We start from the raw sequence: 121896 nt of genomic DNA on the forward strand, positions 1-121896 counted from the left end.
ATTAAATAAACTCAGCAGCAGCACGCGGGGCTCTGAGCTGTGAGCGAGCCAAGTGTCCTGTAACATTAAATAAATGCGAGATTAACCTTCAAGGCTCCCACACTAAATTATTTATCTTGAGAGGCAAGGAGGTCAGCATTGAAACAAAGGGTAAATATTTGAGGAGCTGCACGGCTGTTTGCTGACGGTGCCGGTGCTCCGCTGCGGGGACAGCTCTGTGGATGCTCCATGGGATGCGGCTGCAACGGGATTAGGATAACCCTCACGCCAGCACCCATGGCATCCTGCCCAGCAGAAGGTGGGAGGCTGGGGGAGAGCCCCAGTGACCTGATGGGGGCTGATACGTTGCTGTGATTTCACCGAGCATCCCACGCTCCGCAATTAGTGGTTACATCTGCCTTCTGTACTGCGTGATGTACATACAACCTGCTCTGCAGCCACTGTAGGCAGGGGATTACCTGATAACACAGGAGCCTGCTGTTCATGCTAAGTGACAGGCTCAGAAATAGGAGTCTGTTTAATCAAAACACTACAGACAAGAATATTTTGCCATTCCCAAGCTGATCTCCCCCGTTCAGGTCCTCAAGCGTTCCTCTGGCAAAGATATGCCAATTATTTTCCTTTCAGTCAAAAGAAGTTAAAGTGTAGCCATGGCTGGGAAAGTGTACAGCATCTGCTTAGCAGTGAATAGCAAGTTTACAGTGTATTTTAAGGTGAGAAATGCAAAAGACAGCTATGGCCAGGACCGACGTAATTAGTCAGGATGTACAACACTTTAAATTACCATTTCTCTACTTTGCAGTAGTGCCAGGCTTCAGAAAGAGAAGCAGGCAGGATCCAGGTGTTAACTCACCTGAAACAACCTCCCCTAACACACTTTTTCCCTAGAAAGAGCATCACCAGCTCACGAGTCAATAACTCTTCTCGAGGAGCCCATTTCCTCACTCACATCCCCATCCCATCGTGGTAGGGATGCAAACCAGAGCAGCGACACTCACAGGATTACAGTGTGCTATGGCACTGCCCAGGAGCTGGGGGAGGTTTGGTGTTAAATGCTAAAAACTAAGGCAAATTAAAGCTGTGACCTCCCACGTTAAAACATTTCAGCTCTTTGTCAATACAGCAAATCCACAGCATCATAGTGGAAGTGTGTGCAGGAGACAGCAAGGCCAAGGAGGCCTCTGCCCCAGGTCAGTGCTCAGTGGGATACACAGAATAGCTCCATGGCCTGTGTCATCCATGTACAAATGCATTAAACCCCTTGCAAGGTGTAAGGTCAGGAAGGGGTTTTCTCTGAGTGAAAGGGAGCACTGGGGTGGCTTTCACACTGCTTCACACTAAGGTGTGTGCTATGGGCTGCTGGATCATAGGCTTATTTCTACGAAGCAAATCCCTGCTATGGCAGGGATCAAAGGCACTGCTTTCATCCCTCGGTATCTCCAAGGAGTGCTTTACAGGTGGGGGCTAGTGTCTGGCACAGGGTGCAGTGGGAGCTGTGCAGATCCCCTCCAGGAGACAGCATCAGGGAAGCTGGAAAGGAGATGCCCAAAGAGACGAGCCATTCATCCCTCCTGCCTTCACTGACCGCCCAATGAGGCGAAGCCTTCATCATGGTGAAGGTCATGATCAAACCAGAGCATGTACTTCAGCACAGGGTGAGGTGAGCCATGCAACCCAACCGACAGTGAGATGCGTTGCTTTCTACCAATCACCACAACAACAACAGGCAAAGAAGCCATAGCAACAAAAAGTTGACCTGCTCCACTCCAGAGACTGAAGCCTGTCTCTAGCTTTAATGTAGTCTCTTAACGCCTACTGCTGTTAATGGTTCCTGCATAATAAGGGGGATTACAGACCTATTAGAGATCTGTCACCTCTTAAGAAATATGCCATTAATCATGATCGTTTATTTGCAAATTGGGTTATAATTTTGAGCATGTTTCACAAATTACTTTAAATAGAAGAGGGTGGGGGGCAAGGGACATTCAAAGCAGCTTCCATGCTGTTTCTTCCTTGTCTAATGCTCCATTTTGAGCCAAATCACTGCTTGTGCATATCTGCATGGGTATATGGGTATTTATGCGTGGGAATAAACTGGATGAGCATGACCAGAGACATATGAGCGACAGCAGGTAGCAGAGAACACATAGGAAGGTGGATCTGAGCAACCTGCTCTAGTGGAAGGTGGCCCTGCCTGTGGCAGGGGGTTGGAAATGGATGAGCTTTAAGGTCCCTTCCAACACAAACCATTCTGTGATTCTATGATCTGTCTCTGCAGGGTCATAGGCATGATTTGGGATATAGTGGGATATAGATGGACATAGACAGGCACACAGGACACTCCATGTGGACAAAGGTGCCTCTTTGCAGGATGCTTTTGACTCAGGCAGCTTTTAGAGATGAAGAGAAACCATGTATTAGTATGCAACCTGCCTGCTGGTGACACCACTGCCCCTTCACACCCTTCAGTCTACATCCAAGCTGCGTTGCATGGGATGAACCCGAAATTCCTGCCCGTGCCACCTCATCAGGTGTGTGACACACCTCAGACCAGAGCCAGCAGCTGTATAGGTCCATCCAGCTAACAGCCAAACACAGAGCACAAGACGAGAACAGACACAGACCCCTCTCTTATGCTGCAGTACAACCCATAGCTGGACCAGCACAGATAAACTCCTTAAACCCTCCACCATCCCTGCTCACCCCCAGCTCCACCGAGGCACTGCCTTTCTATCCTGCTTTCCCTTAAATTCACCCCAAAACCCCATTACCTACCAGAGACTCCTCTCCAGTCCCCTCCAGCCCTTTGCATCCATCCCAGCTCTCCAACCCTATGGATTAAGCAGGCTTTGCCTGGATTACAGCTGCCAATCAAGTTCAAGTGCATTTTTAATAGTTTAATTTGTGGCACAAGGTTTCAAATAAAATCATCAAGTGCAGTCGATTAAACTCATTAAGTCCTTATGGACCCGTCTGTGTGCTGTGCCGTTATCAGATCCGGAGACATGAGAATTAATTAGGCTGCTGTTATCCTTTGTCTGGATTAGTGTGCCAGGCCCAGCGGCCGGGTGCTTCCCTGTGAAAGCACGAGGTCCATAATCTCCTTATGAGCACAAGCACGGAGACAGAGGCCTAAGAGATTTCTTTAACGTTCCTCAAAGATCAAACAACAAGAAATGCACTGTTCTTTGATGCGGGTTTCTTTCTTTCTTATGGAGCATCCCTGTGTAATTTACCACCTACTCTGCTCTATAGAGCAGAGATATACATTCACCATCACTACAGGGCTTTAAACAAGCCACAAGCTCACACTCATAATACCAATAAAACCAATACCTGTATCATGGAATATGCAATACAATACTAATACATATAGCTGATCAATGGGACCTCTGCAGCCTAGGGGAGACTCATAAATCCCCTTGTAATCCCTGCAAGGTCTACCCACAGAACTGGGTAAGTGAAGTTTATACATGTATGGATCCCAGAGGAGATCCAAAGGCAGGTTAGCAGCTCTGATTGCTAATGCCGTGAGGAACTTCATTGAGATCAGGGATCTGAGAATCTCTCCCTTCATATTAAGGCTGCCTCTCATTTATCCAAGTCATCTGTTATAAAGGGGGGCAGGAGATGGGAGATTCCCAGCAAGTGATGACAAGCAGGATCCCATGCGTGATGGCCAAGGGTTGCTGCCTCAGTCAGAGCATTGATAGTGAAGCTGGTCCTTGACAAAGCTGTTATTTCACAGAGCAGCGCGGCTGCAGGAGGGCCTCAAAAAGGCACATTGCCAAAGAAAGCTTTCTCCAAGAGGCTCTTCCAGTGGACACAAATCCTTTCCAATGGGCCAGCTGCCGGCAAACACGCTGCGACAAATTTATGAGAACATAACCATGCTGTAAAGAGATGAACTTAAGGGACAAAGAAAAGAAATCCATATCAAGGCTGGCAAGGGCTTTGCTCCTGCTAACAGTCCTGCTGAATTGCATTGGAGGGGAGCTGAACTACAGCAATCTCTAGACTAAATCACTTGGGTCTGCCCGTGCTGCAACCAGTTTATTACAGAGATTTACTCACAAGGGTCAGCGACCCCTCAGTCAATGACTCCCCCAGGTGACTTCCCGAGCCATGGTATGCTACGAGCACTTGCTCTCACTCCCTCTGATGTTCTCTTTCCCTCCTCCTCCTCTTCCACTTCCCGTTTCATTCCCCTCTCTGCTGAATCCCTTCTGTTTTCCTCTCTATTGTCAAATCACGGGAGCAGGGTAAGATGTGACAAGACAGTGCTGGCGGAACAATAAGGGATGTAGATGTGAAGGAGCAGCAGAGAGGCAAAAGGGCTGAGAAACCTTAACGTGATGGAGGGGAAAGGGGGGTGTGAGGAGCTGCAGGGATGGCAGTAAAGAAGCTGTGTTTTCAGGAAAGACAAGGATTTTCATACTGGCTTTCCTGTACCCTTAATGTGAGGATAAGGATGAGGGTGAGAGTGAAGCTGAAGGTCTGATGGCATTGCATGAGGACTGTCTTTTTAATGGACAGGAGTACAACCTATACGAAGGTAGGCATCCAAGAGCATTAAGTGAATTCTGCTCTCTGTTCCTAAATGGGGATATAGACATTTATGCATTTCCTGATCCCAGAACAACACGAATCCTGCAGAAACGTTGTCTCACTGCAGCCAAACTGATGCATCATCAGAGTCCTGCTATCAGGCAAGTTCTCCAGGCCTGGCATAAATCTAACCCTCATCATTTCCTCAGCAGGAAAGTAAGCAAAAGGACATTCTTCAGGCAATACTTAACCCATGTGCCCTGGAATATCAACTGACGATGGTTTAAGGGTATACCAGTCCACAGCAAGACTTCTACCACCACCCCAGCCCTGCCAACCTCCTGCTTCTGCCCAGACACCTCCCTGAAGCAGCCTTCAGCATTTCTTGAGGTCAACAGAGTTTTCCACAACCTATTAATCACAGTAAACACTTATGGAGCGGGCAGGAATCCTTCCTCTCCTCCCGCTTCCAAAAGCTTCTCCTTGCGGTGTCTCCTCATTTAGCTCTTTTCTTCCTTCTCCCCCCCGTACCTAAGGAATTGATGGATGTCTCTTTAAAGCCCCGTGTCTGCTGCCTTGCAGCGCACCCTTCTAAATCAGATAAATATCTCAAGGATCCTTACCCTGGGAAAATTGAGATAATTGCGCTAAACTGAAGAGCTGCTTTCTTATCCCTTCCCTCCACCTTCTTCTTCTTCCCTTTTCAGCTGGAGTCTCTTATAGTAACAGGTGTGATGACTGCTAATCCTGCACATGAACTGCCCTTTCGCTCCTAAGGGCTGGACCTTGATAACCAGGTCCTGGCTGGCTCCTGAACTGAGTTACAGCCAAGGCACACTGTCAGGCAGGAGCCTTGTCATAGCTCCATGGACAAGTTCACCCTTGCTGGTGCACCTCTGACACTCCCCTGCTCAGGTGTGAATGGTGAGTTGTGTCTATAAAGGGTAATGCAGATCTGGCTCCAGCATCCCCAAGGACTGGTGCTGTAGCTGGACAAAGGGAAAACAGGGGCAAAAAATAGAGTGGAAGAACAGACATGGATGGGATTCAGGTGGAAAATGATGGGACATTAAGAAACAGCAGGAAAACTAACACAGAAGTCAAGTTGGCCCTGGATGATATAACCTAAGCTGGCCTGCACCAAGCAGGTCCTGGCATCTCTTCCAACCCATCCCATACCATTCTGTGGTTCCATAGCAGGACAGAGGAACACTAAAGCCACCAGAAGAGCAGGGCAGCAGGTGAAGAGGACAAGGAGCAAGCTGTGACCCTGCTGTCTTTCTCAGGCAAAGAAAAGTCCACAAACCAGAAGCCTCCAGTGGTTTACTTTTGATGCTCTACAAACTGGGCCTGTCAGGGGGACTGAAAGTGAGTGATGGTGCAATCCTAAGGAGGTGGTTCCTTCTCTAAGAGATTTCCAAGCAGCACCTGGCATCTCCAGGGGGGCAAAGAGGATTTTTAGGTGACTTTGCGTAAGAAAGGGAGCATAAACACAGAAGGAACGCAGCAGGGATGGTTCCACACAGAAAACCAGGGAGGTGGCAAGCAAGGGATGGTGACACAATGGTGCTGAGTATGGCACTCTTAAGAACAGGTCTTCTCCAAGTGCAGATTAGACCTTCAAGCCCAGCCAGCTCATCTAAAGCATGCATTAGGTGGGAGAAAGCAGAGCAGACTGGCTCCAAGCCCCATGAGATAATCACTGAGCATGAGCAAGTGGTCTTGAGGCTGCAGGTGGGTTGAGAGAAGCCAACATCTGCCTCTGCTTCACCCAGCCACATTCCCTCATCCCCAGCAGAACCCCAGCTCTCTGCAGACTCATCAGAGCCCATTCTTCTGAAGATGCTCTCACACACACCCCAAAACCAACCTGAGAGCTCAGACAGGGCTGGGACAAGATGACCGTGGTGGCTGAACAAAGTGGTTCAGAGCTGCGGCTCCAGGACTTCACCAGGACATCCCTGCACATTCCAGGTTTGGGGAGTAAAGAAAGAAGGTGGGAAACAGCCTCTCTGAATGTTCACTGATGAAGAGCGGATGGAAGGAAGTCTCATGAATCCAATCCCCCTTTTCAGTTGCATTCCCAGTTTTCTCACCTTCCCCTGCCAAATCACCAGAAACAGCCACCACAGAGTACCAGGGCATATGCAGTAGAAGGTAACTCTATTGCTTGCTCCATGTCACCCATATAGACTCACATAAGCTTAAAAGTAGCACTGCCAATGCAGAAAAGGGGGGCTGGCTCCCCATCCTCCCCTCTTCCCTTGCTCCAGCTCTACAGGGAGGCTGAGGGCAGCTTTCAGTGCCTATGGGACAGGATGCTGTGAGCAGCCGCTCCTGGCATCAGTAGGCTCCACACAACGTCTCCCCTCCTCTCAGGAAGAATAGACTTGACGGTGTTTTGACTCCCTTCTCAGAGACTCCCACATGGCACTTTACAATCCAACTTTGCTCTCAAATACACATCCTGGGCTGCATCCCAGAGATGCGTGTCAGGCACAAAGCGCTGTCAGTCAGCCCCAGTCACAACACATCAGGGCTTAGGAGAAGGCTGACTGATGGGGGCGAGGGGGGAGGGAGAACAGGAATCAGAAGAAAAGGCTGAACAGCAAAAGAAAAATGAGAGAAGAAAGACAAATCAAGCGGGGAAATGGCAGGGACTATTCCATACAGAAAGGAAGTTTTTCATCTTGATACGGCAGCGGTGTCAGGTGCTGAAAAGGACAAAGATGTTCAGATGCAGAGTCACAGGGAGGAGAGGGGAGGAAGCTCCTGGGGAGGGTCCTGGTCTGAAACCAAGCATTTCTCATCCATGTGGCTTCAGGCACCAAAACTCACTGCTAGATCAGCAGCACAGCAATTACTGCTGTAGGGACAAAGGTACCACATAAAGTGTGCTCCTGGCTAAATGCCACTTGAGTTGGCTCCGGTATCAGTAACGTCAGCTAAGAACAGCCAAATAGCCACGACACTGGGACAGTCTCTCCTGTGCCACGGTGCAGGAATGACTTGGGGCAGTTCTCCTGCCACCACCCAGATGTTCTCCTGCATAGGAAGATCCTTGCCATGCCAACTGTCAGGAAAGATGGGCAAAATAGGAACAACCATGGAGGCAACCGGAGCTGTGCTCATCAAAGGCAAAGGTGAATAAACTCAGGTAAGGGTTCAGAGGAGAGGTCTGCCTATGAAAGGGCATTGCCGTGGAAAGGGAGAAGGTTCCTCCATATTCTGGGAGATGAAGGACATGGAAAGAAGACCTCAAACATGGCATAAAATCTTGGGATTAGTCAAGTATGTTCATATTGTGGATTTCAGCCTCTTCCACCATGCATGAAATGAGTAAAAACTCATTGGCCTGAAGCAAAAGAGAGGAAGGAGGTGAGGAAAGATGACTCCATAGCATAATGTATATAAGTATTTGCTGGAGCTAGAACAGGAACTCTCATCTCTCCCACTCCCAGGTAAGTGCTGATTAAATTGCTGTGTTTGGGGTAGAGCATACTTATGTCAAACAGGCTTTGACACACATCTATGAGACAGGACAATAGATGTGCTCGCCTACATCATGGGAAGAACCCACATGAGAAACCTATTGCCAGCCAAATTGTTCCCATGTGAGCCTCAGCGCGTTTTATCAGTCTCTTGCCTACAAGGAGGCATCGTCGCATCCCTGAGACAGGGGATGCAGAGGCACAAGCCATGAACTATTCTGAATTCTCACCACAGAGGGACAGATCCCTTGCATGAGGACTGCCTGCAGCTCTGCTTTCACAGGCTGTGTGCAGCCAGCTCACATTGGGTTGCATTGGATTTTGATTTTAGCTGCGTGACAGACGAGGAAAGCGAAGTGGGTGGTATGTACTCTGACTTCAGGAGGCATTTGCTCATCTCTGAGGAGGAATCTTATTAGGGAAATGGAAGAGGGCATTAGAGGTAAGGATGGGAAGCTGTAGAAATCACATCGCCTAGAGAATGGGAAGCTTCTGGCATCTTCCTACAGCAGCCAACCCTGTGGTCCCCCTGCCACCAAAACCTTGCCACACAAACCAGACAGAGCTCTGACCAACTCAACCTCAGCTCCTTGGCTGAGAGCTACAGCTGGTCCATTCATGGGTCTGTCACATGGACATGGAAGAGGCAGCAGTAAAACACAGGATATGGAGGGAAATACAGATGGGGAAGCAAAGAGATCAAATCCAAATCCTTTAAACCTTGGGATCCTGCATGAAATCACCTGCCTTCACTGGGGATGAGAACTCAAGAGTCAGATCACCAGACCCCGTAGCAGGGGTGAGGAGCCAGCAGTCTTGCAAGTCACTTTCTGACCCAACGAAGGAAGAAGAAATAGGTGTAGAAAGGAGGACACAGGGAGCTTTGCCCTTCACTGGCTCATCTCCATCATAAACTGCTGCGAAACAGCGCTGCAAACCCAAGAGGAAAGCAAGGAGATGGAGAGACCCCACGGCTCCCCCAGCCTGCCCTCAACCTGTGCAGGTACCAGCCCGGCAGCTCGTGCTCACCAGCCCCGGCCTGGCTCGGGCTGGGTTAATGTGACAATCCATTTCTGACAGCGTGTCAATACAAAGCAATTTAGGAGTGCATGAAAAATCGACCCGAGGTAACAGGCAATTTCTCTGCTCTGCTGGTTAGACGGAAGTAGGGACCAATGAGGCCAGCAGTTCCTGGCACACTCACCTTGGCTGTCACGTTAGCAGCGTTCACCACAAAGGAGGACGGAGCAAGGCAGGAGCCACAGACGTGCTATGGGGCATAGTCTCAGGATGGGGACAAAGAAGGGGATGCCACCCTCAACCCTCCTTTTTCCCCATTTTGTTAGCTGGGAGGCATGTAAAAGTACAAGCTGGTTGCCCAGAGAAGCCAGGGCTGCCCCATCCCTGGCAGTGTTCAAGGCCAGGTTGGATACAGGGGCTTGGTGCAAGCTGCTCTAGTGGAAGGTGTCCCTGCCTGGGGCAGGGGTTGGAAATGGTTGATCTTAAGGTCCCTTCAACCTAAACCATTCTGTGATTCTGTGAATCAGAACAGACATACTCAAATCAACAGATGATGACAAGGCAGCACCCTGGTCTTGGGTCCATACGACCTGCCCAATGGACAGGGAGCCACTGGAGAGGATCAAGCATGTGCTTCAAACAACCCAAAACCCTCATGCCAGAAAATCATCCCTTCTTTTAAACCAGACTTGAGCCACTATCCAGCACCACGGTGCTGCCCTTCTGCCACAGACACAAGAAGCAAGTTTCACACTTGTGCATCTCCCCAGGAGAGAACTAAGAGAGGTCACGGGGATTAACAGGGAGGTACAGAGGGTGCAGTGAGTGAGGAAGAGGAAGGCACTGGCATCACTGAAGCCTGGCCTGTCCTTCCCTCTCTGTCACCAGCACAGATTGCAGGGAGGGCAGTCTCCTGCCTCTTGCGCACATGGTACCCACCAGCATCCATCTCCAAGTGCCGCTCCATGCCGTGAAGGCACATTGGCTCAAACACAGTGGCTGGCGCAGGATAACGGAGGGTGAGCCCAATCCAAGCCAATCTGTTTGTAAATGCAGCGCTCAGCAGCGGCGTGCTGGCAGTGCTCATCCAGCCTGACGGACACTCCCACCACGCTAAAAGCATCGTGGGCTGTCATTACCGGAGCAGAAAACACAACAGACGGAGCCTGCGCCGCTGAGCCCAGGCTTTTGCTCACTCACAACCCCAGGATGCTCCACTCCGAAGCGCTGATTCCTATTCCTCACTCACCCAGAGAGGCCAGAAGTGCTGCCTCTGCTGAGAGAGTCAGGAGGAATTACACTTGCTGCCTGTTTTGTAGATAGAACGGCTCCAAACCAGGCTGAGCTTCCCGCCCATGCCACATTCCATACACATAGCAACCCTCGGGGGTGCCAAGCATGGAAATGCAGAAGTCAAAACCAGGAAATACACTATTGCTGTGGCTGCCAGAACAACACGCTGGGTTAAACCTACCCTTGGACACGTTTCTATCCGTGGGATACAGCCAGGGGGGCAGGGGCTGGGGCTGGATCCTTTTTTTGTGCGGTTGCATTAAGGGTAAGATTCCCATTTTATTTTGATTTAATAAGCTAGTTAAAGTGTGTTAACAAAATTAAAAGTCATTATTAAAGGCAGATGTACTGGTGTATGAATAGCTAAGCATCAGCTTTGCCTTCAGATGATCCGCTGCTTCAGAGTATGCTTCTAATAACCAGCTGTCACTTACCAGCGATGTGGTAACTCTCTTATTAAATCCTAAATGGGCATATGGATGTTACATTTAAAACAGGGCTATTCACCCCCCATCTTTCTCTCTTTTCCCACATGCCAACTCACATATTTCCTGCTATGTTTTTTCCCCTCCGCTAATGGGACACATGTTGAGATCAGAAGGGGGAAATGATCACCCATCTTTTTGTTTTTACATCCCTCTGGAAAAGTCCATATGAGTCTCCCTGTGTCAAAAGCATCATAACGCATCCCAGATGCCCCGGCACTGATTGCACTATTTCGACCAGGAGCTGCTGAGCTGCCCGGAGAAGCTCCTCAACCACAAGCCCTGTTTGTCCAGACCTGCCACGTTCCTCAACAGCTCTGCAGTAACAGCCACGCTTGGACAAGGCACCAACAGCCACCCAGCATGAACCCCTCCTTGGTCACAAACTGCACATTCAGGGGATGACAGAACCTGGGCCCTGTGGGGCTTAAATCTGTTTCAGTGATGGGAGCTGAGGTGAAGGGTTAAGAGAGAAAATCAGTCTCACTTGCAAGGTCCCAGTAGGACTTCAGTAAGAACACCACCAGATTGAAACGGTGCTTCAAACCAGGGAACACACCTCCACCTCCTATTGCCTTTTCATATCTTCTGCTTTATAGCTGAGGCGAACACAATTGGTGATGCAGGAGGCAGTACCTGTACCTTCCAGCCACAATAAGAGGGGATGGAGAGGACTTAGCTCCTCTGCCAGGTCACCCCAACAGGCTGCAGCTGCATCAGCCGAGCAGGAAAAGCAACAAGGGCCAGTTCTGCTCTGTTCTCCCTGGGGTCCGACATTACGACTCAGCTCACTCAGACCACTTGTTCCCGGTGAAGGTACCACTTCCCAACCGTTCCTCTCCAGGATGCCATCTGGGATCTGCCTCTGTGCAGTCACTGTCCCTGCGCAGCTATCAGCACTTTCACCAGGCAGAAGGTAATGCCAGCAGGTCACCCACCACACTGGAAAGCATTGCCTTGATACTTCTTCCATGGGAAGGAGCTGGCATCCACCTTTAACTCCATTTTTCCACCATTACCAGAGGGAGCCAGGACTTGTTACACATCAGGTAAGAGCACCTCTTGCTATAAGGTCTGAAAGAAACAGAAGCAGATTCTTCTTTGCACCCCATGGAGATGAACAGCTGGACTGTCTGCCCCAGGCTATGGCCACTGCTGCCCTAAGAGGCAGAGGGGAGCTTCACGGGACTTGCTCTCCTCCTGTGCTCTCCTCTAGGCACTGCTACCAGCCATAAACACAGGATGTTTCTGGTCTAAACTTCCCCATCCTTATGTCTGAAAGTCCTGTACACTGTGCTATCAATCATCCACAGCAATATTAAGCTGTCCATTCACTTGAGGATCAAGTGTCTCAGCAAAAGCAGGAACAGAGTCCAAACGCAGAGCATCCCCCATCCCTGATCTCATTACAGCCCAGCCACGTGCACAAACCCCTTTTCCCTCCAGGTCTCTCTTCCCACAGCACTGACCACAGCTCATAAATGAATAAGTGCATGTACTCCTTAAATCAGGTTTGCGGTGAGGGAGACACTGAAGATGAAGTGGAGGAAGGGGGGAGAAAACAAAACCAACACAAACAGCTCAAACACTGCAAAATGCTCAGCAACACGTAAGTCCTTCAAAGCCACAAACCCCTTGGTCCCAATCCGCCGGTCGGATTCACTAAGAGGTTTACTGCCAATGCCAGTGTGAAAGGCAGTGGTGCATGAGGACCCGGAATCCTCTGTTCTGCCTCCAATTATGTGCCAAGCAAAACTCAGGGAAAAAGGAGACAACAAACACAAACCAACAAAAGCCCAACTAATCCACAGTCGTTCTTTAATCTTGTGCAGCTTATTAAAACCAAGAGGACAAGATAATCCACCCAGGCTGGCAACTTGGAGGCTGCTCATTCCCTCTCCAGAAGAAATCAGCTCGTGTTTTCTCTTAGGGGTCCCCAGAGGCTCAGGGACCAGAAGACACTGGCAATATGCTGCAGAAGGGAAAAAAGAAAGGGAAGGTAATTATGGAAAAGGTTCAGATGGAAACACGTTTCTGCACATCTGCTGAGGGTGGCAGGATTGGTACTCACATCAGGAGATGCTGGCTCCATACTCCTGGTCATCAGAGGACCGCACCGGAGAGGCAAGCACAGGGCTGTCAGTGGGATGGGCAGCTCCAGTGGTTTGGCCTCAACAGCCTAATGTGCAAAAGGTCTGAAAAGGCTCTACTTTGCAAACCGCACAGCCAGAGAGATCTGGGCTGGATGGGGCACATAGAGGGAAAGAGCTGGGAAGGGTGGACCATTATTAGGGCACTTGCTCAGCACTTCTGTTCACATCCCTCCTCTGTCGCAAACTCCCATAGGCCAAGAGTGGAAGTGGTTCAAAGGGACACACATACCCAGTGGGAAAGGAGAGCTGTGCATGGCATGACCCCAAGCACTGGGGAGGGGGCAGGAACCAGGAGCAGCAACAAACCTGGTGGAGCAAAGGTGCCAAAGGCTCTGCTTCCCTCCGGAAAGAGGAGGTGGCAAGGTGGCAACGCCTCCATTGATGATGGATCAAGATGTATGACAAGATGTAATAAGATCATCTGGGTACACCACCACTTGGGTAAAAGTAGTTCTATGAGGAGAGTGCTGAAAGTCCTCCGTGGAGCGGCAGGAATGGGTTTGGACAGACACTGAGATTTCTGTTAACATTCTTAACAAATAGAGAGAAACTACAAAAAGTCCTCATGCTGGGAGGTTAATTCCCAGAATGAATTCTCAAATTCCACCACCACCGCCCCCCAAAAACACCCTAAACTAAACTAAAACAACCCTGCAACATTCACTTGCACATCCTATCTGTAGCAGTTAAAGACTTGAACACCAACTGTAGGTGCATCACTAAGACATGATAGTGCTTTAGACTCAATATTGGTGAGCGATCCTGTGGAAGAGCTGGAACTGAAAATAACCTTGGATAGAGTGATTGATTTAAAACTTGTGCCTTATTTTGACTTACTTTAAACAGAACAGATAAATAAAGGACAGCAGGGTGCTGCCTAAAGGTTCCAAAAGGGAAAACCCAGCCTTGGATATAAAAGGGAGGTTCAAATGTCTTTGAACCAAAGGCAAAACCCCCTGGAGATTACACCCAAAACAGGTAAAATATACTGAAGGAGCAGCTCTAAAGCAACTCCTAAGTTGCTGGAATGAGTGGAGTGATGGGGACAAAAGGAATGAGACCATAGAAAGGGGAATGGTTAAACAGCAAAGACAGCAGGTTTTTTAGGGGCTTGGAAATAAGGGATGGAATGAGAAATGCCAGAAGTCAAACTGAGTTAGACCTGGGAACAATATTAAAACAAATAGTGAAAGGTTCTCCGGCCGTTCAAACACAGAGATAATAAAGAGAACAAGCGGTGTTGTGATGCAGGCTGGGGGAAGAGAGTACACACACAATCTAGGTGAGGTCCCAAGGCTAAATGAATCCTTCTCAGCAGCTCTGGACAGAGACAATAAACGTGAACTGAGCTGGGTGGCCAATATGGAAAATGTACTTCCCGCAGCTGAGGTGGAAGTGAGGATCCGAGATCTTCCTGTGATCAAGTCATAGGGCAGGGAGATCACAGCTCTGATTCCTGGAGGAGCTACCCCATGGAATGACAGGACTTGGAGCAAAGGCTTTGATAAATCCACCAATAAGGACATGGGGAACATAAAATGCAGCACCTGTAAGTACAAGGGATGAAAAAGCAATCCGAGCATCTGCCAACCCAGTGCACCAGGGATGAAGTAAAGACAGGAGAGGGCTGTGAAAGATGGGGATGCCAGCCTATGCCACTTGGGATTGTTATTTGTGGCTCACTTTTTGTGTTAAGAACTGATCTAGACAAAGGAAAATATGAGGTTTTAGTGAATTGCTTCACACAGTGCCACGATGGGAAGGGATTTATCATGGTGACGAGGATGAGGCTTAGCTCAGGCAATGTGGCAACAGGCTGGGACATTGTGGAGGGACAGAGAGGGACAGGACAGTTCAGCAAGAGGAGTTCCCTGCACAGTGGTCTCAGGACGCGCCCCTAGTCAGCAATTCCCCTAATGAGCTCATCCATGAGAAGCAGGAGAAAAGCAGGGAATGAGGATGTGGCGCTGGAAGCACAGCTGGAGGATCAGCACAGCTGGATGCTGCAATCCCCGAAACAAACCCTGCAAATGGGGAATCCATAAGCTGAAAAAGACTGAAGAGGAAGAGCCCCTGCTTGTAGGAGGCAATTACAATCTGATTAGCGAGATACAGCCACAGATTTGGTGTGCGCAGGGGAGAGCTTACAGCAATTCACACCCAATTCACGGGATAAACGGGTCATCCACTCCCGAAAGGAGCAAGAGGTGCAAAGAAAGGCTGGCAGGATAACCAAGGATGGGAGATGGCCCAAGAAGAGGGAGTTTATTTGGCTGAAGGGGATGTGATTACTGCCTCCATCCCTAACTGTAAACAAGGGACATAGCAGTGGAAGTAGAAGGATGATATGGGTACTAAAACCACATAAACTAGCTAGAAACATATCTAAGTTCAAACTGATGCTTCAGGGAGGGAGCTGGGGCAAACAGTGAGCAAAAGGAGGCAAGATTTTTCAGATGGTGCCTGCTAAGAGACCTGCTTAAGGTAAGGGGTGTTATGAGGTGGTTCTCAGCTGGGGATTTATCCAGGTACAGGGGTTAACGCACCCACTGCTCTGAAAGGTACCGAGGGATCCTGAGTCACCAGGAATTGCCAAGACCCGGGTTTAAATCTCTGCTGCTGAAATGCAAGCATTTATTCAGTGCGGTTCCAGCTGAGCAACTGTGTGAAATGCTGCTCCGAGACCCTCAGGAGTCACCCAGGGAGCAGGCAAAACCACACATATTCCATCTGGAGCTGCTTCTCTTCCTATATCTGTGTCCTCATCCCTCCTCACCACCATCAGGATCCACATCCGAGCGTCCCAGCTCAGACCCATGCAGCTCATCACAATGTGGAGACATCACCTCTGGACATCCAAGCATGAGGAGGGGTCTCAGGGAGCCAGGGGGGACTTTGGCCACACAACACACACCTCTGTGTCCCTCTTGACAAGCAGGGAATCGTGGGGTATGGCACAGTTTAGACATGTCCAAGAAATACCAGCTCAGAGCAGAAGCTTTCAGAGCCACTCAGGACTTTCACAATAACATAAGCTTACCTGGAAGGAAAGAAAATGGAGCCATCTCCATCCTGACCAAATGAGAAGGTGCCAGCGTACTCAGTGGTCCCCAGGGAGCGAAGAACTCAACATGCACCATGGGGAACAGCCACTGTTTGGGAGATCCAGGTATCCCAACACCAGGGTTTATTTTATGAGCTCAATGTACTGTTTTCTTGCAACAGCCTCCAGACCCTGCAGAAAAGAGCCTGCTCTCCATTTTGGGGGGAATTTTGCTTCTTTTACTCCACATTATTTGTACCATCAGCCCAATGATACTGGTGAAAGCCTCCAGACCAAAGCCTGGACATAAACAAGGAACATCGCGTGTGCTACTGTGCCAGCAGCGAGCAGCATCCACAACATAGCATACAAATGCCAAAGCACCACGAAAGAGCAAACCTGAGCAGACTTAATCCTCCTCCAGCTGCTCAGCTCCCTGTTGCTCATCTCTTGCTGCTCAGTTTGGCAGTGAGCCTGAGCCAAGAGGGAAGCCTGGGTGCTGGGAGCAGGGGAGAAGGATGCTCTGCAGTGGCAGCGTGGCTCTGCTGCCCACAGGCATTTACATGCCACTGGTAAAGAAGTGGATGGGAGCAGCCAGAGTGGCTGATATACAGTGGTTTAGCAATAAAACTTCCCACCTCTCTGAGCCCATAGCTTGGTATAAGAGCAGGCAGTTCAGTCTCCAGCAGACTCCTAAGGCAGCCAGCAAGGTGAGTACAGCAGGCATTTGTCTGCCCCTTGTGCAAAGGAGGCACGTTTCCACCTTCCTCCACTTCAGCAGGTCTCAGGACCCTAAACCACAACAAAAAGCCAAGCAAGCTGCATGGGATGCTGTGGACACATGCCCAGTGCCGCTGCAGCCCACGCCATACCACTTGCACACCCATTGCGCAAACCAGCTCCCATCACTTTGCTCTGTGCCACGCACGCTGCCATCCCTCCCCATCCCCATCCTCCTGCATTCCCCATGGGATAGCCCTCTGCGGGCACTCTGTGGTCCCCATGGGACTCTTGCCCCCCTCACTGCCCACCACACACACGTTCCCTCCCTTTCCCCTGCCCTTCTCCGCTCATTGCACGAAGGGCGCGCTTGACCTCAATCTGTCTGCTCGGATTAGAGCGCGGAGCTGCTGCTCCCCACCGAGCACAGAGCCCTGCCAGGGCTGCGGGGACACGTCTGCCATGGTGGGTTACTCACGAGGGGCCTCATGCTGCAGTCACAGGGGACATCGAGGTGAGAAGGGGCAGTGATGGATGCACCGCACCGGAGACACCGCTCCCGGCTGCAAGCAGGCAGAGGCAGTGTCCTGTTAAGCTGAGCTTGCTTGGGAGGTGGAGGAGGAAGAGAAAGGGTTAAGAGGTAAAGGAGTGGGGACTTCCTATAATAACCGAGTGGAGGTGGCTTCATGGAGTCCCAGCTGCAGGGATATGGGTCCTCTGGGTTTGCAGAAGTGTTTCTTTGGCGTACTCCAGACACACCTACAAGTAAAGGAAATAAATAGGTAAGTATATAAAATGCAGCAGGGCCCAGCCTTTGGCCCAAGGCAAGTGTCACTGCCTAGCTCAATACAGCTGCGCTCAAATCCCTGTTCCCAAACCTGCACTCTGGGAGCCGTTGCTGGCCCATAGTATCCCAAAAAGAGCACCTGGACAGGAGACGAGCTCCTACAAGGAGCTCCTTTGACCATCACTACATCCTGCCCCATCCCACCAACACTTTCTGCTCAGGTTGAGCCCAGCATCACGGCAGAGATTAACTCAAAGGAAGGACCAGAAGGAGGGGGAAGGTGCCCTTCATCCCCAGCTGGACACAAAGAGCAGAGATGTTGCACAAGGAGCTGTTCTGGGGGGGGGAAGCAGGAGGATGACAGCTCCAGTGACACCCCTCACATGCACACAGCTCAGCAGGCTGGTCAGGAGGGGAGGGTAGCAAGCCCTGGAGGCCTCCGTTGTGTTGGCTGAGGATGACAGGCCAAGTCTGACAGCTCTGCACGCTGTCACCATCTATTGCATTCATTTCCTGAAGGATGTTGGGGCAAACACAACACCTGGAGCCCCAAGTGGGATACAAGAGAGCCTGGGATGGGCAAGAACTGTGCCCAGCTGCTTGTGTCTCTCCAAGACAAGCATCTCCTCTCTTTCTATCACAAACACCAGCAGTATTACCCCTGGTCAGGGGACAGATCTGCTGGCAGCACCCAACTCATCACAGACTGCATCAAAACCTGAGCTTCAGAAGGGACCACATTCAGAAGGTCCAGCTTCACAGTGGCCATTGTTCTGGGGACATGAAGCTTCACTGCAGCAAAACATCCTGCACCACAACAGCCTGTCAACACCCCAGTGCTGGGCTGCACAGCAGCATTCAACCCCTGACCAAGCCCAGCACTTGATGATTATGGAGTTCATGGTGTGGGCAGGATTCCACTTACTCTGCAGCTGAGAAATGTATATTTAACTTCTGAAATGCCTCAAAATCTCAAGTGCTCAGCTCTGGTGAGGAGGAGAGGTATCGGTGCTGAGGGAGAAGCTCTGCTAAGTCCCAGCAGGTTTATCCATGCACAGAACCTTCAAGACCTAGGTGGAAATCCAGCTGGAAACCCCATCCAGGCTGGAGAAGTGATAAGTCTGGCAGGGCTAGGAGAATCCACATTTCACTCACTCTCTGCTCACCTCCAAGTGGAGAACGCACCACCCGCCCTGAAGTTACTGCTCTGCAAGGGAGAAAATCCATCACAACCACAGATGGACACAGCTCCATGCTGCCCAGCCTGTTTGCTCTGTCCTCGTGGCCACTGACATTCAGTCAGCAGATGGGGTGACACGATCGTGACATGACAGAGGCCTGGCTGCATCTTCATGCTGGAGTTCAGCCTTGCCATGATGTCCTGGGGCATCAGCAATGAGGAGAGCGGAGCACCCCTCTGAGTGCCCTGATGGCTGCCCCGGCTGTGCTCTCATCCCTTTGCACCCACAACCCCACGACCCCAAAGCTTCCTCTCATTTCAGCCCAGTGACAAGGAAAACAAGCTGGCAGGATGCAGGAAGGGGTCAGCTGCCAGCGTGGAGAAACCCTCCAAGTCAGACACACAAACAACCCACATCACTGCTTCCCATGGATGTCACAATAAGTAGCACAAACTGTAGCTGCAGGAAAAACATCCACTAGATACCAATTAAATGCATGGCTTGACTGCCTGTGCCACGGCAGCAGTGGTGGCTTGCTGGTGGCAGCAGAGTGTCACTGGTCATTGCTGACACTGCTGAGCTGCTGCTTCTCGCAGGGGATGCCAAGGACGGTCAGTCTCAGCAGTGTGAGACGTGCCTGCGTGCCAGTGAGCTGATCACCAAGTACACCATAAAGTCACACATGTCGTGCCCTGAAAACAGGGCATCGTCTCTTTTCTGTGAGCCCAAATCTCTCTGGGGCATTAACAGTGGGTAGATCCCATGGAAAATATCTGGGCTAGCACAGGTAGGGATGTATCTGCTGTTGCTAAGCAGGATGCTACAGCAGGGGCCAGCCCAGCAAAGGTCCTGCTGCATCCCTTGACATGACAGAGATCAGGATCACCCCATCCAGAGGCAGCCGGAACAGCTGCTGGGTGGCAACGTGGGACAGCCAAGAGAAACCCACATCCATCTCCAAGCCACAGCTTTTCCTTGCCTACCCACAGTGATGCCACTGCCATTAGATTTAGGCAGCCCAAAGATGACCCCAAAGAGTTGTGCTGATATGATAGCCACAACAGCACCATGCTATGCCTGGCAGCCAGGCCACAGCATCCCCAGCAGCAATCACTTCCAAACCCAGCTTGGGATGCTGGGAACCAGGCACTGGGTACTGCACCACAGGCATCTGCATCATGCAGTGAGAGCTCTGGGTCCCCGTATTCCCCATAGCACTGATGTCTGCTCCCCTATAGCCTCCTGGTGTACCCCCAACACTGCAGCCAGAGCCCTTGGACAGCAGCATTTAGCACATCACAGCTGCAAGATAACATGCTCTTATTTAAGCTGCAGCCACTAGAGGGTAATCCAGCCTTCCGAGTTAGATCAGCTCCTTGCTTCGGTGCAGTGGGCAGCAGGTAAGTGCCTGAACCCCAGCAACTAATCACCAGGTGCCTATTGATAGCCCCTGCCTAAATCAGCATCCATGGCTAGCCAGAGAGCCCTTCTGGGTACCACCGAGCTGCTGGACCAGGAGAAGGCACCCGGACCCACCACCATGCACTGGGATGCAGTTGTGACTCTGTTTCTTCCCGTTGGATGCTGCCACTTCTCCAGCTGATTAAGACTAGCACAAAATAATAACACTAATAATGAAATAACATTTTAAACCCCCACCATAACCCTGAAATCTTCATTAATTATGAATTTCGCATGGCAACCGTTACTAAGAGAGTCTCCTCTGAAACTGATGTTCAAAGAACTTTACATCAAATCTTCAAACAGCTGAGAAGGTTCAAGCTACAAAGTCGAAGCATCTGTTGCTTTCCATGCATTTTTCAGTGGGGAGATCAGAGAGGAGAAAAAAAGTGTACAAAATAATCTTGGTTCTGCATTATTATTTAAATACAATGACAGCCCATGATATACACTCTGCCCAGAAAGGGAGAAAGCAAAAATGAAGCACAGGGTTACACAGCTCTACCTACTGGAGCCAAAAATATAATATATGCTGCCATTTGCTTTAAATTTAGCCCTTCTGGGAAATGCTGCATTAACAGCCCTGGGGGGATGAAGTCTAAAACAGGCAAGGAAGGGCAACTTTGCAGCAGAAACAATGAGCTGACAGTCACATCCCTCCTCCCACTGCCATGGCACTGCCTGGCTATGGTGAGAACATCAGGACGCAAGGCAATGATTCCACCTCCCTTCATCCCAGGCAGCGAGCAGAAAGGGGTGTCCTCTGTGCCTGTGGGGAGCACTGAGCAGGCTTTTGGGGCTGGCTCCTAAAACTGCCTTTAAACACACTTCCTGCACCCAGCTTTTTGTCCCAAGGGATGGTAGGGACTTACAGACCGGTGCCTCTTCCCTCCCGTGCAGTTCCACCCAATGAGGACTCAACCAGACCTTCCATATACTAGACTTTTCATATGAGAAAGAACAGCATCTTTTCACCTAAACCTGACTTCTTCAAGGAATAAAGCAATAACCAACATTCCCAACAGTCTTCAAGGCTTTGCAAAATACTGGGTGTCACGTAGGATCGGTATCACCTTTCAGTGTAATGCTGAGAGTTTTTGCTCACTAGGGAGAGATTTCCAGCAACATTTAGATGGAAGACCTCAACTCACACAGCACAGCAACCTGTAGCTGAGGTACCCTCAGAAACATGACCCAGAGGTTGGCAGGTCCCTGCACTTGTGGTGTTTCAACTGCTTTCCCTGGAGCCTCGAGCACTGCTACATTGGAAGAGCAATACCTGGGGAGAGATTTGCCAGCAGAAAGCCTTTCTTTCAGCAGGAAACCTGACTTCAGCTTTCAAACCATGGGATTTTGGGGTCTGCTGCTCCGTTGAGAGCTAATGCTGGGTTGGAAGAAACCTGGTCTGCCACAGGTAGGTTCATCTAACGCCAGGAACCAAGACCGATTAGCAAACTTCAGATGAAGGATATCTGGGAATGGCTTCTTTGGTCACTGTACCAAATCCCTGCTGTCACAGGCAGGGACATATTATCCCTTAAACACATAAAACACATAAAAGCACAAAGCTTTGGGTTTGGGATTCAAGTCCCCCAAAAAGGAGCATGGAGTGGGCATGGGATAGACTGACCGGCTCCCCAAAGCCCTGCCTCGGACCCATCCTCAAGCATCAAAGCTTTCCTCAAGGCACAGTCTTCTGCTACTGCAGTGAAGGTGAGAGCCTCCCCCTTCCAGTGGGAAGGTGTCAAACTCCTTCAAGGAGGCTTTTTGTGCCCGGAGAGCAGAGCTTTCAGCCCCGGTTCATTTGGAGGCAGCTGCTGCTGGTTCAGCGCAGGCAGGGATGAATTACTAAATGCTGCTCCTAAAGGCATGTAAAATGTCCTGGTCATGATCACGCTGAACTCCTGGCCATCCTCTTGTTTCCACTGTAATTTGTCATTTCAATTTGGGCCCCGACAGTTCAGCAGCCCCTGCGGCTTGGTTGGGTCAGGAGGATCACAACAAGAGGAGGAACAAGGAATTAATGCTTTCAGAGCGCTCCATCCCAGTTCCCATCTCACCCAAGACCCACCTGAGCCCCACAGGCAGCTCCTGCCCTGTAAATCCCATCAGGTTCCACCACCTCCTGCCCCTGTGCCCAGCCAGCAGCAGTCAGAAGCAGAGGCTGAATCCAGTGCAGAGATTCCCTCCTCCCCAGGCAGCGCGTTTCAATTACCACAGCACGGGCTTCCAAGGGAATTTATCAAACTGGGCCTATAAAGCAAATTGAATAATCTCATGCTTCAGACCTATAAAATATAAGTATTACGTTTGAAAGTGCTTTGACAAAGTAATAAAGACGGAGGAGAGTGAGGGAAAGGAGTGAGGAGAGCAACCAGCTCCTGGTTAGTGTGCGTTGGAACTGAACTGAACGCAGTCCACAACCGGCTCCAAGGTACCTCTCCATCGTGGGATTCACTGCAGCGCACGTGGTTGTGAGACTGCACAATGCAGATGGGAAGCTGGGAAACTTGAAGGTATAAGGCTGCTGGATCACTCATTTTGTTCAAGACCAATCCCCTCACTGCTGAACCTCCAAAACCAAGACCTGGGGACAGAGCTGGAGATAATGTAGACATGACAGGAGTTAGACACCCTTCCCCTCTGGCAGATTAAAGCCATTCCCCTTGTCCTGTCCAGGCCCTTGCCCAAAGCCCCTCTCCAGGTTTCCTGTAGCCCCTTTAGGCACTGGGAGCTGCTTTAAGGTCTCCCCAGAGCCTCCTCTTCTCTGAAGTGCTGCAGCCCTCACAGCATCTCTGTGGCCTCCTTTGTACTCACCCCAACAACACCACATCCCTCTTGAGCCCACCTTCCACTCGGTGTTTCCCTGATTAAACCGGCCTGCCAAGCTGCGAGGTGATGGAGCAGGGTGGTAAAACCATCCATCCAGCCCTTCAGAGCATTCAAACTCATTATCCAGCCTCTGAATTCCCCCTGTGAGCTTCCCACCACAGCACAAGCCCCTCCAGCCAAGGCAGGCATCAGACCCCTCTCTGTTCCTTGTTACTCTCCACTCGCTGACTTCCTTCTGCCCCAGTGCTCCTGCTGCTCACACATCCCTGCTCTGCCTTTAACCCTGGTTTGGTTTAGGGTCTGATTAACTCTTGATGCTGAAGGGTTTCGCCATCAAAAGCCTTCGTTGCCATGGTAACAGTGGGGGATTATCCAAACCAAGGCGTCCAGCTAGCACAGGGTCAGCAGGATGGAGGAGCCTCCAGGGATGCTCGAGTCCCGCTCCATGGGGCTCCTGTGCCTCCTCCCCACCACCAATTAGTGCAGATGAGAGCCCAAATCCTGCTGCTTTCTTTGGCTCCCTCCCTGCATTAACACCAGCCCACAGACTCTTCCCCCCCCCCCCTTTTCTTTCTCTTTTTGTGCCATGTGCCACTAATTTTACTCATTTTCTGAGTTTGTCTGGAATAGTAAAAGATTTGATTAGAGCGTTCCCGGTTTTAATTGTAATTAGGACAGTCATTGTAGGAGCTATAAAAGGAAATTGGGCTACTGCTGAGTGGAAGAGCCCCTGAGAGAATAGGAGCTGCGAAGGGAGGATTTCGTTCATAAAAAAGAGGGGGGAAAAGTCAGTTTGGGGAAGAACTCGAACTGCAGCTCAGGGGAGTGTGACCCAAACGCAGCTGGGGCTGTCACAAAGCGTGTTCCCAAGGGATCTCAGCATGGGTCATGAGAGGTTTCTTCCGGCTGCAACTTTCTGCATGACCTTGGGAGAAGCAGCTCTGTTCTTGTGCCTCAGTTTCCCCCCCCCCCCGGGACCAACCGGGGTGGTTGGTGAGCTAATGACTGTCATTACGATGTACATCGTGTTCCCTTGCGATAGAGGTGAGCATTGAAATAACCCCATCACTCACCAGCAGACACCTTGCCGGGGGCACTGCGGCACAATCCAGGCCCCGGCACTGGATGCTGGACATTTCTGCTTTGTTCCAGCAGAGGGAGGGGAAGGCTGGGTCAATCCCATCCCAGCGCTGTTACTGCAGGAAGAACACCTACAAACAGCATGTGCACAGTCAGCACCTTCAAAGCCCTTTGGGAAGTGGGGGTCCCCCAGCCATAGCATCACCCCACATTGCTGGCCACACGTGCCAGCCATATAGTGGGGAGCCACCGAACCACTGGGGACCAGAGGCATAGGCTGTACCTATGGCTCTGCCTGCTCCTGGCACATCACCGTTTATCAGCTGCCACCTCCCATCCGAGCCCCAGGCTGTGGCCCTTTACCACTACGTTTAAAGCAAAGAACAAACGTAGACCAGTGGCCTCCCAGCGTGGCTGGGATTGCCATCAGTGTGGGTGGGCAGGGAAAGGGGTGCTGCTCCGCTCACCCTTTGCTGCCTTCAGAATTCATGGACTGCTCTTTTCCTCCCTCTTCCCAGTGGTTCAGGAGAAACTCAATCCTCATCTCAAGTGGGAAGAAACCCTCTGTCTCATCCTTCAGCTCGCAGGACCCCGTGATGCTGCTCTGGCCTTTCCCATCTTGAACCCAGCATATGGCCTGGTGCTCACAGCCATGTTAATACTCTAGCTGGGGTTTAACTTACATATCATATTATATCATACCGTTTTGCATTACATTGTATCACATCATCTTAGAGTAATAATTATAGATTATATATATGTATTATCAATATATAGTTTTAATTATATAGCACAATATATTTAGATTCTATATATGTATTGATATATATATCAATATATATATCAATACATATATATCTATATATGTATATAGATATATATATCAATATACTGATACTATATGTATTATCAATATATTATAGATCTTTAATAGGCATGTACTATATTTCTATATATCTCTTATGTATGGGAGCCGAAAGCCTCTCTCCTGCGGGAAGTGGCTGCTCCCCCAGATACCCAAATGTGGGACACATCCCTTTCATGCAGGATTGTGGTTAGAACTGGATGAGCTTTAAGGTCCCTTCCAAACCATTCTATATATAGAGAGACCGAAAGCACGAGAGCATCTCCTGAGGGTGGAGAGGACAAGGAGATGCGCAGGGAAAGCGCAAGGCCGTGGTGATGGTGCAGGGATAGAGGTGTGGAAGAAAGACCTTCAGCCCCAACACCAGTGCCCTGGGATGTGCCACTCACCTGGATCCCAAGCTGGGGTGATGTGATGCGATGCCATGGGGCTTCCCTGAATCCCAGGGGCTGCCTCCCAGCACAGGGGTTAGCATCACCTCAGGCAGTGGTGTGTGTCATTCATTGAGAGGTTCACATTTGATCCTTTAATCAAATCAGGTGCATTTGTGGGTTACACAATCGTTTGCAGGCCTGGATAATCTTTTCCTGCTTAGCTCTGCGCTAGAGCTGAGGAGGCAAACAAAGACGTTTGTAGCTGTCGTTGGAGGCCCTGGCTTCATTCCAGGAGCTTTTACTACGTGGGAAAAACGGGTGCAATTTGTATCAAAGAACACCCTGGCGATGGTGAAATGCAAGAGATTCATTTATTTGGCCAACCAGGAGGTTTTTAAGCTTCCGTTCCCTGATAAAACAATAGAAGAAACATAAAGCACAAAAATCCTGCCTGTGAAGGGCTCAGAGTGAAGCCACGAAGTCCATCCGAATCCATGCTCAAACCTCCATCAACCACTCAAATGTGAGCACTTGGAACAGCCCCGGTGCTGCTTTTGGGGCGCAAACAGCCCCAGCTCAGTGTCCCCATCCCCACCTAAGCACCCAGCATCCTGGTGTGTATTGCGCCGCCCTGGCACAGGGGATCCATCCATCCATCCCAAAGCCACCCGCTCCCTCCCGCCTGCATCACCCCAACACAGAGGCGAGACATGGGCTGTAGCAAAAATGTTTAATCTCTCCTTGATGCGTGTGTTTTATTTACAAGTACTAAATCTGAAGACCATTAAAATAGGAAATAGCAGGATATTTACACGCTCAAAGGGCGGTCGGCCAGCCACGCTGGCCTGTTGCTTCAAGTCTGAAACAATCACAGAAAGGTCATCAGGACTCCCGATTATTATCATTATTATTATTATTATTATCATTACTATCATCATCTTTTGTCCCCCATTTCATGTTTTAAAACTCTGAAATCTCTGCCTTTCACCGGGTCTACGCTCGGTTTCCCGTTGCTTTCCTAAAGGACAGCTCGTTGTGCGCTTTGGTCGGGAGCAGGGAGCCCAGGGGGGATGCCACCATCCATTCCCCTGCTCCCTGTCCCCCAGCCCTGGGGGTGACACAGGGCTCCTGGGGACACCGGGGATGCTTCCAGGCTGGACTGCACTTGGGTTTGAACCCCAAACTGAAAAGGCAATGTGAGCAGAGGAGGGCAGGGAGGGACCCCAGGAGCTGCACAGAACGCAGGCTCAGGGCTGGGGATGCTTCACCTTATGGGTGATACCACCAGTAAGAAGAGTCCTGGGACTGCTTCCCAGCCTCTCCCTGCCTTTCCCAGTCCCTAGGCAGGGTTAGACAGAGACGGCCAGCCCAGCCAGGCTGGGGGGAGGAAGGACAGTCTGCCTGGCACGATTAAGGACACTGGGCATCATCACATGAAAGGCAAAGGTAGCACCAAGGAGCACCAGAGGCTGCAGGCAGCATTGCAATGCCAACCTCACCGACAACCACCACCCATCAGAGAGCAAAGGGACCCTGCAGGGGTGGGGGGGTACTGGGGGCATCCTTTGGAGGAGCAAACCACAGACACCCCAAAGCTGCACCAGGAGGAAGCCAACGGGAACCCATCTCCAGGACCACACCACGGGCTCTCAGCATCACTGTAGGGTGGGAAGAGCCAACCCACAGCACAAGGGGAGCCTGAAATGCACAGCTACACCACAGCACTGCCAGCATGACCCTCAAGGACCTCCAAATCCAACCTGGGCCCACCATGGCCAAGAAACTCACCTGCCCCTCCAGCCTGGCCAAGGGAGCACCCACAGAATCCCAGGATGGATGAGGGAAGGGACTACCACATCTGGTCCAACCTCCCTGCTCAAGCAGGGTCACCCAGAGCACACAGCTCAGGGTTTTATCCAGATGGCTCTTGAGTATTTCCAGGGAAGGAGACTCCACAACCTCTGCAGGCACCTATTCCAACGGTGCCACCCTCACAGGAATGTTCTTCCTTATGTTCAGGTGGAGCTTCCCACAGCATCACTGCCGGCAAAGCATCAGGCCAATAAACTCTGCTCTTACAGTGCTTCCAACCCTCGTTTGTCAACAAGGAACGCTCTTAGCAACCCACCTTCACCCCTCCAACCAGCAAAGGCGAGGGTCCCACCATCCCCTCTCAACCAGCACAAAACCCACACCTTTGGCTCCCTCAAACCAAAGCTCCCCAAGATGCTTTCACCACCGTACCAGGCAGGACCCATGCTGCTTTCAGAGACACTTTAAGGCCACCTCTCCCCTTCCACTGGACCACAACAACCATTGATGCACAACCACCATCCTCCAGGCAATATCCAGGACCTCCTCCAATGCCCTAAGGAAGCAGCTTTGGGACAACCTCGCACCAAAGTGAGCCCCAAGCATCCCTCTGCCCCATGGCAGAGGGTGTGCAAAGTACCCCCAAGGGGGATGCTGGCAGGCGGCAGTGCCCACTTACAACTGTCCTTTAAGGCTCCCAAATACCAGCGTTTGAGATGTGAACCTCTGAGGACTTTTCTTTTTGCCTTTTTCTTTTGATTCTCTTGGACAAGAAAGTGACAAATTAATGTGAAACGAAATGAAAAGCAGGTCTAAAGAAAGCTCAAACAGTCAACACTTGGGGGGGTGGGGGTGTTTCATAGGGTCTTTTTTCTTCTGTTCCTTAAAAAGATCAACTCAGACTAAAATCTAGCACAGTCATGCAACAGCCCACAGCTCTCAGGAATCCAGCCACAGCTCGGGGATCGGAGGGACACAGTTCTCACTTCGTCTGCAGACACAGCTTTGTTGTTGTGGTTGGGTTTTCTTCCGTCATCCCTTCGAATCAGCATCTTCTTCCGTTCCCTCCTTCTTCAAACGCAACCAAAGCGAACAAAATCACAATGGAACGAGAGACGTGCAGGCTTCAAACGCTTGTTCTGCGGGGTGAGAAAGGCTTGGAAGCATCTTCCAGACCATTTGGTATCTTTTCTTGAGTCGTTTACTTGAAACTGGCTGTGTAAATTCATTTCCTAGTTATATTGGTTCCAATCCCCTTCAGTAACTATACAGCACCCCACTGGGGCACGAGAATTAGATTGTAACCACATATATATATATACACACTTTATTTTTTATCCTTTTTTTTAATTAAAAACTTCATTATTTCTCCCTCTCCCCCCCCTTAACTTGAGTTTTAAGGGAACGGACAGAAATCAACTGGGCTTCTTCCCACTTGGATTTCGACAGCCACTCGCTCCTGGCAGAGTCTGGCTCCGTGTGCCATGGGCTGGGCAGCAATGGGAGCTCTTGGTACAGGAAAGGAAAGGGTTTTGCTCATGGTTTTGGGAAGTTTTTGGTCACCTGCTGCTGTCTGGAGCAGCATTCAGCACCTTTGCATCTCTGGAAAGCACAAACCTACAAGGATCCGACATTCCCAAGGGGGTGGCTGAGGGAGACCACGGGGTTCCCACTTGAACCCCCCGGCAGGATGGAGGTGGTGGAGGGGAGAGGGGGTGACAGCGAGGAGAGAAAGGGGGAGAAGGAAGGAAAAGACAGAGAAAGAAAGGTCAGTCTGGGGCAAGAAGTCCTGTACACACGTGGGCTTCCTGGGTAGACAGCCCCATGCAGCCGAGCATCCCGGTCCCTCAGTAGGGTGGCCACCCGGAGGAGTTTGCCATGGGGATCATGGCTGGGAGACACTATGGACCTGCCTCCCCTTTTCCCCAGGGATCTGGTCCCTTCCCCAGCATCAAGAAGATGATGGGGAGGAAGAAAACATCAAGAGGCTTCGTTAAGGCTGCTCCAGCACCAGGAGATCTGCCATAAACCCCAGGCTGGCTCTACATGACCCCTCCAGCAGCCGCCAAACCTTGGCATTGTCCCATGGGCAGCACTTCCAAGACCTCCCCACAGCCAATGGGCTGGGAAAACAGGGATGAGCCCAACAAAACACTGACCAACCCATAGTGATCCGCTAGGAAAAGTAAAAGTCAACCTTGGGATCCCCCTTCCTCTCTGACTCTGACCTCCAGACCCATTCCAACAGCATTTCAATAAGAGCATCTAGTCAGCTAACGAAATTCCCACTTTTTTTTTTTCCTATTTTTTGTGTTTTTCCACACTAAACAACATTCAAATAAAACATGGCACAGGACGTAGTTCAGAAATACCAAAGCTCAGGGATTCCTCCCTTTCCTGCCCACCCCAAACCTCCCCAGCATCACTCCTTTAGCTTAGGCTTTAAAACCGTTGTTGTTAGTTCATTGCAAAAATTTAGTAGAATATTGGTGGTTTTTTCTTTTTTTTTCTCTTTTCCCCTCCCGTTTTTTTGTTATTTTCTCTTTAAATTAAAAATTTTGTCTCGTGTAAATTGTGCAAATGTAGCAGTTAACACTAGTGGCAGAAGGCCAGAGAGAGAGAGAAGGGGGAGAGACAGAAAACCAGAGAGGAAAAGGAGGAGGAAAGGGGTTGGACAGCAGGAGGAAGGAGGGGAGAGCAAGTCAAGTACAGTAAAAACAGGAGCCCACCCCCCTCCCTCCAATCAAAGCAACAACAACATCCCAAAGCCATCCTCAAGCCCCGCGGTCCCGACCCTTCGTCCTCGTGGGCTCTGCCCGGGCAAGGGATGCCCAGCGGGTCCATGGGGCAGGCAACCCCCTTCTCATCCCCCTGGCATCGCCTCTGTGCAAGGTCCCTGCTGCATCCCAGTTGGACTGGGGGGTGGTTCGTGTGTGGGTCAAGGGGGTGTTATCGCTGCTGCCGTCGGGATGTGGGTTGGGGTTTGATCCTCTGGAGCGCGAGGAGGTTTCCTTGTTCGGTGGTGGGAAGCGTGCAGAGAACTCGGCGGCTCCGTGGCTCCGGCCGGTCCCAGCCCCAAAGTCTTCTCCTGGCCACGGATGCCCTGGTCGGTTCCGTGCTGCCGCCGCTGCCCCGGTGCTGGCTCCGCGCCACCGCCGCCGTCTCAGCTGCTTAAGGCCATTGTGTCGATCGCCTGCTCCAGCTTGCTCCTCAGCCGCTGCCGCCGCGCCTGCTCATCCTTCTCCAGCGCGGCCAGGATCTGCAGAGGGGAGGAGAGAGGATGAGGAGATGCCTTCCTACACACAGGGTCCTCGTTGTCGTGGATCATCACAGCACGGGGATGTAGTCCCATAGGAAATGGTGTGCGTTTGTTCCCATCCCCAACAGGGACAGGAAAGGGGCAAAAGAGGCACAAAGTGGAGGGTACAGCACTGAGTGCTGCCACCCCACAGACAGCCTCTCACCTGCAGTAACACCAAGGACCTGCTTGATACTAATGAGAAGCCAACTTGTGCATGGGGAAATGCTGAAAACAATCATCCATCACCAAATGGAGGGTGAACCCCAAAACCAAGTCAACGACACCTTCCCATCATGTCCACGTCTCCAACAAGCCTGTACCATCCTAGAGAGGCAGGGGGTGCATTTCAGAGACCACAGTCAAGCCATAGCCTGGCTCCACAAGCACAAAAAGACCAAATCCATGAGGTTTCAGCTGCCACCAGGGGTAAAACCCCACTTATCTCTCCCCATGGTGGGCAATCGGGGGTACTGGGATAATGGAGTGGGACACCAGATGGATGCACCAGCAAAGCCTGCCTCACTGGGACCCTCAGTCCTATGCAAGGAGAGCACCCACAGACACCCAAGGCTGACTTTCCTCCCTTGAAAGCCCCTTTCTCTAAACAAGCTCCTGTCTATGATGACAGACCAAAGGATGAAGGGATGGTCCCCTGCCCCAGGCTATGCCCCAAGGGCTGGGGCAGGATGAGGCTCCGAGCGAGGAGAAGGGGGTCATGAAGCATAAGCCAAAGGGCCGGCTGCCCTGCCAGCAACAGGAGTCTCGCCTGACTGATGTGATGCCGGCAGAGCAGAGAAGCTGATTTATAAAACCAAACCTGACACAAATCTCATCTCCTCGGGTGAGCTGGTTGGGAGAGCAAATTTTTGCGCAATTAAATACCAAGGCATCCGTCAAAGGGGACTTGATTAACCATTTCATTGGCTGCATAATTGGAAACAAACTGTTGTATAATTAATAGACTTTCCAGGAGGCAGGCAAAGTCCATCAGGAGCCCTACAGGTAACTTCTTAATGGGGAATTGGCTCCCTTTGATTAGGAGCTGCGGCAGCACCGGCGGCTGGGGAGCAGCACTGCTGTGTGTGCAGCATCCTGCTCTGCCATGTTCCAGCCTGTGGCCATGGCACGCTCCAGCCCTGTGCCAGGCTTTTTGGGATAGGAGCAGGCTGCTCCCTGCCTGCTGGGGCACTGAGGGATGCTTGATGGAGAATCTCTCCCCAAAGGAAAGGGGAAAGGTGCATCCTGACACCGGCATCAGCTTTTGACAAGGGGAGAATTCATCAATGAGAACCAGGCACTGATTTACCTCCCCTGGCAGCAAGGACCCTGCAGTGCAGTTCATAGATGTGGCTGCCCCATCCCTGGCAGTGTTCAAGGCCAGGTTGGACACAGGGGCTTGGAGCAAGCTGCTCTAGTGGAAGGGGTCCCTGCCCTGGGCAGGGGCTGGAACTGATGAGCTTTAAGGTCCCTTCCAACCCAAACCATTCCATGATTCTAGGATTCTGCCACAAACCTCCTACCAGGATCACTCCCCACCATCCATCTCTGCAGCCTGTCAGCTGTCATGCTACACATGGAATAAAATAACTATAATAACACACAGAAATCAAACCCCACATGCCTGAAAGGTGCCTGAGCTGCAATCAAATGAGACTGGTCTGAGAAGTGGAAGAGAAGCCTATTCCCCTCCTGCCTCTCCTGATCAGACAGCTGTGTATCCCGGGATGCTGAGGTGCCAAAAGGGTCACAGCCTGCCCCTGCACCGATTTGCTCCTCTTATCTCAGCCTTACCGGAACAGCACCAAAAGGAACCTGTGCTGAGCATAGAGACAGACCCAGGTCTGTCACCTGCTGCAAGGAGCCAGGACCAGTGATTACCACGATGCAAGAACCCAAATGAAAATTAATTATGATTTTCATTCACAGCCAATGACAGCACATTATTGCTCTGAACAACAGGAAAAATTATTCTCTCCCATTTTGCATCAAAGAGGGTGCAATCGGGCTGCATATAATTGTGCTTAATGAATGAAAACAAACAAAGGGAACAGCTGCCATTTATTAATCCCATTACAAATAATAAGAGAAGTTCCTGAGAGCTGTGAACACACTTGTGATGCTCCGAGAGCAAGACACTCAACAGATGTCAGGCTGCCGTCAGTGGGCAAGAAGAGGACCTGTGCCCCTATACAGCATCTCATTAATGCCCTATGGTCCCATCCCAGCTCTCACCCAGGACTTGGAGAGTCTATGTAAAGCTTGAGGGACAATGGCTGAGGGATGGTGGCTGCCACGCTCCAGGTCTAGGATCCTCCAAAGTGCTCCTCTTCCACTCTCACAGTGGACATAGAGCTGTCATACAAACTGTAGAACCCCAAGACTCCTTTGCAGTCAACTCATCACACAGAGCTACGGGCGCTTCCAGGATGTGCCATCCCAAGCTGGCTGAGGAGTGGCACAGGTGTTCCATCAGCATGACCATGGAATCATGGAATGGTTTGGGTTGGAAGGGACCTTAAAGCCCATCCAGCTCCAAGCCCCTGCCACGGGCAGGGACACCTTCAACTAGAACAGGGTGCTCTAAGCCGCTACCTGGCCCCATCCAACTTGGCCACTGGTCATCAGTACACAGCCACCAACCCCACGCTGATCACCACACAGCACCTTCCCAAGCACCAGGGTTTCCTCCCATCCCTGCATCCAAGACAGATTCTCCTTCTTCTCCTCACTCCTGCAGAGCACAGGATCCCACATGGATTTTGGCCATGATGGTCCCATCATGGACCTTAGACCCAAGGGCCAGATCTGCTATAACCAGCCTGTGGACTACCTAAATTCACACATCAAAGAGGCACTGGGAGATGCCTCTTGGGATTGCTACAGGGTACAATGGGGATCCCATTTCCTCTCCCAGCTCTGAGGAAGGAGATATTCTTGCACTCTATCACCTAAATAAGCTACTGTTCAAATGCAGTCGTCAATCCCATTTATTGGGACAATAAACCCACACTATCACGTTATATCTATAGATCCATATTTTACTGTAGTTACATATTTCATTGCTTTAATAAAAAGATGCTGGATGTGGATCTGAGCAGTGCTTTACGAAGTTAATTTGTATAAATTACAGCAGAGGGGGTTTTAACCATTCTTCCTGATGTTCACAAAGCACTGAGGAGGCCACCACATCCTCCAGCATCCATGGGGAGCAGAGCCAGATACTGCCTGTATTCCATGGCATTGGTACAGCTGCAGTGCCAGTGGATAGGGGAGAGAACACCATGAAATCTGAAGCCCCATGGAAGTCATGGGTAGAAAAACGGTGTTTTGTACAGTGCTCACTCAGAAAATATGGGAATGAAGCACTGCCTGCTCCAGTGCCTGGCTCCACACCTCCCAGACCTTTCCATCCCCACCAGACCAAGCACAGACACGGACTAAGCTGCTCTCCTGCATTCTGTGGGGTGTTTTTCCATAGGGAAAAGCATGGGACTGCAGGAACACAGGTAAAGGGACGTGGCTACATCTTACCTCATCCTTGTACTTGGTGATGTAGGAGTAGATCTCGTGCAGAGCGCTCATGCTATTGAACTGGCTGAGGTGTAACCGCGACTGCTCCGCCAGGTACGCGCTCATGTCCTGGTCGCTGATTGCTGGCATTTTAGCTATATCTGCATAATATCTGCAGGGGGGAAGCAGGAGAAGGGGTCAGAAACAGGGACACATGGAAGGATGGGTCCCCACCACGACACTCACCAAGAACAGCCACTGCAGAGGCAAGGTGAAGAGCCTCCAAGCAGTGGCATGCAGCAATCACCTGCTATAACACCACTGCTCATCAGGAGGTCTCCAAGAAGTCCATGGATGGGTCAGCATCATTAGGAACATGCTCCTGATGGAGCAGCACCCAGCCCAGCTCACCATGCTGGGAAGCAGGAGCTGCTGCTCTGAGGGATTTCCCATTCTCTCCCAAAACCACGTCTTTCCTCTTTCCTATCTCACTGGCATGTTTTGCCATCAAACTGCACCCACCAGCATCATCCACGCCTGCAGCAACAGGCAAGGCCTTGCTTCTCCTAAGGCTGCTTTGATTTCAATTCAACACTTGGTGCATGAACACCAGACGAATTCACTCCAGCCCTCTTAAAAAAGAAACTTTCCCCACAGCAAATGAGCCCTGGCTATTCCCACCACCTGGAATTGCAGAGTGCCAAGTCTCCTCCAGGTTTGCGTTACTCCTCATGGCTCCTCACTCAGTGAAGTTTCTGGTGCAGTGATTAGCATCATTAGCATCATCAGCTGAACGCTGAGATGGAACAGAGCTGAAGCACTTGGGTAGGAGCAGATGGCAGTGAGACCACTTGAGGAGATGAATGCAGGGATCCACTCCATCCCACAGCGCTGAACTCACACAGTGCTAAAGTACTGGGGCAGTTCTACAGGGAGGCTCATTCACACCCAGAAAGTGATGTGAGAGGTTTCCTGGATGCTGCCAAGAACGCAGTGGTCTGAGGTGAGGATCTGACTAAAGCAGGCATCAGGAGAACACCTACACCGGTACTGAGCTCACCCCCAGTGACACCTCCTAAAGCTGTCAGCACTTCTGCCTGAGCTGAGGAATGTTAGGGACAATTTGCCCAACTCTTCCCCACTCCAGCCAGCAATGAAAACCCATAGAGTTCCTCCTGGCCACCCTTTAACCCTGTGAAGGCCACTGGGGAAGGGACTCAAGGGAGAGAAAGGTCCAGGAGAGATCTGCTGAAGAAAGCTTTTGTGGCTGCCACAGGATGCCCAGGTAATGTGCAGCGGTTTCATGTTCTGGGTTTTATCATGACACAAAGGACAGCAGGAAACCAGCATTTCTGAGAGCTGGGCTGGATCAGCCTGGAGAAGAGAAGGCTCCTGAAGGGGGGACCTCAGAGCAGCTCCAGTGCCTAAAGGGGCTGCAGGAAACCTGGAGAGGGGCTTTGGACAAGGGCCTGCAGGGACAGGCCAAGGGGAATGGCTTTAACCTGCCAGAGGGGAGACTGAGATGAGCTCTTAGGCAGAAGCTCTTCCCTGTGAGGGTGCTGAGGCGCTGGCACAGGGTGCCCAGAGAAGCTGTGGCTGCCCCATCCCTGGCAGTGTTCAAGGCCAGGTTGGACACAGGGGCTTGGAGCAAGCTGCTCTAGTGGAAGGTGTCCCTGCCCGTGGCAGGGGTTGGAGCTGGGTGAGCTTCAAGGTCCCTTCCAATCCAAACCAGTCTGGGACTCTATGGTTTTAACAGCAGCTCTATTTGAAGGGCATCTCCTAGGTTTCTCTCCCAAAAGGATAATATGCCCAAGTGCATCAATTTGCAATCAGTAGCATTCAAACCCTAAACCTTTAACACTGCATTAATTCAGTGGGGCATGAAAAGATCTCTCATCTGCTAACCGTGAAGGTGGAGGGTGATGGAAGGAGTCAGGGGACCTTCTCTTCTCCCTGCTCCCCAGCACAGTGACAGCAGCCCAAGCACTGCCTCAGAGCATGTATTCTCATGAGGATGCCAGGCGAGATGCTCTGATGGATGAGAGATGGGAAATGGTAATTTCAGCAGAACCTGTATATATTGTCATGGTGAAAAAAAGGCTTCTCCAGTCCAAAAGTGACTTCTCACTGCTCTTTGAAAGCAGCCAAGGGAGATGTTAGCAATTCCCCAGTACAGACCAAGCTTTTACACCAGCAAACATCAGACAGCCTAAGGAGGCTGCTTTTAGCACCCCTTGAGCAAGTCAAACATCTCTTACAAGCAGTCATTGCAAGCTCATTTTAAGAGACAATCACAAGAAAACATCATCTCCCAAAGAAGATCGATTTCTGCAAGCATCACTGTAGTCCCTCTTCAGATACTTGCCAAGAGGAGTCCTCCCAAAGACCCAAGTCCCCTAACCCACACACATCCTCTGTTAAGTCCTCCAGGTGAAGCAAGGAGCTATTGCTCAATCTACTCACCTTTCTACCCAGCTCTTGTAGTTGGGGATGTCCTTGGCATACAGTAGTTTGTTGGAGGGAGAGTCTTTTCCTAGCTTGTGCTCAGAAGTTGAGCAGGAGTCCATGAATGTCTGAGCCACCACGGATAGGCAGGCATCAGTAATACTGTTCTTGTGAATGTCGAACACAAACTGGGGGTTCTTAATCACATTCACCCAAAAACGTAGAGGTAGACTGAGGAAGGAAGGAAGGAAACAGGGGTCAGCATCTGAACCAAGCTCTGCTGGGGCACACATCACAATACATACCTCCGGATATAGAGAAGGTGCTCTCCATGACCCAGAATTGGGCACGCTGCTTTTCCCAGCATCCCAGGGATGCAAACATCCCGGCCATTCCCCTCTGCCCAGCCCCACATGGCCACAGCTCTCCATTCCTCAGCACTGCCAACATCTCCAAAGGTAAACCAGGACAGTGCAGATGTGCAGCTTCTCCAGGGATCCACTCGTCCTGAAGAGCCCGGGCTGAGCCCATGGGTCAGACCAGTCATGGTCCCCTCCTCTCGCATCCATACTCCCTTTGCAGGCGCCGTGTGGCATCTCACACATCTCCCGTGTTGGAGGAGGGAGTTAACTGGACTCCTCAAGGGACTCATTAGCACATTTAACACCAGAAGAGAATTGAGACAGCCTCAGATGCTGGAAATAAAGCTCTCGGCTGTGGAGGTCTCCTGGCCAGCCACTGACTGGATGTTTGCTGCATACTGACACGCATGCCACCCTCTGTGGCTCCAGTTCCCAATCCCGCTGCCCCTCTCCTCTCCCAGGAGAACCTCAGGGCCTCCCCCCATCAGGAAGCCTCTCGGCTCTGTCATTCCTCAGCACCAACACCCAGCAATGCTTTTTATCTTAGACAAAACACACTTCATTCCTCAGGACTTTCCTAATGAGGGTACCGGGTGCATGTACATATTTCATTTGTGAACGGAATGGCCTCAAGAAATGAGCTCCACACGTCGAATTAGCACCCAGAGATAAGCACAGGCATTAGTATGCAGGAGCCTGCATGCCCAGCCCCTGTGGAGTGGGGCTTTTTTATCCTCCTTCGCCTTTCACTCCTTCTTTTAATATAGAAAGCCGAGTTATAAATCAGTTCCAAGCACTTCTGCGCTCTCACATCTCCCTTTAAAAATGTTTCTTTTCCTGCCCTGCTAATTGCCAACAGTTACTGAACTACACAAAAGCAATTTGGCTGCCATTTAACAAATGCCAGACACGGGAATGTACATACCCACCACCAGAAACAGCGGGACCAGAGAGATGGAATCAGTGAGGCAGCAGCAAAGAGTAACGCCAAGAGAGGGGCTTGGGGAGCAGGAGCTCCAGCCCTGGTCCCAGCGTGGCACTGGTGGAGGTCTCATCACCCACTCCACCCTGCTTCGCCATGGACGATGCTGAGACAGCTTTACACTGACTTTGTTAGGGCTGAGCAATGGGAGGGAGTGTGGAGACACCTCTAGGACAGGCGAGATGGGAACTGGGGCTGGCATCTCAGATAGAGAAAGCCTTTGCCTAAGGTGAGATGGGAAGGGAGCTGCTGGCTCCAGCCATCAGGGGGAGAGTGTGGCTGGGATTTGGGGATGGAAGGGTGAGGGAGCGTTGCATTCCTGGGATTTTTGCTGCTGCAGGAAGGCATGCGAGGGATTTACCCACCCCCGAAATACAGAGATATGGGCCTCTCGTGTCCTGGATCCATTCCAGAGACATATTTCTGCTGCCTGCAAGGCGGGGTTGGAAGCACTGTAGCTGTGATATCATTACCCCCCTGTCCCAGTACCCCTCTCCATTACCAGTTACTCTTCCAGGTGTGCCTGACATCGTAATCATTGATCTGATGCTTATCAGCTTGTTCATCCAGGAAATCAAACATGTACTTGATGGCGAGGGGCAGCGCGCTGCCACGATGTGCTGTGCTGAAGATGGTCTCAAACAGGTCATCCACGAACTTCTGCAGGGTGCCCTGAGGAGGCAAAGAGAGAAACACCACTCAGCAACACCCAGCACCAGCAGGGAGGTGAGACTTAAGTAGAGCTTGGCCTTGAAGGCAAATTCACTTCTCTTCCTACCACCTGGAAGAGAAGCACAGTGCAGTCTGTGTAACCCTACAGTGGTTTATACTGGGAAAGACACTGCAGTGATACCTCCTTCACTGCGTGATCTCACATGCTAAAAGCATACAAATGGCATGAATTACCCAGAGAAGCTGCAGCTGCCTCATCCCTGGCAGTCCTCATGGCCAGGTTGGAGCAACCTCCTCTAGTGGAAGGTGTCCCCCTGCCCATGGGAAGGGTTGGAACTGGATGAGCTTTAAGGTCCCTTCCAACCCAAACCATTCCATGCTCCTATAAAGGAACTTATGGAGAACCCAAGTCCCTGCCTTTCCCCACTCAGCAGCTGTCTCTGGGCCGTACCTTGGTGGCCAACAGGCGGGTCAGGTAGATCTCAGAGACCATCTTGCTGCCCCGGTCGCCCTCGCGCTGGTCCATGTGGTCGTGGTTCTTCACCAGGTGCCAGAGCTTGGTGCCACTCTCCAGGTCGGGGGTGATCATGGGGGTCCGGGAGCGCAGGCTGTCGGGGCTGCTGGCCGTGCGCAGCATGCTCTCTGCAACACCGAGCACAGGGGATGCTCACACCCTGCCCGCCTCCATCCTGACACCATCCCCATCATCCCCCTTCCCACCGCACGTCATGGCTGTGAAACGGGAGCTTTGGGATCAGCCATGGATTGGGAGCTCTGGTGGGACCATCCTCAGTCTACCGGGCTACATGCAAGGCTACAGGGGCCAGGACCGTGGTGGAAGGGATTCTGCATGCTCCCAACACACAGGTCCCAGGATCACAGATGCCTCCTGTGTCAGTCTGAGCTGACCACACTATCCCCTTCCAAACCACGGCTGAAGCACACTCGCCAGCGCATTCACTGCAGTCCTCAACTCTGCTCATTTAGGCGTAAAGCGTCCCTAATTTGAATTAGCCTTCAGGGGGATTAAAGGGAGGGGACCCCGTAGCAGCAGCCACAACACCCCCATTTCACCCCCGAGCCTGACACAAAGAGATGCGCTGAGGGCATCTGCTCCCTTCCAACACCAGAAATGGTGCAGGAGAGCTGGGGATTGGAGGACCCTGTTCACGAGAGCCACAGTTAATGAATCACCTGCCCTGTGCCTTGGTCTGCCAGCCCAGCCCGGCGCTGCCTCCCCTGCCAGCACAGCGGAGGGTGCCCCTGCGCGCTCACCGTATCTGCTGAGGGACTTGGTGAAGGTGGAGGAGTTGGAGATGTTGTACGCTGAGTTCTGCTTGGGCACCAGGGCCACCGAGGAGCCGTCCGTCACCTGTGGGCAGAGATGGGATGAGCAGGGGAGAGGCAGCAGGGAGAAACCAGCCCGGGGATGAAGCTCCACTGCATCCCACCCAGGGACACCCATCTCCAGCAAAGGAGATCTACATATCCACGTCTAACAGCTCATGGGAAGGGGTCAGACCAGAACACACCAGACTCCTTGGTGTGAAAATGGCCAAGTAAGATCAGAGCAGGAATCAGCCTCTGAAAGTCCTAGAGATACTCTGTTTAATGTCTTTCCTTGAATGGAAGGACGTCCTTGAATGTCCTTCCTTGAATGGAAGGACGTCCTTGAATGTCTTTCCTTGAATGGAAGGACATCCTTGAATGTCCTTCCTTAAATAGAAGGACATAAACACAGGTTTATGTTCAAGTTATGGAACTTTCCTGTTCCACCAGGAAAGTGCCTGAAGATCTCCTGGCCATGAGCATGGAGGAGCAGCACAGTTTGGAGACCCAAGCCCAGGCCCTGACCAAGCTGAGGAAGGAGAAGAGATGGCTCAGGCTCAAGGTAGCTGGTGTCTGCTCAGTGCTCTCCACCATGGACAGCCTTACCTGGTAGTGGGCCAGGGTGTTCAACCTCTTCCAGTCATTGTCGATCTTTGTGGTGACATCCTCATCCTGCAGGATGATCCGGGCCATCCTGCCCTGCCGCCACTCTGTCCCCATCAGCAAGAAGGGCCCGTGGTTAGTGGGTGATAGGAGCCAAGCAAGGTCTGGGTATCAACAGAAGAGCCCTCCCACCACATTCTGAACCCCAGGACTGATGGCTACCCACATGGTGCTGGGGAAAAGCTGTTTCCAAGTCCCCAAGGAAAGACAGCATCAATGTGACCCTGGCAACCATTTCTTTTGCTTCTCTCTTCACCATTCTCCTGCCCCTCCTTTAAGAACAGGGCTATAAACACTGTTCTCCCCGTTGGCCCTCAGCCACCTCAAGCCTGCAATCCGGAACACAGCCAGAGCCAAGAACGCTCCACTTCCCAACCTCTCTACTGGCAGGACCCACACTTTCATGCACAGGTCCCCATAAAATCAGTGCTACCAGCACAGCAGAAGTGGACTGGAGAAGCACAAATGCTCTGGTCCTGCCAGGTACCTGAAGCAGATGTGGATCAACCTGTTTTAAACAGGGGCTTTGACACTTCTGCTCCTTGTCGCATCCCTGCTCCCCCCAAGGGCAGTGCTTGGCCCCTCTTACCCAGGTCCATGTCTCCGGCTTTGGGGCGCTGGGAATAGGGCACCCCCTTGTAGACAGCATCCAGCAGCTTCTCCTTCACCTGCGTGATGGTGTCGCAGTTCAGCACCTTGACGGGGATCTCTGGGGCGTTCTCGTTCTCGGGGTTCACGCAGTTGAGGGTCTGCACAGCACAGGGGGGCAGAAAGACTCCAGTGAGAGGTTGTGATGCACTGGCTGCAAAGGCAGGTCTAAGGACATGGGGCTACAGCTGTGCATAGCCCACGGCTTCTGCCACCTCTTGGGCTGCTGTGGGGTGGCGACCTGGCACACCCCTGCTCTGCCTTTCTCGCCACCACCTTCAAATCTCCAGCTAGAGTCATTGAATGGTTTGGGTTGGACAGGACCTTAAAGGCCAACCATGAGGTTTGCTGGCAGAGGTGAAGAGGGGGACTGAGTTCATGTTTGGCTTTCTCAGCTCCATGGCAAGGGCAAACCTTGCCATGCAAAGGACCCATTTCTGAGATGGGCTATCACATAGAGAAGGCAAGAGGCACCTCAGGGATGCTGCAGAGGAGAACAAGAGACACACCACTCTCTGCAAAGCTCTCTGGGTGCCTCCAAGACCTTGTTAAATGGCTGGCCCTTGTAGTGCTGGCATCAGTACCAGTGAGGCTCCTGCTTGCACTAACCAGCATTTTGTAGTCAATCTGCTGCCGGATCAGCTTGTCTTCACTGAGGGAGTAGCGAGCCTCTCCTGTGATGGCATCAATGGGTCCCTTCTCCATCTGCTGCTTGATGGCGCAGTAGAGCATGAAGAGAGGTTCCCCAGCACATTCCTGCAGGACAGGGGATGGAGAAGAGGAAGAGGTGAGAAGGTGCCAGACACCAGCTCTGCCTTTCAGGAACCACCACTGTGTCAGGAGCCTGCAGTGGCCCTGCAGCATCAATTCCAGGCTAGTGAAGAGCAGGTTGGGTCTGGGGACTGTGTGTATGGGTTATAGCCTGTATCTTTTGAGCTGGTCCAGCCAAGAGAAGCACCAGAGGACTGGAAAGCGCACGGTGCAGTGGGACAGCCTGGGGGCTCTTCCCAGGTACCATGATGCAGCTCTGGAATCTGCCAGGAGAGAAGGTCAAAGGAGGTTTCTCCATAGGATGCTGGGCACAGCCAACCAGAGCCACTGGGAAGGAAAAGCAAACGAACAACTCATTGACAACCTTACCCCAGATTCCAGCTGATGGAGGCGACCAGGCAATGCTAAACCTGCAGCAAAACCATTTACCACCTACGTGTCCCCACCACCAAACCCCTATAGTCAGAGCCAGCAAGAGCCACCTCACCATCTATCTCATAGGTAGGAGGAAAGGAAAGGGAAACTGGAGCAGATTCTTCCAAAGAGATGCTGGAACTGCAGCAACCAAGGCACAGCAAAGGCCCCGCTGAGATTGGAGGCACCAAGCAGCCGCAAGTTGGCTGCAAGTGAACACCCTTTCATCACCCAGGGCCCAAACCTCTCCGCTGAGCTGCATCCCAATGAGCCCCTCCAGATACAGGCATCAGCCCTAAGGGACTAAACCGGGTACAATGGGAGCAGAGAGGCCAAGAACAAGTCCCCAGCAGATGTAACCCCCCGGCCCTCATCCCTCCCTCCCGGCCGCCTCCCAGATAAAGTGTCCTTTGGTGCGGAGTGCGGCTGCTCTCCCTGTCACCATATGCTGGTAGCATCTCGTTAGCATCTGCGGTAATTAAAGAGACAGCTGCTAACGAGCAGGAACAGGCATACATCATCCCCAGCCTCCCGACAACACGCCTGCCTTTGGAATTAGGTTTCATTTGCAAACTTGGCTTCATTAAGTCAGCTTGGAAACGCGAGACACCCAAGGTGGGTGTTGTGCTGAGCATCACTGGTGAGGCAGGAGAGTGGGGCTGGCCAACGAGTGATGCTCCCACAGCACCCTGAGCCCACCCTCCAGCCACAGGGGAAAGGCTCAAGTTGCTTCTTTCAGTTGCTTGTAAAAATTCCTTGTAAAACTTCCAAGTGTGTGGAAGTGGGATCGATGGATGGATGGAGGAGAGCTGGGAGCAGGGCTCCTGCTCACATCTGGCACGGCTGCTCCTGTCTCAGCCCATAGATTTCCTCTCTCCAACCAGGCATAGTCACTGTCTCAACATCTGCAGCTCTGCAGGATCCCCACTAGGAGAGGTGGGATCGGCCATGGTTCTACTTCAGGCATCACAGCATCGCCTCCTCCACTCCTCACACACCAGTGGAGCTGATGGGGAATAAATCTCTTCTTGGATGCATGGACAGAGCTGGCCCTATGGTCTCCCATGAGGGATGGAGGCACCAGAGGTCCTGGTGACAGACATATCACTCCACTTATACCATGTGGGCTTCTGGTGGTTCCTGTGTGCCCCATGATCCTGGTCTCCTTCTGACCTGTTGGTCAACTGAAGCAATCCAAAACCTCAGTCCCAACCTCTCTGTCCCCAGCAGCTCTTGAGGACCAGGGCCAAGACACTGACATGGGTCACAGCTCAATGAGCCACTACGGATGAGGATGGTTTAGGGTTCATCCTTGACAGAAACTAATACAATGAACAGGAGCTGCAGAAACCAGCACTGGGCAGTAGCCCCAAGATGCGCTCCATTGCGAGAGATACAGGAGGGGACCACCGAGATGGGTCTGGCAGCCCCACAGGTTGATGGAAGGTAGCCAGCCCCCAAACACAGCCATGCCCATGGTGCCAACCCTGATGCATGCGTTGGGAGCAGGCTGAGGCAAGCCAGCCATGCTCAAACTGTCTTATTGACTAGATCTAGCTCATCAGGCACCTAATATCCTGCATTTGTCAGCACTTGCCTCCATTTATCCCTCTCTCTTTCCCCGGGGTGTCTCATTAAGAGTCTGATAAATGCTACTCCAGGGTCCCTGTGGAAGAACCAGCCCTCACTGGCTCCCCACACTGCTGGCCCTGGGCAGGGGGGGCTATCCTGTCCCTGTCCCCATCCCTCATGCCCTGTTCCAGGGAGGTTTGCTGGGAGCTGATCCAGCTCCTGGACGTCCTCCTGCCTCATTCACATGGACCAAACCAAGGTCTGGTGCAACCTCCCCGCTGGCAAACTGTCTGCTGTGACATCTCTGTGGTTGGACACCACAGCCAAGGACTATAAAAAGCCATTGTACTGGTCCCATCCCCACGTCTCTCTCCTCCTACTCCTTATCCTCAGTCCTGCCCTGCACTGGTGAAATCCCCAGAAGCCTCTTTTAAGGAGGACAGGACAAATGCAGGACAGAGGTGGCACATGAGCAGCTTCTGAACATGGTGAACATGCCCCATCACTTCACCACTTGCCCACACGCCCAACCTAGGACAGGCCAAGGGCATCAAGTCCCACACACAAACACAAACACAACATCCCCAGACACCACTGTGGGCATTTGGATGCTGTGCAGCAGCCAAAGCCCAACCTTGTCCACTTCAAGGAGCCTTAAGGGTGTTTATAGGCTACTCCTGCCTATCCAACTGACCCATCTGCCAGCATCCTACCTTACCCCACAGGCAAAGCCCCAGCACAACAGGGCAGCAGGAGGTCTGACATCTCCCCATGACCAGCACAGCTCTTCTTCTCCCCAGCCCTGGAAAGCATCTCTGCTGCACGCTCCAGCTAGATTTGTACAGATAGAGGCTATCCCTCGACAGAGGCAAAAAGCCAAGTGCATGTAAGTGATATTATAAATCACCTCTCGCTGATGATCACTCGAGTTGTGCACAGGCTCTGCTCGCTCTCATCTCTTGGCTGGAAATGGTTCAAACTCTCTTTATCTTAATGAGGGATGAAATCCCACCAAACCTGCTGCGTGGCACCCAGCTTCGCTGCACGGAGCATCCCAAGGAATGGCTCTGTTCACTGGCAAAGCAGCAGCAGGACAGCAGGCACCATTCACCCACTGGGTCCAGAGGGTGGAAGCACTGGTGCTGGTGGAATAAATGTTCTCGATACGGGATGGATGAATCAGGGGTAAAAACAGCCCTGGGGCTTCAGCATCCTCTGCTGCCATTGCGATGAAGGTGGGAAAAAGGTGGATTCAAGCTCTGCATCCCCGTGGATGCACAGTGAAGAGAGCTGTGTCCTGGCTGCCAACACGCCCCATGGGGTGTCCATCCCCACCAGGGCACCTTTTAGAAGGGAAACAGTGATAGAAACACTTGAGGGAAACAATCCCCCTACTGCAGAGCCTCAGTGTCAAAGAGATGAAGGAAAAGCAGCAGCTGTGCACGAAGAGTGAAGCACATCCAACTGCAGCTCAAACAGGCAGAAACATCCTCCCATCACAGTCACATCTACAGAAGGACAAGCTCCAAGGGCTTTTTCCTCCTGAGTTACACAAACAGAGGCAAGGAGGGAGGAATGGGAACTGCTCCAAAGGGGTTCAAGGCTCAGCTGAGTTGCTTCAGATTTATCCTATCTCCACTATGCATTAAGCAATTCCAGTCTGGATTTCATTTCTCAATCTCAGCTATTTCTCCAGAAGGAGGCCCATTATCACGGATCACATCTCAGAATCCCAGGATGGGAATGGAGATTTGGGAAGTGACAGCTACTCTGGGAGGGAGCAGCAGAGCATCACCCCAGGCTTTGGTACCCCCTCCCTGCCCACATGGGGCTGCCATCCCTTCCCAAACTCACCTTCAGAAACTTGTACAGCAGGAACGTGAACCAATTCGTCAGCATCTTCTCTGCCACCGACTCCGTCCTGCAGGGAAGGCAGAGAGCAAAGCCATCAGCAGGGGATATTAAAGGGCTCTGATCCCACCTGCTGACACCTCAGCCTTGGACTACAGCTGAATTCCTTTTGTCTATAGAAGGGGTCATCCGGAAAGGGAGGAGCCTCGAAGCAACGGGGCACAAGCAAACAGCAAAGCTCTAGTGGAAAGGGTGCCCATCGTCAAGGCTGAGGGATGGCAGCCCTCCAGGAGAGAGAAGCAAATTGGTCTCCAGTGTATTTGGAGAACCAGAGAGCCAAGTACAACCTTGTCCCATGGGATTTAACCATTTCTTGACTCCATGGTGGAAATCCGGGTCTCTGTGTGTCTCCTCAGAGTGGGGTGGTGATGTAGCAGCTTGCAGTGTACAATGCTGCAACCACCAGCTCCAAAAGGAGTTCAAAAATGGATCCGTGCCTCTCTGCTCTCAGAGATGCAGCTGATGGTCACAGATTGCCCCTAGTTTCCTAAAGCATGGTTCAAATGCAGATGCCACCTTGCTCCATAAGCATGGAAGATTCAGGGGAGTTGGCTGTGTCTGTCTGGGACCACCACCATGCAGATGTGCACAAGAAGGAGAGCAGGATCCCATGGGATGAGCGTGAGATGCGATGGGTCCCGACAGCATGGGGGGTGTGTGCTGGTACTGCAGCCAGGATGGGCTGCATCAGCAGGAGAGAGGGACACAGGGCTCGGGTTCCTACAAGGACATCTTATGGTGTCTATCTGCACCACAGCCTGCTCTCAGGGCCATAAGACTGATACTCCCCTTAACATGTCCATTATTTAAGTGCCTTTCACTCCCTCTGAAGTAAACCCCCAGCCAGCCCTCACCCTCTGGGTTAGGCTTCCTCAGCTTATCCACCCATTAACCATCACATCAGCCGCTTGCAGACGCAGATGCTCCTGAAGCACCAGCAATACCAACAACCTCAAGGACCTTCCTGCTGCACCAGGGGAAGGGATACAAACAGGAGACTCAAGGAACCAAACCCATAAGGAACCAGAACCTCAGAGCCACCAGAAGGAGTCCCACTGCCCAAGGGCAATGCCATGCAGCAGATGGGCAAGGAGCAGCTCCCAATGGCCAGATGGCTGGGATAGGAAATCCATTTTGCCTGTTTATTCAAGCTGACTCAGGGTCGTATGGTCCCTTCCATGGCTTTCTCTTGTGCTAATGGGGGCTTAGACCTTTTTGCCCTCCCTGGAATAGCAGAGCCCTCCTTAAACCATTAGGGGATGGTAATACCTGAGCCTCCAGGGAAGCCTTTCTGCCCTGCTGGGAAAGATTAATGCATCAAGGGGAAGGAAAAAGGGAGAAGGGACACAGGAAGAAAGCCATGGAGGGGTATACAGAAGCTATTCAGCAGATATCCCCCAGCCCAGGACCTTTGTGACAAGGCTGTAACACTCATGTGAAGTGTCATCATCCAGGCTCCGGTGGGTGTTTGCCTTTATCCGCAAGAGAGCCAGATGCCACAGCAACAGGGGATTATCCAGTAACAAAATAAACAAGTAAGAGCTCTCCCTACTCAGATCAATGTTAATCCAGTGCCCTGGGCAGTGAGCACACCCTCAGACCCAGCAGCAGGGCTAATCAAAAGGATGGAGAAGCCCTCTAGGCCATTAAACATCACCTGGGGACACACAAGCAAGATGATGGGGACCTCGTCCCTGTCCTAAGCCTCCTGCAGCTCCACCAGGATGGGCCCTTGAGTTCTGTCCCTGTGCTTGTCCCATGGCTCAGCCACTGCAGCTCCTGCCCTCCTCAACCTGACTTTTATTTAGATGTTATTGATTTAGTTCAGGAGCTGGAAATGCAGTTTAAGTATTCCAGTTAAACCTGGTGTCATGGAGGGATGATAAGAAGAGAAGAGCCTAAGGATGCGCTTGGGAAGCAGGGATGGGGTAGAGGGTCGACACTTCCAAGATCCCCCCGCTCACCCAGGCGGCCACAGGTCTGCTCTGCACCCCATCTCTGGCACTTGAGAAACTAAGGTCACCCTTTTAAATGTGATAAATGAAGCAGAAAGAGACCAGCCAAGGGAAGGTGGCTGGAGCTGGGACCAACTCACATCTGTGTCTTCTCTCCAGGGCCAGGCACACAAAAACCAACAGGCTTTGTCTGATCTGACCATGCCACCCATGAACATTGGCTGATGGCTGAAAGATGCTCTTGAGGCTTCCTGGTAACAAACCAGCCCCATGGCTCTCCCCTGGCCCCACAGCACCTTCGCTACAGGCTGGTGGCACCGGGCTGGTGAAGGCGGAGATAGGGAGGCACAGCAGTGCAAAGGGAGAAGATGGCACAAGCAGGGCCCCAGGCTGGGCTGGTGCAGCTTATTAATTGTTTTTGTTCGGCTCTTGGTGTATCTCTCAATATTCATCAGCCCGTGATGAAGGAGAGCTCAGAGCTATCATTAAATATTGATGGGCCAGGCTTGGCAGGCTGCCTCCTGCTCGCGCTCCTCCCGGCCCCAGAGAGACTCCTGGATTGGGAAGAGCTGCTTGGCTTTCCCAGGAAAAACCCTGTGTGCCCAGCAAGGTGGGCAAGCCCCAAGGAGGCACCCATGCAAACCCAAGAGCTGCCCCACATGCTGAGAGGTGTGTGTGACCACTGGTCCCATGGAGACGGGAAGGCATCACCGCGGCTATACACACCGGCATGCATCCTCACTGCACCGACCTAGCTGTCAAGCATATTGCTCCCTTCCTTCCCAGACAACACAAACCTCCATGGGCCAAACTAGAGCAAGAACATCCCATGGGTGACTCCTGAATGTTGGGTCCAAGTGGTCCCACATCCCTTATACTTGCACACAGACAGGCAAGGAAATGCTTGACAACAGACCACCAGCCAGCACCAAAGCCATCACTGATGGCATCCCCAATGACACCAGCTCAGAAGAGCCTGGGCACTGTCCCACAACTCCTACCCCCCCAGAATGGTCCCTCACCTCCTCAGTAGCAGCTTGGGGTGGTTCTTACTCTCCAGGTTCTTCTCAATGAGGTCGGAGAGGAGCTGTTTCAGCACACCCGTGGCGTACTCCATCTCGCCCTGCAGTGCCGTCATGATGAGCGAGGCCACGTTGCCGCGGTCCCGCATGGAGAAGCTGCGCTGAGCCTCCAGCGTGCGGATGAAGGTCAGCAAGAAGTGCTTCTTGTTCAGGAGCTGCCCAAAGAGCGTCAGGGACTTCTCCACGTTTGCCTGGACCTGCAGGGATAGAGCAAAGCTGGGAGATGGGCACGAGCAGGAGGGCAGTAAGAAGGCGCTGGGCTGCACAAGACGCTGGATTCACACTCATCCCACAAGAGGAAAAGATGAAAATGGGTCAAAAAGCAGCTGGATTTGCTCTTTTCATATTACCAAGCTTCCTATTTGGTGATGAACCCCGGTTCCCTCCAAAAGTATTATCTAGTTTGTAGTACCCCAGCATCAGGTTAATACAGGGCATCACTGTATATAATGTACATACATTCACACACATCTATACAAAGGCTCTCCCACACATGTGCAGGCACATACACTAACTTCTATCCCATAACCACACACTCTTTCTCTCCCAAACACACACACGCACAAATAGTAATTCTCAATTTCAGCTAACAAGCAGCTCAATCCCCACCCAAGGCACTGCAACACATGCTCTGGGTATTGCACAGAGAGCAAACATCTCAACCCTGAGCTCCACCACCAGCAAACCCACCTCATTTTGAGGGGCTGGATTTCAGACAGGGAAGGAAATCACAGAAACTCCACTCCAGACACAGCCTGAATCATTCCCTGTCCTCTCAAGACATTTAAAGGTGTATTTCTGGCCCTACTTGACCACGCAGGACCCAGCAGGGATGGGGTTGGGATGTTCTCAACCCCACGCTGCCATCGTCAGCACAGCTCTGGTCAGCCCTGACCACATTCCTTATCAGAAATGAACATTTATACAACACAGTGTTTTCCCATTGGAAAAGATGGTTTCCTCTGAAGAAGAGCCTCGCTGTGGCAAAAAACATCAATGGAATAAGTGAAAAATTTCATTCCACATCAGTATTTGGAGACAAAACAACATTTTTCACTTCAAAACACCAATTCAAAATGAAGAACAGGGTTTTGACACATCAAATCACTTCACTTCAATCAAAACTTTGGATCGACACTTTTCCCTTCAGCAGAATTCCTCATGGGTTTAACTTCCCCCTCCAAAATATTCCTTCCCATTGGACAATCCCACTGTTTTCCCACCCTGACCTTGCCAATTCTGCAATAGGAATCCCCAGGTGCCACCATCACCCCCATCACCCAAACGCCTGTCCCAGAGCATCCCCAAAGGATGCTCTGCCTCCATCCTCAGGGTTCCCTCACAGCAAGCACATGGGTCTATTTCCCTTAATGCAGCTCAAGAATAAGGCCCTGCTAGGAACAGAAATGCTTTAAATTAGGTTTTCCCAGAGCCTCTCCCTCCAGACCATGCAGAGACCTCAATGCAATAATGCTGGAAATTCAGATGCCTGAGGCTCAGCAGCATTGCCCAGCAAGCTCCCTACAGGGATACAGAGGTGCTGGGCAATTCCTCAGCATGGGAAGACCCAAGAGCCAGCTGGAGCACAGTGGCTGCACTGGAGACCTACCAGCCCCACCAGTATAACTGATGCAGAGAAATGGTGCACCCCTATCCCTGTGGGCTGCTGGTGCTTTGACAGCCAAGCCCACACAAAGGTGACCACAGAGCAAGAGGACTTCTCCCTTCAACAGAGCAGGAGGATCTCAATAGGATGGGGAACGGGTCCTGTCCAACAGCCAACAGAGCAGGAGGATCTCAATAGGATGGGGAACGGGTCCTGTCCAACAGCGACCATCCCATTGGAGCACAGAAGGACATGAAACCCCATCACAAGCAGCACAGCAATGCCTGAGGCTGTCGCCTCCCTGGTTTCCCTGTGTTTAACTGGCTGATCATTAGCAGAAATAAATGAACAACACTGAATTAAATATTTCATCAGGCTTAAACTCCTACCAAGCACCAAAACCTCCCCCTCAAACCCTAAAGAGAAAGGAGCTGGTCCCGCCAGCCTGATGCTCGCTGCAGATTAGCGTGTGCGTGCGCAAGCGCCGCTTCCTTCCCGTCACTTGCAATAGCTAATGTTACACTCGGAGCAAAGAGACAAATAAAAGCAAACCTGATTAAATTATATGAAGCTTACACAACTGTAGTTGCTTTATTTAATCTCTTTTGGGGATTTGGTGGGGTTTTTTGTCCCCCTTTGCAACTTTAACCCCTTGTTTCTCACGCCAAGCTGAGCTGGCATGCTCATTCAAATGGGATGTTTTGAATTAGGAACTGGAAGCAGACAAACTCCCATCCAGCCTGTCGCAGCCAATGCAAAATTCCCCCTCTGATACCCTTTGTGATACCCTTTCCACCCCTCCCTCTGTAGGGAAAATCCTAAAGAGCAAGAGCAGAGGTGAGAGGAGAAACAGGCGTTTGCACAGGCAGGAAGGGCTGCACCCCAGGGAGAGCTACGCTCACGCTCAGAGCATCCGGAAACCCGAGCTGCAAGGGGAAATCCATGGAAACAAGGGGAAATCCATGGAAACCGGGTCCCCACTGCCCTCCGGAGCTGGGATTAGGGACCAGGGAAAGAGAGCAGGCGGAGGGCCAGGGCCCCGCGCCGCAGCCACGCTGGCGTACACCAGCAGCACGTGCACTTGCAGTTGGTAAGAGCTTGTTGTGTTGTAATTAGTGACCGTGCATCTTGCACCAGGGCCAATTACTTCTCCTAAATACATTGTGAAGCCCCCGTCGACATTAATTACTGTGCCGGGTCAGCAGCGAGGGGAAGCTGAGGTCACCCCCCCCTCCTTTCCCTCATCAACAGCGGCCTCAGCAGCCCAGCAAACGAGAAGCCAATTGGTGTGCAATTGCATGCACTAAATGAAACAGAGGTGGGGAGGCCGGGAGAGGAGAGGGAGCGGGTTTGGGAAGCAGGGGAAGGATGCCAAGGATGGGTTCTGCATGGGGAAACGGAGCCAAGCAAGCAGGCCATGTCAGGCAAGCCTGTTAGAAACGAGCAGCCGGTCAGGCATCAAACAAACCCAATTGAATAAAGCAAGTGCTGTAGAAAATGACAGCAGCAATGATATTAATATAAATATTGATATTAATGTCAGAGTGCAGCAAGCAGTCAGCAGCCGCTCCGCGTTCATGTTGGCTGCCACGTGGCGAGATGCTCTTTGCTGCACCAGGCCAGCATCCAACCAAGGCATCTCTCCAGCCCTATGCTTGGGGCAAGGGGGCTTGTGCAGGGGCAGAGCCCCAGTGTGAGACGCTACAGAGACAGACAGACAGACCCACACCTCCATCTCCTTCAGCACGGGGTGGTCTTCTATCCCTGGGAAGAGAACGCGCATGGCGTAGGTGCGGTAATCCAGGAAGGGGATGCCGGCGCCATCCAGGTCGTTGGTCAGCTCGTTGATGTCAGTCTGCAGCTCCGCAAAGGCTGGGGTGGGAAAGGCAGAATTAAACCAACACATCCTGGAGTCCCAGCACCCAGCCTCAGCACCCAGCCTGCACCCCACGGCTGGGCCCCCAGGCATGAATGGGCTCCGCACCCCTCCTCCCCGCAGGCTCTGATCACTGTCCCCATCTCACAGATGGAGGAATGGAGCTGCAGAGGGAGGGGATGACTTCGCCAGAATAAAGCATGTGGCAGCACTGGGAACAGGACCACCAGGTCCCAGGGGGCTCAAATCCCTGCTGCTCAGCGCTCCCAAGCCTCCCAGGGATGAAGGGGAAGCAGGGAATGGCAAGGCATGAACAAAGCTGGAGCTTCTGGGGGAAAACATTAGCCTAAACCACAAGAATGTCCTCATTTCTTTTTGACCTAAATACTGCTCCAGAGAAGAGCTTGAACACACCCACCCCAGCACCTCCGGATCCGAGCAGAGGCAGCAGCGAATCCCAGGGGAATGAGACACGGGATAGAAGGGGGTCCTGAACCTTTAATTGCACCTACAGGGAAAAGCTGCCAGGAGAAGAGTCCTGGAGATGCAGCAGGGAAAGGGACTGGGGGGCGAGGGGAGAGCAAACCCTTAGAAAAACCCAATTCAAGGCACTTTAAAGGGAGCTGGGAGGCAGGCAGAGGACTGCAGGCTCATCAGCCTGATGAGAGAAAACAAACCGTCAGCTTGAAAGGCGTGCTATCTTATCTGTAACTGGTGGGACTAGAAAGGAGAAAAGGCAGGGAAGAGATTGTGCCTTTTAATTAAAAGCAGATCCTTTTATCTGTCAGCTGTGGAAGACAAGACACCATCCCCTCCACCAGCTCCCTTCCCTCTCCCTGTCACCAGTGCCATCCGCAGGCACACGTAAGGATGGGGATTTGGGGAAGCAAAGGGGGTTTCTTCCTTTCTTTCGTCGCTTTATTAGCTCAGGTTTGGTGCCCACCGCACCAGCAGCACCAGGGTTGGTTGTGGTTGTAGCTGGCAGGGTCAGGGCCTCCGGAGCCAGCTCAGGGGGATAATGGGCAATTAGGTTTTATCAGCAGGATCATACAAGGAATTCTGTCCAATTTCACAGCATCTGTCTATCACATAATGAGAGATGGACTGCCCGCTCCCAAGCAGCCTCCACTATTCTCCTTGCTCTCTTTCCACCTATTTGGAGAAATAAAGGGGAATTTTGTAACGGGAAAAATCCCCAAATCCCACACAGAACGAGTCTGCTTCCTTTGACAAAGCAGCTTTGCCCATTCCCTGAAGGTATTTAAGTGACATGTAGATGTGCCACTTAGGGACATGGTTTAGTGGCAGACTTGCCAGTGCTGGGATAATGGTTGGGCCCTTAAAGGTCTTTTCCAACCTAAATGATTCTATGATTCCAATTCCTCTTTTGGGGAAAGGGTGGGACCACGCTGAGCTTTGGGACAGTAGGAAACCCTCCAAGACCCCAAGTCAACAGCACAGGGATCCCTCACCCTCTTTGCATTCCAGGGCCACCCGGGACTCCAGGTTGTCCATCTGCAGCTGGAGGCGCTTCAGGGTCCGGTCGGCATCCCGGGATTTGCGCTTGTATGCGATGAGGACGATGATGATGATGAGGAGGAGCAGGCCACCTCCTCCACCGATCCCGATGATGGCGGGCAGGGTGAGCAGGCTGTCGGAGTAGATCTGCAGTGTTCCCGGGGAGAACTCGAACCCTCCAGCCTTGATCTGCACCATGGTGGGGGTAAAAAACAGACCTGGAGTCACAAGGACAGCCCTTCCCGCAATGCCCAGAGCTGGAGGATGACTCCCAGCCTAGGGGAGGAAGGATGCAGGGATAGCAGGAGCTGGTCCGGAGCAGTACAGGATGCTTTAATGGGATGCAGAACACACGCTGCCAGCGTGCCTGCAGAACAGGCAGTTTGATGTCTCATTCAGACAGCATTACATTAACAGATGGGATGTGAAGTGAGTTCCCCCATGGCTGGGAGGGTGGTGGGGGGACTGTGCTGGGTCCCTTTCAACCTGGCAGGGTCCTGGAGAGCGAGCACTGCTGTGCTACAACCCCACTAACAAAGGAGCCTTCCTTGGGGTATGAGCCAGCACTGAGGGAAAGGGGTGGGAGTCTCCCCCCTGCCTTGGCACAGGCTGTGCCTTGGCACCCAGCAGGGAAGGGAGGCTGCTGGCAGGGCCACCTAGGGCACAGGAACACCTGGTTGTGTGTGCTGGGGAGGGGTCAAAGCATTTGGTCCTAACAAGTTAAGGAGAGCGATGCCCGGGGGGCAGGAAGGATGCTCCTGCATGCACACCGGCTATCCAGTCCTCATCCAAGGATGAGCACAGAGCAGGACTGGGATCAAGCCCGACCCTCTGTGGTTCAGAGGGTACCAGTGTCAGCACTCACCGTGACTTTGTGCTGGCCGGTGAGGTTGGGGGACTCGCAGAGGAGCTGGGTCTCGGACACCGTCAGCGTGCAGGGGGTGTCTCCGATCAGCACCGTGTAGTTGAGGCGGGAGTTACCGGCTGCCGGTGGGAGCAGGTTCCTGCCCTTTGAGGGAGCAAGGAACGAGATTGTCAGTTCTCGTGCAATAGGGAACACTTAAACCAACCCAACGTAAAGCAAACCAGTGCAGGACTTCGTGCAGAGACAAAAAGCCACCTCCACTGAGGGACACATCCTTACCCCTCTGCCTTACCTTGAGGATGAGGGGAGAGCTGGGCTTCAGCTCCAGCATCCCAGTGGGGCTGAGCGGCTCAAAGACAGGGTCCGGGTAGTAGACGAAGTTGGTGGTGTTGATGATGAGCAGGGCCTGGACGTTATCCATGATGAAACCAATCTCATCTGGGCGGTCACCCACCTCCGGAGGGCTTCGCACAGGGTTGTCGATGGACGGAGCATAGCACACCATGGTCGTGTCGTTGTAGACGGTGCAGTTCTGCAGGAGGCACAACTGAGGTCAGACCCAGCTCCCAGCAGGATCAGACCCCATAAGGATCTCCTGCAAGCAGCAGCTCTGGACACGAGGTTTAGACTTGGGATCTCCTGTCCTGTGCTGTTACATCAACAGGTACCACATCCCACCATGGGGCAGAGACTCCTGTCTGCATGGATGTGCAAGGGGTGGATGTGCTCTCTCTGTCACTGTCCCGCAGACATCCCACAAACATCCCACCAGTTTTCCACACTCAGATCTCAATGCTCTCGTGGCCAGGGACTCTGCAGTGAGAAGGCTCAGGGAATCCCTCCTCCTTCTTATGCTCTGCCCCCAGCCCCAGCCCAGCATCACTTACGTTCTCCCTTTCAGAGCTGCAGTACTTGGCCCGGATCCTGGGCTCTTTGATGGTGGCCAAGTTGGTGCCAGTCACGGTCAGCAGCGTCCCGCCACTAGAGACATGGAGACAATGGGTTAGGACAGGCAGCTCAGCGCTGGGTCCTCACTTCTGGGAGGGAATCACCCATCCTCATCAGCCAGACACCCATCCGCCCCAGCCTGGGTGAGCCACAATGCCTTGGGGACCTCTTATCCTATCCAGATGCCACCACATCCAGCAGGATCTGCATGCACCACTGCCAAACCATCTCAGCTGACCCAGGGACCACCTAGAGACATCTAACTTGCTAACTAACACCAACATCCCACCCTGCGTCTGGGTTTGGGGTCTGAAGGCAGCTCCCAAGCTAAAGGAGACCAGGTTTCTGCAATGGGAAAGCATCCCAAGGAGGAGGAGATTCTGTCACCCCCTTCACCATGCAGGCAGCGGGTGGCAAGGCAGGCTGAGCCCTGAGGGGCTTTCTCCATGCCTTGGTGTTGGTGTTAAGAGCCCCCATTGTCCCTGAGAGCTCAGCCATGTCCCTGGGGAGCTCGCTCCTCATCAACAGCCTGGAGAAGGTTTCCCCTTGGCACTGGCTCTTAATGGATTCCTTGGGCTCCTCTCCAGCCAATTCAAACCTTTTAGGAAAATATGTAAACATTGCAAAAACTCCCTGATGGGAAATAGGTTCATTTTATTTGCCGTCGCCAAATGTCAGGCTGAAATTAAGCAGATCCAAAGCGCTCTCTGCTCTTGTCCCCTGCCAGGCTGAGCACTGCAGGCCAGGAGTCAGAAGGGCCCCGGTGCCAAGCCATTGCTCACACTCCTCTCACCACGTCTCTGGAGCACGGCCCAGTGGCTATAGCAGCAGCACTGAGATGCATCCATCAGGAGGTGGGGGGATCCACGTGGAAAACAGCCCCCCATAAGCAGTGATTTACCTGTTGATGCTCCACTCGGGATCGATCTTCTGGATGGTGGGGTCCTCGGTGTAGTTGTACTTCACCTCAGGGTTGCTCAGCTCTGCCCGGTTGATGTTGATGAGGATGGGAGAGCCGCCGGGGCTGTGCCCAGGGGGTGTCCTGCACCGGATCTCACGGGCGCTTCTCCTGGGGTAGGAACACACAACCCATCAGTGCGGAGGCAAGAAGAGGGTGAGAGGGGGCAATGCTACCCCAGCCCCTTGCCCCTTCTCAAACTACCGGGGGGGGGGGGGGGGGGGGGAGAAAAGAAGGGGAAAAAAAGGGGAAAAAGACAGACAAAAATAACCCACCAAGAACTGAAACAAAAGGCAGGAGGGAACGGGAAAGGCTGAGCAGCTCCTGAGCGTTCCCATCGCGCGGCTGCTGCAAACAGCAGCGATTAGGGCTGATAACCAGTAATTACCGCAGGAAAATATTTAAAGAGCCGCTCCATTATCATCCCTAATCTAAAAATTATCCACTTCATGCCTCGGGGCTTTGTGCTTTTAGAGAAGAATCCCTGTTCTTGGGGCTCTTCCTGCAGCCTCTGACACACAGCGGTTTCAGGGGGGATGCCTCCGGATGCCCCCAGCACGGGTCCCTATGCAGGGGTTCCGCTGCCTCTGGAGGTGCCTTTTGCCCACCCTCATGGCCCTCCGTGCCCCTCACCATGAAAAAGCACACGGCCGTCCCCCGATGGTGACGGAGACGTTGCTGCCGGCGTTGAGGTGGCTGCCTTCGATGGCGATCCAGGTACCGCCGGAGAGAGGACCCCGGGATGGGATCACGCGGGAGAAAGTGGGCGTCTGCCAAAGGAAAAGAGCATCCCTGGGGTCAGAAAGGCTGGGGACCGGATTCTGCATCCATAAATAGCCCGAGGAGGGTGACAGGGCTAAAGGAGAGCCATGGGACAGCAGCAGGGCACAGTGCTAAGGGTGACAGTGCCAGCAGGACAACGGGGAAGCAGAGCAGTGGCAACCTTGGAGAGATTCAACCAGCATGACCCATCACCTGCCCAGAGCATCCCCACCTGCACCCCAGGGAAGTGGTGGGTAAATGGTGGCTCATCCTCCAACTGATCCACCCGGCATCACCTCCCTGCCATGGAGCCTGTCCCCAGCATGGGACTTACCACAAAGGTGAAGCTCCTGGGGGACGTGGCTCGGTAGCTGGGCGAACAGTCGCGGATGCACACTTCGACCCGTGCCTCGTGGACCTTGCTTGGGCTGGCATCTCCAATCTCACACACGATCCTAAGGGATGCAGGGAGGGAGCGCTCAGTGTCCTGGCACTGAGATGCTCCCTGTGCCATGGCGGGGATGGGCTGGCTTCAGGAAGAGATGGGTCTAACACCAACAAAGGTGCCAGCAGCTTCATGAGAAACCAGGGCAGAGGCTGTTGGCTGGGGGCAGCTTCCCCAAAGCCTTTGAGCTCCTCCCAGGGCAACCACAACCAGCAGCCCCTTCTCCCCCAGTTCAGCCCCATGTCTTCACAGCTGCCAGGTGAACACCAGCGGCCCTGTCCCAGCCCACCGAGGCGATCCCCCTGCAGACACTCACTGCTCAGCACTGATGTACTCGCTCTCGATGGGGATGCACATCACTTTGCCCACCCGGACGCCCCAGCGAACATCTTCAAACTTGAGGCCCAGGTTCTCTCCAGTGATGGTCAGACGGGTCCCTCCTTGCCTGGGGCCAGTCTCCGGGAACAGCTAGGAGAGAACATGGCCCATCAGCCAAGGGAGCAGAGCCATGGGGCTGCCCCGCATGGGCAGCCATAGGACGCGTGTTACTCCCCTACAATCACTCCTAAGGAGCAGATGGGAGATGATAAATCCCAACACATCTGTAAGGAACCCACAGAGGGGGAAAGACCTCCCAAATGACAGCCACATCCATAAATCCCCCAAGGAACAAGCCAGGAGATGCCACACGTGTCCAGGCAGAGGGATGGGATTTAGACACCCCACTGCAGATACAATAGGAAGGAGACAGGGAGTGTTTCTGCACAGCCCCACTTCAGCCATCACCTCTGGGGTTAACCACTGTCCTCTGGATTCATGCTGCTCTGATCATCTTCAGCATGGAATGGGGGATCCAGTCCCCCTGCACCCAGACAGCCTGTGGGATGTGTCCTGGGATCAGAACTGGGACCAGCACAGAAGCAGCCACAACTTACAGGGTAAAACCCCTTCTAGGGCTGCAGGGAACCACTGCTGCCTAAACCCAGCTCAGCAGTGCCCAAGGCCAGGATCAGAGCCCGTTACAGCAGCTGCCACCAGCATCATGCTGGGGGTTCCCCCCAAACCCAGCGCCACCAGGAGGGTGTTTGTTTGGTGTTTCTAAATGAGTGTTAAAGGCTGCTCCCCGTGTTCCCCTCCTCCTCCTCCATGGCAGAGCTGATGAAGGCCACGCATCCAGGGGGAAAGGAGCCCCGGAATGAAAGCACAGCATTGGCACCCAGCATGGGGAGGTCACAGCTAAACAAGGAGGGAGCTGAGGAGGAGAGCAGGGCTGCTCCAGCCTCCCCTTTCCCCCCCACCCCTGAACTCCTGCCCCAAAAACACCGATGCTTTCTTGCTCATTGGTTTCACAGGGTCCTTTCATACCAACAAGCTCCGGTGGGCATGAGCAGGGGGCTCATCCCCAGCTCCAACAGCTGCAGTAGGGGCAGGGGATGACAAAGATGAGGGGTTCCTCCTTCCCAAGGGAAGGGACATTGCTCTTCAGGGTCACAGGACCCTGCAGAGGTTTGGAGGGGGCTTGTCCCCACCCCCGAGCAATGGGTGTGACATTCTTCACTCCAAGGGAGAAGAATCACTGTCATCTCCCAGCCCAGCAACCAGGAAGACACCATCAGCCCAGAGGGATGGGCAAGAAGGAGGCTCTAGCTCCTCCTGAAACCACTGTATCATTGGATCCCAGACTGGTTTGTGCTGGAAAGGAGCTTAAAGCTCCTCCAGCTCCAACCCCTGCCACGGGCAGGGACCCCTTCCATAGAGCAGCTTGCTCCAAGCCCCTGTGTCCAACCTGCCCTTGAACACTGCCAGGGATGGGGCAGCCACAGCTTCTCTGGGCACCCTGTGCCAGCGCCTCAGCACCCTCACAGGGAAGAGCTTCTGCCTAAGAGCTCATCTCAGTCTCCCCTCTGGCAGGTTAAAGCCATTCCCCTTGGTCTGTAGAAGAGGGGCTGTGGGAAGCACCAGGCAGGCTGCCGGAGGAGCATCACGCCAACAGCTACACACATCCACACCGACCACCAGCTCTAAATGCACTGATGCAGAACAGCACCAATCTCAAGCCTAAATGCTACCAGATCTGCTTGTGCTACACCTGCAGTTACTGCAGCATCTCGCAATGATTCAGGGCTGGAGAGCTGCTGCCGAGGCTCCCCTTACCCCCATGGCTGCCGCCCAGCACACCACAACACTGGTACAGAAAAAGGCACCACTCACACTTCCAGCTTCCATCAGATAAGGCACTGAAACCCAAACAGACCAGATCCTGCGCTAAGACTCCAGTCATTAACACCAGCGAGGCCTCGCCAGACACGGGTAAACAGAAGGTATCCAGCAGAAATACCCAGCAGTCCCTCCAGTGCGCCTGGAGCCCGGCCCGACGGGCATGTGAACATTAATATACACAGTGTTATTAAGCAAAGGTCATAAAAGCTGTCAGGGAAGGAGGTGATGATGAACTACCAGCACTAGTAAGCACTGGGGAGCAGCAACCTGGATCCGCGGCTTTCCCAGGATCCTCCAGTCACACGTAGAAGTGGTGGGAATCTCAGAGATGAGCCAGAAAACCAGTGCATGGAGAGAGGATTTCAGCCTTGGAAATCCCCACGGTGACCAGAGGTGTTTAGGACTAAACACCATGCAGATTTGGCTGCTGTGAGGTGCCACTGGACAGCATCGACTCCATCCCCATCGCGCATCTCAACCCCTCCACCCCAGGGTCCCGCAGCACGGAGCATCCCCTTGTACCTTGGTGATCTTGGGGTCGGTGCAGCGGCTGTTGCCGCTGGTGGCGTGCATCCAGCTGCTCTCGTAGGCCAGGCAGTGCTGGCGCAGCGAGCAGCGCCGCTCCGACACGCACCAGCCGCACTCGAAGCGTGGGTCAGCCTTGAGGCACAGCCCACAGCTCTCCCGCAGCGCCGAGCACTTGTACAGGTGGGCTGCAAGGCAGGAGGAGAGCCAGGGTCAGCACGGACCCCCCAGCACATGGGCACAGAAGCTAGGGGAGGACAGGTACCCACTCCTTCCCCATCCCACTGCGTGCGTGCCAGTAGCTCCCAAGGGAACAAACCCCCACAGGCAGGAGGCTCCAGCATCATGGACTCAACGCCAAAGCTTCTTGATGAAAAGCCTCTTGTTTAACAAACCCATTTGACTGATGCTGGTGCAAACTGCAGCAGGGTTGGGGAGATGGGTAGGCTGGAGATTGGGGGGGGGGGGGTACGGGGCTGTTTTCCCATCCCAATCCCATCCCTCACTCACCCTGGATGTTCTGGGGGTTGTCGATGACAAAGTTCCCGTTCCAGACCACGGACAAGTTGACTGGCAGGTCGCTGATGTCGTTCCCTTCATAGAAATACTGCAGGAGGGGACAGAAGGAGCCAAATCGGTGAGGCAAAACACCCCGATGAGGCATAAACCCCTGTCACACAGATGTCCTCCATCAACCCAGAGGAGAGGGATTCAGACTCCAGAGCTAGGGACAGATCTAAGAGCAATGGCCACAGCACATACAAGCCAGCAGGCTGAATTGGCAAAACATACTAATAAGCCAAACAGAGGGTTTCTAAATAGACCCAAAACCCATTAGGTCTGATCTGCGATGCAGGAAAATGACACTGCTCCAGCAGACCCCAAACCAAGACCCCAGCACCCGCTGCTGCCCAACGTACCCACCTCTGCTGCTCCTTCCAGCCTGGCCGGTGCCTCCTCTCCTCCCAAGCCCCCTTCCTGCCTGCCCATCAGTATTCCCTGCACAGCCGCCGCACGCCGGCGGAGCGGTTTAATCGATACGGAGGCAGGAAGGCAGTTGGCACCATCCCTGACAGCTAATGACCTCCTTCGGCAAGAGATTCCCCGCTCCTCGCCCGGGAAAATGACAGGCGTGTCACGAGAGATTAAATGAATGATTCATGGGCTGCTGGAGTTTGTTAGGGAGCGGTGGATGCTCCGGCAGCGGCCCCAGCATCACCTCCCGCAGCCCCGGCGCTGTACTTGGAGGAGGTGGCTTCAGCATCTCCTCCAGCACTGACCCACAGAGCACATCTGCCCCCTGCCAGCACCAGGGACCGCTGCAGGGGTCTGTTCTGCTCGACCCACAGGAGGCAGGGATGTGGCCCCAAAGGCAGCCAGCACGGCCACGTGGCTGTGGGAAGCAGGAGACAGTAGGATCCTTCTCGCTATCAGAGCTGGGCCCTTCCATACTGAGCCTCTCCCATCATCAGCCATGGTCCAGCACCAGACACAGCACCAAAGTGGGACATGTGCCCAGTGTGGGACATAGCTACAGCAACACCCTCCCTCAACCCTACAAGGTGCAAAGGCAAAACAAGCCTGGTCCTCACTTACACCTCCACAGCTTTTGGCTTGTGGTCCTATGCTCACCCCACACAAATGCAGGGTGAAGGATCCCAAAACACAGCCCTCCCCAGGAGGAAGGCTGATGCTGATCAACCCTATGCAGCAGTTTTAAGGCATAAAACATCCAGCCGCAAACTCAACCCTTTCCTGAGCATCCAACAGCTCCACCACCATCTCCACACTACATAAGAGCCCCATCGCCCCCCCATCACAAAGCTTGCTCAGAAGAGTTCAGCCACATCTCCACCACACATCACCTACACCCGGATCCTCTCAGCAGCATTCCCATCACCACGTATGGAAAGACAGAGCCAGAACCACACTGGGAGTCCAAACCCATTCACCTTCCCCTATCCTACACCCACCCAAGGACATCCCAGGCAGTAACACAACAAGGAGCCAGCTGGACCCAGAGCATGGAGCAGAGGGAGCGTGTGCTGGGAACGGGGAGGGCGGTGGCAGTGCCGGAGCAGGATTCAGCAGTGAGGAGCCACGTGGCAGCGTAAGTGAAATTGGCATTTTCAATTTGTACTCTGACATGTCTCATTTGGGGAACTGGCATCTCGGGAAGGCATCCAGGCTGCAGCTGTCCAAAACACTTATTTGCATCTCTCTGCCCCGGCTGCTTTTGGAAATTAGTTCTTCTGGGAGGTGGGAAGGAGGAAGAAGAATAGGGAGGGGAGAGGGAGGGAGGGAGAACATTAACTCTCCATGTGCCAGCCCAACAGCGTGATTGCACAAGAGATGGTGTTCCTCTGGGGAAGGAAGGCGTGCTGAGGATGCTGGATTTGTGGAGCTGGAGCAGGCAGGACTGGGTGCAGGGAAGCAGCAGGAGGCATCACCCTGGCTGGGATCACCAAGGGAAACTGGGTATCAATGAATAACGTGTCCATCAGCAGCCTTGCAAACAGGCAGCGCACCCATGGCTTGGATGCTGTTATGGTCCCTGTAGGATGCTGGAGCCGGAGTCATGGCTCAGCTGTGTGCAGGCAGAAGCTGAGGGCTCAGGGCTCAACCCTCGTGGACACTGAGGTCCATCAGATCCGCTCTGATTTCCAAAGTATCTCTTCTTTTAAAGGATGTTTTCTTATGCCCTGTTTTCAACTGTTGGAAGCAGGAAGGTGCCCTCTCCACCCACAGGAGAAGAGGTAGCAACCAAACCACAGCAAAGCAGCAGCCGCTTCCTAGCCCTGAACGTCCCACAGCCAGTGGGGATCAGACAGGATCAGGGAGGGGTGTGCTTACCAATCTGTCCATCCCATGGGACCCAGCACACAGCTAGCCAGCAGGTCCCATCGTGCTGGCTCCTCCCTGCTTCTAGCTAACACGGAGCTAAACATCCATTAAATACTTAACTGCTATTAACATCCCGGTTAATCAATCACTGTGGCTGGCAGCAATACGGGATGAGCCATGGGAGGGGATGCCAGGGCGGGTGTCAGCGCAGGGATGGATGCACCTACCCTGCAGTGCTGCTGTCAGACTCCTTCCACCCTACAGAGGTGCCCAGCACCCTCTGGCTGTGTCAAAGGATGATGTGCCATGATGCTGTCACGCGGCTGAGTTATAGGAAAGGGATGTTTCCTCTGGGAGCAAAATAAACCAGTCACAGCCCTAAGAGCAGACCCACGGCGCCCAAAAGAGAAGCGCTGTCATGCAGCACCGGCCACAGAAGGGGATGGCGGAAAGGATGTCATTGAGTGAGTCAGCAGCAGAGCTGTGAGCTGCTTGGCTCCTTACCTAGCCCAGCCAGCCTCGCCGCCCTCCCTGGAATGTGCCTACAAGGCGAGAGTGGAAGAGCTGATGGAGGATGTGCCACGCCACCAATCTGGATATGGCTATTCCCAGATGGCAAGGATGTCGTTTGGACAAGAGGACTCCTTGCTAAGCCTTTCTCAAGGCAATTTATCCAAAACTTACCTCAGGCAGCTTAATAGAATCACAGATTGATTTGGGTTGGGAAGGACCTTGAGCTATCCAGTTCCAACCCCTGCCACGGGCAGGGACCCCTTCCACTAGAGCAGCTTGCTCCAAGCCCCTGTGTCCAACCTGGCCTTGAACACTGCCAGGGATGGGGCAGCCACAGCTTCTCTGGGCACCCTGTGCCAGCGCCTCAGCACCCTCACATCTTCCCAAGTAACAGCCAACAACCTCATGTGCTCCTCCCATCCCTGATTCTCACACTCACCCCATCCCCATGTGGGGATGTCACCAGCCCAGCACGCTGCAAGAGCTGTGGGTGCCCCGCAGCCATCACCCCCCATGAGGACATCCAGCGGACAGGTGGCTCCACTGCCCTCTGCAAGCAACCCCATACATCCAAACTTCCCTTGCATCCCCCGCTCCTTCCCATCTGCACCATCCCCCTGGGCTGCATTTCTGGAGGAGGGCTCGGGCTGCAGCTGTGTCCTATTTTCCTGTAGTTGATGACCTCAACTCCTTCCCCGCACTACGGGGACGGCAGTAATGTACATCGCGTCTCGCCAGGGCTCAACTGCAATTCATCATTATTTTATCTGCTGGAATTTAATTGGATCCTATCAAACTCTCCTGATACTCCCTTTTCACTTTAAACACTGCTGCAGGAAAGATAAATGCAGGCAGTGCCAGGACGGGGAGCATGGCTTTGTCGGAGAACGGAGCTGTTGGAGAATGGGCTCCAATCCTGCTTCCCTCTCCATGGCTGGTTAATTAGAGATACCTTTATTGGAGGTGTGAGGCACTCGGAGCAGGGCACGTGTGTATGATTTATGTTCTTCCATAAATACACCCCAGGCCTAGTAAAATACTGTCATGCACACAACGGCACAACTGGATAGGAATGCTTGGCCTCTCATTCTGGATCTCCTTTTGCTCCTTTCACATATATCTCCTCCCTTCCTCCCCAGTCACACACAAGCTCCTTTGCCTGGATTCCTTCTGCCCAAAGTTTGGCAGGGTGGAAGTGAGGACCTGAAACCTCGGGAACACGTCAGAGCAACACCCACAATAAAGAAATACCCAGAAAACATGAATCCATCAGGTCCTGCATTCCCACATCCATGCCTGGGGTACCCCAGTCTCAGCATCCGCACTGGGTACCACTCACACACCCACCCTGCTCTGCACCCACATCTCTTTGTCATGGGATAAGATGCTTCTGGGCAAACATCCCAAGCAGAGCCACTCTAGCCAGAGGGGAGTGAACTCCAAAGCCACAGCCCAAACGAGTGGATAGGATGGCCTGTCCATGGGGATCAGTAAGGAAGGAGCCAGGGAGGTGACACAGCTGCTCCTCACCACGCAGGGCTTTGGGTAAGAGGAAAGGGAAATAATTGAGGCGTGAGGCTTAATTCAAAGTGCTGAGACAAGAAACTCCAATGCTCATGGAAAGGAGATCAGGGGTTCTTCCTATTTTTACATTTAAAGGGAAAGAGCAACTCTGGGGCTATGTCAGCCTTAAGAGGGACATTCTGGACGCTAAAACCCAAACCCTTGGCAGTGAGAAACATCCAAGGCCAGGACTAAATGGGATGAAGTCCAAGGTTAGAAGCAGTTCTGGGTGCACTGTGGTACCTCCCAACAGCAAAACTGCTTCCTTTCTGCAGCATTCAGAAGGATGAGCCCCACTGAGGGATGGCAGATGGGAAAGAACGGGCAAAGGCAGGGATGCTTGGAAAACGAAACTCAGTGGCATTGCCTGCACAATTTAAGGCCTGTGACCATCCCTCCATTCTCCGCTGCAAGAAGCAAGCCTGGAAATGTCTGCTTCCAGAAGATGATAGCTAATCAATTAACAAAAAACCCCAGTTTATTAGCAAAGAATTCCATTTTCTTCAGCTTGCCTTTCCTTTTTGCTTCCTTACAACACATGTGGAAAACCTTTCAGGTTGCTTTCCTCTTGGAGAGCAAAAAGAGACCAAAGTGAGGAGGCAGAAAAGGCTTTTTTCTGGTGGGATGACAGGGAACACCAGGCCTTGTCTCCCTTCGGTTTGCTGGAGATCTATTGGGTGTCTCAAACAATGTTTATAGGCAACACTCAAACCTTAATGAATGGCCTGCTGAATATTTAACCAAGATGTCCTTTCTTCAAAGCCTAACAAGTCATTGGAGTTTGACAAGCACTAAAACTAAACAAAAGACAAAGAGTTTTAAGCAGGCTTGACTTATTATCCCTTCCATTCACTCGGGATTTAGGAAAGCATCCCTAATTCCACAGCGTAATTAACCTCTTGTTTAGATCTCATTGAACTCCTGGAAACAAAAGTGTGCTTAAATGCCTTTCAGAGGAGAGGACATCCATCCCTCACTCACTGGCTGGGTGTCATCCTGCCCTACTTCCCCACATCCCTAAAGCCCCATCCCAAAGGATGAATGGCAATGGAAGAACGCAGCGGGTCACGGGTGGGTGACGGCGCTACCAAGCAGCCAGATGGACCGCAAGAAAAGTCGTGGAGGAGACAAACATCACCCAAGTGTGAACACGAATCCCCCACTGCAGAACGCAGCCTGGCTGAATGCCCTCAGACGTTAAAGCAGACCCTGAAAGCAAGACAGCTCCTCTCAAACCAAAGCTGTCTTCTGCCGTCTGTGAAGCCGCGTCTCCTGCCTGACACCGTGGCCCCATCAAGCTGCTGCCATCCACTCCTGCACCCACAACACCTCCCATGCACCATCCATCCCATTTGCTCCATGTTCAGGGCATCCCTGGTGATTTCCAGGTCAAATATACACCACTACCAGCTCCGTGTGGGGACCACAGAGCAAGGCAGGCACAGCTCAAGCTGTCCTTTCCCTTTGGAGAGGGGTTGCAGAGCCCATGCAGCTCATGACACCAGTGCTTCTGCCTCTCGGCTTTGCACCCAGCCAGGGTCCCTGATGGAATTTGGGACAAAGAGGCCACGTTTCTTCCAGACTCTGCATGAGGACAATGGCTCCTCCAGCCCATTTCCACCCACAGACAGGGACACGTCTCAGAACAACCCCCAGATGACCAAGCAGGTACCTGATGTACCCAAGCCTTCTGCTGGGACACAAATGGCTCGGCTGACCCCCAAGAAACCTCTCACACAGTTGTGGTAGACACAGAGTAGCTAGGCTTGGGTACCAGCAACAACAAGACCCCAGGACCCCCACCACCATCATGGCTCTTGGCACACACATCCATCATGCTCCCCTTGAAGCACTAACACCGAGCCATACAGGCGATGGACAAAACTGGGTCTGGGAGCAGACCTGCATGATGGCAAGGACCATGATCCACACCAGGGACCAGCAGCTGAGCCAGCTCCACTGGGCAGCTCTCCATCTGGATGCTTTTCTTCCCTAAACTCAGCAGCAAGAAGACAAAGCTTTGCTTAAGCTGCCTCAATACTGGCTCATTGCAGCAGAGCCCTGCAGACACTGCACTGGTCTTTCTGCTTGCACTTTGTGCTGCTCCCTGCTTCCATCTCCAGACCAAGCACAGACCAACAGCAACATTTCCAGGCAGCAGCTCAGGGCAAGGAACATTTCTGCTCATCACCAACTGCATGTTACCAAGAGCGAGCCCAGGCACTACAGCATCCCCCAGGCACCGCTACCCAAACAGGATGCAGCGACTTGGGATGCTCCTCCTGCCCAAAGGCTCCGCATCCCTGGGAGTGCAGGAGGAGGGAGGGAGCCAGGACTCATCTTTAACAGCCTCTAAATGTCACATGTGCCACCAAAGGACAGGGGAGCAGGGCTCGGTGCTGGTGTTAGGCTGCAAATGAGCTTTCACTGCGTGAGTGATGGAAAACAAATTTTGAACGGATTAAATGGGAAGGAGAAGGGAGGGCCGGGCCCCATGTAGATGAGGGCAGGTCAGTGCAGAGCTAAGGAACACTGTGGAGCTCTTAACACCCTGGGTTAGGTTTGCTGGTGGGCTTGCGGCTCCCTGCATAGGACTGCTGTACAGAAGGGGCATAAAACAGCTCAGCAAGGGGCCACCAAACAGCCTCTTGCTTAGGGATAAGGCAGAGAGAGCTGCAGGGAGCAGGAGCAGAGGCAGAGATGGGTGGGAGCTGGGAATGGCAGAGGGCTGCAGGAGGAGGGAAGTGCTCTGGGACCAGCAGGAACGGCAGCACACAGGGCAGGGTGCACATAGTGTGACACTGAGAAGGTGTTAGCTCAATCCTGCCTGTAAAGCAGGATGGCTTGGTGTCAGGGGAAGCAAGAGCAGGCAGGGAGAAGGGGAGGCAAGGCTCCGGCACGTCCTGGCCAGCTGGCTCCAGCCCAGGCAACTTTCTTCAGCTTCCCAAAGTCAATTTCCTTGGAAGTGCTCCTAAACCCTGGCAGCTCCCCCAAGGCAGCTCTGGCACTGATCCCATCCGGAATGACCCCGAGCAGCAGCCTCTACATGCACTTGGGGGAAGCGGAGAGGACCCCACTTCACACCCCGTAAACACCAGAAACTTCCCATTACTGCCCATGGGAGAGCAAACCCCTACACAAGCACACAGGAAGGTCCTGAGCAGAGCAGGGATGAGCAGTCCCCAAACACAGCTCGAATCGGCTCCCATCCTGCACTCACCGAGGTGTTCTGGCACTGGATGCTGGTGCTGTTGAAGCGCAGGGCGGTGACGCGCGTGGTGCTGCCGGGGATGTGGAAGATGCACTCGTAGTTGCGCTGCCCGGACTGTGGCTGCGGCAGGTTCTTGGCTGTCAGGGTGATGGGTTTCACCACCCCAACGGGGATGTAGATCTGGGTGGAGGGCAGGATCTGGGGGCAGTCCTGTAAAGGGAACAAGGGGCTGATGATGAGAGGGGAGCACCACGCAGACCCCAGCACCCTAAGACCCCCCCCACCTGGCAAGCTCGACAACATGCTTTAAAGCACCACCCTTAATAAATCCTTATGTGCAGCCAACCCCAAACCATCTCACAGCTGCTCTGACCAAAGCCCTCAAGACAGGAAGGGAGGGCACAGAGGAAAATGTGTTGGTTGGTTGGGTTGTGGGGTGTCTTTAACAGCTTGGGTTGATCCAGGTGGGAGATGGGGAGAGGATTCGGCTGTGGGACCTGCACACATGTGGGCAGAATGACTGGTAATGAGATGGGCTGTAATGCCATTATTGCAGTCAGTAGGTTTCAGGGTTAACACCTGCTGGGCTGTGCATCGTGAGGCTTGCTCAGCCCTCTTGTTTCCCTTACAGCCTCCATCTCCCTTCTCAAGTGGACAGAAAAGCCTTTTGCCCCTTTGATGCAGCAATGTGGCTCTGCAGTGTTGCAGAGAACCTGCTCTGCAGCGGATGCTGCTGCTGCTGCTGCTTCTACCTGTGGCCAGCTCAAAGCAGCATCACCCCGGCTTGCAGGCTGCCCAAGAGACAATGCCTCCAGCCAGGGGATGCTGGTGAGGCCAAGGAGAGCAAGGCAAGGGGCTCAGCATCACCCCACCAGCTCTGATGTTCCCAAGGGAAGGAGCATCCTTTAATAGCCATGGGCTCCTGGCTGCTCCAATGAACCTGGTGTGCAAAGCAGAGGGGAGCAGGAGAGCACAAATAAATGAGCTCAGGCAGCAGCAGAGCCCCACAGCCCCAGTGGGTGCCACCAGCAACAAGAGCCTGATGTAATCCCAGGCTGGCTCTGCCGAGCAGGATGGAAGGCATGCACCTATGGCAGCAACTCCGGGAGGAAATAACATCCCGGAGGAATAATGTGTGTTGCAAGGAGCTGCTGTGAGAACAGAATCAGCAGCAGCAGCACACAGGCACCCCACTGCTCTTCAAAGGGTGGCAATGGGGCTGCAAGAGCAGCTCTTGCCCCAAGGCTACTGGTAGCCACACACAGCCAATGCTGCCCAACCGCCTCCTGCCACTCACAGCGAGCCAGGCTGGACTCTGAGCAGCACTGGGCTGTGTAATAGCTATAGGATTAATCCAACTTTCAAACAATGCAGAGAAACGAGACAGAAATTGCTTCATTTAGCAAATATTGACCAAAAACCCCAATTCGTTTTACTCTAAGTTTTCTGTTCTTCATAGAACCCCAGACTGGTCCAGGTTGAAGGGACCTTAAAGTTCATCCAGCTCCAACCCCTGCCACAGGCAGGGACCCCTTCCACTAGAGCAGCTTGCTCCAAGCCCCTGTGTCCAACCTGGCCTTGAACACTGCCAGGGATGGGGCAGCCACAGCTGGGGGCAGGCCGGGATGTGGGCAGGGATGCGGGCAGCAGGGCTCATTTTGCTGACTCACAGCTTGAAGGAGCACCCCCCCGGTATCTCTCATGCTTCACATCTGCCAGCAGAGGCGACTCATCCAGCAGCTATGTCCCCCTGTGACCAGGCAGGAAGCACCTGGTGCTGGCGGGCACCGGGTGCCCGGGCGCTGGGACAATTCACTTCCCCTATCCCAGCACTTGCATCCCTTGGGAATGCTCTGACAGCCCAGAGAGATCTGCATCCTGCCAAAACCAGCCTCCCCCGGCACAGCCCCAGCTCCCAGGAGCCATGAAGGGATGGGACAGGCAGAAAAGCAGCATCCGGACACACAGACACATTCCCCACCATGGCAAACTCGGATTTTCTCCATTAAAACTGTTTTTCTGGCTGGATCAGAACATGACAAAGGTGTCCAGGGGAGGTTGAGAGCTTTAGAGCCACGCTGCAAATGCTGTGGTTTGGATGTTTCTGGCAGCTCCCAGCCCCAGCTGCAAGGCTGGGCCATCATCAGTGATGGGGATAAAGGAATCTGGGGCTGGTTCCTTCACAAAGTCCTCAGCCATTCCCACTGGTGGGGGTATCACAGAATCCCAGCCTGGTCCGGGTTGGAAGGGACCTTAAAGCTCATTCAGTTCCAACCCCTGCCACAGGCAGGAACACCTTCCACTAGAGCAGCTTGCTCCGAGCCCCATCCAACCTGGCCAATGAAGAACAAATACACTGAACCAGCTTAGACTGAACCAACACACTTGGTCCCCAACACACTTGGTCCCCATCACACTTGGACCCCCTCTGCAGCAGCTCTGCAGCAGCAAGGACTCTCACAAGAGAGCAGCTTTTTGGGGTGGGATGCTCCAGCATCCATCACTGATCACCCCAGGCCACTGCTGAACACCACAAGTAGGGAAAAGCCAATGACAACCTCTGCTTCTTCATCATCCCTTCCTGCCCCACACCATGGAGCAAGCCAAGGGCAGGGTGATCTCCAGAGCTCGGGCTTCAAAGCCACAGCAGTCATGGGGCAGGGACATCCTTCCTGCTGCTTTCATTCCCAGGCGCATTTACTGGAGTGCTGGCTCCTACCCACGCCTCATTCCTGCCCTGCCACTCCCGGAAATCCAGGTGAACATTCCTGGCATTCCCAAGGCAGTGCCATTGGTCACCCTTTATGTTTTCCTACAAAACAGCCACTTTCCCACCCAGGAAACCATGGTGAACCACCCATGGGAACCAGCGGAGACACTGAGTGCTGATGTTAACCCCAGTGCCCACCACGCTCCAGCCAACACACACAGACCAAACCCTCCTTAAAATAACCTTCCCAGTCAGACTTCCTCCCACAGAGAGGATGGGGACGGACATCTACCATTAACGTGTCCGGGGGCACCGAGTCCCTGATCCACCACACCACCCTGATGGGGACCAGGATGGATGGGGACGGATGGGACGTCTCATCCCGGCCCAGACACGCAGCCCACAGCAGCTGCTCCAAGGCTGTCTCAGCATCCCCTGCAGGAAGAGCTGAAGCCACACCGATGTGCAAACAGGCTCCAAAACCTCAACCCAGGCACGGCTCCAGGTCCCAGTGTGGCCGGGAGGTCTGCTGGGGGACACCCTGCCATGCTGGGAAGCGACACAGGTTCCCAAGCGGCTGGTTGAGGGAAGAGCAGCACGTGTCCCATAGACAACACCCCCGGGGGTACAGCCCAATGCTTTTGGGCTCTCCTGATGGAAGCCAGCAGCTCCCCATGTCCTCAATGAGGGCGATGGGCAGAGCAGAGCCACCGGGATGCAGTGGTCTGGACACCACGTGTTTGGAGAAGCAGCGCCAGGGCTGGATGGAAGCGCAGCCTCAAGAGCGGGCTGCGGGATGCCGGGAACAGGCTGATCCCCCGCTGGGTTTCTGCAGGACACAACCAGGAGAAAACAGCTCCTTCTGATCTCTCATGTTACTGAATCATCCCGGCTCGGTGGGTACGCCATGTCCAGGCAAGGCCAACCCATCCCAAAGGAGCAGGGAAGCCAGGCAGGGCTCATCCGCAGTACAGGCAACTGGAAACTCAAGTTCAACCGGAGCCCTCTTCCAGGAAAGGAGGAGAAACTCCTTCCCAAAACATTCCCTTCAGGATGCGAATGAGCACTTCCTGTAGAGCCAATGGCTGCTCACCAGACCTCCAGACCCAGCCCAAGGACCAGTGATGCCACCAACAGGCTGGGGATACTGGGACCCCCATAGGCACCCTGTCAGTGACACGTTTCCCACTGGATGACATGGATGTGTGCAGGATGAACATCCCCCCCCCCCCCCCCCCCCCCCCCCCAGGAATATGTATTTGAGATGAAGAAGGTGTGCCGTGTAGCAGAGCAGTTTGTTTTACAGATTTCAACCTTCCCCTCTCTGGAAACAAGTTGTTCTGCAGTGACAGCTCAAGCTTGCTCCCTTCAGAAGCATCAAAGGAAAATGCTTTGGTGTCTCTGCCTTTGGTTTTCCTTTCATTCAACCTCAAGTGCTCTGGGCTGCACCTGGCTCCCCAAGCAGCCTCTCTGCAGCCACACAGCCTCTTCCCACTGGCACACTGTCCTGTCCCATCCTCGCTGCTTCCCAGGCAGTCCCAGCACCCTAGGCAAGGCGGTGGGAAAGGTTTCCAAAGAGGTTTTCCCTCTTCCAACCCCATCCCCATAGGGGAAAGGAGCCGCAACAGGACCAGGGAGCCAACCCACGTCACCTTACCTCGGAGAGCTTGACACGTCCCTCCAGGAAGGAGCAGTCGGCAGCGTTGTGGGTGCAGATGTGGCGGTACTTGCACCAGTGGCAGGGGAAGGAGCCATTCACACAGGACAGGCAGCTGCAGGGAGACAAGTGGGCAGCGTTAGGGGAACACCGCTGGGGATGCTCCAGCAGGACAGCATCCACCGGCGATCCCATATCTCTGGGTGGGAAAGACACCCCATCCATGGAGCGAGGTGCCAACAGGCTGGGAGGGGAGATGCCTGCACACCCTGGACCCTCAGGCTTCGCCCATAGCAAAGTAAAGGGATATGATCTTCCTGGCACTGCAGCCCAACTCCCTGCTCCGCTTGGCACATTGACCCTGTCCACCTGGCTCCTGGCTGAGGCTGAGCTCCAAACTGTGGCTGGCTGAAAGGTGATTTAAGCAAGAGGACAAGCAGCAGAACAAGGGCTCTGCACTGCAGGGGAACAGGGGAGAAAGGGCCAGATTAATGCACACTCATGGAGGGGAAAAGGTTGGGCAAGATGAACAATTCGGGACCATAGCGCCTTCGAGCTGCTCACAATAGGTTGTGTGTGACCCCTTCCCTCCCTCAGCCCTCTGCAGTTGCGCCTGCCTGTGTGTGTGTGCAATTTCCACCCCCTCCCTCCAGCCCCAGACATTTCCGTTTCTCTCCCCATCCTCCTCTCCAGACTCTTTGTGTGGTGGGATTGTGTGTGCCCCCCTCTCCCTGCCTCTCCTTGGGATGCACCTGGGTACCGGGGATGTGTTTGGTTACCAGGGATGCGCTTGGGTACCAGGGATGCTGCGAGCTCTGTGCTCTGCACCCCTCTTACCAAAGGAACCAGCCCCAAGGACCTTGATGTCTCTCCCCCGTGCAGGAAGGGACATAAAGAATCCCCTCCTTGTGCAACCATTCACACAAGTGGCCTGTACCTTTGCTTTCCAAAAGCTCCCACTCCCAGCAACATGAGGCATCCCTGCCTGCAAGCACTGGGAATCCCATGAACCCCCAAGCTCTCAGGGCACTCAGCCCTGTGTGGATGGAATGTCTGAGCCCTCCCCTGTTGTGCTGTTCCATGGCACCAGTGAGGTCCTGCACTAATGCAGTGAAGGTTCACAGGGCAGGTCTGCACCAAGCATGTCCCGTGCAGCCCAAGGAGGAGATGGGAGAGCTCCTGAGGCAGAAGCTGGAGGGCAAGAAAAAGCCTATTCTGGCTTTAAAAAGAAATAAACAGGGAATAAAAGAGTATCAGCCCCGGTTTTCTCCCTAGAAGCTCATACCTGCCCCCACTGATCCAAGCGTGAGCAGGATGGGATCCAAAGCAATTACATTTAAACAAAGGGAGGATCTTCCCCTGAACACAGCGCTGGCAAGAGGCAGGCAGCCCTGCCTCATCCTGCTCCTAAAGCACAGCTATCGCGCTGCCTCTACCCCCTGGGAAACGACAGGGAGAACAGAGCATCACCGACAGGGAATACACAGCATCACCAACCTGGAATATAGCATCACCGACTGGGATAACACAGCATCACTGACCGGGAATATACAGCATCACAGACCGGGAATACACAGCACCACCACGCAAGGAGGCAGAAGGAAAACCTTCCTGGAGAGGGACATCCTCAGGGGGCACACCAAAGCCCTTGTCCTCCAGCAGACCTGTCCCTTTGGGTACAAGGACCCATATGGTACAGGCAGCACAGGGTGCCAGTGCATGCTTCACAGGGCCACTGCTCCCTGCCTGCCCTGGGGTTCCACGCACCATTCCATATACAGCAAGAGATTCCCAAATCCATGCACACACACTAAGGAAATACTTAATTAAGCTGCTTGCAAAGGGGGCTGGAAGTCATTTCCATGTTTCGCTCACATTTTTGCTTCCAAATGAACAGCCCTTTTAGCTTTACCCACAAATATGCTAATTGAGATGCTCCTTATGCAAATATATGCAATTTTATTTCAGCTGCAGAGATTCAACTTAAAAGCAGAGCCACAGCCTCCTATTTCTGCCTGCTTTGATGGAGGGAGGTACAGAGGGTGCGGGGGACACAGACAAAGCAAACGGATGGCTCCTGCCCTATGATAAGGGCTCAAGCAGCGACCAGTGGGCAGGTAAATCCAGGACGTGAAGGCAGCAGGGCTGGGAAAGCACAGGTTAATCCTCATGGAAGCAGAGCTCCCACAGAGAGGTCATGTCAGAGAGGAGCATGCTCTAAGCCAGGGCATAACCACCAACCCTGCCATCCACCAGGCACTGTGCATAAGAGAGATCAACCAGACACCACGTCCTGTGCAAAAAGACCCCCAGTCCCCTTCATCATCTCCCAGGCACCTCAAAGCAGTTGGGTGAAGCACCCAGTACAACCCTGCCATAGGCATCCTGGTCTCCAAAGCTGCAGCTCTGCTCTGAAAGCCAAATCCTGGCTATCTGGGACCCTGCTCACCTTAGGGTCTCCTTTGCCATTTAAACACTGCAGTTCCCAGCTTATTTCCTGATCTCCACTTGCTAAAGGACCTAAAGCATCTCAGGTTATCCTCCATAATGTATGGTTCCCCCCTCCTACTTCAGCCCTCCCCTGGTTCCAACTGAATTGAGCCATTCCTGAAGCGCCGTCCTCGGAGATGGTTTTCACACTCTCCCTTCTGCCGAGGTTCTCCATCTGCCATCAGGCCATCAAACACCTCCATAAGAGCACTCACCACCGCGCATCTCACTCCACAGCATCCCTGCTGCGTTTAGAGCCTCTCGGGGTCAGCACTCCCCAGCTGGCCAAGGACTCTGTGAAGTGGTGACCAAGCCATTGCCTGGGTGCTGGTTCATGCAGTGAAACCCCATCTCCAGCCTTCCCCAGCACATCCATTTGACCACGCAGCTCCTGGGAGGCCGCCTGAACCCCAGGGCAGGAGCTGGGGCTGTAAACCCCACGCAGGTCAGCACGGCCGGGGCTGTATTCCCGGCGTGTCCGTGCGCCGCCGCTGTCTGTTCCCGGCTCAGGAGCAGGCTGCTCGGCAGCGCGATGCCATCTGTGCCGTCTCTCTCCTTCCCACGGTCAGGCATCGCTTCTTCCCTCATCACTTCTTGCCTAAGAGGCTTTCATCACTCTGATGGTTAGAGGGGGGTTCTCCTTCACGTCTTGGAGCTCCCCCCTGCCTCCCCGGAGCACGCCGGGAGGGCAGGGAGCCAGCGAGGCAGGAACCCCACGATGGGGCTGCAGCAGACACGGACCCACAGCTTGTGCCCCATCTGCCCCCTCCTCCTCAGTCCTGCAGCAGCCAGGTAGAGATAAAGCCCCGTGTGGGAAAGGGGGAAAGGATCATCCCACCGGCCATCTCCTTTTGCTTCCTAATGTTACTGAATCATAGAATGGGTTGAAGGGACCTTAAAGCTCATCCAGCTCCAACCCCTGCCACGGGCAGGGACACCTTCCACTAGAGCAGCTTGCTCCAAGCCCCTGTGTCCAACCTGGCCTTGAACACTGCCAGGGATGGGGAAGCCACAGCTTCTCTGGGCATGCTGCTCCCCTCCAGGGATGGGGATAAACTGACAGGACAAGGGGTAATGGGTTAAAACTTAAACAGGGCAAGTTTAGATTGGATATAAGGAAGAAGTTCTTTACTGTAAGGGTGGTGAGACACTGGAATGGGTTGCCCAGGGAAGTTGTGAATGCTCCATCCCTGGCGGTGTTCAAGGCCAGGTTGGAGAGCCTTGGGTGACATGGTTTAGTGTGAGGTGTCCCTGCCCATGGCAGGGGGTTGGAACTGGATGATCTTAAGGTCCTTTCCAACCCTAACTGTTCTATGATTCTATGGGAACAGCATTTGCACACACAGAAACAGCACAGCACACACAGGACATCCCGCCTGGAAACCCCGACTGCTCCGCAGCCCTCCTCCTGCCAGGAGGATCCATCCTTAGCAAATACTCTGCTCCAGCATAGCCGGCATCTGGAGCAGCAGCTGTCAAGGGTGAAGGGCTGAGCTGCAGTGCTCTGGGCTTTACATCCATATCTCTGCCCCAGGGAAAGGGGGAAAACCTGAGGAGCAGCGGGAACAGACGGTCAGTGCCCCCAAAGCCCTACAACAGCCCAGACCCAAACCCTGGAGAAGCATGGGCAGAAGATAAGCTCTTGCTTCCCTCCATCCCTGCCATCTCAATCTTTCTGCCCTTCCTTTCACACCAGCCCTGTGCTTCTCCATCCCTGCTGGGTTTTGCCAAGAGCCTTTAACTCACAGGGTAAGGGTTGGACACAGAGACCTCATCCAGGGCATCCACCACCATCCTGCCTGGAGGATGCAGAGTCAGGACCCAGGTTTTAAACCCCTTCAGCTGCCTCCCCTCACCAAACACACCCGCAGGCTGGACCAGCCCTCCTCATCCACAGCAAACGTGACATAAACCAGGTTATCCTAAGCGGTCTGTGGGGCCATCCTATGGGATTTTCCACCTTCCCCAGTGCAGGCACACACAGGGATCTCTTACTGCCTCACAGCTCAGTTGTGAGAACCCAGACACACTCAACTGCTTGCAGCCATCTGTCCATGCCTCCGAAAGAACACATCTGTATGCATCTGGAAATGAGCAGCATGGGGCCAGAGAAGAAGCAGTCATAGTGGGTATGGGCAGCCAGGAAGGCTGCAGAGAGGAGCCCAGTGAAACAAAGGCTACATCCTATGGATGCCAATGGTTGCCTTGGCCACCAGACCAGCTCCACTGCTCCCAGGCCCTGGGACATGCATGTAAATCCCATTTAATTAACGGAGGCTTATAGGGAAAGCCTGAGCTGTGGTCAGGGCAACAGCAGAGTCACATCTCTCCAGCCAGGAGGAGACAGAGCTTTTTGGCATGTCTACCCCTTGTTCCAGCACCCTGGAGCTGACAGGACCCGAGTGTCGCAACCATCACTGCAGCAAGGACAAGCACAAGGCTGGCAGCCTGGAGACCCTGCCCAGAGAAGTATCCCAGTGATGCTGGTCTGTGATGGGAAAATCCCCATGATGCACACTATAAAGCCCTGCAGTAACAGACTGGACAGCAATAGGGCTCTTGGCCTGGACCATCACAAGCCAAACACACAGGCTGCACAACCTCCTCTATACCCGTCCTTCTCTTTAGAAGGAAGGATTAGACGCAGCAAGAAGAGTTTTGCAAGGTGGTGAGAAACAAGAGAGCCCGGTTCCATCAGCCCCGCAGCCTGCAGAAGGGCTTTGGCAGCGTGTTTTGCTGATGCCTTCCCATCAGATGGAAAGTGTCTTTCAGCATCAGATGTCTGCTGAAAACAAGGGTCAGACTCTCCCCAGTGCACACAGCGGAGCTGAGTTGGCTTCCCTGGAGCTACTCTGGCTGACAGAAGCAAAGAGCTCCTTAGAACCCTCCCATCTCCCCACAACCACCTGAAAACTCACCCAAACACTTCATCCTCAGCTGAGACATGATTCAATGCACAGGGCTCTGCCTCCCAACCTGAGCAAAGCCACCGAAACAGAGAAAGAGAACGTAACGCACAGCGATCAAAGCTCTCCATAGGAAAACAAAACATCAGCCTCGTGGAAAAGCAGTGTTCCCAATCCAGAATTCATCAGGCTGACGTATAGATTTTCCAGCACAAAATATGAAACCTGGATCTGAAAGGCTATTAACTCCAAAGAGATCCATTAAAGACGCCTGTCTGCAAATGGTATTTAGAAGTATTGCATCATCCAAGGTACTGTCACGCTTTCTGGCTCTGGCTCGACTGCAGGTCACCCAGTTAAAGCTGACTCCAAACCCTAAAATTCTTGACATAAAGGAAATATTAGTTCTGTTCACCAGCCTAGAACATAGACTTTTCTATCAGCTCCAATGCAAGCCCATAAATATTAATGCATCCATAATTAGCCTTTTTAAATAATGCATCCAAAATTAAACATGAACGCAGTAATAAATCAGTCAGGGCTCTTTGTTATAGGTTTGTCAGGGCAGGGGGGGAGGATGTTGGGTTTTATTTCCCCTCCTGTGCCAGGCACATCAAATAAAATGTCAATTCCCTGACCACCTCTTCCCGCTGGACCCCCGCTCGGAAGGGATCTGATGCCACTGGTACTTGAAAGTCTTCTTCCTTTGATTTAGAGAACTAAAGTCACATCTGCGTTTGGATTCGCAGCATAATGACATGCAGCCAGCCCACGCCAACGCTGAGCTCATCCTGTTGCAACCACACCATGCGACGGGAGACAAAGCTCAACCTGGGAGTCAAGGTGAGGGAGAAAGTCAAGTTGGCAAACTCTCTCCTCCCTCGCCGCCACAGCATTCCCAGGAGCCACGACCCGCTCCCATGCAAAGAAATCCCTGTGATGCACAAGGTTGGCTCATCCCCCTTGGAGCTCACCTGCTTTTCTCTAATCCAAGTGGAGCAGCAACTTGAAGCAGAGCCCCCCCCTTCCCAAGCCAGGCTAGACACGCTGCAAAGAGCCATCCGAAAGAGATCACTCTGCATTTGCTTATCTATAATTACTGATCAGCTGGAGCACCACCATCCAGGGGAGGGTTCTGCCAGGGTAATGAAATCATTCGCGTTCTTAAGCTCCAAATTCTTTGCCCAAACACACCCCAGCATCTCCCGCAACGTTCCCATAGTGGAGCCATCTCCCCGCTGCTCAGACACACCATCCACGGCTCCCCATGAGGAGCTCACGGTTAGAGGCGTTAGGCACCCTGCTTAGACAGCACATCAATAATCCACACCTCCTCTGTTTTATCATCACCTGCACATCTCAAGCTGCCTGAAATCCCATACGCGGAGAGGATTTCATGGCAGCCTGACAAGAAAGCAAATCCACAATTACTTCCAGTTAGGAAATTCTTGGGTAAACGCCCCAGGACATGCAGCATGTCCCATCCCATGCTGCTGTAACTTTCCAGCTCGCTCTCCAGCAAGCCTGGGAAGCAGGTACCACAGCAGGAAAACACAGGCTTCTCCTTTTGCATCGCCAAGTCATTCCTATTAACTGTTTCCAGGAATAACAAGATGCTTGGCATTTTAGGTCACATGGATTCCTGCACTCTGCAATGCAGTAAACTCGCCTCCTCTTCCAAAGCTTTGCCAAACCCAAGCCCTGTGTTTAAGTGAGGTTCTGCCCTGATGCTACCCGTTCCCACACACCCAAACCAACTGCGGGTGCGCTGGTCACCATCCCAGCTTACAAGGGTAAAAGGAGGAGGTTTCTCACTGCAAACACCACTACACTCGACTGCCCTTTCCTCTTGCGACATCAGCACCCACAAAGCTGAGATTGAGCTCTCCAGGTCTCACCCTGCCCCACCAGCCCCTTCCCAGAGCATCCTCACAAAGCCCAGGCCACTTACGACTGATGGACGCTGCAGTTGTAGAAGACAAAATCCACGGAGGCAAACTTCTTCCCTGTCTCCTTTGACTTCAGGTAGAGCTTCACCACCCGCTTGTCCCCTAGGAGAGAGCCAGGCAGAAAAGGCATCAGAAAGGACACAGTGCTTGGTCCAGAATTCATTCAAACCAATGCTTGAAATGGGCTGGAGGGAGCTGGGTATCACCACTCAGTTAACAAAATGCCCCAAATCTAGAGTGTTCACCCATCCCAACAGGCCAGCAGAGCCCAAGCACAACTCTGAGCTCCTGAGGGAATGGAGGCAGGTGCCTTGGGTTGTACTTAGGTATTGAAGGGGAGCTTAACAATTCTGGAGTCAGCAGAATGTCCTAAAGCCCATGGTCAACTACAGCACATCTGCCCGGGAAAGGGACTATAGGTGGGAATGAAGCCAGGGTGCCCAGGAATGGCACACAGACCACCAGAGTGCCAGCAAATAGCTCTGCCCGTGCCTCGGAGGAGATCAAGGGCCAGTCCCCCATGAGCAGTGATGTCCTTCTCCTCCTACACCCCAAGAACCCAACTCAGGTCCTCCCTGGGGATCACTGTCACAGGACCATCCTCCTGCACATCTGCCTATGGGGCACAAGTGGGGCAAGGTTTGCCTGTCTCTTTCTTCCCACCCCAGGGCACAAGCTCACCACGGCCTCTGGTGATGGGGATGACGTCCTTGGCAGAGGGAGAGCTGCAGTAGATCTTCCCATCTTCAATGCGACTCTCGGACTCGGTGAAGTCCTCAAAGGAGCAGTTGACTCCTGCTGAAAGGTCTGGGACATTCCAGGCCTTCAGGACCAGCTGGGGAGGAGAGACAAGAGCATCAACTTGGAAAACCAGCACAGAAGACTCCTCTGTGTGTCTGCTATGGGTAAATCCAGCCAATAGAATGGGGTGCAATCCCCCATCTGCCACTCGCGCTTTGGCAAGCGAGCCCCATCCATGGGCCTCCCTACTCGAACAAGGAGCTCGGATTTAAACGCATTAAGAGACGGAATGACTCACAGCCTCCATCCTCTGCCCTTGCCATACCACAAACCATTATGTCTCACCTCTGTGCAGAGAGCAAGCACAGTGTCAGGACTAAAGAGTGTTTCACGGAAAGGCATCCACTCCGGCAGAGCCGAGGAGGGGAGGAATCCACCTCTTCCTTCACAAAGTCATTCCCAGGGTCAGCAGTTCTCACTTTACAAAACGCTTGCCTTATTTCTCATTTGAATTTTTCACAGCTTCCAGCCATTAGTTCTTGTTATGCCTTTCCTTGATAGATTAAAAAGCCCTTTAGTCCCTGATATTTGCTCCTTGTAAAGGCACTTATACTCTGTAATCAAGTCACCTCTTAATCTTCTTTTTGATAAGCTAAGCAGATTGAGCTCTGGAAGTCTCTCACTGCAAGGCATTTTCTCCAGCCTTCAACTCATTTACATGATGTTTACGGGAGGATTTCAGCCTCTCCCTTGAAAAGCTGGATTCCAGCCCCAGCACAGCATCCCTGGATGGACCACACCAGACCCCATGCAGCATCCTGCCACTGGACAGGGGGAAAACCACCCCAGAGCTGAACACAGCACCCAGATCCCAGCTTCACCCATGGAGCATCAGCAGCCCCATAGTGAGGGCTCAGCCCTGGTACCATGTCCCAGTACACTGGGTGGATGCCTGTCCTCTCCTTCTGATTGAGACTTGGCAATGTCAACTCCCTGCCAAACCAGCCCCATGCAAACTCAACGGCACCAAAAGGAATCTCACCCCATAGCATCCCCATCAGCCCCAGCAGGTCCCATCACAGCCATGTCGCATTCATCTCCACATTAACAACACACATTAGCCCTTGCAGAAGCACTTCCTAAACCGTTTCCATCCAGTGACAATTCCCTCTGATGAGGACTTTTGGAGCTCTGTCACGGAGCCAGTTTTTAATCCACTTAACACGTGCTTTATCAATATTGTATAATGCTAATTTTTAATCAGAACGTTGTGTTGTACCAAGCCAAATGCCTTGTACAAGCCTAAAGACATCACATCCCCTGCAGTCCTCCTCCTAATTCAAGTCATAATTCCATCAAAGAACAAGACGTGGTTTGGTTGACATAAAACCACATCGACTGGCATTAATTATGTCTCCATCCTTAAACCTTTATCATTTGCATCCTATACCTGCTTCCAAACCTGATGGCAAACTAAGCAGTCTCTGACCACTTGGTCCTTTCTGGACTCGGGCAAAACAAGGAGCACCTTTTCTCAACATCCACTTATTTATCACAAAGTCGTTATTCCAAGTATTCGCAGGCCTCAGAACTCCTTGGCCAACTCTTTCAGGAATGCTGAGTGCCAGATATCCAGACAAGGCAGTTTGCAAAACTTTATTGCTCGTAGACGCTGTCTCATGTTCTCTTCACAGTGCTAATGGCCTGGAAAACTACTTTGGGGAAGTCCATCATCTTTTTCTGTCTGCCCTGAAAGAGCAGCGAGTTGTGCATCAAAGTCTCATCCCAAAATATCCACTGCAGGCCAGAGACAGAGACAGGCTATTGAGCTAGACGGATGGCTGGCCTGCGAACAGCATCTCTGATGGTGGTGTTTGGCTTATGGGGAGATATTTATTGCTCTGTTACGTCTTTTCTGACTAATCATCAACTGGTTTATTGTCTCCATCAATAGGCCAGCCCTCAGCAATGCCCTGCGCTTTGCTACCTTGCATTTGTCTCTCTTCCCCTTTCTCCTTACTTGACATAAACTCCTCAGCTATTTCCAATTGCTGCCTCCCCTCCATCGCCTGCAGAGGGTCAGGAGTGGCTGCTGGGGCTCCACGGAGCAGAGGTGACTTACCGGGACCTCGGACATGGTGACGGAGATGTTCTTGGGCTGGACGGAGAGCTGGACGCACTGCTGCAGGTCGGAGGCGAAGCGCTGCGGCTCGTCCGCCCGCTCGCACCGGTCCTTGCGCGAGCATCTAGAAGGGATGGAAACCACCCCGGTGAGGAGGAGAGACCACAGGGCCCTGCACAGCCAAATTCCAGGAGGGATGTCCCCAAGGGGACCAGTGATGGGGACACACGTGCATTGCCAATGCTGGCCTGGCCCCAAGGACCGTCCTGCGGTACTTACATGTTGTGGAGGACGCACCAGCCGCAATGGGGGTCCCGGGAGCCCAGGCACAGCTCACAGCTCTCGTACTGCTCACAGCTCTCCACCGGCACCCGCGTCACCTGTGGGAAACCAGGACACCCAACTCACTTTAAGCTTCCTATTATCCATAGACATAGAATGGTTTGGGTTGGAAGGGACCTTAAAGCTCATCCAGTGCCACGGGCAGGGACCCCTTCCACTAGAGCAGCTTGCTCCAAGCCCCTGTGTCCAACCTGGCCTTGAGCACTGCCAGGGATGGGGCAGCCACAGCTTCTCTGGGCACCCTGTGCCAGCGCCTCAGCACCCTCACAGGGAAGAGCTTCTGCCTAAGAGCTCATCTCAGCCTCCCCTCCGGCAGGTTAAAGCCATTCCCCTTGGCCTGTCCCTACAGGCCCTTGTCCAAAGCCCCTCTCCAGGTTTCCTGTACCCCCTTTAGGCACTGGAGCTGCTCTAAGGTCTCCCCTTCAGGAGCCTTCCCTTCTCCAGGCTGACCCAGCCCAGCTCTCTCAGCCTGGCTCCAGAGCAGAGCTGCTCCAGCCCTTGCAGCATCTCCATGGCCTCCTCTGGACGGGCTCCAACAGCTCCACATCCCTCTTGTGCTGTTGCCCCAGAGCTGGATGCAGGACTCCAGGGTGAGCCCCCAACAATCACCAGCTGCTCTGCCAGGCCTGGCAGCACATCTGCAGTCACACCTCCAACCAAGCCCCTTCAACCAGCACTGTACCATTGCATGGTTGCAGGCGCAGCCGGCACCCTGGCTCTGAAGGGGTTACCAGCCCTTTATTAATTGCTCCTCCAGATTTGATTAAAATCCCCTCATTCTCGAAGCCCTTCGAGCTCTGTTACAACTGTTCATTTAATTACTTTCCACCAGCACTCTGATAACACCAAGTGTAGTAGGGAGGAGAGCGGGTTTTATTAAGGAGAGGGGAGGAGAAGAGGGGGGCCGGGGAGGGGGTGCAGGAGCTGCCTGCTGTGCCCCTGCCTCAGTTTCCCCATTGCTCCAACAAGGCAGAACTCACTCATTTCATTGCAATTTGCAATCTTTGCTACTGAAGGCTAAGCCCGGGGTGCTTCCCTCCTCCCAGCCCCAGCATGGGCTCAGAGTGATGCCTGCAGGGTAGGGATAAGGCTGGCCAATCTGTATCCTTTGGTTTGCATGTCAGCGAGGGTACCCGCAGTTCCCATCTCTTTGTCTATACATTGCATCAGTTGGTGGTAATGGGGGGAGCAGTGGGTCCACCCCCAAGGCAGAGCCCACACAGGCATGTGCTGTGCTGGCCCTTGGTGGACATCCCCAGTCCAGGTCAGCATAAAAGACACACACCCCCGTTATCCACATCTCCAACATCTCCCCTGCAGATGGGAGGCTTTGCTGAGCCAGGTCCAGGACAGACACACAGCCAGGGACAGACACATGGTCCAGGGCAGCCGTGCCCAAACACAGCTTCTGCCCCACCTGGAATGCTGCAGGTTTCCTGCAGCAGAGCAGAGAGCAGAGGCAGGCACTGGGAGGAGGGGGAAAGGGCTCTGCTGTCCCACAGGGCTGTCTAGACAAACACACAGCATCCTCTCCCTGTGCAAGCCCCCGGGCTGGCAGCCAGGAGCCTGTTATGCTCCAAGCTCTGCTGTGGTCCCACTCACACACACACCTCTGCAGGGCAGAGGAGAGGAGATGCTGAGGGATAGAGGCACCACACCACAGCCACCCTGCACCACCCCACCGAGCCGGATCCACCACCATGGCATGAGCCTGCTTCACCCGCTTTACTGCAGCCCATGGATGGATGAATGGCAACAGCAAGCTCTTCCACAGCTCGGGGATCACACAACCACTCACAAAGCCAACTACAACTTCCTATTGTGAGCCCAAACCATGCTGCCACGATGGCAGCACTGGATGGGGATCAGGTCTGTACCTCTGGCTGGTTTAGCATGAGCAGAGACAGGGACCAAGGTGTGCACGGGAACACCAGCCCCATGTCCCCTCAGCCCCAAGGTGCAAAAGCAGCCACCTCAGAGGAGGAAAAGCCATTTGGAGCCAGGAGCTGCTGCTAACCTGTGAAAACCCTGCTTGGGAGGGGATGAACAAAGCAGGGAGGTTTATGGCCAGCCCCTCGCAGCAAGGAAAGGTCAGGAAGCCACCAGTCCCCAGGGACCATGGGCATTTCAAGCAGCTGCTGCTAACAATTAATGCCTTGGGCAGTGCTTTTGCAGAGAGGAGCTGCACATGGTCCCCAGGCAACCTCATCCCAGGAAGCAAAGGGCAGACCCCACCACGAAGATGCCCAAAGGGCTTCCCATCACCAGGATGTGGCTGTCAGGCAGGAGAGCAAAGGGGCTGTGTCCCCTCCCCTTACCTGCTTCTCGGTCATGGCATAGATGTGCTGGCGGTCGGGGCTCAGCACCAGGTCCCGCAGGATGGAGCTGCCCTCGTGGGCCACGACATTCTCGTACTGCAGCGCTTGGTGCTTCCTCTCGGCTGTCAGGTCCACCAGGATCTGTGGGGAGAGTAAAGGAGCGTGAGTACATCCCACATACACACGGGGAATGTGTCCTCTTAGAGATGCCACCCCTCTGTCCCACACCATGGCCACTGCATTATGGCAAAGTACTGCCAAACGGTCTGGTGCACCATGTTTACGTGATGGCATTCACCTCTCCACAGAGGGAAGCCACATCCCTGGTCCTCACACTGCATCCCTTAATATGCTGCCCCACTTCCCCACTGTTGCTCAGCCCAGAAGCCCCTCCAACTCACAGCATGGCATAGACAAGCCCCCAGCCCACAGCAGAGCAGCAAACCCATCCTGCCACAGTGGTACCAAAAGCAGTTTGCACATCACACCATGCCAAGCCCTCCCGGGCAGGATGCTGCGGCGCATACCAGGCTCGCATCCCCCCATCCATTAGAGGAAATGCTTGGACAAGTGACTGGGAAGTCAACAGGGTCTTAAGGAAGCTGGAGGTCAACAGAGGTTCAGAAAGTGCCTTTGTTCCCTGAGCAGGAACGTGGGGAAGGCTTTAATCCCCTTCCAGCTCACAATTACCTTAAAGCTCTTCCTAAGTGCACCAGTTTCTGGCTGTACCGGCAACAACCACATCAGGAGGCACCACAGGGACCCCCATCAAGCAGGGAATAAACTCAGCCATAACCTTATGACCACCTGCATGAGCCTGCTAATGCCATCACTTGTGATACTCCTCAATTCAGGCTGTCCCCAACATGGAGCAGCCTCAAGAGAGACAGTGCCAGGAAATGGCTGAGTGGGCCTCATCTGCTCCCATAGGATGCCAAGCACCCCCCAAAATCCATCCCACAGCCCTGCCCTGATCATCACACCCGCTCCCACGGCCATCCCCAAGCCCTCCATAGCATCCCGGCCACCTCGTCCCCCTCCTGCAATAAATCCCTGCTGGCATTTACATAGCTCCCAATCAGGAGGAACGGGGGGCCGGGAAAGCAGGATCCCGGTGTGCAGCTGATTAGCATGGAAATGTATGCGGCTCACAAACAAACCGGGGCCGGTTTAATTAGAGCGGCGCCTTTGATTCAGCGCCAGCCTCCACCGGGCCCCAGCCCCGGATTATTTTTAGGCAGTTTTACAAAACAAATGTATTTAATTAAGAAAAAGACCCCTGAGCAAGCAGAGCGCGACGCGGCCTGAGCAGCACCGAGCCAAGGGGTGCCCTGCTCCCTCAGACCAGCCTTGCGTGGACAGGATCGCTCCCAGGAGCCCACGGCACAGCCAGAACCACCCTGGATGTCCAGGACGGAAGAGTCTTTGCCATGATGCAAACTGCTCCTGGTACCTAACCTGCCTTCTCAGCATCCCTTGCCAGACCCATACGCAGATTCTGCTCCCCATCACCTACACACTGGGTACCACTGTGTGTTGGGGAGCCAAGAGATACCAAAAGCCCATTCTAAATCACAAATCAAATCACAGACTGGTTTGGGTTGGAAGGGACCTTAAAGCTCATCCAGTTCCAATCCCTGCCACGGGCAGGGACCCCTTCCACTAGAGCAGCTTGCTCCAAGCCCCTGTGTCCAACCTGCCCTTGAACACTGCCAGGGATGGGGCAGCCACAGCTTCTCTGGGCACCCTGTGCCAGCGCCTCAGCACCCTCACAGGGAAGAGCTTCTGCCTAAGAGCTCAGCTCAGTCTCCCCTCTGGCAGGTTAAAGCCATTCCCCTTGGCCTGTCCCTACAGGCCCTTGTCCAAAGCCCCTCTCCAGGTTTCCTGGAGCCCCTTTAGGCACTGGAGCTGCTCTAAAGTCTCCCCTTCAGGAGCCTTCTCTTCTCCAGGCTGATCCAGCCCAGCTCTCCCAGCCTGGCTCCAGTGCAGAGCTGCTCCATCTCCATGGCCTCCTCTGGACTCAGCCTGCCCTCTTACTTGGGGGGTATCTTTCCACCCAGGTCCAGGACTACATTTGCTCCTAATCCCTAACCAGAGGAGATCAAGCCCTTTTGGTACAGGGCCACGTTCACCCCCTGCCCTGCTGTACCGGTTGCTCAGTGGTACCCAGCATCACCCCAGCACCCTTCTTCCCTCACAGATCACTCCCCCCCTGCCTCTCAGCATCTCCCTTATGAAATCCCACCGGAGCCAGCCTCCAGAGCAGGGTATCAGGAACATCCCCTCACTATTCACCGTGACAAACGCACCTTTCCAACCCTTTGACGGGCCGCAGCGGCGGCGCAGCAGAATCGATACCGCTTTCCCCTGGTTCCAAAATAGATCTATAGCTGGCTGCGGTGCTGGCACTCAGTTTTAACTAGCAGGGTAATTTCCCCATTACATTATTGCACTGCGCAGTGCTGGGAAAGAGAAAAAGACATTAAAAAACCCCAACAGACGCGAAGCGCTTCCAGTTAATTTGAGGCTCCAGGAAGAACCTAAATATACTCCCGGGTAAGCAAACAGGGCTGGAGCCCAGGCTGGCACACGTCAGGGTGTGCTGGTGGGGGGCATGAGGCCACCCCAGGCATGCCAGCATGGAAATCCATCTCTTTAGCACCTCTCCTCCCACTGAGGATGCTCTGTGGGTGGGTTTGGGATTCAGGAAGTGACATTTGGAAGCCCTGGCGACCGAGTTGTTCTCTGGTTGGCCAAAAGGTTAGCTTGTGGTAGGCTAAACCCGTCCTGCTGCTCCTCCCCGGCGTGAGGAGACCACCAGCAGATAAACCCAACGTCACCCTGCATCTCTGCTCCATGCAGGCTGAGATGGGAACCCAGCATCAAGGCCTTTCCAGCAGGATTAGCCCAATGGGAACCTACCCATCCCAGTTGGGATGGGCTGTTTGGACCATAACGCATCAAAGCAGTGCATGGGATACACAATGTGCCTCCCATCCTTTACAGACACTGGGGGGAACCACTTCCCCCCCTCTCCCTGAATCCATGGGGTAGCTGGGGCAGGGAAAGGGGGAGAGGATGTGGTTTAATCAGAGCAGCCCCCCTCGGAATCACGCTCCTTCCTGCCCACCCTCCGCCCGCCTTCCCACCCGGGGGAGAAGACATTTACCAGAAATAAATAACTAACCAGACCTATTAACCTTTCTCCTCATCCTGATGCTGATATAATTACCCAATACTAATAATTACTCGCACTAATTTCTCGCTCAGGATTCCTGCCCTCACTCTTGCTGCTTTGGGCTGGCTTCAGGCAGCGGCTCAGTGGTGGTAAAGGGCTGGCACGAGCCCCGAGGGGAGGCTGGATCCCAATGGACACCAAAGGCAAGAAGGCAAAGGCTGCTCTGCCAGGCACCCATGTGCTCATCCTCCCATCCAAGCAATGAGCCCACCTCATGGGGCAAGCATCCAGCATCACTTCAGTGTGGGGAGGGAAGAGTTTAAAGACCTGGTCCCTCTGAGCAGAATGGTGGAGGCAGAGCAAGGCCAAGAGATGCTTCTTACCATGGAGAACCCCAGCAAAGGACATCATGCAATGCTTTAACCAGGGGCACCTGGTGTAATGAGTGATCACACACAGCACACCCAGGCTGGGCAGAGGCAAAGTCCTCCCCCAGAAGGTCTAAAGAGGATTCCTGGGAATGGCATGGTCCTGGCTGGAGAAGGGAGCTGCCATCCCACACAGCAACGCAGTGGTGCAGGGTCATGGCCAGATGACAGCACCGGCCAGTCCTGCTGTGGCCTCAAGCCTGATGCTCCCTTCCAAGCTCAAGCCCTCCTCCAACAAACCATGATGCTGGAGCACTCAGAAGCTTCTACAGGACCCAAACCCATCACAAAACTGCCCCGAGGAGCTGGGACCTGAAACTCACAGGAAAGACAAAGAGAAGGGAAAACACTGGGACTGCAGAGACAACATCAAAGGAGAGAAGGCTCCTTCCATTGCAGCACGCTTGTTCCCCATGGCAAGATGCTCTCCGGGCTTGCCCAAGTGACGAGGCATCTCCCCACTACCATACCCACTGCTCACAGAACCACCAAGGGGAAACCTCCCCACATCCCATGGCCACCAGCAACAGGCACAAGGCAAAGAGAAGCATTTTCCCCCTTGGAAGGCAGGCAACAAGAGGGACAAAGGCAGCAGCCAACACCCAGCGCTGGCAGCAGAGGACAGCAGACAAGGACAGGGCTTTACAGCTCAGCGCGGTCCAGGGATGCCAGGCGGAGAGGGAGGAAGCGCAGCTGGAGCAGGAAGGCAGCTGCACGCATGCCATGGCTGTGTCTGGATTTAACACATGTGCAGGGTTATGGCATGGTCCGGGGGTGCTGGATGGGGCCACTGGCTCCCTGCAGGACCCACAACACGTGCAGAGGGTCCCCAAGAGCCCCCATCTCACCACAGGGGGACACCCCTCAAGAGGGGGCTCTCCCACCGCATCCCTGCATCTCCACACCTTCAGGCTCTCAAACCCCATCCCAGGTCCCAAGGTCCCCGGGCAGGAGAAGTGCTCAGCCAGGCTTTGTGCTCTTATCTCTCCAGGCTGTGATTAATTCGCAGTGGCTGGCAGCAGCTACAAGAGAAGGGCGCTTCTGCCCGCCTGCCACACTTCAAAGGCAGGGACTTATCTGCCTGGAACACACTCGCAGCCTTTTCACGGGGACCCTTTCCAGCTCCATGGGCAAGGCAAAAGAAAGGCTTATTTATGGGAGCGCATTTCAAAGCCTCCCCCCTTCCCTCTCAACGCTCACTGGGGGAAGCAGAGTCCCTCTTGCTCCAGGGATGTCCATCAGGGACAGACTGAGCAGAGCAGGACAAGAGATGCTGGTCCCTGCCCCACATTCACCCATGTCCTGGTCCCCTCCTGCCCCATTCTCTTGCTCTGCTTTGACATGGGCAGAGCTCAGCACAAGAACCCAAACCTGCCCCTCCCCATGCCCCTGGTGCTCACAGCTCAGGACCATCACAGCCCCTGGCTCCTGCATCCAACCCAGAGTGTGAGCATCCCCCCTCCATGGGAGCATGGCGATGCTAACACCCAGCATTCCGCTTGGATTTTTGGCCCTGTCAGCCCAAAGGGCACAGGACAGAGCAGATAAAACCAGGAGAGAAGCAGATCCCAGCAGAGCTGACCCCAAGGGGCAGTCTCCTGCAGGCTATACAAGACCCATACAGCCCAGTGGAGCTGACAGCCGCTGGTTGGCGTCACACAGCACCCACCAACAAGCCTGTAATTGGACAGGGAGCATCCTGTGTCCTGCCAGGGGTCTGGCTGGGGATAGGGACCCCCTTGGGATGCCAGCCATGACCTGGGCTCACCCGAAGCAGCAGGCGCAATGGGGATGGGGACATCAGCTGCCCCTCCACATCTCACCACACCTGCTGCAGCCCCTCTCTGGTTTCCAAAGCAGGACGAGGGGTTTAAATGAGGCTCCAGGATCAGCTGCTCCGGGGGGGGAACACACATGGCCTGTGCTTCCCCCATACCAAGGAGGTGCAGGGGCTGATGGTGAAATGTGGGGCTGGAGCAGCTGTGGGGCCATGGCATCATCTGTCCTAGGGGCACAGGGTGATGAGGGCATTCAGAGAATCCCAGACTCATTTGGGTTGAAGGGATCTTAAAGCTCCTCCAGCTCCAACCCCTGCCACAGGCAGGGACCCCTTCCACTAGAGCAGCTTGCTCCAAGCCCCTGTGTCCAACCTGGCCTTGAACACTGCCAGGGATGGGGCAGCCACAGCTTCTCTGGGCACCCTGTTTTGCTCAGGCATGAATTAAACCACCACCAGTACCACCAGTACCACCAGTAGAACCCTCACCGTGACTTACCTGGGCTCACCATAGGATGCTCAGTGCCCAGGGCAGGACCCATGCACCCACCCACAGAGGTACAACCTCTTGGGGTTGTATCTCCAAGGCTCGCACCCAGCACTGGGGACAGGCGGCCCCACAGAAACATCCCAGCTATGCGGGACAGGCAGCAGCTGGCACCCGGCTGCCTTCCCTGCATCCCACCAGCTGCCTGCACTGGAATGCACCGGCCGGGCCAGGAGCACACACAGGCTCCCTGCGGAATGGGCAGCTGTCGGCTGCTCCAAGCCGGCACACTGGGAATGGGGCAAGGTGAGCTGCCCAATGCCAGTCAGTGAGACCATTCACTTTGTGAAGATCACAGAACCTCAGCCTGGTTGGTGCTGAAGGGACCTTAAAGCTCCTCCAGCTCCAACCCCTGCCACGGGCAGGGACCCCTTCCACTAGAGCAGCTTGCTCCAAGCCCCTGTGTCCAACCTGGCCTTGAACACTGCCAGGGATGGGGCAGCCACAGCTTCTCTGGGCACCCTGTGCCAGCGCCTCAGCACCCTCACAGGGAAGAGCTTCTGCCTAAGAGCTCATCTCAGTCTCCCCTCTGGCAGGTTAAAGCCATTCCCCTTGTAATGGGGTAACACAACGAAGCAGGGTGAGGAACTCCAAGCACTCCACTGCTGGGAGCCGCATGGATGGGATGGGTGAAGACACTTGCCCTGCTTCCCTCCCCAGCAAAGCCCCAGGTCTCATCCCCACCACCCCCAGCCCCATGGCTGCTCCAGCGGTCTCAAGCCATTGATTTCCCAGCTTTGCCCTTCACGTCTCTCCTGGCTCAGCACCAGGTTCACATCATCCAGTCACTCAGAAGCAAAACATCTCTATTACTGCAATCACTCCCCAGTCTTCTTTGCTCAGGGCTGAGGCAGTCACAGGGGGGCTCCCACAAGCAAATCAATGGGCAGCCTCTGCTCTGGGGCTGCCAGGAGGAGCTGGCAGCTCTGAGCAGCACAGGGAAGGGCAGGCAGAGGACGGGGGACCCCAGGGACCCCTCCATGCGATGCCATGGCTCGGCAGGGTGGCAGCCCTCAGTCCTTGCTGACCTTCAACCAAGCAATGGTGATGGAAAATAACCTGTGCATAGAGCATGCAGGCAGCCACCGACCCCACACTCCCTGGGTGTGATCCATGAGGTTTATCCCTGATATAAAGAGCCAAGAGGAGCTTCAGGGTGTCCCTAGGAGCATTAGTTCCCTGGGGAGGGAGTGATGGAGCATCCCAAATCCACCCCTCCAGCAGCACAGTGCTGGCACCAGCATAGATGCAGAGAAACCCCAGCACCTCACCGCAGACACATCCCTCTTGAGGGAGGGGAACGCAGGCAGGTACCAGGTCCTGCTGCTTCTCAAGCCATGGGAAGAGAAGAAGTAGCTGTGGAGGCAGGCGAGCCTGATAATGGATGGGGAAGGAATTTTAGCCCTGCAAAACTGGAAGGTAAAGGCAGAAAAAGCACGGAGCAAAATGGGATGGAGACCTTCTCCCTGCTGCCCTCTGTGCAGAGGAAAGCCCTGGGTGACAGCAGGGAAGGGCAGAGCACACACAGAAACACAGGGTTATTTTCCCCTGTTTATTAATTGCTGAAGGCATCCCAAGCATCCCAGCAGGCCCCAGGGCACGCTGCAGCCATAGCAATGTGTCACCCTCCCTGCTCCCACGGGACTCAGCCTAGGGCAAGTTAACACCTAACCCATCCCAGAGAAGGCCCTGGGAAGAAAGCTGTCACCTGAAGGATTCACTACAGAGTCTCCCAGACGAAAGCACTGCCAAGGAGATCCCATCCTTCTGTCCCATGGGAATCAGCCTGAACCCTTGGCTACCAGTGCCACCAGTACCACAGGCAGCCTGACCAAGATAAGCCCAACGTGAATGCCAAGGGCTTGGCCCATCACCCTCCTGGCCACTTGGGACATGGAGCAATGGGCAGGCAAAGGGGCTCAAAGCCCTGCTGCCTGCCAGCAGCCATGGGGATGCTCCTCCTTCCAGGCCTCCATCAGGGAAGCCCAAAGGCAGGAGGAGGCAGTGGGGATTCACCAGGAGCACAGCGGGGAGGCAGGATGAGTTCATGGGGCCGCTGCACAGCTGGAGATCAGCTGGATCCATCCTCCCCCCTAGGCTCCAGGAATAGAGCTGTTTCCTTCCTGGTCCCTAAGACGAGCAGCAAGAGAGGAGCTGCTTGAGGACATGCAGGGGCCATCAGTCCTGCAAACAGCAGCAGGCAAAGCACACTTAGGGGATGCTGCAGACCCCAAGGGGGGATCTGCTTTAGGGCCCTCTCCCACCCAGCACCTATGCACACACCAGCCAAGCCCCCATCTCGGCACAGGTGCCTGTGCAGGGCACCATGGCTTTGGGCAGGGATTTATCCATCCATCCATCCATCAGGCTCTAAATCCTTCTGCAACCCCAGCTCAGCAGGTCCCCATCCAGGTAACTCCAGCCATGCAGCAATGCACTTCAGCAAGGAATTACATCCACTGCCCATTCCCCTCCACCTGCATTCAGCGTTAAAACTTAAACAGGGGAAGTTTAGATTGGATATAAGGAGGAAATTCTTTACTGTCAGGGTGGTGAGACACTGGAATGGGTTGCCCAGGGAGGCTGTGAATGCTCCATCCCTGGCGGTGTTCAAGGCCAGGTTGGACAGAGCCTTGGGTGACATGGTTTAGTGTGAGGTGTCCCTGCCCATGGCAGGGGGGTTGGAACTGGATGATCTTAAGGTCCTTTCCAACCCTAACTATTCTATGACTCGATGATTCTATGAACACCAGCTTTGATCCCTTCCTACCCACCCGGGCTCTTGCTCCAGGCTGTCCTGGTGCTTTATCTCCATGGACAAATCACACCAGACTGGCCAGACGCTGATAAGCAATAAATGATCAGGGTCTAAATATCACAGACAACGTTAACTGTTAACACCCAGCATGGGCAGCAGGCCTGGACATGCAGGATCACTGACAAACTCAATGACTAAATCCCACACAGCACGATGTACTCTATGGGAACATAACCCACAGCATCAGGAGGAGGCAGGGAGTTACAGCCGCACTTCAGTCCTTTCTCCTTACATCAACATCTCCACTATTAACACGCCACAATCACAACTCCAGGCTCTGCCTCTCCTCCAGTCCCTGCTCCAAACGCAAGCACCTCCAGGATTACAGAAGAAACCTTCCCCCATTCCGTGCCCAGTGCTCCTGGTGATAACAGCCACCTAAGCCTGCCTCCAGGCTGAGGACAACAGAGAATGCCTGCAAGTGTTTGCCTTCAAACACACCCAGACCCTCTTGTTCGCTCCACCTCGAGCTCTTGATGTGTTTGCTAAATTCCCTGCTTTCAGTTGCATTCTAAGGCTTCATTCCCGCACCCTAAACTCCAGCTCTCCTACAGCATCTCCAACCCAAGAGCCGCATCCCTGGCCACACTACACCCTTCTCTGAAAAGCCAAGGGAAAGTATGGGCCCACAGCTCCCTACCACAGAGCACATGGAGCGATGAAACCCCCTTCTCCGCAGTGGGCTCTCTGCTCAAAACCAGGATGAAAATCAGGCTCTTCAGTGCGCGGATAGGAGCAATTGCGAAAGAGAGATTGAGAAGATTTAAATAAAGAGATTGCTTTCCCCAAGGATGCTGCTTGAGATATTTAAGAGCTCAGGTTTTACACGGCTTGGATTTCCTTTGGCACAGACGCAGAACTCCCTGCCCCACTTCTCCAGCCTGCAATCCCTGCTTCAGGCTGTTGGGGAGGGTCCAATGCAGAGCCCATCACTGACGACAGGAGGTAAATTGGGATGCAGTGGGCTGGAGCCCACCCTGAGCTTTCCCAGTGTGACAGCACTTGGCCACAATCCTGACTCTTACAGCCCAATGCCATGGGAAACAAAGAGCACAGATACCTTAATACATGACTCCTGGGGAGCAGGGCTGCCATCTGAAAGCACAGCTCATGCCAAGACCAGACCAAGCACACACCACATCCAAAACCAAGTTCTCAGAAGGTCTTTGAGGAGCAACTACCACCCTCCCCATCATTCCCACTGCTGCTAGGGGACCTCAGTGCTGCCACTCTCCATGACTTGCCACCGTGGCCAAGGAACATCCAGTTAGAGATGGGTAAGCACCAAGCATGGCTGGACCTCACCAGCCTGATCCTGGAGATGGGGACAGTCAGACAACCCCCAGATAACAGCTTCATCCCGAGATGCAACCCTGGTAGGCACCCATCGCACACCTGAATACGTGTAGAGGGAGGCCAAGGGGTGGGAAATGATGTTAATTAAAGTTTTAATTACTGTAACCAAACGAGTACTATAATTACTTTATTCTCACGGAGACTTCAAACTGATTAAGGACCACGTGCACAATCTTCGGGTTGATGTGGGTTTTAATTAAACATGCCATCAAAGACGGTGAGAGGGGTGGGCAGGACCATGGCTCAGCCCTGCCTGCACCCCCCAAAGACCCGCTGGTGAAGAAGGGGGCAGAAACACGTGGGTCAACAGCATCAACCAGTGCAAAAGGCCAAAGACAGCTGCTTGGGGGAGACTGAAGCCGATGGGATGCACACAGGCATGCAGGCAAAGGACAAGCTCCTCTCTTATCCATCATCCCTGAGCTCCACATCCCTCCAAAAACATCTCCCTGCACAAACAGCTCCAAAACAGCCCCGCACGGGGCTGGGAAATATTAATGACCTGGAGCTGGCAGGTGGAGGGAATGATTAAAAAACAATTGGGCAAAGGTATCCTTTTCAAATAATAACAGCACTAAAAGACAAAGCTGGAGAAATTAAATTCCCAGTCCCCTACCTCAAATAAATAGTATCAGAATTTGAAATGGGACATAATTACCCCGGCAAGGTTAAAGCCGCTAATGCACACGGAATGCGGAATCACCATCCATCATAATCATATCTCATATCTCAGCCATTATTTATAATTAGGAGGCATGGTTTAAAAAACACATAAAGACGCCCATGCAATGCAGTAATTCTTCTGTTATTACTCCTGGAGGGGCAATCCTGCGCCGATGTGTGGAGCCCAGGACCAGGCAAAAGTAATTCCCCCCTAAAGGCAGTCCCAAAACGCTTCTGGGATGGGAAAACCCATCTCAGCCCAACCATGAGCACAAGCAGTGATTGACAGCCTGGCTGCATTGGGTCCCTCCAGCCATTCCAAACCCAAGCAGGCTCTCAAGCCATCCAGACAGTCCTCCATTAAATGTACTGAATTTATACCCTTTCATCCCAAACACCAGTGCAGGAGGAGTGGAGCTGAGCAAACACTAGAGCCACAACCGGCTCAGCAAGGTAGTGATGTGTGGTACCCAGGGTCAAAAGCTCCCCAGCGCTGCTGGAGCTGCCCTTCCCCTGCAGCACAGGCTGTGCTGTGTCCTGTGCCCAGTGAAATATTAACAGGTTCCCGGAGAAGCAGAAGGAAATTACACTTAATGTATTCCGGGGAAGTCCGGGATGGCAACGCCTACATGGCATAGCTGGCTCCAGAGGGCCCTACCTCCCAGTCCCTTCTCCTCCCAGTCATGAGGAGCAGAGAGCCCGCATCCCTGAAGGGATGTGCAGGAGCTCCATTGAACACATATGAGCTGAACCCACAGCAAAGCCCTTGCACAGGAAAGCTCAAACACTGGGATGTGGTGGGGTACACAGCTGGTTCACAGCCCTAGAGCCGTGGGAGAGGTGATTTTGCACCCTTTGGTGGCAAATCTTCTAATACCTAAAGGGAGCCTGCAAGAAACCTGGAGAGGGGCTTTGGACAAGGGCCTGTAGGGACAGGCCAAGGGGAATGGCTTTAACCTGCCAGAGGGGAGACTGAGCTGAGCTCTTAGGCAGAAGCTCTTCCCTGTGAGGGTGCCGAGGCGCTGGCACAGGGTGCCCAGAGAAGCTGTGGCTGCCCCATCCCTGGCAGTGTTCAAGGCCAGGTTGGACACAGGGGCTTGGAGCAAGCTGCTCCAGTGGAAGGTGTCCCTGCCCGTGGCAGGGGTTGGAGCTGGATGAGCTTTAAGATCCCTTCCAAACAAAACCATTCCACGATTCCATGAAATCAGAAAACAACTTTGGAGAGGTCAGAGAGAGCAACCTCAAAATACACAGCCATGCTAGTAGAGGCTATGGCAAAAGCCAGGGATGAGACCACCGAAAGGACATTCACATTTGTGTAAATCTGAGCCACGCTGCTTTCTGACATGGAAAAACAAGCTGGGATAAGGGCAGGGGAGAGACAAGGCACAAGTCTCCAGCAGAAGGAGCTCAGCCCCACCAATGCCTGCGAGCAGCCCAAGGGGAACAGCCGAGGCCGGCTTGCCCCGCCAGCCCCATGACTCTTACTCACAAGCAGAGCTGTGCTTCCTCAGAAGCCTCATTAAGCTGTAAAGCAGGAGACAAGAACAAGGAAATAGAAGAGAAAAAGCCAGCTCGCAGATGCACGTACGAACACACATCCTCCAGAACCCGGGAAACACCTTCCTCACGGAGACAACCGCAAACACAGCTGAGCTTCCAGTCAGGATCCCCTCACTGATGTGCTGTGCTCCTGCAGCACAACATAACGTGCACGGGGAGTAGCTGGCAGGGGGCACATCCACCACGCTGCTACCATAGGATGGGGGGAAATGAGCCTTTTTGGGATGCAGGCACCATGCCCACCCGGCTATCAGCTCTTAGGTGCAGGCTGTCTTCTCGCATGGTGGGTACCAGCCTACATGCCCCATCATGAATCATCGCTCTGACCTCGAGGGCTGCATGGAGGGGACGTGCGGCATCTCTTGGGCTTGCACTGAGCATTTTCCAGCTCCTCCTCTATTTCAGACAGACAGCACAATGCCCAACATGCCAAGGATCCCACCAGCCTTGCAGGATTGGGTACGTTTAGGAAGGATGACATTGGGATGATAAAGAGGGGATGCTCCCCATGGGGCTATGGAAGAGGAATACTGCAAAGCCAAATGTGACTGGATCATCCTCCAACAGCATCCCCAGCCTCTGAAAATGCCATCAGCACCTCACCATGTACTGGCTGCCATCCTTCAGGCATCCCAGCCCCGACAGCAGACAGCAAAAGGACTTTTAACATCAGTGGCAGGGAGTTTACCACAACCAAAAGGAGCAGAGAGGGCTAGGGTGCAGACTCAGGCAGAAGATCGCTGCCTTTCCAAGTGCTGAGAACTCATCCCCTTTTCCCCCTTCCCACCCTACTGAGAACTCAACGCAACCTCCTTGCGCTCCGCAGCCGAAATTGGCAGCTCTGAAACTAATTGACTGCGATCTGACACAGCCCCACGTTGGGCTGCGCTGGCCCCCAGCCCGCTTGGCTCCTCACCACTCCCCAGGCACTGCTCAAGCAGCCTCCAAAACTTCATCACACATCGGAGGCTGCCAACGTGACCTGCTCCCTGCCAAAACCAGCCCTGCCTCCCCAACCCTGCTCCTCCTGCGTCTTCCCCTGCTCTCCATAATGGCTTGTTCAATCATTCCTGTCTTCTCCGAGGGTTTTTTGCTCCTCCGAAGGGCTGGAGCATGGGGTGGGCTGGGTTACGGACCCACTGCTTCACCATGGAAGCCGCAGCAACAGGACTGATGTGCGCAACAGGGGTGAGAAAGTCAGCTGGGTTATTTAGATTTGGATCCATCCTGATGCACTCCTGCTCTCTTTCTGCTTAATGCCATGAAGGACAGAGCCCAAAGCAGAAGATGACAACAACAGGAGGGCTGCATTGCCTGGGGATGGATGGAGATGGATGGATGGATGGATGGATGGATGGATGGATGGATGGATGGATGGATGGATGGGACAGGGATCTAATCCCATCCACCCACATAACCCCAGCGCACAGGAATGAAGCAATGCCTGCAACCCACCTCCAACCCACCCAAAAACCAACCACACTCTTCTTAGGCGAGGGTCTGAGCTGGCACCACCACTCAACATAGAGCCTGACCACAACCCAGACCCCAGGACACAGGGCTGGTCCTGGCTCAAGCTCCTGGAGCCTCCCCATGAGATGCTGCCGCTGCCTCGGCCAAGAGCAAGCCCCAGCAATGAGTCAGCCCCAGCTCCCAGCCCTCATCTAATCCCATCCCCGGTGCCGGGCAGCTTTCCAGGGCATGTCCACAACATGAAAGGCGCGATCCAGGGTCGAAAGCCGGAGGAGGAGGAGGAGGAAGAGGAGAGGGGAAGGAGCGCTCCAGCTCTGTGAAGACTTGGGTCAAGCAGCTGATGCTCTGCAAAAGCCAAACTGAGGGTGGGTTGTTTGTGTGATTTCATTGCTTGAACAAACAGAAACATCCTGTATGTGATTAAGAGCCTTTATGAAAAACACACCAAGCCCCGAGCCCCGCAGCTGGGGCTGAAGGCTGAGCTGCAGCAGGGCTCAGCCACACTGGGGTGAGCCCAGCTCCCATGCGGATTCACAGCATCCCAGGGATGCTCCAAGCCTACGCGCACAGAAGACATCCCCCTAGGAACTCATCTCCCCCATAAAAACATCATTGCTCTCATACCAAACTAACCCACCCTCGCTCCAGGGAGCAAGAGGCAATCAGGGTTACCAACAGTGCAGACGATGGCTGCACAGGGAGAGGCAGCCAAGGCTCTAACATCACTCCGAAGCACTAATTCCTTCCTTTATCACCTTCTGCCCCAGGATATCAAAGGTCCCCGCGCATGCTTTCAGCTTGCTCCTCCTTTTGGCTCCAGGCACTGCCATCCATAGACAGGAGGAGAAACAGGCAGGAGAAGAGAACTGACCACAGGCTGCTCCCCCCTTCCCGAACAAGGGAGGACTCCCGGCTCCTGCCAAAACCCAGGACTTGCCTGGACTTGCCCGTCCATCACCTCCATCCACAGCCCCTGCCCTGCCTCAGGGAGCCGCGCCAGGAAAACACATGCTTTTGGTTAAGGAGCACAGGCTGAAAGGGGGAAAAGGCCCTTCAACATCACACACCAAGATGAAAACTGAAGTTTTTGAAGTCGTTTCTCCTTGGCAAGGTTCAAAACAGGACAAAGCTTTTGTTTTGTTTTTTTGTTGTTGTTTAGAGGAAAAAAAAAGTAGGTATTTCATCCAAACCATTCCTGAAACATTCCTCACATTTATTCCTGCAAACTTTTCCTCCAATTAATGGCTGCCACACAACTATCGTTTTCCTGATGAAAAACATCACCAGCAACTCACGAGCCATTAAAAGAAACACTCGCTCTGCTCCTCCCTGCTCATGAGCATAAACAGCATGAGGGAGGTTGGGAAGGGGGGTCAGAAACAACAGTTTTGGCTCAACAGCCTTGGCCACTGAGAGCAGGGACAGCAGGGGCACTGCTTGGAGCTCACTAGATGCTGCAAAACCACCCTGGTCCCACAGGAACACAGTACCACATCCAGTGCTGGCTCCGAAAGGCACATGTTCACAGGGGGTTAGGCTGGGATCGAGCCAAGGCTGTCACAGCACAGCAGTAAGGATGCTCATGTGAGTGCAGCAGCGCATGGAGGGTGGGAAATGACGCTGAGCAGAGAGGTTTTCACCCCCGGAGGGAGGCAGTGACAGACACCTGGGCGGATATATGGTGTTAGAGAGGACCAGAGCTGGTTGAGTGCTCCTTGATTGTTCCCAGTTCCAAAATGAAGCCCTGGTCTCATTTCAGCAGCCCGGGAGGGCAAGCATCAAGCAGGAAGGCATCTCTGACTGGGGTCTGACTCACAGAACCAGAGTGGTTTGTGGTGAAAGGGACCTTAAAGCTCATCCAGTTCCACGGGCAGGGGGACCCCTTCCACTAGAGCAGCTTGCTCCAAGCCCTGTGTCCAACCTGCCCTTGAACACTGCCAGGGATGGGGCAGCCACAGCTTCTCTGGGCACCCTGTGCCAGCGCCTCAGCACCCTCACAGGGAAGAGCTTCTGCCTAAGAGCTCATCTCAGTCTCCCCTCTGGCAGGTTAAAGCCATTCCCCCTTGACACACTCGAAGCACCCAAAGCAGTGCGCCCCATGGGGACCCAGGGCAGGAGGTGCCACCCAAGGTCACTAAGACAAACCACACCGAAGCTCCAGCAAGCACATTTCCACCCCATTCCCTCCTCCTCCTCCATCCCCAACGCTGGAAGTAGCAATTTTCCCCCTCTTTGCAGAAGCAGCCTAAGCCGCACATCCCGCATCGCCGCAGACTCATCCCCCTGGGAGGAGAGCTCAGCCTTCTCATTCCCAGGTTCTGTGCCCCAGCCTTTGGCTTGTGCTTTCCCACCGGCAGATTTGTGGGGGAAGGAGAGGCAGGAAGGAGCCTGGGAGCATTTATCTCACCTGCTAGAAGAGAAACACATCTTTAATTTTAAACGTTGAGCGTAAAAACAGATCCCTCGAGGCTCATAAACACACCAGAAAGAGAGGGAGAGTAACGCAGAGGATCCCTGGGGAAATAAGCCGATAATCCAATTTGGGAAGTTCCCATCCCTCACACAAAGTGGGAACAGTGTGGGTTTGGGGGCCTTCTAAAGGAATTTGCTTGTTCCTCACAAAGAACATCCCATGCATCACCCACAACCTGACCAGAAACCAAGAACCAAGTGAGTCCAACCCCATTCAGCATTCCCATCCAGAGATGCTCCCCTTCTTCCGCCCCACAGAAGCTGTTGGTACTGAGTACCCCACTGTCTGCACTCGCAGCCCAAGGTCCTGCATCCCTCCCAGGGATGCTGAGCCTTTCTTTGTGGCTCCATATGTACCAGCATCACTATGACACCCGCTTCCCATAGCTAATTACAGACACTGTCACCCTGGCCAAGACACAGGCCTATTTTTGGAAGCTTTTAAAGAAAAAATAAATACATACACACACACATATATAGACAGAGAAACACACACACATACGCATATCAAAACTGCATCATATTTTCCCTCTGAATTTTTCCAGTTGCATTTTGCTCAACAACTACCTGTTCATCTTTGAGCACCATCAGTGGGAAGCAAGAAGCCAGGGAACAGCCAGGCACTGCCCTTGCTGCCTTCACACCTTCCAGGACTGCAAACTGCTCTACAAACCTCAAGCTTCCCCATGAGCATCCCTGTTGAACCCCTAAATCCCCCTCCGATGGATTTTGCTGCATCCTTCAGCTGTCTGGGAAGAGCACCACCAATGAGATGGGTTTGATGCTGCTTCCTTCAGGTCCCATTCCCTACCCAGAAGGAAGCAGCATCCATCCATCTCCAGCTCCCTCATCCCCAAGCTTCACCAGAAAACAGCCACAGTGATATCACCTACACATATATTTAATACCATCCCTTCACCCACTAATGACTGCCCCAGCTTGCATCCATAGGTTCCAGAGGTCCATCACATCCAGCAAAGACAATGAGTTGTCCCCAGAAAGGCAAGGAAGAGGAGGCAAGGAGGAAGAGGAGGCACAAAGCCTCTTCCCTCCGCAGCCACCTGCCCCAGAGAGCATCATTGCCAGCGCTGAGCCTCCAGCTACGGCAGCACCAGATTTGCTCTGCGGATGCCGGCACAATAATTAAGATCTACGGGGCTCTGCCAGTCACTGAGGGGAGGGAAGCAGCAGGGAAACCTCTCCTGGGACACGTAGGCAGCAGCCTCCACGTTACTGGTGCCAGGGTGCCCGAGGGATGCTGGTGAGGTGGCACAAATCCAATCCACCCCTGGAGCAAGCAGCTGGGCTCTCCGCCCTCCAGACTGCCTCCTCTCAACCTGCTTTGCCAACCGTTAACCCCCCAAGACAAGGTTGTGCTGTCACAGCACAGCATCACTCCTAACTCTTGCTATAGAGGGAACAGCATCAGTCAACAGCTCCGTGGATATTGCTGGTTGGGAAAAAGCCATGGCAGATGGGATGCTACAGAACCAGAGGCTTCAATCTGGTACCCCAATGCAGGGCTGGGGGAGGAAAACGTTTGCATGGGTCTCCTCACTCCCAAGGAGAAGCCCTCCAGGATGCAGACCCAGCACAAGGAAATAGCTCCTCTTCCCTGTCTCTACTCTGCCCTTGCCAAGCAGCATCCCCAGGAAACAAGGTCTCCCAAAGCAGTTGGACATCAACAACAGGATGCCCAAGAGCCCTTTGCCTGGACCCATCATTGCCTAATCTTCCTCTGGTGCCCAGACCTGGAGGACAATTCCTTGGTCCTGCCCTCAGCAAAAGGTCCCCCCAAGCAGGAGCCCCCCACTAAGGGAGTTGGGGGGATGAAGGGACCATCCAGGGCCTCTAGGCAAAGGGAGGAAAGGACCAGAGAACGCGGAGCCTGCAGAGAGCCCCAAAACACTCTCATTAACCACAGAGCTCAGACCCACCGGCTCTCACTGCAGCAGCATCAGGGAGCAGGATGGGAAAGCTGCAACCCAAGAGCACACACAGCCTGGGGGGAGCAGCAGGAGAACCTCCCTTTCCCCTGGAACATCAACCTTTCCCCAGCTCATCCCTAAAGAGGGACCGCCCAGCAGGATGGAGCGGCATCCTCGCTACCCCGGCACCACGCACAGCCATGCTAGCACACAAATTGCTTCATTAAATGTCATTGCATTAAGGCACTTTCATGAATTTAACATTGTCCCCCGACTATTGTTTGCCTGAAAATTAAATTACAGCAACATTTGTTGTTTCAAGGAGTCTGTCAGGGAGGGATGGGGATGGAGCACAGGATGCAGGCGCAGGCAGGCGATGCTGCTCTTGCAGGCAGTGAAGGTGGGAGGCACAGCCACAAAGGAAGAAGGGGAGAACTGAGCTAACCTGCTGTCTCAACCAAAACCAGCCATCCACATGTGGAGAAGTGAGCCAAGCTGCCCAGGAAGGGAAACCATCACCATTTCGGAGCCCATAAAGGCTCCAAGTGGTCGAGCAGAGCATCATCGTGCAGCACAGACCATGGCTACATCCACACAAGCTCAGCATGGCAGTCCAGGGCTTTCTGATCTGTCCAGATTACAAAGCTTTGCTGCATACAGGAACCCTCTGAAAAGATTTCTCATTTATTCTTCCTTTTCCCTTGAGCTGCTCCTCTCTGCAATATCAGAAACAAAGGTGACAACCTTTTGCTTTGTAAAGAAAACCGTCAAGCCAAGTGGACTATAAATAGCACCCAAAACTGACCTGCATCCCCAGCGAGGGCAATGAAATGAAGACAAGTGAACCAACAGCTTCAAGGTCAGAGAGACTTTTTTCTTTCCCCTTTGTTCAAGGTCTGGTAGTTTTTATCCACGCAGGAGAGCAATCCAAAATACATCATTAGGGTTGTAGCTAATAAAAACCACACAGGGATTTCTCATCCGTGTCATTTCCTTCACCCATACAGGATTATGGGGGGGGAGAAGATGCTTCCCCAGTGCCAACTCTACCAGCAGGACCCCTCCTTGCATCCCTGCATCCCCACACCGAGTTCCCCAGCCATGCCAGAGCTGTCCTGGCATAGAGTGACTAACCAATGCTGCCCTCAAGAGCACAAACCATGGTGAAACTAAAGCACTATCCCATTATCCCACCTTTCTCTGCCAGGCCATAGGGATGCTCCTCACCACCGCAGTCATTCCTCAGTTTGCTCAGAGCCGGCTTGTCACACAGCGCTGGCTCTCTTCCTTCTCTCCAGCTGCTAAATGGCATTAAAAGAACTAAGCATCCATTAAATAAAACTTTCCCACTATTGCTTCCCATGCAGACAATTGCTCCTGCTGCCACGGGGAGGTTTCATGCTGGCGGCTGGTCCATGGGCACACAAAGAGCAGGGATGTGCCAGGATCAGCTCTGGCCACCCAGGGAAAGTGCCCAGGGCCCCAAAATCCAGCACCAAACCTCAAACAATGGCAACAGCCCTGTCCATCACGTCCCCTGCTCTCCCCATCCACTCTCAAGGCTACGGGAAGGGGGGGAGTTATTGGGAAACTTCCCATCTTGGGATGGGTCGGGAAGGTTTATTCCCTTCAGCACTGCTCTGCCCATCACTGAGGTGAGACACAGGAACCTCAAGGAGCAACCAAAGGGTAGGAAAGGAAGAACATGGGGCTGGTGTGCATCACTCAAGCCTAGTGTGAGCACTGGTGGGGGTAAGAGAGATAAAAGAGAAAGGCAAAGTGGAAGAGAAAAGAATAGGAAATGTTTCCATTCTGGGTAGAAAGGGAATGGAAAGTGGAGGCGGAACCTGCAATCCATCCCATGGACTCAGGGCTCTGATGCTCCTCCTTCCTCTTGAGATGCTCTGCCCTGTCACACCACCCCAGCTCTGCCCACCAGCCTTCTCCAATGCACCCTCAGCCCTGTAACTGAGTCCAGTCAAGGGATTAAAGCAAGAACTCATCAAACTCACTTCATTTTACATGATGGCACTTCATGATGAAGGGCAGTGCGTCTAAACCCCGGTGCTGCAGCTGTGGCTCCGCTATTCTTTGATGAGCAGAGGGATTACCAGCACAGCCCTGATCCCCAGGGCTGTTTGCCCTGTATCACTCAGGCTAAGTATGACCCAGGGGGGGTGCACCATCACCACCACCCCACTCCTCCACTTCCATATTTCACCCCACAATGCACCTTCCTGCTGTCTTCCCCATCAGTACCAGCCTGCATTAGCATCCCTTCTCCTGCTCCATTTCAGAAAAGCCCATAATTAACAAGGGCAGGGGATAACGAAGGCCAGACAGTGGCTTTTCCCAGCATGCTGGGGCTGAGTGCTGGCCCTGCCTGGACCCGCAGTGGAGATGGATGATCCCCACGTGTATCAAAGCCTCAGAGATGGATGATGGGCCCCATCAGCCACCAAGGGGCAGCTGGAGTCAGCATCCTGCATCCATCCCTAAGTGCCATCTGGCACCTCCACCTCGCTCTTGATTTATGATGGCTTTTCTTCCCATTCCATAAGGGAGAAGCATGAGGTCAGCCCACAGGGATGGCTGACCTTCCCCGCTGTCACATCTCAACAGGAGGCAGTGCTGGGACACGCAGATCGAGTCAACACTGAAAGCAGCTGAGCACACATCTTCCCTCCTCCAGCATCTTCCCTCCCTCCTCCATCCAGGCACAGGCTCAGGCCAAATTCCTCAGGCACCATTAAATCTGGGTTAATGGGGCTGCACAAAGGTGAGGCAGGACAGCAGCACTGTCCATTCCCATGCAGCCCCTGCTCCCTAAACCACTGCCTTCCTGATGAGCATCCTCCTCCTTGTCCTCTGCCTTTGGTGGGAGGCCAGGGCTATTCTCCCACCTGAAAAGCCAAAATTAGTCAGTGTTTGTGCCCCTGAACAGGCACAATGACCCCAACAGGAGGGACCCAACAGAGCTGGGACCTCCCAGGTCATTTCCATCTCAATGGGGGCTTTTCATCCTGCCCCCATCTCATGGGACCACCACAGAGGTCCCCAGCAAGAGGAAAGATCCAAAGCAAGAGTCGTGCTCCTGCTCTTCCGAGCAGAACAGGGGTCACAGGCTGGGGCACAGCCCCGTATTCAGCGGTGGAGAGATGGGAAAGAAAATGCTTCAGCAGCTTCATGCTTCACCAACCAAACCAAACCAGCCCCGCTGGCTGGGACAGTGCTTGCTGCCGGCACTGCACACCCCAGTGATGGACAAGTCCCAGCACAGGCCCCCAGTGACTCCTGCTCTTTACAGGGGCTCAGTGACCCCAAAGCATCACCCTTCTGCCTTGCTCTGCCGAGCCACAGCCACCACTGCCTTACACAGCCCTGCAACAACAGGGGCAGGAGAGCGCACAGACGCAAACCCACAGCTCTTGACTTTTCCTTTCCCAGCCTTATTCCCATCATATTCCCACGGTGGCATTCTTAGGGATGAACCGCACAGGCTGCAAGGGCGATGCTGCTGTGTTTGACTGGTATGGACCCACCAGCTCTTGAGCACAGAGCAGCACCAAGAGGCATTTTGCCCTCACCCCCTTTCCAGGGCAATCACAGAAGCCCTCTGGAACCCACAGGGTCCTCAGGACCTGGCTCCATCCCTGCTTCTCCAGCTCTCTGCTCCCCAGAAGTCACCTTGCCCGACACCGGCGATGCCCAGCAGCACCGGTGCCGTGCCCGCGGCACTGGCAGCGCGGTGATGGATGGGGTGAGGCCACGTGCTGCCTGCGGGCGCCGGAGCCAGCACCGGCAGAGGAGAGACCTGCACCGTCAGCGCTTCCGCAGGAGGCTGGAGCAGGGCTGGCCCAGAGCCAGGCTCCCAGCCGCTCACCTGCGGCTCCATGCCCCAACCACAGCAGATGGGGGAACAGAGGGGTATGGCTTGAGTCAAAAAGGCTGGGGACATGGGAGGCAAGGAGTGGGGTTTGGGGGGAGGCAGCCACTGACACCACTGACACCTCCTTTCCTTCCCCATGGCTGTTGTGGAGCATCCTCAGAGAGCGTGGAAATCTCCATAGAACAGTTTGGGTTTGGATTGAAGGGACCTTAATGCTCATGCAGTTCCAACCCCTGCCATGGGCAGGGGTACCTGCCACTAGAGTAGGGTGCTCCAAGCCCCAGTGTCCAACCTAGGCTTGAGCACTACCAGGGATGTGGCAGCCACGGTTCTTTCCCTTCTCAGCATCCCCTCTATGCCACAGGAGGCAGGAGCACGGACCTGGCTGCATCCCCCTGCAGGAGTCACCCGAGGACGGCGCTGGCAGCGGCCCCGGCCGGTCCCAGGGGCCAGCGGTTCACGATGAATTTCTGATTGTTTCCTCCAACAATGACACATCCTGTCCGGAGCTGGGTGGCTCAACACAGCCCGACAGCACCGAGCGGGGCCCCTTCCTGCCGAGCAGGAGTGGGGCGACACTGAGCAGTCCCCATCACATGCAAGAGGGGACCTGGAGCCTCCACCTCCCCACCACCCCATCCACTTCAAGCCAGCTCAAGCCTCCACCTTGATTAAAAGAGCTTAACGACTCCAGCGAGAGCTCTCAAGGGGGAGGGAGCTGCCGAGAGGTATTTGATGGATTCACTTTGGCAACCGTCGCCTACCTTGTCATGCCAATAAAATGATTGCCATTGATTGGGGAGAGGTGCAGCCGCGTGCGCCGAGGGGCCGGGAGCAGGCACCCAGTGGGTTGTGAGCATGTGGGGAGGGGGTGAGGGGTCCCCAGAGGGTGGGATGGGGATGGAATGGGAGAAGGAAGAGGAACAAAAGGCCCTTGTGCTGGCGGCCAGCTGGGGAGAGGCAGCAACATGAGCAGGAGAGGACCCGCAGGGGCTGCGCTGGGGGCGATGCTCCTCAAGGGTCACCAATGACACCAGAGGCTTCATGGCCCGAATCTGCCCCCATCACCCCCAAAAAGCCATCCGAGGCTAAGGCAATGAGCAGGGTAAGCAGCAGCAGGGTCACGAGGGGAGCAGATTTCACACACAGCACAAAGGGTCCCTTTGCATCCAGAGCCGCTTACCCCGAGCACTAAGCACCACGCGACATGAACGGACCCACAGGGACAGGCAGAGCAGGGAGGGAGCCTGAGGGCTTGTCCTGCCAGCTCACGTGGACCACCACCGTCAGGTCATGCTCTATACACAAGAGGCTGACACAGGAGGGGCTTTTGTGATGGGAAGAGAGCCAGCAGGAAACAGGGAAACTCCCTCAATGCCCCCAGCCAGCAGCTTCCCATTCGCACACCACCTATCCTCAGGTCATGCTGCCCAGACACACTGAAGAATCCAAAGCTTTAAAAGAGCCCTATTCAAAAGAGGTGCCTACATGGGATGCTAAATCTGGTCCCCTAAAGCATCCCATCTCCCTGCCCTCAGCAGGCCAGAGGGGACGGTACTCAGGGCAGGCGAGGAGCACCGCATCCCGTTGTGCAGGGATGGGGATGCCCCAGTTAGTGTGAAGAGTTTATTTATTGTTATTACTACAGCGGAGAAGCCAAAGCAGGCAGACACGGGGCCAGCTCAGCTGTGCTTTCTGTGGGAGAGAATAAACAAGCTGCAGCAAGTGCAAGCCCTGGGGGGGAAGCAGATTCCCAACGGAGACACTCTTGATGCATCCACGCCTGAAGCCAGCTGGCGTCAGGACAGGGCAGGGAGCTGCAGGAATTATGGTGGCAACTGGGCAGCCAGATATGCATGGAATGGGTTGTGTTGGAAGGGACCTTAAAGCTCATCCAGCTCCAACCCCTGCCACAGGCAGGGAAACCTTCCACTAGAGCAGGGTGCCCAAAGCCCCATGGAGGACAGGCAGTGTCCAGGGAAACCCCAGGCATTGGGAAGCAAACCTCACTTCCCTTGTGCAAATACCCCCTGGACTTCCCCACTGCAGCATCCCCACATCACTTCCCCATCCACAGCACCCACACAGCACAGGGTTCAAGGCTGGGTCCCTGACACAGCAGAAGCACAGAGGACAGGAGCAGCGTGAGAAGTCATCTCCGCATTGCTCACCTGGGATGCACCAGGAATTCCCCATGCGCCCCAATCCCATGACTGCTGGCACAGGGCACAGCGAGCACGTGGGGCCAAGGGCTTTCCAAGCCTGACCTTTCCTCCATATAACTCAGGGCCAGCCAAAGATAACACAGGCCTGGTGACCCTGCAGGGACAAGCTGGAGTGGGTTACTGGATTCACTGCTGTGATCCATGCAGCATCCTGGGGTCCTGTATCCCCACCCCAGGTCTGCAAATCACAGAACAGTTTGGGTTGGAAAAGACCTTTAAAGATCATCCAGTTCCAACCCCCTGCCATGGGTTTGCCTGGAATATCCTTCCAGCCCTCCAGAATCGGGGTGTTCGTGCAGCTGCGGCAGCAGGCACTGCCCATCACCATGGCCTCATGGCAGCAACTGCGGGCAGCAGCGCCGGGGAGAGGCTGCAGGGCAGGCGGAGGCTCGCGTGGCTTGTTTTTGGGAAGGGGACACAAAGGGAGGCTCTGTCTGCACGCAACAGCCTGGACAAATGCTGGGCACGGAGCTGCCATCCAAGGAAAATCCAGACGCGGCAGTGACTCTGGCCTGACCTCACCCCAGCCCAGATGGTGAGATGGGAGCCCCCGCAGCACAGCGGCATCCGTCACAGGGCTCCTGGGATGGGGAGCACCAGCTGCCAGCACAGCCCTCCTTCCCTAAAGGACATGCTGGATAGGGATGGGGGAACTGGCAGGAGGATGGAGAAGCCACGAGGCTGCACCAAGCCTTATGCAGGTTACTTGTCACTGTCCCCTTACACGGGAAACTTAGAAGCAGAGGGATTGTAACCACTTCCAAGGAATGCCTCTCCCCCCATCCTCTGCCTTTGGCAGCCACCTTGGCCATGCTCTGCTGTGCCCCTGCTGGGTATCACATCCCCTGGCTGAGGACAAGTCAGCAGCATCCCCCTTGTGCTTCCCAGGCAGGAGGGAGCCATTCCCTCCCCATCCTGCCTCCGGCCGGCAGCCAGGAGCAGCATCAGGATCAGGATCAGGTAGCTGCTGAGGCAGCGCTTTGCCAGGCTGGGCAGGCAGCCCCTGCAGCAGGGAGGATGGGCTGCTCACCACAAGGTCACAGCAGAGCAGTGGGAGAGCTGGCTTGGAGACTGCAAAGTGCTCCCATGCTGCCATCACAGCGACCACAGGTAGGATGAGCCTTCAGAACCTGCCCAGTATCCCAGGGCTGGACCAACCTCCCCATGCTCCCCCATGGCCTCAGCCATGACTTTGTAGCATGCAGCCTGCACCATGGCAAGGCACCCACCCTGGATCATAGGATCCCAGCCGGGTTTGGGTTGGAAAGGACCTTAAAGCTCATCCAGCTCCAACCCCTGCCACGGGCAGGGACCCCTTCCACTAGAGCAGCTTGCTCCAAGCCCCTGTGTCCAACCTGCCCTTAAACACTGCCAGGGATGGGGCAGCCACAGCTTCTCTGGGCACCCTGTGCCAGCGCCTCAGCACCCTCACAGGGAAGAGCTTCTGCCTAAGAGCTCATCTCAGTCTCCCCTCTGGCAGGTTAAAGCCATTCCCAGTGTCCTGTCCCTACAGGCCCTTGTCCAAAGTCCCTCTCCAGGTTTCCTGCAGGCCCCCTTGTAAATCACTCTAAAGGTGCAAAGACCAGAGAAATACTGAGAGAAGGAGGAAGAGGAGAAAACAAATCTGCCATGTAAAAAGCCACCACCAGCCCCTCTCAACAAATAAGGGACTCGAGGTCCCCCTGGCTTCATGACCCTCCATCCACATCCTTGCTCCTTCCCATCCCCATTTCATCGCTCCCATCTGGAGCCCAGCGCAGGAGCAACCACCAGCAACGCGACACCAATCCCTGCAGATCCCCCATCGATCCGGAAGGGATGAGCTGCTTCGTCAGCTCCTGCAGCCCTGGCGCCAGCAGGGCCCCTCCAAGGGCCACACAAAGCCAACAGAGGATGTGTGGCTGCAGAGGACCAGCAGTGTTCTACCCCAACCCAACACAGCAGCACATATATATAGGGAATTATCTCCTGCAATGGCACCCTGCTCCTGATTCCGGTCAGGAAAGCCACCCTGCTTCTCCAAGGCATCCTGCCCAGCACAGATCAAGCACAACTGCACCACGCTGTGCCCAGGATGGGGTGCTGGAGCACCTCACAAGCCACAGAGCACCAAGCCAGACCCTCTGGCCAAACCCTCCTGCTCCTGGGCAGGGATCATACCGGGACCTTCACACTGCCCTTCCCTGGCTGAGGATGCCGTTAACGCAAGCTATGTTTATACAGGGCATGTACAGCTGTAATTATAGGCACGATGTTATGATAACAGGAAATCCATGCCCTGTGGAGATGCAGGCAGGGAAAGGCACGCACGGAGCTATTTGTTAATTGCCACCAACAAGCAGCCTTTTGTGGCACGGTAGAAAGAGGAATCTCCCCTACACCGGGATGGAGCCATCAGCACCCATCTCTGCCCAGGTCAATGGCAAAGCCATACAGACATGGACAGACAGATCAATATATCAAGTCACGGTATGATGGAGGCACAGCCTTATCTGCACCCCCAAAGGACCATCCCTCCCCATCACACCGCCGAGGCCTTTCCCTACCTTCTTGATCCGCCCGCTCCGTGTGCCAGCGAACACCACGGTCTGGCCCCTGTAGTCATAGGCAGCCACCGAGGTCATCCCATCCTCCTTGTCCACGAAGAGCGGGGTCCCCTCGATGGTGACGGTCCCCCCCAGGGGCTGGTTAAAATCCTGCCCACAGAAGTTGTCGTCGATCTGCAGCGGCTGTGGAGGAAAACCGAGGAGAGATGAGCTTGGGGATAACACCGCGACATGCCCGCCCTACCATGGGGCCATCCGCCACCTGCCACCTCCACCCCAGCACCTACGGTGGCTTCAGCAGCCTCATCATAGAACCAGCTAGGTCAGAAAGGACCTTTAGGATCGATAAGTCCAACCATCATCATGACTGTCTCAGCCATCCCAAGGGAAGGGATGAGCCGGTGCTTCCCTAAAATTCCCTTTCCACACTGATGTAAGGCACTTAGGACACATCCAAGGCACGCAGCCACTCTGCATCCGGAACAAGCTTTGCAGACCAAGATTAAGGCTCTGGGTCTTACAGAGCAGCACTTACAAACCCAGCGGGAGCCAGCACAGCATCCCTGCTCCCCCTCCATCCACTGCCACCTCAGAAACGTGGGATGCGGGCACGAACTCCACACACATCCCTCTCCTCCTCATCCTGGCAGGAGCTCCAGAAGGAAATCATCTTGGTAGCCAGGCAGGAGGGGCCGAATCCTGCACCCAGCCTTCCCCCAGAGACAAAACACTTCCCAGTCAAGGCCGTGCCAAGACAAACGAGTCGGGGCTCCTCAAAGAGCCTCATTTCACACAGCAGAGGCTCCAGCAGACACGCTGCCCACCTGCCAGCCCTGCTCCTCCTCCCACAGGAACGCCGTTGGGAATTCCCCACATTCTTTCCCTGCTGCCTTGCCCCAGACAAGGCGCCGGGCTCCAGGAGCTGCCTCCTTGCTTCTCTGCTCATCCATGGGGAGAAGCTTCTGCAAGCTCTGCCCCAGGAGAGGCAGAGGAAAGGGCTGCACCAGCCCCTTGCCACCCTTAGGCAAGCATGGTCACATTAATGGGCAAGGCAAAGACAGAGGGATGCCCCTGTGGAAGCTGGGATGCAGGCAGGGAAGTGGGACCAGGACCAGCTCCATTGAGCATCAGGTCACCCTGATCTGCTGAGCACAACAGACCCTGGCCATGGGCATCCAGCCTATGCACCCATGCCATGGCCTCATAGCACCAGCAAAATCCATCCCAGCCTGTCCAGGCAGTGAGGGGCTCCTGATCCCAGTGGGATCAGGGAGCCTGGTGCACGAGGTGAGGGCGCAAAGGAGACAGCCTGCTCCAGCCTCGGGAGGACCACAAGGTCCCTTATGTAACTGAATTTAAAGGGGAGAGAGGGTTTTTGGCAAGCAGGGCCCTCCAAATGTATGCCATTCCCCACGGGGCTTTAAATCCATACAGCATGTGCATGGAGCACATGGGAAAACCCCGAGCTCCAATACGTAAGGGCAGTACATAACTCCACAATCCCACTCAATGCTGCCTGGGAAGAGATGGTCAGCCCGGACCAGCTCCCACCAGCAATTCCCAGTCACCCATGGGGAACAGGGCAAACAGGGCGCTTTTCCATGCTCCAGTGCATTGTATTCCATAATGGCTTCAGCCTCCCACAGCCATGGTGGGGCTCCTTGTCCTCACCATGCCACTATTCCAGCCCCAAGGCCAGTGGTCCCATTCCCGGCTCAGAGGGAAAGGACCAGGAATGACACCAACCAGGCACATTCAGCCTTTCCAGGGAGACTGGGAATGCTGGGCTGCTTCCTCAGTTACTTCTGTGTTTGCTGAGAGCCTGAGTTAATACACAGCCACAGATCAATGACCTTTGCTCGTCATTCCCTAAACTGGCAGAGCTCCTACAGCCAGGCATGGGAGATGTGGGGATCCCCAAAAGAGCAGCATGGGGCACCAGGCACTTTTGCAACCACGGGAGAAGGGGGAAGGGAAATTAGGACCTTTCCATCCATCCTCTTAATCCCAGCCTTGCAAGCACCCTCTCTCCTCCATCAGCCAGCACACACATTAAGCATCCTCCTCTGCATCACTTTAAAACAAAAGATCCAAGGAAAGAGACACGAGGGATGCTCCAGCCGATACCACGGTCCTCTCCACACACCTGGGATCCTTTAGCCACTTCACATGGAGAAAAACCCACTCACTGCTCCAGCATCCCAGCACCTTCCACCCATCCACAGCAGGTGAAGGGCAATGCCATGATGGGATTAAAGCCCCTGGGTGCAGTTGGTGCTCTCACGCTCCATCTGCAGCTTCTCCATCCCCTCTGCTGCTGAATATGCAGGAGGAGAGATGTTGATGGTGTTTACTCCGCTCTGCTTTGTCTCAACAAACTCTCCGGGAAACGACAAATACAGCTGCACCGCGGCCCCGCGGAGCCGCCGCCGCCATGCAGCCACCACCTCGATAAATAATTACACCCACAATTAGCTCATTAACAGCAAACTGCCTCGTTAGGGAAGCACAGGCAGGCAGCGTGGAGAGGGCAGGCCAAGGGCGGCGGAACCGGGGCTACGGCACCAACCAGCATCCCTGGAGGATGGGGGATGCAGGGGGGGATGCGTCCTGACACACACCACAGCACACAAGGGCCAGTGACCTTGGAGCATCTCAGCTCGCAGATGCAGGGGTCTGCAGGAGGCCTTTGGCTCTGCCTGCTCTCCCATTTGTACAAGTGGTTGCAGGAACCATGGCCTCAGCCCATTGCAATGGGGGGGGGAATTGTTATTTTGGGTTTTTTGTGGATTTTAATGATTTTTCCTTCAGTTTTTATTTCAGTGCTTTCCCTTGGCACCCCTCTCGGCCGCCCATCACCCCCAGACCCCACTTCTGCAGCACAGCATCCTTCTCTCCTCCATAACCAACCCACTCCCCCAAAGCAGGATCAGGAAAGCCGTATTTCCCAGGGACAGCAGCATGCAAGAGGATGGAAAGCAGGCCCATAGCACCGAGGGAGCATCTCCTTGACGTGCCTTGTCTCATTGCCTCCCTTCAAGCCCACTTACGAAAGCAATGAGGGAGCAGACAGCAGAGGCAGGCGAGGCGCGCGCCGCGCAGCGTTATTAATTAGCCACTGATTCGCCAGTTAACACCATTACCGGCTCAAGCCCGGTCCCCTGTGCAGCCCCCAGGCGCTGCGATGGAGGATGGAGGATGCAGAAGGATGGGAAGAGCCAGCGAGGAGGCCGCAGGAGGCAAGGACCAAGCGCCAGGCCGGTATGCCAGGCTTTTAGCACGTTTCCCAGGAATAATCGCAGCCTGGTACGGTTCATTAACACCTGCATTTCTCTGGCTGCCCCTGGGAAAGGATTTGGCTTATCCTGGCCCAGTGTGGGCCAGTTTATCACCAGCCATTGCCCTGTGCCAGCAGGCTGGGCAGCAAGCCTCACAGAGGAGTCAGAACTCATTTTCTCCCTGGGGCTGCGCAGGGAAAGCTGCTGCCCATTGTCCTGCTGGCTCCAGGTATGGCTCTGCCTGCACTGCCAGCCAAGGGTGAGGATGCTGGAAACTCCAAATCACTCCTTGCTGCAGCATCTGCCCTCTCCCAGCCCTGATACATAGAATCCTGGAGTGGTTTGGGTTGGAAGGGACCATAAAGATCACCTACTTTCAACCTCCTGCCATGGGCAGGGACACAGCCATGTGGAGCAGATGTGCCGTGCACATCTGGCCATGGACAGCACAGTCCCTGCAATGCATAAGGGAAGCAAAGAGCCAGGACCCACAACACTGAATCCCTCATTGAAGCAAGCAGCCAGACCTTGGATGGGCTCAGGAGTGGTTTTGGCAGTGGGGCTGGAGCAGGGGGATGGACACAAGGTGCCTCTGCTGTGTGCACAGGTCTGAGCGCATGAGGGGTCTCGCTCCCAAGCCGGCTCCTCTCCCCTTCCCGTTGGATCGCTGGATCCCAGAAGGGGAGCACAAGGAACAGAGGACAGGAATTTGCTCTGCTCGCCAGCGCCAGGGAGGAATCGCTGACATCCCCTGAGCTGCTGCCAGGCCTGGCTCCTGGCCTCTCCTCCTAGCCCCAGCACCAGCCCTGCAGCGCTGCAGGATGAGCATCCCTTAGCCCCGAGGTCTGGGATGTCAGCATGGACCAGCCTCAGCCACTTCCCACTGCAAAGGAGGGGAGCTAGAGACCTCCTGGGACACTTCCCATATGGATGGGGTGTAAATCCCAAGCAACTACTGACTTGAGTAATTCCATTCTGCCTCCTCCAAAATCAGACACCAACATGCCCTTTGTTTCCTGGCCAGCCCTCACCACTGAGAGACCCGTCACTGCCACGGCCCACCCCAGAGGTGGCTGTGTTTCATTAGGGGCACAGAAATTCCTGCCAGGAAGAGTTTACATGTTCCACAGGCTCTGGTTTGGCTTGTGCTCAGCACAGCAAGGGGCTGAGGGCTGGACTTGCAATCCAGTTCTGCCTTTCCAAGCTCTGCTTTGCAGCTGGAGCAGGATGGGACAGAAAACATCACCTGGATCCCACACAAGGGAGGCAGCACCCTCCAAGCCAGCCCATTTGAAAGCAGGAGCCATCCTATCACCACACACATCCTTCCATCTTGTGAGAGTCCCAAAAGAGCATCTTGAGATGTATCCACTCACATGGGCTGACCACCAGGACCCTGCCTACAGGAAACCTGGACAGGGGCTTTGGACAAGGGCCTGCAGGGACAGGACACCAGGAATGGCTTTAACCTGCCAGAGGGGAGACTGAGATGAGCTCTTAGGCAGAAGCTCTTCCCTGTGAGGGTGCTGAGGCGCTGGCACAGGGTGCCCAGAGAAGCTGTGGCTGCCCCATCCCTGGCAGTGTTCAAGGCCAGGTTGGACACAGGGGCTTGGAGCAAGCTGCTCTAGTGGAAGGGGTCCCTGCCCGTGGCAGGGGTTGGAGCTGGAGGAGCTTTAAGGTCCATTCCAACCCAAACCATTCTCAACCCAAACCATTCCATGATCCAATGATTCTCTCAGTATGAGGCCAGCCTCAAAGCACAGGGGTGGCTCCCCATATCCAGGGAGCATGGTGCTGCCGTGGGGCACTGGGAGAGGCAGTTGGGAATGCAGGAGGAAGCGGCAGCATCTCCTCAGCGGAGCCGGCAGCTGCGGACCCAACAGGCAGCAGGGTAACGATTTCATCCTTTTCCAGCGGAATTCAATTAGCTCAAAGCCAAAATGTGATTTGTGAGCCCAGCGCTTCTGACAGCAGCCCCTTTACTTTGTCAGGCAGCTGTTAGCTGTCTGCTCCGGAGCAGAGAGCAGGACGGTGGTAGGGACGGCAGATCTGCTCCATAGGGACCATCGACCCCACCACCGAGCACCCAAAACCCTGCTCAGGCAGGGCTGGGGGGATAATAGCAATAGCAGGAGTGTTAGGACCTCCACCAGACCCTCCCAGCACACACAATGGCACCCAAATCCCCTCTCTGGCACTTATCCGACCTTGCCTGGGGACCACCAGCTTGTGATCCTATCCCCCAGAGCCACAGCCTCCCTCTGACGACTCATGGGTTAGAATGTGAACTGGAAAATAAGCCAGCCCCAGGCAGGAGGACACATCTCTGGGGACAAAAGGGAGCGTTCCCTCGATTGGGAATCACTGCTTTGGGATGCTGCCACTCACCTCCTGCATCTCTGGATGACCACACTCAAAACTCACATCACTGATGGCACCTTGCACCCTCTGTCACCCCTCCAGCACCCCATGGAGAGGACATGGTCCCTCCTCACTGAGGATCTGACCAACTCCTACCTGGACTATCAACCTCTCCACCCTATCCATCAGGTCTGTACTGCTCAACCCCACATCCTACTGCCCCCAACACCTTGTGCTTGGCCCCAAAGTGCCACAACACAGATTCATACATGTCATGTGCAAGAGACTCCCCAGCACAGCTGCAGCGGATGCCCTGAGGACAGAGCACCCCTCCCAGCCCAACCCACCGACACTTCCCATAGCCATAGTGCATCAGCATGGGGCTCCTCGCTTAGGGCTCTCCTTGGGCCCTGATGCAGCCACTATGAAGCCATGATCTCCACAAGGAAAGATGTTGAGGAATCCATGCACCCAGACCTAAGGGTGCCAATCCTCCCACCAGGAGCCGTGCAGGTTATCAGGAAGGGTCCAGCCACCACCAGCAGCCAGAAACAGCCTGGCTTGGGTAGAGACCAGCAGGAACTTACCGAGTTGATGCAGCCCAGCTCCTTATTCAAGAGCCAGGGTAGCGAGAGTTTCCCTTCCCCTCTGTAGCACGACTGGATACGCTCCTTGATCTTATCCTTGATCTTCTTCAACGTGAAGAGGCAGAGCACAGACTCCTTGGGAGGCTTAACCCTGTTTTTCTGGCCCTGGGAGAAGATGGTGAAGAGGATATCCTCCCTCTCCGAGATGCCCAGGTACTTGGCCAAAGCCTTGCCAGGCTTGGTCAGGTAGGCATCCTGGATGAGGCGGTACTCAATGCCGTCCTGCACGCAGCCGATGGGGAACTCCACGTAGGAGTAGAACTTGGGGTCATCCACGCAGAGCCGGACGATCTTGGAGGTGAAGAACTGCTCCCCGGTGGAGTCGGGCGAGGTGAGCTGGGTGTCCAGCTGCAGGGTCAGGTAGTACACAAACTGCTCGCTGCTGAAGCTGTAGATGTAGTAGATGTCGAAGGTGGGGAACTTGGAGAGCGTATCCGAGGGGATCTTGAGCTGCGAGGACACAAACTCATCCTGGTAGACGAAGCCGAACATCTCCGCGTTCTCCTCGTTGGCCATCAGCTTGCGGCTGGACAGGGTGGGGAAGTACTCCGACTTCCCATCAATGGGTGTCCCAATGAAGAGCTTGTTCTGCCCGTTCAGCACCTCAATGATGACCCCAGACATGGTGCCCGACTCGTTGACGCTGGAGAGGTAGTGCTCCTTGCGGTGGTGGGGCTCGCCCAGCTTGAAGAGGTCATCGAGCCGCAGGAACTGGCAGATCCCTTGGGATGCGCTGCCGCAGGCAATGAGCCGGTTCCCCGAGTAGTCCACCAGCAGCAGCTTGTTCACGTTGTTGGTGGTGACCAGCCCGTGCGGGCAGGACTGGACGCTGGGCGGAGGGTAACACTTCTCATTGTCCTCCACGGGGCCCGTCACGTGCGTCCGCAGGAGCGTGAGGTTGTTGGAGAGCTTGTAGATCCGATTGACAGCCCCCACGTAGACCTCCCCGGTTTTGTTGTGGACCACCAAGTGCGTCAAGCTCCAGTCTGAAACCGGGAAAGTCCTAAAGGGAGACTTGGGGCTGCCTTCCGCCAGCGGTAGCCAGGTGCTCCCCAAGAGCAGCAAGGTCCAAACGTGGATGGACAAGTGGTGCTTGAGCCAAAGGAGCCGCATCGCAGCGGCCTCGCATCCAGCCAAGGCCATGCCCAAACCCAGCCACAAAATAAATAGAAACAAACCCAAACTAAAGGGGTAAGGGAGGGAGGAGCTAACGGGACACAGTCTCCTCTGCTTCCACTGCGCTCGGCATTCAGGGTATCGTGGGCACAGCCACTCCAGTCAGCCCTAGAGGGAGAGAGACAAGGAGAAAAGGATTAGGAGGCTTTCCAGCACTGTGTCACGCTTCTTTCACCCAACCCAGAGGAAGATTGTCCCTGGTGCAGGGACCAAAGGAGCCTGCGAGATGCTAAGGACAACCCTGCTTGGTCGCACGCCAGCAGGAGCCCAGCAATGCTCTTTAGGACACCTACAGCATACAAACACTTCAGCAGGGCAATGCTGGCCCTGACCTGGTTTTAGGACCACCAGCAGCACCCAAGTGTTACCCAGGGATGGCTCCTAACAAGCCTTGATGGGAGCCTCCTGCCCCTGCACTGGGGGTGGATGCAAAGGCCCAGTTTGAAGCAAGCCCAGCCCAAGCCTTACATAGAGGAGGATCTCAAGAGCACCTCTTAAAGGAGCTGAGCACCCTGGCATGCTGCCTGCTGTCTCCATCACCCACCTGACAAAGCCCAGGAGAGCCCTGGGCAGGAGGAGCAAGCATTTACATGCATTAGGGAACCCAGGGACAGCAGCAGGCAGTTGGCTCAAGGGGCTCTGGAGGGATGAGAGGGCACACACAGGAAGGATGCAGAGCTCTGCCCTCAGCATGGGGCCAGCCAAAAGCCCACACCAGCGTGACCACTGCATCCCCAGCAGCAGGGAGGAGATGGCCATGGGTAGACAACACAGCTTTGCTCTCCGTGTCTGCCTCAGTTACACCCCTATCCATGCCTTCTCTATCCCAGTCCACAAGCACAAGCACCTGGGGTTGTGCAACCTCCACCACCAGCACACAGCACATCCCACCAACACCATCACAACCCAACCACTCAGGGTGGGATCATCGCTCCCAAGGTCCATGACCAGGACAAGAGCTCACCCCCAGTTCTCCAATACTGAGACCAAAGGCAGGAGCCACCAAGGTCTGTGGGTACAGAGACAACCAAAGCACGAAGCCACCAGTCCTGGGAATCACCATTAAACTCATGTGCCAAAAGGAGAGGAGCAGGTGATGGAGGTGAAAACGGGAGCTCAGCGCAGAAGCATTGTCCTGTTGGAGCAGGATGTGTGAGCAGGACAGGGAAGTCACTTTCTCAATGCTATTCCACGATTCACCGCTTCTATTTCAGGAAGCAGGCAAGAGCTGCTGCCACAAAGCAGTGCTAGAAAGCCCAACAGGAGATTCCCAAATTAACGTAGGGAATTACTGCTTGGGAGCTGGAAGGAGAGCAAAGAGAGGCTGAGCTGGGGTGAGCCGAGAGCAGAGAGATGACACTGCAGAGCTCCTCTGAGATTTCTACTCCTAAATAGACTTCAGCAGCAGCATCACGCCCTAGTGACCTGACACAGTGGTGGGTCTGTCCAGCTTAAACCATCAGCAGTGATTATTACAGAGAAACAGCAGGAATGCTTTGCTTGTCTGCTCTCCTCAGGATTCCTGAGACTGGGATGGAATCAAAGCGGGGTTTGAGCCGTCAGCACAGCCCCAGCTCCATGCCCATAGGAGCAGCCTGGGAGGAGCAGCACAGGGAACAAAGGGCATTTCCGTCCCATCACACAACCTCCAACCCTCATGGAGAGGTCACAGCGAGGCTAACAGCAGAGCAGCTCCTCCACTTGAAAGCACACAGCATCC

General features: G+C 54.0%; 1 protein-coding gene across 2 annotated transcripts; it reads right to left on the minus strand.

The window, feature by feature from the left end:
• Positions 1–28456: 28456 nt before the first annotated feature.
• PLXNA1 (plexin A1) lies at positions 28457–120284 on the minus strand. Of its 2 annotated transcripts, none has more exons than XM_057417512.1 (31): positions 118941–120284; positions 112715–112897; positions 85852–85992; positions 83471–83571; positions 83192–83315; positions 81010–81163; positions 80331–80430; positions 72984–73098; positions 68626–68826; positions 60996–61092; positions 60483–60673; positions 58057–58208; positions 57630–57750; positions 57167–57303; positions 56477–56644; positions 55515–55608; positions 54920–55159; positions 54628–54771; positions 53717–53951; positions 52098–52240; positions 48703–48959; positions 45669–45735; positions 41667–41813; positions 40999–41158; positions 40353–40456; positions 39693–39789; positions 38869–39059; positions 38248–38417; positions 36420–36632; positions 33978–34128; positions 28457–30404 (listed from the first exon to the last, which is right to left on the minus strand). In XM_057417512.1, exons 1-31 carry the CDS (start codon positions 120141–120143, stop codon positions 30309–30311), a joined length of 5697 nt encoding a protein of 1898 aa, XP_057273495.1. In that variant the 5' UTR covers positions 120144–120284; the 3' UTR covers positions 28457–30308. The 2 variants fall into 2 exon arrangements, with proteins under 2 accessions (XP_057273495.1, XP_057273494.1); XM_057417511.1 differs by having other exon boundaries at positions 39612–39789.
• Between the last annotated feature and the right edge of the window lie 1612 nt (positions 120285–121896).

Source organism: Pezoporus wallicus, unplaced genomic scaffold (assembly GCF_028554395.1).
Source record: "Pezoporus wallicus isolate ANWC-B61680 ecotype Strahan unplaced genomic scaffold, APGP_CSIRO_Pwel_v1 contig_8542, whole genome shotgun sequence".
Classification (NCBI taxonomy): Eukaryota; Metazoa; Chordata; class Aves; order Psittaciformes; family Psittacidae; genus Pezoporus; species Pezoporus wallicus.

Coding starts and splice junctions, on each gene's coding strand:
- PLXNA1 (XM_057417511.1), bottom strand. CDS start 120,143: ATGGCCTTGGCTGGATGCGAGGCCGCTGCGATGCGGCTCCTTTGGCTC. Junction 53,952..54,627: donor CCGGCCAGCACAAAGTCACG/GTGAGTGCTGAC, acceptor ACCATGGTGCAG/ATCAAGGCTGGAGGGTTCGA. Junction 40,457..40,998: donor AGCCGGAGACATGGACCTGG/GTAAGAGGGGCC, acceptor TGATGGGGACAG/AGTGGCGGCAGGGCAGGATG.